Genomic DNA, 111,621 nt, shown 5'->3' on the forward strand with positions numbered 1-111,621 from the left:
CTCTAGAATCTTCCAGAGATCTCTACACACCACTACAAGGGTCTAGCCTACTCTAGAACCTTCTACCAACAGATTTTTATCTTCCATTTAAACTAATTTCTATAATTCTTTTAGTTGCTTTGATAAAGCGTGAGAATTATCTGTGTTCTTCAGTAGTATTATGGCCTCATATCATCATATCACCAGTTCAGATCAAAGCGAGAGGTCGTGAGCTTTTTGGAACAAGAAGCAAGAGAACTAAATCTGGTTTTAATGAGACTAATACATATGCACTTGTACAGTTTAGTTTTTTTTTTTTTTTTTTTTTTTTAAATCTATTTATCTATCTTATGGTTTTAGTTCTCGCAAGCAAGAAGGGATGCTAAAGAGGGAGATTTGAATCTAATGCCAACCTCATGGTGACTGTAAAAATTGTTCAATATTTGAAGATGAGGTTGCCGGAATACATCCCAGGTGTTATAATTAAATGCGTTGGGACTCCAGATGTTGGAATTGGGTCTTTTCCAATGACACGAACCGTTTATTTGATATAGGTCGCCTTGGATAGGGAATGCATGCCTAGAAAACTTTCAAATAAAATATTTAAACCCATTGATTTTACAAAAGCTATGGTATCTATTCCTGTTAAAATTAAAGAAGCCAAGTTATCAAAGGATTGAAATAATTCAATCAAGAGTTCTTATTTGTTGTCTTTCACCATAAAAAGTGAGACTTGTCATATTAACCGGATCATTGGAAAATAACTCAGATTCAAAGGCTAAAGTCCCGACATGTTGTATTGAAATATGTTAGGATGTATTCGGGCAATGGCAATCCTAATTGAAGATTTACCGGAAATCAGAAGTTTTGAAGGTAACCCGTATGCGCATGTTCTGTATTGTAGTGATCTCATGGTTCTGAATTCTCCCACGCCAGAAGATTCGGTAATGCTTTGAGGTTTGAACATTAACTGATCTCCTTAACCTCCAAATATTGAAAGAGTTGAAAATATTTCAATCGAAGAGTTTCTCTAATCAGGCGCAGGTTTATAGACTATTTACAGCCAAAAAATCAAAATGTTAAGCTGTTCACTTTGTACCCTGGAAATTGTTAGTGCCAGCAAAATGGCGAGGCGATCACAGCCAAAGTGCCGAGGTACAAAAATGGATCACACAAATAAAGTGCCGAGGCGATCATCCAAAGTGCCAAGTGAAAAAAATGGTTCGCACGGATGAAGTGCCGAGCCACATAAATGGATCACGTGAGTAGAGTGTCGAGGCAATCGTCCAAAGTGCCAAGCATAGAATTGGATTGCGTGAACGAAGTGCTGAGGTAATTGTCCAAAGTGCCTAGCTAATGAAATAGATCGCGCGAGCAAAGTGCCAAGGCAATCGCCCATGGTGATGAACTACAGAAATTGATCATGCGAGTGAAGTACCAAGCGACAGAAATAGATCACGCAAGAGAAGTGGTGAAGCGATCATACAAAGTGTCAAGCGATGGAAATGGATCACACGAGTGATGTGTCGAGCGTGATCGTCTAAAGTACAGAGCGACAAAAATGGATGGCGCAAGCGAAGTGCCGAGGCGATCGCCCAAAGTGCCAAGTGACAAAATTGGATTGCACAAGCGAAGTGCCGAGGTGATCATCCGAGGTGTCAACCGACAGAAATGTATCGAGCGAGCAAAGTGCCGAGGTGATCACCCAAAGTGCTGGGCTATAGAAATTGATCGCACAAGAGAAGTGCAAAGGCAATCGTCTATAGTGTCTAGTGACAAAATGGACTGCGAGAGTGAAGTTCTGCCCAAAGTGCCGAGCTATAGAAATTGATCACACAAGCAAAGTGCCGAGGCAGTTGCCCAAAGTGTCGAGCTATAGAAATGGATCGCATGAGCAAAGTGCCGAGGCAATTGTCAAAAGTGCCAAGCAACAAAAATGGCTCGCGCGAGCGAAGTGCCAAGCTACAAAAATAGATCACACAATCGAAGTGCCAAGAGACAAAATTGGATCGAACGAGAAAATTGTCAAGGCGATCGTCCAAAGTGTTGAACGACAGAAATGAACCGTGTGAGCAAAGTGCTGAGTCGATTGCCCACAATGTCGATCTATAGAAATTGATTGCACGAGCGAGTGCTGAGGTGATCGACTAAAGTGCCAAGAGATAAAAATGGTGTGCATGACTGAAGTGTCCAGCGAATTCACCCAAAGTACTGAGTGACAGAAAGGATCACGCGAGCGAAGTACCATGGCAATCGTCCAAAGTACTGAGCAACAGAAATGGATCGTACGAGCGAAGTGCTGATCGTGTTCGCCCACAGTATCGAGCAATAAGAATAGATCACGCGAGCGAAGTGTCCAGGCGATCATCTAAAGTGCCAAGGGTAAAAAATGGATCACGCAAGCAAAGTACTGAGGCGATCGTCTAAAGTGTCAAGCGATAAAAAATGGATCACATGAGTGAAGTGCCAAAGCGATCACCCAAAATGTTGAGTGACAGAAATGGATCCCGTGAGCAAGTGTCGAAGCGGTTGTCCAAAGTACCAAGCGACAACACCGGATCGTGTGAGCAAAGTGCCAAGAACGATCACCCAAGGAGGAAGAACCCATTTTCTAAAAATAGATTTTTAATATCTCTACCCTCCTATATCAGTTTCTTCCCAAGATATCTTAGCATAATCTTTCCCAAAAGAAAAAGAATCCATTTATTAAAAGTTAAGTTTTTAATATTTCCCATTTATCTGTTTCTTTGCAAAAGACTCGTATAAGTATATATTTTTTAAGAAGAATAACTCATTTTTCTAGGAAAGTGGATTAGGGGTGATCCCGACTTCACTCAACAATGCAGCTTTTATTGTGGAACTGACATTGGCGTATTTGTTTTACATCTATGCCATCCATTTGTTTTTCCACGTCATTTTAGGCTACGTGCCCAAGAATAAAACAGATCTAAATCTTATGTGGACTATACTATAAGAAATAGTAGTGATTAAATGACCCACCATTAAGAACTTCCTACGGCCCATTGTAATGTTCTATAATGTTTATTTGCCATCCAACCTGTTGATAAGTTTACATGAACTTGGATGAAGGGTAAAAAACAAATATGTTCCTCCAAAACTTTTATACTCATAAAAAATTGTTAATGGCTGATCACCACTGTTTCCTATGGCATGGTCCACCTAATATTTGGATCTGCTTCTTTTTTAGGCTCATGCCACAAAATGTCTAAAAAATGGATGGATGGTGTGGATATAGAATACATGCATCGAAGTGGGCCTCACAATAAGCGACCCGCCGTCTTGTGTATAGCTAAAGCTGCACCTAATCCAATTCCTTTTCTGAGATGGATAAGAATTTTTTATTTTTATTTTTTTAAGTAAACAGAGATTTAAAAAGTACATTAGTAGAAGAGTTTGTAAAAGTAATGACAAGAAAATCATCATTGCACAAAATTTTGAAAAATGTGTTTAAGAACATTTTCCTCAAAAAAATAGAGTCAATGTCCTCAAAAAATGATGTCTTGAAAAGCTATGCTATTTAATTACTCGCACAAAACCCGGGGTTTATGCATGTGAACAAGAAACCCAAAAGAAAACCCAACAAAATCTCACTGCCCAAAACTTTTGAACAGGCGAGGAGCACCCAGCAATTACTTTTAAAAGGAGCAGCACCCAACTGCATTCCACCTTTCATAGATTTGATGTACGTGTTTTATCACACCATCCATCCATGTTGTCTATATCATTTTAGGGTACGAACCTAAAAATGAAGCATACAGAAATCTCAGGTAACAGTGGAGATTGGACGCCTATCATTAAAAACTTTTTGAAGACCACCGAAAGTTTTGGATCACACTGATACTCTGGTTTTCTTCATCCATGTCTGCCTGACCTAACATGCGGGATAGCAAATTAACATTACAGTGGGCCCAAGGAAGTTTTTATTGGTGGGTGTTCGATCACCTATGTTTTTTGTGGTGTGGTCCACCTGAGATTTGAATCTACCTCATTTTTTAGCCTATACATTAAAATGAGCTGGCAAAATGGATGAACGGCGTGGATAACACATACATAATGGAGAGGCGCACAAAGCTTTTTCCGCATCGACCAGCAATGCGCTGTGTAGTGGAGTTAGGACTGTCAATGGGCTGAGCTCTGTCTAAGCCCGGCCTGTAATTCTGAACCAAAGGCCAAATCCAGCCCGGGCTTGTGATGGGTTGAAATAGTCCAGCCGCATCCGGCCCGGGACATTTACACAAAGCCCAACTTGAGTCCGCCCGAGCCGAGCCCTAATTTTTTATTTTTTATATTTTTTCAAAAAGCAACTATTTCCATTCCATCAAAAAAGCTATACAAAGCTTTGCAAGCACAAAGAGGCCAAACCCCTCACAACAAAAAGGACAAAAGGGGACAGCAGCAGAGGGCGCGAGCGACCAGCTATCTACGTGAAGAAACGAGAAGAAAAAAACAACCGAGCCGAGCCCTAAATATCTCCGTGGATAAATGATATTTTGGTGTGCCTCGTCACTACTAAGAAATCCAAGCCGATAGATCAGGTGGGACCGACTGGATAGATAACCCCAAGGCCGTTCTACTCATCAAGTGGGCCACATTGTTAGAAAAGCCAAATGGCTTGCAAAAGCTTCACCAAGTTCTTTCCATCCATCTATTTATATTGCCAGTGAACCCTTCTACCTGTTGCATGGACGGGCCTAGTTTTAGTCCAGGTTATCTACTTGGTGGGGGCATGTGAGATAGACAGCTCCGATATGATAATACTTGTATTCCATGTTAGCATGCGTTAATGTAGATCAGGGTCAAGCATTTGTCTCAACTGTATTGTGGACCATTTGATGAGTTGTATGATGATCCGAACCATCCATGCTGCAGACCATCCGCTATAGCAGACACCCAAAGAATATTATGCAGAATGGTAATAATAACTCCCCCTTCTATGAATAACATTAGAGCAATAAAATGTGAATTTTCAGTGGCACACATTAAACTCTATAAAACCCTAAAATTGAAGTTTAGAATAATCATAGACGGGTGATCAAGGTATGATTGCTTATCTATGGCAATAAAAGTAATATGGACGGTTCAAATCATAGGACCAATAAGCATGTGGACCCAGTGGGCGGCCACAAAAAATCTTTAAACTTAGTCATGTAAGAGATGTGAATGTATTTTGTTTCAATTAAAACTATGGCTGTCGACAGGCTGGGCCAGAAGTTGGCTTTGGCCCGGATATTAAACTGTTCAAACTTTTGATTTTGCTTGCCCATTGTCAGCCCTAATTAAAACATAACTATATGGGCACATCAATCTTGTTAGTCATTCCCTCTCGTTTTTCAAATTTTAAATTGCATGTTGCTTTTGATGTGTTACCTGAGATTCAGACACATGACCGTAGCCCAAGTTATCATGTGTCAATAACGGAGTTTCCTCTATAGTAAGAGGGGGTCGTTTGGCACCATGGATTTTGGGGGATTTGAGGAGATTTCAAATTCCCTGGTTGTTTGGCGGCATAAAGTAACTGGGGATTTCAGATCATGGGGGTTTCAAATCCCCTCAAACAGGGTTTCAAATCCACGGTGAGAACTCGGATTACAACTAAAATCCTTCCAAGAGTTGCATGTGTAATATGTATGTCACCGGACTATTATTTTATTGGGCACATGGCCCACTAATGATGTCCCAAAACAATTAGATTATCAATTGCATCACTATAATTACTTTTATATGATGATCAGCAGGGTCCAAACATTGTGCATGTAAAACAATGGTTAAAAATTGTTGGTTAATCACTTGGACATGATTTTGTGCTTGTGGCCCATACGAAACTTCAAATTTTATTATTTGTAGGCAAAGTATATATTTCAATGAGCTTATTACAACCATTGTGTCAAACATTACATACATCACTAATTAGATATATTAAAGTTGATTTAGTAATTAAATACAAGCACCCGTAAATATACCATGCATAGCTACTATTGGATTAAAGTTGATTCCCAATCCAGGGTCCCAAACACAGTAGGAGGATTTCAAATCCAAACTCCCAAACGGGACCTTAGGGCTCTCCGCCTGAAACATTTCCTTTCACCAGGTGCTCTCCTGGCACACATAAGAGCTCCTGCCAAGTTTCACTATCTAACGCGAATCTTACATAAATGTGCATGCATGCATTCATACTATAGTTAACGACTACGCGCCAATAGTCGATATGCGTAACAGCTGTAGTCCTAGTTCAATGTGTAACTGAAGGTATGAGGGAAAATATCTCACCTGCCATTCTATGTAAAGGCACCATAAGCGTTATAAAGGGTGCCCTCGTGGATTATAACCTGTGTGCGACGGCAGAGTTCTTCCATCTTTCCAAGCATCTAAAGCTTGAATCTTTCCGATCTGACGGTCTGGCTGAGAGTTGTTTTCAAAGCTTAGTCTTCTTCATGGTATGGCTCTTTGTATTTGTTCTCCTTTCGTGTTGATTTCATTTCAATAAAATAAATAGATAGCAAAAACTCTTTATCTTTACAAGGCTAGCCTATCTAGCAAATGTTTTATACAATGGGAAAAGAACGTCCCTTCGGTTGATAACGCCCATCAAAGTATGGTCACTCTTAGTTAGGGCCGAAAGTCCGGCGGGTTGGGTTGGTTTGGGTTGATGCTTAACCCTAGCCCAACCCAAGCAGGCTCGGTCGAGTTGGACGGGTTGGTATGGAGATATATGCTAATATTTTTGTTATTATATTAGTCTATTATATTTTTAATACACCTTATTTTTTGTACCTATGATTTTATTAATTATATATGTAGTTATTTACCGTAAAGAAGTTCATTTTATCTAAACAAATAAGTTAAAATATAGGACAACTACTCCTTTAAAAGTCGTGTTGTGTAGCACGCAATCTATTTGGGAGAGAGAAATTCGGCCTATCTTATTAGCTTGAATCATTGGAAATGACATAGACCAATGAAGTCCGACAGCATTGGAATTTTCTGTGCCTTCAACACAGATGATCCGCACTCAATTATAATTTATAAGGAACTTATATATCGACCAAGTTCGGGTTGGGTCGGGCAACCCAAGCCCTACCCAAGTTTTATCGAGTTTGTGTTTGTATAGCCCAAGACCTAACCCAATACATCCTACCTAAGCCCAACCCAATGTTAGGTCGGTCTGGTTGAACCTGCCCTACTTTCAACCCTACTCTTAGTCAAGCAATGTAATAAAAAAAAACACCAAAAAATTAAAAATAAAATAAATGTAATGAAAAACAGTTGTTAAATGACAACCATTATTTCCTCTTCCTTTTTTCTTTTTTTTTTCAAAAATGATTCTCAAATTTTCATTGATAAGGAGAATTGAGCTTACAAAAAAACACTAAGCAGGGGCTGAGGCGAAAAATAGCCTAAGACCCCCTGCTGTACAGGAATTCACATTCGGGAGGTCCATCCCAAAGGCCCTCCTATCATGTAACAAAGAAATAAAAAAAAAAACAGGAAAAAGTTAGGAGATTCGGACCATCCCTAATCCTGTCCTATCTAGGACTAGCTCCCCTTTGGCGAAGAGAGGGAGTTCGGACGCCGAATTGATGAACCTGGTCTGCTAAGTAAAGCTGCCCCATCTGGCTATGCAGTCCGCAATGGTGTTAATTTCTCTAGGGATATGCTTGATTGAAATAGACAGCAATATTCTAAGAGCTTGAAACTGGTTTTTCTAATAGAAAGCATTCCAAGGAGGGTTCTCTGCTGTAGAGAAAAGGTCAACCACAACCTAGCAGTTGCTTTCCACCTCGATGTAGGAGAGGCCCATATTCTTACAAAACTTGAGGCCATCAATAACCGCCTTCATCTCCGCCTAAAAGCTCGATCCCATGCCATAGCCTTTTGAGAAGGCAAACATGAAGGCGCCCTTATTGTCTCTACACACACCCCCACGTTCACAGAAGGGCCCGGATTACCCCTAGACGAGCCATCCACATTAAGTTTCACCCAGCCCCAAGGTGGTTTGCTCCATTTTACCAAGGACCATGAGGGCAGGGAACTTCTCCCTGGGACTAGCTGAAGGTCAGCTACCGCTTCCATTATTTCCTCCACCATGACCATTATTTACATTTTTTTAAATCAAACATGACACTACTTTAGTTAAGAGGTTTCCACATATGGCAACCTCCCCTTTTGACCATAAAAAATCACAATTTTCCCTAAACTCTTGCAAATGCGAAGGAAAAAAAAAAATCCCTTGAATAGGGTGTTTGTCAAATTTCCTTTAAATGATTTACCAGGGTTATCAATGGCCAGGGCTCGGGGTTCGCTACGCTTGGTTTTTGAACTATTCAGACCGACCTTATGGATCTATCCTATTAAAATTTTTAATTTTGCTTAGCCCGGGCCACACATTGACAACTCTACATGTTATTGCCAAGGGCCTTGTCGAACACATGGCAGATACAAGAGAGATCTAAACAGCTCATGACATGGCCTTCACCACTGTCGGATGATCTGGACCGTCATTCAGCAAGATTTGAACTGCAAGTATCATATGCCGGCTGGACTATCAGATGGTTGGAGGGAAATTCGAACTGCTTATAATACAGGCCCACGACTGTTAGACGCTCTGGATTGTCAGATGCTAATCAAGTTGAATTTCTTGAATCTTGCAAACGTTTGACCATATAAGGCCCTATGATGAACCTGCTCTGGGAGATGGAGAGAAAAGGTAAAAGATAGGAAATGACCGGGAGTAAATTGTAATCTACAAATTACATTTTATTAAACTAATTACTTTTTTTCATCACAAAACAGTAAAAGCCAGGGTGTTTCTCAACTAACGGTGGAAAAAGGAAGAGAGTTATTTGGAAGTAATCTTAAGAGAAGTGTGTGTTTGGAGCATCTATAAAAGGAAAGGTGTTATATGGCAATAAAATATTTCATTAAAATCGGCCATTGTTTCATTGAATATTATAAAAAAAATTTTAAAAAAAAAAAATTCAAGTTTAATGTTTGGGCTTGACCTTTTTCTTTATTTTCTGTCTTTCTTTCTCTCGTTTAGTTTTTTTTTTTTTCCATTATTCTACTTTTCCATTTTAGAATTATCTTATAGTTGTATAGAGATAACACCTGTTAGCCATTATGAGGCTATAACACCATTTTTAAACCTAGATTAACCTAATTAATATGGCCTATGTTCAATGGTGAAACGACTATACCTTTAAGCACAATGCATTAAAAAAAAAAAAAAAAAAAATCTATTTGAAAATGCAGTCATCGATAAGCTTAGGCTGTGTTTGGATATACAATTGGTTTATATTGCAATTATAAAGTCAAACGCCAAACGATCAACTAGTTCCACTTAGAGAGAACCAGTCTAAAACTGTGATTATCATCCTCAATATTTGGATTTTTTTTTTTTTTTTAAAGAACCTCTATTCATTGATCAGAGATAATTACAAGTGAGATTTCGGGCGGGTCCGAGAACAAAAAGAGACAAAGAGCTGCCTATCGTAAAGGAGAGACAAGGGAAGCTATCTCACTCTCAAAATTTGGATATGAGATAAAAAGAACTGTAACAATGGAGAGTTACATAACATTAATATATAATTGGAAAAATATCATAACAACTTTACTTCCACTTTGCTATACATTAATTTATTACAATAAAAATCAAGTGTATCCAAACATGGGATTGTAACACACTTAGTAAATTGTTCTCTGTGGCCAGGCAGCCCAGCTTTATAAGGCCATGGCTTGGGCCTTTAAACTTGTACCAAGGGCTAGGCTCAGGCATGAAACCTAGGGCTTATGCTTAAAATCTAGGCCTAGGCCAACAATGAATGGCCCAGCCCCCTTGTTGGCCTGGTCCAATAATCAAGTGGATCAATGTTATGCAAAATTAAAAGCATAGATTATTTAAAGACACATGAGAGTAAATCCTATTTAATATACATGTATAGCTTTGAAGGGTACTCTTGGATCCATGGTCATGTTTCAATTATTAAAACCATTTAAGCGATAAGACTCGTTGTGGATGAAAGATGTCGTCTATCAAAAATTTCTTGAAATTGACTATTTAAGACCTTTCATCATTCCACTTTTTCCTTATATGGTAGGCCTTGTAAGACTAGGGCCATGGCCAAGTCCTTTTAAACCCCGTTAAGGCAGGCGAGGGCTTAGAGGACCAGGGCCAGCTAGGGTCAAGCCTGCTCGGCCCTTAGCTTGGCTTACCACCCCTAGCTTGAATGTCGCTTCACGGGGTTTCTTTCTAGAGATGTTCGCACCTTTTTATTTTATTTATGAAAACTTCATTTGATTTTATGACCATGTGGACAGTCTAAACTTTTGCATTTTGATTGATTATCAATAATTTCAGTTAATGGTATTTCAGGAATGGAATGGAAAATTGCAGATACTAGGAGCGGGTGATCTAATGTTTGGAATTTGGAAACAAAAACCCCCAGATTTTGGGACTATAACCCCCTCAAACGATTGCAAAGTTGAGGACACGGATCTGATCCCAATTTTCCCACCAAAATATCCAGAAAGGTAAACTTTTTGTTCTTTTAATTAATTATATATTGTTTGGGCTTTTTGCTGCATCATCAAGATTTTGTATTTTACCAAATAAAGCCTTGACTAAAGTAAATGCCCAAGCAGTGATTTTGGAATGGAAATGACCTAAATGCCTCTATCTTTTTTTTTTACATTAAAAACTAGTGAGAGCCAAGCACTGTGGGGTCCACGTGATGTGTGTGACATCCAACTAGTCCAAGAGGTGCACCCCACCATGATCAACAGATGAACAAAAAATCAGGATCTACCAATAGGTAGGCCAGACATGAGTTTGGAGGGTTTTGGGTGGTGGATATGCTTTGTTATGTATGGCCCATCTGATGATTGGACAGACCTTATATTGGTTGATATAATCATCATGTTGGGCAGCATTTTTTTGACAGGTTGGATGTCATAACATACTGTGACTACACAGCTTGCTAGAAAAAGAAAAAGAAAAGTAAACAAGCGTGTGTGGGTCATTTTCACCCCCAAAAAAGCACATTTCAGCATTTTCCTTTAGACCAGGCATTGTTTGGAAAAATCAGATATCTTCAGGAATTTTGCAGTAAAAATCCCTTGATGTCATACAGGAATCTATTTACAAATGCATACTTTTAGTAAAAAATAACCACCCAAAAATAAAAGTGTATTTTGATTGTATTATACATACTAGCATGATCAGTTGCTATATATGTTTAAATCCCAAAGACAATAGACCCTCAATTGCCCAAGTTTTAAGTTATTGTACAAACTGCATCAATGGTGGCATGGTCAGGCAAAGTTAAAAGCCAAGATGGCTGTGTTAGAAAACATGGGGCGATACCATTTATTTTATGGTGGTAGCTAAACATCAAAATGCAGTTCAATGCATTTCATGTTGGACCTAAAAAATGGATCATTCCACTTTATTGAATTGAATTGTTGTAGCTACTATTCAGCATTTCTCTATATAGCATACAATGTACAAATTTCAATGAGGGCTCAGTTAAGTCATGAATCCGTCTTGCAGACATAGTATTGTAGAATCACTACAACAAAAATGTGTAAATCCGGCACTTTGGGTGCATCATGCACCGGCGCTATGTAAAAGCGGGCCCACGGATGTTTCTATATAAAAATAAAAACAAAAACAAAACGCGATTTCCATTTCGCTCCCGACTCTCTCTCTCTCTCCCGACGACTCTCTCTCTCTCCCTCCCTCTCTCGACTCTCTCTCTCTCTCTCTCTCTCTCTCTCTCTCTCTCTCCCCCGACTCTCAGCTTCTTCATACCTCCGACTCTCTCTCTCTCTCTCTCTCTCTCTCTCTCTCTCTCTCTCTCTCTCTCTCTCTCTCTCTCTCTCACAAGCTGCCATTAATTTCAGGGCTTAGATGAAGATCTGAAACAGGTAAGAGTCTAGATTTCATCAATTTCAGCCTTAGTGATTTCCTAATTAGGGATTTACTATGTTGAAACCCTAATTAAGGATTTTTCTATGTTGTTTGATGCAAATACATAGAAACGATTTGTTGTGTGATACAGTTCTGATTTGTTCAATACTTCGATTTGCAGTTTTTCGATCTGAATTCTGTTGGATTTCATGACGGGTGGAATGTTTTCTTCACTCAATTATGTAGTCAGAATTTTCAGTTGTTTATTTATTTATTTGATTTTTATAAATACTCGGTTTAGATTTGCGTTATTTCTGCTGTGTTTGATTCTGATCCGATTAGGTTCTTATCTGATGCTTTGAGGATTTCAGGGAAGAGTTATCAGTTTGAATTCTACTGGTTTTTTTCATTTGAGACTTTGTGCTTTGGATTTTTCCATGGAAGGTGGCAATGATCCAGAAGGGAGTCAGTTTCTGAGGTTTCTCTTTTCTCCATTTTTGTTTTTTGTTTTTTTTCATCTAAGAATGTTGAATTGTGTCAATCTCTATGGAAAGAACTGTAGTTTTAGATTTTGAAGTTGTCAGTTATTGGAAAGATCCTTAACCACTCAACAGGACCAAACAAATAAACCACAACAAGGTCTTCAAATCTGAGTCGTTCATAGTACATGGGCCACCCAGACTAATGCCAAGTACAAATTGAAAACTGAGCTTAGTGGCCAACTCTCGGACCGAGCATTCTATGATATCTCTATATTTTAATCTTCACCGTTCCTTTAGAGGTCACAAATCCATGTCTAGAACTGCATATTAAAGTCTGTTTATGTACCAAGTCATTGGTCACCACACCTGAATGTTGTCACAAACTTCTACATATAGCCAATCCTTTTTTGGAACTTACAGTCATTTTATCCTTAAAAATATCCACTACTCATGCAGCGACTGTACACAAACTTCTACATATAGCCAATCCTTTTCTGCCTAAGTGTCATACGTGTATAACATCTGATTTGTTCAAAAGGTTTGATGGACCATAGTGATCATCATAGATAAAAATCGGACTTATCCACTCATTGGGTGGGTCACACCAGTACACCAATGATGATCATGGTATGGCCCAAACAGATGAAATGTTCAATGCACGTTATGTGAAAATTCATAAAAACTGCATATTCATATGATCATAAGATATCCAAATGGGTATTTCTTTTTTGGAATAAACTGCCTGAATACAATTTGTTGTGGATTAATTTACAAGCATTTTCCTTCAAAATATATGAATTTTAATTAAAATTATAAAAGCATTTAAAAAATAGAATCCCAAGTAAAGCTGGTCATACATGATGATCACTCTTGTCCTTGATTAAATTTCTTAAGGTTCCGTACATTTGTATCTTGTCAAGATCATTCACTATTTTAAAACATGCATACTATTTTTGGACATGCATAGACCCATATTGGTTGATGATATTTGGCATCTGCGAAGAATTTCAATACTGCAATGTGCAATGGATGATACACATGCACTTAAAATTTTAAAATGTCTCATACAAGTAATTTAGATTAAACGGTAAATCAATACAAACTCTAATTCATTAACCATGCAGATATCAGCTGTAGATTTTGATGATCATGAATCCTTTGTGGATATTTTATTAATTCTTAGTGTTTAGTGTTATTTTGAATTTTCATTATGAGTTTGTTGAGGGGTGATTGTTCTTTGAAAATTTGAGATTGATTGCATGTTGAATGCCAATGAACATTTGTGGGGTTTTTTTCTCTTCTCTAAGAAAGTTACTTTTCTGATAATTAATGATCAGGTTTATTTCAGCCCATACCCAGCCCAGGCCATTAATATCTAGTCAGGTTCAAGTTGAAATGAGCTGGGTCATGTTGGCCTCAGTCAGGCCTTTGTAATTTCTAATTCCCTAGTTAATATAGATTTTGTGCAACCACCATACCACATGTTTTTTCTGTGCAGGCTCTTATACCTATGAAGGCACTTAATTTAATGGATTTGATATTGAATTTGGTGTGCTTATAGGAGTTGAGGCTAGGGGCTTTATATTTGGCGCTCCAATTGTGTTCGTGATTGGTGCAAAGTTTGTTCCCTTAAGAAAATTAAGAAAATTGCCAGGTATTATTCATCAATCTCTTCCATAAATAATTGATTTTGCTTAATTTATATTTTTGTCGCTTCATTTATATGCTTTCCTAGAGGCCCAACTTGTAAATCCTCATAACCCGTTCTGCCATAAGATATTACGGTGTATGACGATTCCCTGTAGGTTAAGTTGCAAGTTATTATATAAAGTTGGTTGGATATCTTCTATTTTTGTAAATGATGTTAATAGTTAGTTGTATGATGAATGATACTTGTGATTGTGAATGACAATAAACAACTGACTATATATATATATATATATATATATATATATGTTATCCTTGGAGAATTTATTTTTTAACGGGACATGATATTCTTGCGGCCTATGGTATGGTGCCTCAATATTGCTCGTATGTTACTAGTATGTAGTAGATATTACTAGGTTAATTTATCAAAAAAAAAATTTGTTTCTTTAGTTTAAAATTTATTCTATTATTATTTAGCTAGATGATGAATGTCAATTGTGATGTAACTATTTAAGTATAGGACAATCAGTTGCCCATTTGAGAATTTTTATGTGGCCAAGCATAGATATAGTGTGCTTTTAGAGGCATAAAAATTCTCAAATTGTCTCACGTTTGGACAATTCAAGGTTGGATAGATTAGAATGCTTTTGGTTTCCTGATTTAAATGCGCATGCTAGTTCTGCATTGTATCTGTCCTTTTCTCTCTGGTTACATTTCTTATATTTATTTCTAATATCAAATATCCTCACATTGTGTGGATACTTGACATGGGAATCAAATGCAAGATCAACGTATCCAAAGAGACATGGGGAGATGCTGTCGGAATTTCGGTGTGGGCATTTGAATAGAAACATGAAAGTATTACAATATATCCAATCTTGGATGGGTGACTAATTTAGTTAGTCAGAGATACCATTAGGGATTCTAAATCATCGTCGCTTGTGGGGTGAGCAATAATGGTACTTGTTTCATTATAATTTCTCTTTAGTACTCTTCCTTAAATTTTTCTTATACCCATTCTAGTCTCTCCTAGGAAGCAACTATAGTATTTATGTAAGACCCGTGTCCTAATCTGTACCATTCTGTTAGCTTCCGCAGTCCTTCCGGTCAAATTCCGGCAACCTTCGCACCGTATTCGGTATTTGCGCACGATCCTAAGCCAGGTCCCCGCACCGACGTCGGCTCGATCCGAAACTTATGTCTTGGCGATCGCGTCGTCGCCGCGGTTCCAACGCCGTGACTTGCGCACCGAACCGATACCCAGGCAAGAAGATGCCGATCAGCGTTTATTCCGAAGAAACACCGCGCGTTGCAGATTTCGAGGGAATCTCTACACAATTAGTCCCTCTAATTAACCATAAATGCAACCATGCCTCAAAGTACTTCACCCATTCCCTCTTTTTCCAAAAGTCCACCATCTTTCCACCTCACCATTCCTCTTTTCTCATTTTCAACCTCAACCATCCCTCTTCTCCACCAATTTCAAACTAAACCATACCTCTCATCACTCCTTTCTTACAACCATCACTCCACCCATCCCTCCATCCATTATTTCTATCTCTCCCTCTCATTCTCTAGCAATTTTTCCAAATCCCATGAGAAATTTCACTCATCCAACACTCCCTCTCAACTTCAAGTGTGGCCCACCCTCTCATCTCCAATCTCAACCATTCATCCTTCATCAATCTCCATTAAAAGTGAAGGTAAGGAGCTAAGGAGTCCAAGGGAGCTAGGAGAAGGAAGATAAGGTGGGTGTTTTTCCATTAATTTAAATTTTAGGGCCCACTTGTTGGTGGGACCCATTTGGATGTATGTGATTTAATCAAGAGGGCCCATAGTGGCGGGGTTCCTCTATCTCACCGTTATCTCTCTCTTTATCTCTCTCTCATTCTTTCTTTGTAATGGTGTGGATCCCACCGATAGGTGTTACATCTCCTCCGTCCCTCTACATCAGACGGTGTGGCCCACTCTATTATAGGTGATGATCCGCTCCCTCTACTGTTGGGATGGGTCCCATGCATCTTTATATAGATATATATATATATATATATATATATATATATCTATATATATATATATGTTATATATTATATAATATATGTATATAATATATAATATAATATGTACTTATATATATATACAATATAAGGTAAACATTAAATGTATATGTATATATATATATATTGGTGGGCCACATTCACGTGGGACCCACCACATTTTTGTGAATATATACAACCCGTCCGGACGTTGCAACAATGGGCTTTTTTAAAAAAAAAAAAGAGGAAAGGAGTGGTGGGCCACTCATGCAGGCCCCACCTTGATGTATATGTAAGATCCGAGCCGTCCATATTGTTCCTCAACTCATTTTAGGCGTTGAGCCAAAAATGAAGTGGATCCCATTTTTCGGCGGGCCATACCATGAAACAGTGTCCCTACCTTTGATTTGCTCCCTGATGCTCCCTGTACATCTGGAAAAGCTCAATATTGGACTCTATGGGTTGGTATCGAGCTCTTAAAACCAATGGATGGAGTGGATTTATCGCGGGCCCCACCTAGGAAAACCTGTAAAACCGTTTTCAAAAAAAAAAAAAAGAAAGAAGCAGCGGCCGCCCGCGGTCACAAGACAAACCTGTCGGGGCGGGCCCTCACGACCCCAATTGTGGGCCCCACCGTGATTCCTTTCGACCATCAACCCTGCATTTGATGGTTCCCCCTAAAAATCAGCCATAAACAAAGCTCAAAGGGGCCATACCATCAAAAATCATGTGAAGACATTCCTAAACATATAAAAACACTTGGTGGGACCCGTCCGAAATTTGGATGAATCTGAAACTTGGTCTGAACGGTCAGTTAGGTGGGACTCACATATTGGATGGGCTGGATTGTGAATCACAGGACCTAACCTGAAACTCAAAATGACCATAACGCGTCCTGAAAGCTGTCTTCGGGATGTCCTCCATCCGTGGGCCCCACCATGATGTATATTTTGTATCCACACCGCCCATTTGGTGGGCCACTATTGACATGGACCCCCTCAAAAATCAGGCCAATCCGACTCGGCGGCCCTCCTCCCTGGCCATGCTGGACCTTCTGCACGTGGAGTTGAAATGAACATTTCAGTGGGCCTTACCCAAGGTTCAAGTGACCTTATGAATAGGTTGGATTTCAAATGGGCCTTACCCAAGGTTCAAGTGACCTTATGAATAGGTTGGATTTCAAATAAATATTATGGTGGGCCCTAGGTCCATGTGATGGAGCCATATCGATGTATTTCTGGCCGTTGGGGAGGCCCACCTTGATATATATATAAGGCCCATGAGGTTAGGCCCATTCGACGTATTGGTGGCCCGATGTCGAGGCCCACTCGATATATATAAGGGCCATGTTACGAGACCCATTGTGAAGTTTTCAAAGGCTCATGGGTTATGGCCCATTCAATGTACATAAGGCCCACTAATGCGGCCCACTTGACTTATATAAGGCCCATATGAGATGGCCCATTTGATGTATCCTGAGCACTATGGGTCGAGGCCCAATGAGATGTATATTAGTCCATTGCAATGTGTGATTTCCTATGGTTTGTGTAATGGTGCTTTATGGCGGGCTAAGCCTTGGGAACAATGTTGGTTTGACGTCCACATTGTAAGGACAATGTTGGTTAAATGTCCGCATTGTCACATTCCTTAAGGCCACTGATAGGTTCATACTTATACTCTGCAGGCCGTCTAGGCCCATTTCCGTGATACGCAGAGCCCATCCCTATATGCATGTTTAGTATAGATCCATGGTTCATGATCATTCGCATCATATGTATGCCTGACGTGAGGAGTGACCGATCATAGCATTTTTATGGGGCTCCCGATAGGCGGAGTTGCCCCATATAAGTGCATGGTACATACAGACTGTTGCATGGCTGATAATGTGACTCATGCACTTGCATTTGTGTGATTATAGTTACTATATGCCCTAGCGACATCGGGCCGTGGCCTACAGACACATCGTGGATGGCGGATTGGATACTGAAAAGATTTGATTCAAGCATACGGGCACCATAGATGTCCCCGGGTGAAAATCCCTAAACCCGATGGTACCAGAGGATGACTCAATGTCGAGCCGAGTGGATATATGAGCGCACGAGGGCCGAATACCGGAGGCCGCGTCTCCCACCGTGGTCGGTTGGAAAGGAGTGTGGCCTTACTCGCCCAGGGTAGGGGGCAATACTAGCCAAGTTTGACCACTCGTGAATGGGTCCGCATCGACGTGCGGATAGGTATTGGCAGACTATTGATCAGGCGGATAGTGAGGTTTTTACGCTTACTTGGGAGCGGCGGGAGAGCGATGCCAGGGTGTATTGGACCCGGTGATTATCCAGAATGTGTACCGATACATGATGAGGATTGGCATGCTTGAGTTGCATCTCGCATCGCATGGCCATATTATGGCCGATAGCATTCATATCTTGTACCGCATAGCCTTGGTACGGCTGATTGCATTCATGTGTTCCGCATTACTCGACCTTGCATTTTGAGTATGTTTATATTGCCACACACTTACACCACCCTTAAGCTTATGCATGAGTGATGCGTGCAGGTGATGCCATGACGCAGTCGCAGCCATAGTCTTGCAGTTGGAGCGTGCAGCCGAGCTTCTAGAGTTGTGTTTCTTTCGTTACGTTGTATTTTTCCTTTCTGACGCATTGTACTCAAAAGTTTTTATCATAGTGGATTTTGTGGTGGTGTTCTTGTGGTTATTGTTTGTGGGTTATGCTTTTGTTATGCTCATTATGAATTAGGGATGACTTGAAATCCTCCTTGTAGTATTCTAGGATCAACCTGGTGAATGGGTGCCGGATCCGAAAATGGGGTTCTACGGAGGTGCCCCGGATTCGGCGATCGAGAATTTTGTGAGCCGGTTTTTCGGGTGTCAGAGCATAACTTGTGAATAACCAAGAACAACATTACATGTCCGCTATGAATGATTAAGTCCTAAGTTTGGATAGCCGAGCGTATTACCGACCCTTAACGTGTGTGCCTTCGGAGCCTTTAAGTTGATAGGCACCTTCGCTCTTTCTGTAGGACATGGCGCGTAGGAGAGTGACCCGATCGACTCCCGCACCACCTCTGAGACTTCAGCTCCACCACCTGCGGCTCCCGCATTACCACCTACGACCCCTGCTCCACCACCAGAGATTCCCGCCCAGCCTGAGGATGTCGCTCCTTTACCGAGAATTCATACCGCACATCCCGAGGATCGCTCCTCCACCGGATACCGGTGGGATCATGTATCGTGAGTGCTTCTCGTTCGGCGAATCGCAGGTGGCCCGCACTCAGGCGGGCAGACCTCTTGTTTCACCGCCGGGCAGAGCGGAGCGCGCGAGTGCCCTACTTGAGAGTTGCGGTTTGACCCTCCCGTTTCGGCGGCGATCCGACGGGAGAGGTGGCGCTCGATGTGGAGAAGATCTTTCCGATTACCCGAGCAACGAGTTCGATTGGCAGTGTTCTTTTTCCGGGCGAGGCCGAGCACTGGTGGTACCCGCGTTGCAGGACCTGACTACGTCTGGACGTGGGATGATTTTATAGATCGATTTGAGGAGGTACTTCCCGACCACATTCGACGCCAGGGGCCCGGAGTTCGAGACTGCAGTACGGGGGATATGGCCGTGGCACGACGCGGCTCGTTTCGTGGCCGCGAGGTTTGCGCCATATATGATTGATGAGGAGGGACGGCCGTTTCGAGAGCGGCTTACGTTACGGTCTTCGAGGCCATGTGATTGGGCACGAGCTTCCGACCTTTCAGGGTGGAGGGCTCAGATCTACGAGACGGAGTGGGCCGGCGGCGATAGAGATCGGAGGAGGGTCGAAGAGGCAGACCCCTTCCGGCCTCCCGGCCGGCCACCACGGAGGTACAAGAGCCACCCACTGCTAGAGCACCAGCGGCCCCAGCAGCACCTCCAGCGCCCAGCAGCCATTTGCAAGGACTTGTTTTGGATGTGGTGGGACGGGGCATCGTCTGTCCGAGTGCCCTCGCCCTCATCTGCGCATCGAGAGGATCACGGCGGCCTTCAAAGAAACAATGGGCGCCTCGGCGGCGGCCTCAGAAGGGCCACCCCATCCGGCCGCACCACCTCGGCCGCGAGACCTCGGCGGCGAGCGGCGGATAGGCCGCCCGAGGCAACAAAGCCACCGGGGACCACAGAGGGGACAGGCACCTCCCGGTTAGATTCTATGCAGCTCAACAATCTGGTCTCATCGAGGAGGTCGAGGGTATACTTTCCGTCTCTTCATGCATCGCTCGAGTATTATTTGATTAGCGCTTCTCACTCATTCATGTCCAGGGTTTCGCCGATCGGGATTGCCTCGCAGTTACTAGTGAAGGATTGATCGTATCGACGCCCTTGGGAAGGACACAGTATTGGGCCGTTTTGTCCATCTTGCCGGTTCTTGTCGGTGATATCTTTTTGCCGGCTGACTTGTCGATGTCAGATTTTGACATTATCTTAGGCATGGATTGGCTTCGAGTACCACGCTATCTTAGATTGTTCTGCGAGGGGAACATTCGCATACCGGCGGGATTTGATTCGTTGCAGAGCCCCAGGAGAGCCGTTATCTTGTCGATGTCTCCCGAGGAGCCTATTGCCTTGTGTATTGATCGGTTGCCGGTCTGCGACTGCCCCGACGTGTTCCACGAGATTCCCGGATTGCCTCCTCGCCGGCATATTGAGTTTCAGATTGATCTTGTGCCCGGTACCGCGCCTATCTCGAAGGCCCCGTATTGTATGGCACTGATGGAGTTGTAGGAACTACTGCAGTAATTAGACGAGTTGTGTGAGTTAGGTTTTATCCATCCGAGCATCGCCATTGGGAGCGCCGGTACTCTTCGTTAGGAAGAAGGATGGCTCGTTGAGGCTCTGCGTAGATTACCGCGAGCTCAACCGGTCACGATTAAGAACAAGTACCCGCTCCCAAGGATAGGCGATTTATTTGATCAGCTGCAGGTGAGTTCTTTTCCAAGATTGACCTGCGTTCTGGTTATCATCGATTCGTGTCCGAGAGGAGGACATCCCAAAGACCTTTTCGGACCCGTTATGGTCATTTTGAGTTTGAGGTCATGTCCTTCGACTGACCATGCACCCGCGGTCTTCATGCACTTGATGAACGAGGTCTTTCGTCCATATCTCGTCGGTTTGTTGTGGTCTTCATCGATGACATTCGATATATTCGAGGACCCGTGAGGACCATATGCGGCATCTGGAGATTGTATTGCAGACCCTCTGCACCCACTAGCTGTATGCAAAGAAGTGTGAGTTCTGGCACGAGGAGGTGAGATTCCTCGGTCACGTGGTGACGAGGGAGGGTGTCGCAGTGGACCCCTCGAAGGTTGAGGCGGTGCGTCAGTGGGGCCAACCACGAACACGTCAGATCTCAATTTCCTTGGTTTAGCGGGATATTATCGGCGTTTCATTGAGGGCTTCTCCCGTGTTGCAGCGTTGACCCGGTTGACTCGGAAGGGCGCGAAGTTTATTTGAGTGACGCCCGTGAGCGAGCATTTATGGAGTAAAAGGACGTCTGACGTCCGCTCCTATCCTCACTCTTCCCTGGGAGTGATGGATTCGTGGTATTTACCGATGCTTCGCGTATTGGATTGGGTGCCGTCCGACGGTAGACCTGTAGCATTTGCGTCTCGCCACTCAAGGTTCATGAGGAACTACCCCACGCACGATTTGGAGCTGGCTGCTTCGCCCTGAAAGTGTGGAGACACTATCTCTATGGGGTTAGGTTCGAGCTCTTCTCACCACAAGAGCTTGAAGTATCTATTTTTGCAGTCTAAGTTGAACAGAAAATAGGTGGAATTCTTCAAGGACTATGATTTTGACCTCCCGGTACCACCCGGGCAAGGCGAATGTGGTGGCGGATGCCCTCCGCCACGAGGCCTAGTGGCACATATGATGATTAAGGAGTGGAAGATGCTCGAGGATATGGCAGTACGACTTTGATTTTGGTCTCAGCCCCTTACGTGCAGTTATCGAGCCTGCCGATTCAACCTCTCTGTCGCAAGGGTGATCGAGGCTCGATAGACAAACGAGTCATAGGGTTATATGGCTAAGGCGGCATCCGAGAGTCGGGTAGATTGGCAGATTGGTGCCGATGGTGGACTTCGCTTTAGAGGCCGATTGTGTGTCCGGAATATTCCTGAGTTGGGCAGAGATCTTATGATCGAGGCACATCGATCGCGGTTTTCCATCCATCCTGGCTCGCGAAGATGTACCGTGATATGAGGAGGCGGTATTCGGCGGGGATGAAGCGCCAAATTGCTAGTTTTGTGGCCGAGTGTGAAAGCCCGTGTCAAGGCCGATCATCGAGACCCCCGTCTATTGCGCGTTGAGCGTCCCGATGTGGAAGTGGGAGCACGTATCCAGATTTTATTATGGGTTTGCCGAGGACTCGGCACGGTCATGACGTTATTTAGGTTGTTCGACTGACGAAGTCGGCGCACTTTCTTGCGATTCGTGCGACTTGGCCCTTGGCCGGCTTGCGAGGTTGTTCATTGAGGAGATTGTGAGGCGCACGGCGTACCGGTCTCGATCGTTTTTCCGAGATTCACGTCTCGATTGGAGGAGCTTTGAGAGCTATGGGCACCGAGCCTCGACGCGTATCATCCCCCGATCCGCGAAAGGGCAAGTTGCCTTGCGTGATTGACTTTGGTGGTAGGGGATGAGCATCTGCGATTGGTTGAGTTTGCATACAACAGCTATCCGGCGACCATTGGCATGGCTCCTTTTGAGGCATTATATGGCGGCCGTGCAGATCTCCGAGTTGTTGGACCGAGGTTGGAGAGCGGCGTTCCTAGGTCCCGAGCTTGTGGAGACATCGGAGGTTATTGATATTATCAGGCAGAGGAGAGAAGAGTTTTGCTGATCACAGGCGTCTTCCCTTGGAGTTTGATGTGGGGACCATGTGTATCTCAAGGTCTCGCCCATGAAGGGCATAGTTAGATTTGGAGCAAAGGGTAAGCTTGCTCCGAGATTCATAGGACCTTTCGAGATCACTGAGCGCATTGGCGTTGTGGCCTATCGGCTTGCCTTACCATCTCAATTGTCTGGCGTCCACAACGTTTTCCATGTCTCTATGTTGAGGAAGTGTGGGTCAGACATAGTTCCTGTTATTGATTGGCAGCCGTTAGAGGTTCGTGAGGACGCTTCTTACATCGAGCAGCCAGTTCGTATCCTTGATCGGAAGGAGCAAGTCCTCCGAACCAAGGTCATCCCCTTGGTGAAGGTTCAGTGGGGTCACCATTCTGTGGATGAGGCATCTTGGGAGCGTGAGGCTGAGATTCGAGAGCGCTATCCTCATCTTTTTGATGATTGATTGTATATTGTATGTTATATGTTGTCTCTGATATTTATTTGACGTTGCATTGCTTCCTCTTCTATTATGATTTATGTTTTCTTGTGATGATTGTTTAAATTTCGAGGACGAAATTTTTATTTGGAGGGGAGAGCTGTAAGACCCGTGTCCTAATCTGTACCATTCTGTTAGCTTCCGCGGTCCTTCCGGTCAAATTTCGACAACCTTCGCACCGTATTCGGTATTTGCGCACGATCCTAAGCCAGGTCCCGCGCACCGACGTCGGCTAGATCCGAAACTTATGTCTTGGCGATCGCGTCGTCGCCGCGGTTCCAACGCCGTGACTTGCGCACCGAACCAATACCCAGGCAAGAAGATGCCGATCAGCGTTTATTCCGAAGAAACACCGCGCGTTGCGGATTTCGAGGGAATCTCTACACAATTAGTCCCTCTAATTAACCATAAATGCAACCATGCCTCAAAGTACTTCACTCATTCCCTCTTTTTCCAAAAGTCCACCATCTTTCCACCTCACCATTCCTCTTTTCTCATTTTCAACCTCAACCATCCCTCTTCTCCACCAATTTCAAACTAAACCATACCTCTCATCACTCCTTTCTTACAACCATCACTCCACCCATCCCTCCATCCATTATTTCTATCTCTCCCTCTCATTCTCTAGCAATTTTTTCAAATCCCATGAGAAATTTCACTCATCCAACACTCCCTCTCAACTTCAAGTGTGGCCCACCCTCTCATCTCCAATCTCAACCATTCATCCTTCATCAATCTCCATTAAAAGTGAAGGTAAGGAGCTAAGGAGTCCAAGGGAGCTAGGAGAAGGAAGATAAGGTGGGTGTTTTTCCATTAATTTAAATTTTAGGGCCCACTTGTTGGTGGGACCCATTTGGATGTATGTGATTTAATCAAGAGGGCCCATAGTGGCGGGGTTCCTCTATCTCACCGTGTATCTCTCTCTTTATCTCTCTCTCATTCTTTCTTTGTAATGGTGTGGATCCCACCGATAGGTGTTACATCTCCTCCGTCCATCTACATCAGATGGTGTGGCCCACTCTATTATAGGTGATGATCCGCACCCTCTACTGTTGGGATGGGTCCAATGCATCTTTTTATATGTGTATATATATATATATATATATATATATATATATGTATGTTATATTTTATATAATATATGTATATAATATATAATATAATATGTACTTATATATATATATATACAATATAAGGTAAACATTAAATGTATATATATATATATATATATTGGTGGGCCACATTCACGTGGGACCCACCACATTTTTTTTGGGAATATATACAAACCGTCCAGCGTCCCTGGACGTTGCAACAATGGGCTTTTTTAAAAAAAAAAAAAGAGGAAAGGAGTGGTGGGCCACTCATGCAGGCCCCACCTTGATGTATATGTAAGATCCGAGCCGTCCATATTGTTCCTCAACTCATTTTAGGCGTTGAGCCAAAAAATGAAGTGGATCCCATTTTCTGGCGGGCCGTACCATAGGAAACAGTGTCCCTACCTTTGATTTGCTCCCTGATGCTCCTGTACATCTGAAAAAGCTCAATATTGGACTCTATTGCACATTTCTATTTCCAAGTAATTTAGAAGTTGCTATATATCATCACCCACCAGAGTCTGACAGAGTACCGATTTTTTTTTTTTTAACTCAGGAGTAGAAAAAAGAAAAAAAAAAAAAAAAAAAAAAAAAGCGGAAATTAAACAGAAATGATATACACCTGCATTACATTAGATCTTACGGGCTGGGTTCACAGCCCCAATTGTGGGCCCCACCGTGATTCCTTTCGACCATCAACACCGTGCATTTGATGGTTCCCTATGGACTGGCCGTCCACCCCAAAAATCAGCCATAAACAAAGCTCAGGCGGGCCATACCATCAAAAATCATGTGAAGACATTCCTAAACATATAAAAACACTTGGTGGGACCCGTCCGAAATTTGGATGAATCTGAAACTTGGTCTGAACGGTCAGTTAGGTGGGACTCACATATTGGATGGGCTGGATTGTGAATCACACTGCTGCTGCAGGACGTGCAGGCAGCGCCTGCGGCTGGCGGGCGGGCGGCCAAGAGGCAGGGACCCACGGCTCCATCCGTGGGCCCCACCATGATGTATATTTTGTATCCACACCGCCCATTTGGTGGGCCACTATTTGACATGGACCCCCCTCAAAAATCAGGCCAATCCAGCGCTCGGGCGGCCCACATCACAAGAAACAGTGTGAATTGAACTCTACCATTGAAACCCCTTTCTGGGTCCACTAAGTTGGATTTCAAATGAACATTTCAGTGGGCCTTACCCAAGGTTCAAGTGACCTTATGAATAGGTTGGATTTCAAATGGGCCTTACCCAAGGTTCAAGTGACCTTATGAATAGGTTGGATTTCAAATAAATATTATGGTGGGCCCTAGGTCCATGTGATGGAGCCATATCGATGTATTTCTGGCCGTTGGGGAGGCCCACCTTGATATATATATAAGGCCCATGAGGTTAGGCCCATTCGACGTATTGGTGGCCCGATGTCGAGGCCCACTCTGATATATATAAGGGCCATGTTACGAGACCCATTGTGAAGTTTTCAAAGGCTCATGGGTTATGGCCCATTGCAATGTACATAAGGCCCACTAATGCGGCCCACTTGACTTATATAAGGCCCATATGAGATGGCCCATTTGATGTATCGAGCACTATGGGTCGAGGCCCAATGAGATGTATATTAGTCCATTGCAATGTGTGATTTCCTATGGTTTGTGTAATGGTGCTTTATGGCGGGCTAAGCCTTGGGAACAATGTTGGTTTGACGTCCACATTGTAAGGACAATGTTGGTTAAATGTCCGCATTGTCACATTCCTTAAGGCCACTGATAGGTTCATACTTATACTCTGCAGGCCGTCTAGGCCCATTTCTGTGATACGCAGAGCCCATCCCTATATGCATGTTTAGTATAGATCCATGGTTCATGATCATTCGCATCATATGTATGCCTGACGTGAGGAGTGACCGATCATAGCATATGCCTTTGGGCAGACTGTTTATGGGCTCCCTGATAGGCGGAGTTGCCCCATATAAGTGCATGGTACATACAGACTGTTGCATGACTGATAATGTGACTCATGCACTTGCATTTGTGTGATTATAGTTACTATATGCCCTAGCGACATCAGGGCCATGGCCTCCACAGATACATCGTGGATGGCAGGATTGGAGACCGAAAATATTTGATTCTAGCATACGGGCACCATAGATGTCCCTGGGTGAAAATCCCTAAACCCGATGGTACCAGAGGATGACTCCAATGTCGAGACCGAGTGGATATATGAGCGCACGAGGGCCGAATACCAGGAGGCCGCGTCTCCCACTGTGTCGTGGTCGGTTGGAAAGGAGTGTGGCCTTACTCGCCCGAGGGTAGGGGCAATACTAGGCCGAGTTTGACCAGCTCGTGAATGGGTCCGCTATCGACATGCCAGATAGGTATTGGGAGACTATTGGCAAGGTGGATAGTGAGGTTTCTTACGCTCACTTGGGCTGTGCGGCTAGGAGAGCGACAGTGCCATTTGGAGTGTATTGAACCCCGGTGATTATCCAGAATGAGAACTGTACTGATACATGATGAGGATTGGCATGCTTGAGTTGCATCTCGCATCGCATGGCCATATTATGGCCGATAGCATTCATACCTTGTACCGCATAGCCTTGGCACGGCTGATTGCATTCATGTGCTCATTACCATGATTTCCGCATTACTCTGACCTTGCATTTTGAGTATGTTTATATTGCGCACACACTTACACCACCCTCTAAGCTTTCTATAAGCTTATGCACGATTGATGCGTGCGAGTGACGCCAGGACGCAGCCGTAGCATAGTAGCAGCAGGAGCGCGCAGACGAGCTTCTGGAGTTTTGTTTCTTTTGTTGCATTGTATTTCCCCTTTCTGCCGCATTGTACTCAAAAGTTTTTTATCATAGTGGATTTTGTGGTGGTGTTCTTGTGGTTATTGTTTGTGGGTTATGCTTTTGTTATGCTCATTATGAATTAGACTGATGACTTGAAATCCTCCTTGTAGTATTCCAGGATCGGAACCTGGTGAATGGGTGCCGGGATCCGAAAATGGGGTTCTACGGAGGCTGTCGGCGCCGGATTCGGCGATCGGAAATTTTGTGAGCCCGGTTTCCGAGTTCGGGGCGTGACAATTTACACATTAACTATTACCATGTGATAATTATTATTACAGGAAAAACTCAATGAAGAAATATCTCAGCAACCTGGAGCCTCATAGAATAGCACAATAAAAAATGACCTATTATCTCAAGTCATGGGAGAAGATAGACATGGTCGTGTCCGCACTTATGGTTAGGACCATCTCCATCTGATTTGTGAGGCGCAACATCCAGCCAGCAAAGGATGGCCTCCATTGCTCAGAGGAGAGATGAAAGATATGAGGAACTATATGCTGACATAATCTCTCTATAAGAAAATATAGCTGCACTCTCATCCTTAAGAGAAGCTGAAATGTTATCCCTTAAAGAAACTATGGTTGAAATCTCGTCCGCAAGAGATGCTGAAATTTCTTCCTTAAAAGAAACTCTGATGAAATTGATAGCCATTATGAACATTGTAAACAATAACCCACCCACAGTATTCGGTGTTGCAGCTAGTTCTAACATGAACCAACCATCCTCATCATCAAGCCATTGGGTGACCTCTCGGGTAATTATATTATATACATGTATATATTTACATATGCACTATGTCCTAGATTATATATAGTTTAGTTGGTATATAATGATTGATATTGAGTTATCATTTGCAGAAACACTCGACGAATAAGGGGAAGACCACGAGTTGCACTAGTGTCGGGGTAATTCCTTATACCAAGTGAATAGTTCTTTTATTATATTTTGATGTTATTGTGTTCTTAATTAGATGGTATATTTTATTTTCTAGGATGTGACTGGAGTTAGTCTTACAAGTATCACGAAACCCGGGGTTACTATTGCTAAAGGAGTTGTTTTGAGCAAGGATCCGCTCACAAAAGTAGGGGGGCATGAACTTAGAATTGGTTTCTGGGAAGTATTAATTCATGTGGCAATAGTACGGGATGAGGTTTTGATAAGACCCTATAGACGATATAAAACAATTGGGGATGTTATTGGAACGAGTATTGTTTGGCCCTCTATTTTGTGTAAGGTAAGATTTTTTATTTTTTTTTTTTTGCCATATACAATATAATTTGTTGTACAAAAGATTGCGAGTACTAATTAATTTTTTTTTATTGTTTTGTTTTACAGGTTTAAGGAGAGATGGATTGAGCTAAATGAAAGGATCTCTCTCTCTCTCTCTCTCTCTCTCTCTCTCTCTCTCTTGGAAATATTTTATATTTTGTGCATGGGTTTAAGATTGATGTGTGATTGGTTTTGGATAGAAAGTGTTTGACTCTAATTTTGCAATTTGGAATGACTAAAGATCCAATGCATATGATTGGTTGAGTTACTAAATCAACAAGTTATTCAACATGATTTACTCTTGTTCTTATCAATTTTCTTTATAACTTAATGCAACTCTTGTTCTTTCTATGTTTCTTTACAACATTAATAGGAGGGCGTTTACCTTTTTTAGCGTGTTTTTTGAGGCAGTGTTAGATGATGGAAGCCGAGCGAAGGAGAACAACTACATTTATGTAAGTATTGTTGTTGTTATTCTTGGTACATATTTATAGTATTATAAGTCTTAAGCTCCATTTGGTCATCACATCAATCTTGATGAATATAAATTTTTATCAAACCAAATGGATCTGAAGCCCTTTTTTAACTCCGCCAATGCAACTACTTGCATTGCCGGTCCCAAGCCCGGGTAAAGGAGGAGGGAGAAGGGCTTGATTGGCAGTTACAACTGCAACTTTCCTTACTATTCATCATTACTGCCAAATCTCAATTAGGGCAATGGTACAAGGGATGTACAGGAGCTCTTCAAGTTGGAAAAAGAGTAGAGATCATCTTTTTGTCTTCACTGTGTTAGCTATTCATCATTCATGAATATTACATACAGCCACCAGGTATGAACTGAGATGCAAATATAATTTGTTGTTCGTTATGTTGTTGCTACTGTGTGAAGATTATGCGTTGTCTTTCAGTTTAGTGAGCAAAAAATATTCTTGTTGTCTTCACTATGTTAGGTGGATGATCTCTCAAGGATGTATAGGCTATTTTGTAGAATAACTAGAGGCTTAGATCCTGTTTCTCAAATATTTAAGCAGGTGGGGTGCATTTCCTTCCAAAGTTGCATTTTGGTTTTATAAATAGAACATAGCAACTGCCCTCTCATGTTTATCCTGCCTCTCTATGGTTACTAAGTGCTTTGTGATGCAGCATGTTACTGCTGAAGGAACCACCCTGGTTAAACAAGCGGAAGATGCAGCAAGTAACAAGAAAGTGAGTTCTTCTCATTTTCTTAGTCTGAAACATTTTGTATCCTATCTCCTGTCATGGCCACAGGCTGCTAAAAGACTGATTAGATTTATGTGGATGTTTCATGACTGTTGAGACTCAAATATTACATAATTTTCCCCATTTATATCTTAACTTTATGAACATAAATCATCTTAATATTCTATTTTACTCATGTATGTATTGCAAGGTGAATTTAAAAGCTTGGATTGAAAAGGGGTGCTAAAAAGTAAGAATTTGATGCTCAAAAATCACCAAGGCAAGGGATGGATCTTAGGAAACCAAGATTGAAGAATTCACATGCCAAAGATCCAAGAAAACCAAGTGAGGAATGAAAAGAATCAAAGATTTGAAGTAAAGAATCCTGAAATCGTCCTGAAAAGTGTATTTTAAAGCTCTGAAGTCTATTTTGGAAAACTACGCAGCAGGAAGTCTGTTTTAAACGAACTATGCAGCGAGAAGTCTATTTTAAAAAAATAAGTATATTTGAGGCGTTTTCTAGGGTTTTCAACTTTATACGAAAATTGGAGTTCCCTACTTATAAATAGGGCCTCTTAGGGCATTCTTAAACATCATTAGAAGCATTCAAGAGCAATATTTAGAATTTTTAAAGAGTTTTTAGTTTTATTAAAGCTTTATAAATTGTTTTATTTATTTTAAAGATCGTCCTGAAAAGTGTATTTTAAAGCTCTGAAGTCTATTTTGGAAAACTACGCAGCAGGAAGTCTGTTTTAAACGAACTATGCAGCGAGAAGTCTATTTTGAAAAAATATGTATATTTGAGGCGTTTTCTAGGGTTTTCAACTTTATACAAAAATTGGAGTTCCCTACTTATAAATAGGGCCTCTTAGGGCATTCTTAAACATCATTAGAAGCATTCAAGAGCAATATTTAGAATTTTTAAAGAGTTTTTAGTTTTATTAAAGCTTTATAAGTTGTTTTATTTATTTTAGATCTTTTCTCTTTGCATTTTTTTCTTTTTTTTTTCTTATTGCTTTTTATTTCTGCAATTTAATTATATTTTTCTAAGTTCCCTCTAGCCCAAGTTAGAAGGGAAGCACATGGGTTTAATAATTTTTTAAGATTATAATGATTGATTGTTTTAATGATGAGAAGAATGGTGTATGTATGTTATCTATTATTTAGGTTTTATTTTTTTATCCTCTTATGAGATCCATATGTTTCCATCATATGAGATCCACATTGATGGATAGGCTTACCCTGGATCAATCAGATTGCCTAGATAGGAGATGTTTTCAACCTGTTATATTCCTTTGATATTCATTATCCTATAAATATTGAATACTTAAAATCACTGGCGCTTGAGAATATATGTCAATGGTGCAAATCCATCATTTTCTAATCTTTTATATCATTTATTAAAATATTTAAACTGTTTTATTTTCCGATTAGGCTGACCATAGTGCTCAGATCCTAGTTGTGTTATCCAAGTCATCATGATTTTGGAACATTAACCTATGTGTGGAACTTTGAAGCTTGAGTGTTATTTTATTCAGTTGAATTACATCCATTCAAAAATCTCAAAATCAAATCATCAGATTAATTTTTATTACTTAGTTTGTTTTGCATTTGATTATTTTTTTTCTTCTCACAATTCATCTCCCTGTGGGATCGACCCTGTATTCACGGGATACTACTTACGAACCTCCGCACTTGGAGGCAAGCAATCAATGACGTTGGGATCTGAGAGCAAATCCATCTCTAGGGCTATTATTATTGACAACCATTTTTACTGGACATGAGATAATGAGCTGAACAGAGCTTACTTTCATTGTTTACATTGTTACCATTGATGATTCCATTAGTTACTCCTATAATGAGATGGTACATTGATGTCAATTATGACTCACGAGATTGGATCATGTTAACTGTTAAGGATGCTTTACTGTCAAAAATGCCAAGGATGCTTTCAGTTTATTCTGAATTCAACATGCTAGATAGTAGGGGGCAGGGAAGGGATGTAATGATTGTTTGTCATGCTTTAGCTAGATAGATGACTTTCTATTGCTTCAGATATCTTGTCTACTCCCAAATGTTACCTTTCCTTCTGCGATTGGTAGCCTTGCTAACAATGATCTTTTAACAGGCAGAGAAAAAAAGATGTTGTTGGTTTGCAAGAACAGGTAAATCTCATAATAGGTGCCTTGTTTCAAGTCTGATAGAATATTCTGGGACTCATATCTCTGGAGGAAATAAATATGTTTTTCCCAAGCTGACATGTTTTCACTGGTTTAAGATATATGTGATTTTTTTTCCCCTCAAAAGTCTTGACTAATGATAGTCCGTTTGGTTTAAAAAAATATGGCCCACCGAATAGAAGTGGCGTTGTACCTAAGATCATGTCTCCCATTCTTTTATAATCTTCCCTGTTTATTGATTTTTATTTTTATTTTTGAAACGCATGAATTGTTTATTGGTCGGCATAAAAATCATGGCATTATCATGTAAATCCGCTCCATTTTATTTTAATTTCAAGCGGATTCAACGTAAATGATAGCAACGACTTGGAGTCTTATATTTTTTTTTATTATGTCTCTTCCTCCATTTTGAAGATATGTGCTGTCATGTTTTTCTATTTAACTCATCATATGCATTACCATAGCTAGCTAAAGTGATGTCTGCTTTTCTTAGGAATTGGAGCTGTGTTCGTGAAGAATTATGTATATATCGGTCTGGTGTTTCAGCTGAACATCTATTGTCTCATTGATCTGAGTGGCTCTAGTCTGCCATCTGTTTCTTGGGTCGATTGCCATATTGGTTGAAAAGAGGTTCCTTTCATCTTTGGTGGTTAGAGCTGATTGGCTTGTGTTAAACAGGATACTCACTATATTTTTGAAAAGAGGTTCCTTTCATCTTTAGTGATCCAGACCGTTGATCTAAGTGCCCCACCATGGATAGGGATGCACCAAGAGTATTCCTGATCGGGGCAAACCCCTACCCTTCAATCATTGGCCTTTTTTCTAGATTGTTGCTGCATTTTTTTCCGTAACTATCTATTTGTGGGCTGCTGATTGGAAGAGTATAGTCTTCCAGTTGGATACTTTTAGAGCATCCCCTTCATTGGTGGACCCATCAGATCGATGCTCCAGATCAATGAAGCAGGGCCTGCTTGCATATATTGGGTTATATATTGCATAATAGGTGTCTAAGATTATATGAATTGTTTGCCTCATTTTATGCCCTTATGGTTAACATTCGTTATTATTAGTCATAAAAATTGTCTCTGCAGGCCCAAAAGATCCTATTACTTATGATTGCTAAATGAGCAACAATTGCTGTCTCTGCAGACCTGAAAGATCCTATTCTTTTTGTTTGATCTGATTAAAATATTCAACAGCTTTTAATTTGACTTTTACTAGTTTAAAATTTTAGGAATGGTCTAAACTGTTGAATATTTAAATCAGATTCTGTTAAATTTGCATCTACTTTTAGTTTTTATTTTTATTTTTTTGATATGCAGAATGGGCTTCTTGTTTTGGTTTTTCTCTTTTCTTATCAAAGGGAAGGTTTAGCTGTAGAAGAGGATAGTGGAAATTGCTGATGTTTTTTTTTTTTTTTTTTAATCTGATTTTGTTATGTGTTAAGCTTGTGACTGTTCCTGAGAAATGGGGTCCTTTGTTTGTTTGGATCTTTGTTGTCAGTTAGGTTTATGAGTACAGCAGAGTTTCTATGTATGGATGTCTTTTAGAAGAAGCCTCACATGCATGCCACAATTTTATAAAAGTTGAGTACAGCAGAGTTTTACACAAGTTTTAACCAAATGTGTCCATGGATTAGTCTTAAAATTCATGTTTGTGAACTGACAGCTCATCTTTTTGAAATGGACGCACATCTCCACCTGCACTTGAATATTTTGCTACTTTGCTTCATGCTTCATGCCACTATAAATCAACCAGTGAGCCCCACATGTACAAGCTATGACTGGAGGATCATATAATGCCCCTTTAGTTCATGAAGGAATTTGTAAAAATCTCTTAACAAGTCCATTTTTTTTTCTACATCAGGAAGTTGTTATTGAAGGACAAGATAAGGTATTCAAAGATGTGATTGAGCCATTAGAAAGTGTGAGTGTCAACCTGGTCAAAACCAGTAAACAGAGCATTCGAGAACTTGGCTCCCACAAGAGGTTTGCCCGTATTTTCTTTGTTATGCATGATATTCTTGTATGAAATGTGAGGGGTGCCATTTTCTTTTCGATGTTTGTCCTTTCTGAGTCCTTGGATTCTGTACACTTGCACACCTGATAGATATATTATTCAATGATCTCAGGTTGCTGAGGTTTTAATCAAGAAGGTTTTGGCTCCACCCACACAGAAAACAAAGCTAGTTGAGGCAGCAGAGGTCAGGCTTCTTGTACACCCTTTATATCACTTAGTGTTAGTATTAGTTGAGGCATCCTCTTAGCTTGCTACTTCTCTTTCTTTTCACCATTGACGGAAATGAAGCTCCCAACATGAATAGGTATATCTATTTCATCACTTTCAATGCATCCACTTCTACAAAAATGTGTTTTGTAGGCATCTCTATAAAGTCTTTCTTTGTAACTATGTATGGCTTTTACAAGGATATTTATATTTGAACAATGGTTCAATACCCAGACGGTGGCTTCTTTACTCAAAGACTCCTCTACGGATACTGTGGAAAGTCTAAAAGCTGCTTCTGAAGATAGTCAGGTTTGTGTAGAAGCAAAGCAACAACTGATTCCCCTCTGTTCTTGCATGCATGTGTGGTCACAATACTAATCATTCCTTTCTTCATACATCTCTACAAAAACACTTTTGATTTTTCTGACATTGATGTAATTCATCTACACCATTATTTAGTATCCACTGCAATGGATTGTTTTTGTTATGTTGGCTTGTCTGTTGGCGAACTGTTGCACTGTTGATCCATAAATTTGATTTTTGATAATATTTATTTCTTCAATATAGTTGGTGATATGTTTGTTCTTTACTTTGGTGTATCTCTTTCTTAGTGCCTTTCTTTGGGTTAGTGACAGCTGACTGTGTGTTATGTTTTGGTGTGTGGTTCTTGGTTGTTTGTTATAACATTAGATTCCCAGCTTTTGCTAGGAGTTGTCAGGGAAACTACCTTGTAGTTTGGTCCTCATGGAGGATGCAGCCAGCAAGGAGAGGAAGCTGGAGGAGATGAAGAGAGATCAAGTGATCTCTAGAGCTCTTAATTCAGTTGCCCTAGTCAGAGCAGAGGTTGATAAGCTCTCACAAAAGGTGACTTCTAAAATTCTACCAACAACATGCCGACTGCATTGTAGTTGAAATCATAGTTATTTTTCTTCAAGTTGTGGTTGCATTTCCCTTTCTTGCATATCGTGTACCTTTTGAAGCGTCTAGCTGTCATCAGTGGGTTATAGAGCTTTGTGACTTTGCATCTACTGATATAGGTATTCAGTCAGAGCTCAGCAAGGGGCTTATCATTCCCTAATCGGTTTAAAGGTTTTGATCTATGCTTATACTTGAATTGCTGTGGTTGAATATAATGCAAATATTTCTTTCATGTGAATTGGAGTCTAGAGGAATTATCTGCTCCTCAACCAAATATGTGATGGCTTGATCTAGTTTTGTTTTTCACATGGGCATTTTTCATGAATTTTTTGTGGGGCTTTATTCATGTTAACTAAATGCAAGAGGTTAATATTCAGATATGATGATCTTTTGGGAATCTAAAATCATTAGCTGCTATCAGATTTATTCGAAGTCGTTGATCGAAGACCAAAGCTAGTTGCAAGTGAGTTGTCAGATGAGCAGTCTATACAGCCACCAGGTATGCATCCCAATGCATTTAATGATTTTCTATTTAACAATGTGTTTTGTTTGTACCTGGAGGGGGAAGACCTTTGTTTTGAGCATTTACACATGCTTTTCATGGATTTTTAATTTTAAAATTATTTTTTTATGGTTGTTTGCTACTTAACTTTTCTCTGTTTTCTTCTGGCAACAAATAAGCTTCCAATGGTAAAGAAACTCAAGCCAAGAGGGAGAAATCAAAGGAGAAGGTATTTAAACGCTTATCTTTCATTTTATTTATTTGCCTATGGGCAGAATACTTAAAACGTGTTTGTTGCCCAATAGCAACAATTATGTTATTTATATAAAAAATTCTCAAACTTGATTGTTTTTATAGGTTCAGTTGACACTCTCCATTGCTGAACCTCCTAATCCTACAACAAGTGTGACATCTGATAAAGATGAAGATGCCCCATTGGAAAATGTTGTTGCCGTGTTCAGTAATTTTACAGGCCAAAAAAGTACAGATATTTTTGGCGAGTTGTGGACATTGAAGCCATTGCCTGAAGAAAGGAAGTGCCATTATCAGTCATCAGATTTGACGCCACTCATGCTAGGAGTAGACCATATAGAGGATTTGTTATTTATTTATTTATATTCAAAACCATTTTCAATTTATTGTAATAAATATTACATTTTTTATTGCATAGTAATATAAATTTTGTTTAAAATTAGTTTTAATTGTATTGCATCATTTTTATGTTTCAAATATTAAAAAAATACAGGTTTCAATTAAATTATATATAATAATCATAAATTACTGGTGGCCCTTTGAAATCTTTAAAAAGACTTTTAGCGGCGCTTATATAGACTATTGTCAGCGCTTTTCCGTGAATAAAGTGTTCGACACCAAGATTTTTGCGGCGCTTGTATAGACTTTTGCCAGCGATATATTTACTTTTGGCGGCGCTTCTGTTAGAAATGCAGCCAAACCATATTATCCGGCGCTCGTTTACCGACATAACCTCTAGCGCCGGTAAATTCAATGCCGGTGGTTTTGACCACTGCTAAAAGTTTCTTTCCTTGTAGTAAATCCACCATTATTATCCAATTGGGCTCTCTTTGAATCTCTTGGCTAACACATAAACACTTGTGGCATGATGGCACCATGATTCTTACAGAATATTAGATGATCAATGGAGCAATACAACTTAATCTATATTGGTTAAAGAGGATACTTCGGGCGAAAAATTTTAATATCGTCTAATTTCTTTTGCAATGGATGTGCATGAAATTGGTTTTTGTGTGTGATACTTTTATTATAAGTATTTCAAAAAATACATGGCATATTTAAAATAAAAAGCAAATGTACTTGTTGAATTTTTTTTTATTTTAGTGAATTTCTTTAGTCTCATATTGAAAAAAATGCAAGATACAAAAGGGTTTATCAGTGTCTTTGTTCCTCGTAAACTCTTCTAAAATGTGTTAAATTATGCCTGAGCATGTATGCGTGCCCAAGCCTATATGTGCATGCAAACCCAGCCCAGTGGGGAAACGTGACCCAGAAACCTTTCATTGGGTGTGCCCACACTTGCATGCCCCTGTGTACTCACAAGCAACAAGGGGAGCCTAATTAGCATGGATGGACCTCCTTGAGTTCAGTATTGATGAGGTTGGTTTTTCCTGAATTTATAAAAAAAAATTTATTCTCGACGGATCTTTTCCAAAATAGCATATTCTAGTCTTCGTCTTTTTTAAATCTTACAATCCAAATTTGTGATTTCTTTTTGGGCAAAAGGAAGAGAGTGCGGTATTGGTGTTCGTATTGGCAGTGATATTCTTGTCGCCAATGCATGCTATGAAGAATCATTTGCTGGGGAATTGTATCTTGGGAGATAGCCACGTCAGCGAGCTTTTGCACCAATTCATCACACTGAGGGGCATGAACTATATAAAAAATTATGACCATGTACGCGACTTGACCCAGTGGCCATTCCAAAGTTTTGTCGATTGTCTTCTTGCCGCCATCACAGATCTTTGATGTAGGTGTGGAATTCCATTGACTCTTGCAATCTCCATCCCTATGCGTGGCATCCGGAAGAGAGTGCATTCTTCATGTTTTCCAACCCATTTAGAAGGGTTGTATTCTTCATGTTTTCCAACCCATTTAGAGGGTTGTCCCACCGCCAAAACTGAGACGATTTGAAAATTAGGCTGATCCACCCATCATATTTGCCACTGCATGAATGGAAGGTGTGGACAATTTTTTATAGAGTGAGGTGGAACTGTTCCTTGTCAATCCGAAAGCGAAAAGTCAGTAGAAGAACAAAAAAGATAGCACGCACATGCAAAGATGTAACATGAGAGATGGGGAATGTATGGCCATATAAGGAAGAATTTACAATATGAATCCCAATTGAACTGGTTTGTTTAATTAGTAAATATGGTGATCTTTGGGGTGTAAAAATAATATGGTATTGACTCATACCCTCTTTTTTTATATAGTTCCAAAAATAATCATAGTAAATAATCTCAGCTGTTGGAGTTGGTGGTAATCGGCTGCTGGAGTTGGAGGTTGGCTGTTGTTGTGGAGCCTTGCTTATTGCCTTCTTGATGTTGCTGGGGGCGTTTTGGCATGGACCTGTCTTGGGCTGTTTCTAGCCCCATCTCAGCTCTGTTTTTCGTGTATTTTTCTTGCTTTGTCATACTTTATAGTGCTGAGGTACGATAGGTGAAGGCTGATCTTTTCTTTTTTTTTGTGGCACGCACCTGAATGGTTGTATGGCCAGTTATTCATATCAACAAATTTATGAGTGATTAGCTCCCACTTTTTTTAAAAAGAAAAAGAAAAAAGCTGTTAAAAATGGAGATATATTTGAGAGACCGTACATTTATGAAGATGAGTGTAGACCATTAAAAACATTCCTTTTAATGGAAGTTTGATCTCATCCACAACACTCACTGAGTATGCATATTTACTTGTGTTTTCCTCTTCTTCTTTTTTTTTTTTTTTCTTTTTTAAAAATGGTGGAAGCACACCACATATAACTTTGTTAATTGATTGGCAAAATAGTTTAGTTATGTTATATTTGCTATAGATAGCTGAATGGGATGAATATTCCACAGTACATTGCTCATGGCCAATAAACTAACTGCAATTGGACGCTCATAATCATACAATTAAGGTCATGCTAAGTGGATCATAAGACTGGTAAGAGTAAAAATGATTTTTCTGTCCATTTTCAGAGTTTTATTTGAATGACCATGATTACAATCAGGGTAATATTGAGTAATGTGCAATCCTAAGTAGTCTTGCATGTACAGTTTAAATATCAACTTGATAATAGCCGTTGGATCCGGTGGGCCACTGTCATCCTGTAATAATCCTATGATACTGCAATGTTAATGTGACAAGATTATGTTGAGAATGGTAAGATAGGGTTCTGATAATCTAGACTATTTACATTGATAATACATCATGGATAGATGATGCCTGACTTGGACGAGTTGAGTCTAATCAGATTTGGCACAATGAGTCAGCACTGGATTATGCCTGACTCGGCATGACTGGGACAATTCCTTCCAGAACTCAGATGAGTCCTGACCCGACTTAGGGCCGGATGGGTCCACGTCACAAAGCCTTTAATATCTCCTTCTTCTAGAGCTCTCTCATACACGTTCCATTATGGTTGAGCATGCTGGATGAACATTCGAGATTGCACAAAGCAATGCATGTGTTCCTGACTTTGAACAATAAAATGAATGAAATCAATTCACTAAGGAACTTTAATTTTTATTAGCCATCATCACTATATATGCATTGCAACAATGTGATGATCCATCTAGACTTTACATCAAATGGGCCTCCATAACGTAAGAAATGACAGCGCATTTTTACAGCAGCCAACATATAGTACAAATTGCCGGCGCTTGGTGTGATCGCCTGTGATCGAAATAATTAAACAAGCGCCCACATGGTGCTGTCCACCGCGACGCGTTTTCCTGAGAAATCCTTTAGCAGGAAGTTACTGGAAACTTAGGTGGGTCCATCGTCATGTTTGTGAGAAATCTACCCCTTCCATTCCGTTTTGAGAGCTCATTTTAGGACTTGAGACCAAAAAGTGAGCGGGATCCAACACCCATGTACCGCACTAAAGATAAAGGTAGGTAGGGAATTTTCTACCATTGAAACATCCCTGGGTCGACAATGATGTTTACATGCCATCCATACAGTTCATAACGTCATTCTTACTAGGATGAACTGAAAACACAAATATTATCTTGATTCAAAACTTACCTCCCACAAATATTTCAACTGTGGACTTTTCAATTCTCACATTTTCAGCCCACTCGAGTCTTGGATCTGGCTGACTTTTGGTTCCTTGCCCCAAAATGAGCTCAAAAAGCGGATGGACTGGATTGATTTATCACAAACATCAAGGTGAGCCTCATCGAAGTTGCGCAGGAACTTCCTACGAAAGGCTTTGGAAGGAAATTGGCGTCCCACCGTTTGGGAAGCCTCGCCCAAGACGTGCTTCCCTTACCGTGGGTAACCATGGCCCACCTTGACGTATGTATTATATATCCACACTGTCCATCCGTTTTTTCAGATCATTTTAGAGAATTATTCCAAAATTGAAACAGATCCAATTATCAGGTGGACCATACCATAAGAAACAGTGGTGATTGACCATTAATGGGCCCCAAAGTTTTGGATCAATCTGATATTTGTTTTTTCCCTTCATCCAGGCTTATGCGACATTATATACCGATTTGATGGTAAATAAACACTACAGAAATATTAAGGGGTGTCCTAAGAAGTTTTTAATGGTAGGACGGTCAATCACCACTGTTTCTTATAGGATGGTTCATCTGATAATTCGATCTGCTTCATTTTTGGGGTAATGCCCTAAAATGATCTCGAAAAACGGATGGACAGCAGGGATAGATCATAAATGCATCAAGATGGGCCCTACCGTAACCCTAAGGTAAGGGCCGCAACGTCTAGGGTGAGGCTGGGGAATCACCTGATCCTCTCTCTCTCTGCAAAGATGCGCCCCAAGTATCGTCAACAGACCTAACCAACAACCTTTCACCAGCCATGCGACAAGATCCGAACCGTTCAACAGGTTTGAAACACCATCAGCATATCATGAAATTAAAAACCAGGTAAGTTTACTTATTAAATGGTCTGCCTTTATATGAGAGAAAAATGGACGGTTAAAGAAATTACAAAGCTCGGCATGAAACGGACAGTAATTGTGCAGCTTATAAATGGAGGACAAAGTAAGGGGTCAGGGCATGATCAGACCTTACCTTACAAACAGCATGGATATTTCACACATGTGACATGCAGTCAGATCCCTTCACCATCTCACTTGTTCGACTCCCGTGGCTTTTCTCGCGAATCTGAAACGCCCGTTTTTACCTCGAGTAGACAGTTGTTGAATGGAAACGGATTGCGTGGTGTGCCACACACCACTGACCTCCGTGGTGTGTTGACGTCACCAAGTTCTGTGGGACCCATCATGATGCATGTATTATATCCACACCGTCCATACATTTTACGAAGTAATTTTAGATCATTAACACAAAAACAAGGCATATCAGAACCTCATGTGGACCACACCATGGAAAGAAGTGGGGATTGAATGTCTATTTAAAACTTCTCGAGGGCCACAGAAGTTTTGGATCAATTTGATATTTTTTTTCCCTTTTATCCAGGTCTTTTTAATCTCATGAACAGGTTGGATGATAAATAAACATCATGGTGGTCATAGGAAGGTTTCAACCGTATGAATCATTGTTTCCACTTCCTTCGATGGTGTGGTCTGCTTGAAGTTCCGATCTGCCTCATTTTTGGTCCCATGACTTAAAATGACCTCTTTAAATGGATGTACGGTGTTGATATAACATATAAATCATAGTGGGCCCCACAGAATTTGGTGACGACAACACACATCACGTATGTCGGTGGTGTGTGGCACACCAGCCAATCCATTTCCTTGTTGAATAGTGAGTCGGGCCTGCCGGGCTAGCGCCGTAAATTCAGGAAAATGATTACATAGGTTAGGTCCGGACATATGGCAAGTAGCATACGTCACAGGGCTTTGTGGGCCCCACCGTGATGTATGAGTTTAATCCAACCCTTCCATTTTTTACCTAACCACCCCCCCCCCCCCCCCCCTGTTGGAACTATATTCCAAAATTCAGCCTGATGTATCACTTAGGTGGGCCACACAAAAAACAACAATAGGGAACATAGGACGCCCACCATAGAAATGTCCATAATAACAGCATACTCTGGAGTCTGGATTGAAACATTAACCTATTTAGGCCACGACCGTGGGGCCGACCTTTATGTAAGTGTTATGTATCCGCACCGGCCATCCGTTTTTCCAGCTCATATTAGGACGTTCATCCAAAACTGATGCAGATCCAAATCTCAGGTGGACCACACCACAGGAAACAGTGATGATTGACAATTAAAAACTTCTTATGGGCAACAAGTTTTGGATCAAGATGATATTTGTGTTTTCCATCTATCCAGGTCTATTTGACCTTATGGATGGGAAATACACATTGTGGTGGGCCCTAGGAAGTTTTTAATTGTAAGCATTCAAATGCAGATGGTGTGCTCAAAGGGGCGGCCTCAATGCATTTCCGACGAGAAAGGGACATGATTTGGTCTACACTTCTAAATGCAGACTAAGCTTTCATCCTCTAATCATTTTCAAGTAAATGGTTTATTGGTTCTTCAACCCTCATAGCTAGAAAGAACACATCCAAACAGCTAAATTCCAAGGACTGATGATTGTAATACATTGAAATAAACAATGTGAAGTGTCTTCCACAAGGCAAAATACAATCGGTGTTGGGGCCCATGCAACCCGAACAGACACGATGAGCAGAAATCTGACAAGAGAAACACAAGCTTCAGTCTTCCTCCTCATCTTCACCTTCTTCCGGTAGTCCGGCATCGTCCCCGATCCCTTCAAGGAGAGAGTCAACATCCTCGCCTAATTCCACCAGCCTTGCACTCAGCTTCTCCACTTTACTCTGCTCTTGCCCCAAACATACAAGCAGATCATTCAGCTCAGCCTCGCTGTCCTTCTGAGCTTCTTCCCTCGCCTCTGCCCTGATTGCTTCCAAGTCCGGAAGTGGCCCATTGCCTCCCTTTCTCAATGCCTTCACCTCCGAGTCCAAATGGAAATTGGCCTGCTCTAGGCTGTTATAGGCATCAGATAGGCTCTTCAGGTCGGACTCGATCTTCCCAGCTAAATTCCGGTACATGGATGCATCAGCTTCAACCTTGGCTTTCTCGGACTTTAGAGTCTCTACGCGTTGCATCGCTTCTTGAAGGTCTCGGCGCAGGGTCTCAGTCTGGACTCTTTCTCGGCCACCATTCGTTTTCTGATCGGAAGTGGAACCGCTGCCTCCACCTGTCTTGGCCACTTCCTCAGCCAATGATGCATTTCGCCCAAGAAGGTCCTAAAAAAGCATAAAGTCCCAATTGTTTATGCGAAGTTAGATGGTCCATGCACTGGCATCCATGAAAGTGTAATCATACTTCATGTATCATACAATGTTAGACAGCCCGTGTGCTATGGCGGGCGTCCATGAGAGCATAATCATACCTCGCATATGCGGGAATGGTGCAGCACGGATGCTGAGTTGCTCCTTTTTTTTCTTTTTCTTTTTTAAATATGTTGAAGGGTTGGATGCTGAGTTGCTTAGATACAAGAGGGGTGCATCCGCAGCATCCTGATACACCAGTCAACGAAAGTGTGGCATACAGTTCTGTTATCTGGACAGTTGAACTTCGATCCTATTATCAATTGGGAGCCCCAAAACATCTCCCCTTTTTTTTCTTTTTTTTAAAGGTAACACTACCAGGGATTGAACCCTGAATCACTCACACACTACCTCATCTAACGAGTGGGAGACAAAACATCTCCCACATTGGATGGTCCTACGCCTTCAATTGGTAGCCTACACCGACAGTTAAGAAAAAATTAACAGTACCGGTCCACAAAAAGAATAAGATGAAAGGACAGAAATACGTTTGGACATTCTCTATATAACGGTGGGGCCCACTAGAGAAATGCCCTGGATCGCTGGATAATAGACACCTGTATGGACCATGCATATCAGCACATCTTGATGCATTAGGATCCTATAATTTCTCTGATCAAATTCAGAATCAGGATTGACACCCAAAGCAGAGGTGCACATCGGTGTGCTGAACACCACAACAAGAAACCAGTGGGGGAAAATTAACTTTTTGGTATTTGATACCCTATAAATGTTTGATACGCAGGCACTTAGAAATCATACACATGACATGCATTAATTAAAATTAAATCGTTCAAAATGCAGGACTGTATGTAGGTAACGTTTTTTTTTTCTTTTAAGATGATGCAAATTTATCAGGGCCAAAAGCCAAAAAAAAAAAAAAGAAAGAAAGACAAACAAGACAATAGAAAGACCAAAAAACAGAAACAAGGAAAAGGAAAATACACACACTACAGGAAATATGATAAGTTACCATGTGTAAGGTAACCCATCTTATGGAAACCATATTAGTTGAACAATCCTAACCTCTAATTCATCTATGCTCGTTTTCTGAATTCAGACAATTGGATATTTTTCATTTCAACCACCCAATGGACAAGGGATGGGTGACAAATGTGAGGACCATTAGTGGAGAAACAAGTTCCCGATTATTGTAGGCTTGCACCAGGGATCGTCATTGAGCCTGTACCTTTTTTGCAATGATTATGACAACTTAACAAGGCATTTGCAGGAAGAGATCCCATGGTGTGTGTTGCTTGCAGATGACATAGCTTTGATTGAAAAGACGAGGGCATGAACATAAAACTAGATTAATGTATGGATGCTTTAGAATCTAAAGGATTTAAAACTAGTCACATTCAAATAGAGTATATGGTTTGGTGACAATAGGAGTGGAAACAAGGAATTAGTTAAGATTGCTGACCAAGTAGTATCCCAAACTATTTGGAGTGCTATGGGTGTTTCCTAGTTCAATAAACAATTTTATCTTATCGTGGCATGGAGGGGGTATAGAGATATCGGGGAGAAGGATATCAAGGTTTGAGTATGTTAGTGGGGTTATGGGCTTTATGGTGGGGGAAAGAAATGATCGATGCTTTAGAAATAAAAAGGGAAGAATGATAGATATGTTTAGAAGGGCTAAACTCCATGTAATGGATTGGGCATCAGTGTCGAATATTTTGTCTCAATTCTAGGGTTGATGGCGGAAGTTTTGTTCTTGAGATGTATATGCTGTATTTTTGTATATATTGGCTGCAGCCTTTTATTAACGAAATTATCATCGTTCAAAAAAAAAAAAAAGTTGTATCCCAAACTGACCACTCATGAGAATGGAGAGATCGAGAACGATGTTGCCTATATAATTCAAGCAGGGTGGAAGAAATGCAGATGTACGTTAGGAGCTTTTATGGGATCGTCGTGTACAATCAAACTTAATAGAAATTTTTATAGGATAGCAATAAGACAGTCATGCTTTATGGGACAGAATGTTGGGCAGTTGGAACAAAATGTTCATAGGATGTGTAGATCTGATATGAGGATGTTGAGATTGATGAGTGAGAAGACGATGAATGATGGAATTAGAAATGAATGAATACAAGAGAACCTAGGAGTAGCACCAATAGGTAATAAGATGAGGGAAAGTAGACTTAGATGTTTTGGGTCGTGCAATGGACACCAAGAACTACACTTGTTAGAAGGAGTGAATTGGTGCAAGTTGAAGGCTCTAAAAGGGCAAGGAGAATGCCCAAAAGAATGTGGGTGGAAGTAGTAAGAAAGAACTCATTGACCTTCAATCTAACCAAGTTATGGGCTATGATCCTTCGTAGAGTGGAATGGGGGAAACATTCATGTAGCCAACCCCGAATCAGTTGGGATAAGACTTAGATAATGATGAAGTATGAACCACCCAATAGATGCCCACTAAAATCTTATAATAAGGTAATAGAACTAGTGTATGTTTTGGTTTATGAAACATCTAAAATGTGTCCCACCATAGACAGTTTAGTTTGAGTAACTTGCATGCTACATCTACAATTTCTTAGCGCTAGCATGTTAACAATCAGTCTGCCAGAGTATCAAAGCCTTTCTCTGATCTTTCTTTCAATAAATATACCCAAAAGAACATTAAATCTATGGAGGAAAAAGATCACATGCCATGTGTACAATCTCACCTGCATCTCAGTGCACTGCTTCTCCACAAATGACTTCAGCCGCTTTATATAATCCCCATCACTCTCCCCACCCTTCTGCTCCAACTCCGCTGGGACCACCGCAACTGTGTTCTTCGGACGACTGAAGACATCTACAATGTTTTCTCTGATATCCACCTCCAGCTTTTTAACAAAACTGACAAAGTGCATGTCAAAAACTGATGCAAGAATCGGATGATCTTGCTTCTGATTGATTCTGTCATTCTCGGCAGTGTCTTCAGCATCTGTCATGCTAGCAGTGTTAGATCTTGTCAGCGGCTTGTGATTCTGGCCTGATGTTGCAGAGACGAAAGTAATACTCTTCTGCATCTCATTGAATCTTGAGAAGTATGATGTAAGGCCGATCTTCTGGCTTATGGTGTCAACAACGTTGAAAGCATCTCTACCATCATCACTGGATCTGCTGTTGTAAAGAACACACTCTCCCAACAGAACAGCTGCCAACCCCCGCACATATGCACTTGCACTTGGGCTTGACACTAGCTCTAGGAGATATGGGAGGTGCGCTGGTGAGTCTAAAAAGGAATTAACTGCATTTGGACATTCTGCCATCCATGTGACCAGCAGTCGCATGATGATGGGTTGGATATATAAATCCCCAACTGATGTTCCTTCCTGGTCACTGCCTTTATTTTTTGATGAAGAGGCAAGGGCCAAGTACTTCATGACCCGGTGCATGAGTGGCTCTGGGGCACCTAAGGATGGCACTGGAGCCTCAAGCTCAACTCGTAGAGCCTGTGATATATCAGCACATATTAGAAAAGCCGATGAAAAATAGATGTACAGGGTCCTGTGGGTAAGCAGATGTCCTCTCCGTGTAGTTTGGTGATCCAGACCATTAATCTTATGGGCCGAGCTGTGGAAGGCAACACCCAAAATATCTACCAGACTGGAGAATCCTAAACCTTACATCAATGAACTAAACATGATGGCTAAGAAAACAATCAAGCAGAAGTCCATATTCAATGGAAATAGTCCAAAGATTGAAGGGTTACGATATTCCAATCCAGGAGATTTTGGGTGCATCCCAGTCCACGATGGGACCCATTTGATCAACCATATGGAAAATTGAAAGATGAGTCCAAATTATATAATCACATGCATCAATGGACTGTATGCTGGCTAACATTGAAGATCCTGCTATTCCTCTTAGAAGCATCCAGTCCATTAGTGGGCCAGGCTGGAGTGGGCCCTAGCACAGTGCTAGCCCCTTAAGCCCTGGCCCTACAAGGCTGGGCCTGTAAGAGTGAAAGGATCAAAGGTTTAAAATATGTCAATCTAAGAATTGGGGTATCCCCTCCATCCACAACAAGTTCCATCATATAATTTGTTTTGATCATAGAAACATGACCCAGATCTAGGAGTAGGGCTGTCAATGTGGGCTTTTGATCTGGGCAAGTATTTGGTATGGGTTTGGGAATGCCTTTTAGGTCCATGGGACGGGCTTGGGCTTAGATATAAAAGCGCGATCAATTTGGGCCCGAGCTTAGCTACCCCTGGCCCGCCTGATCCAGTATGTAATATGTATCATGGACAAATATATTCCACACATTATATGTAAAATTGTGTGGGTGTGTTCAGGCTTATATGTGAGTTCGTGCAAGTAGTTCAACTAAAATGAATGTGTGAGATAGAGGCATGAAGCCCGCTTGAAGCACTTGCCCGGGACTGTCAAAATGAGATGTTGGCCTTTTGGGCCATGATACTAATGCACATGGGTGATATACAATGTGCATGCATTATATAAGATGCGTGATTGACTTGCATTGGAATTGCAATTTTTTCATTTAATTTAGACTAAAATAACTAACATTTCAAAGTTTTAATATCTCCATTTTATATTTACATATTTAGCTTGTACAATTAATCATGGGTTGGGAGAGGCGGGTCATGGGCACATAAATTATCATATGGATTGGGCATGGACAATGCTTGGATATATCATTCTCTCTTCTTTTTTGAATTTACGTTGATCAGGCTTGGGCTTGCCTAGAGAATTTTGGGCTTAGGACTGGGGAACATGAAGCCCAACTTGCCCCTCCGACAGCCCTATCCAGGAGTGCCTTTAAACTATATCTACATTGTACGGGAACTGCTCACAAGCATCTTTAAACTCTCCATTCTTTTTTACCCTGATGGCCCACTTGATGATTGGATCGGGCAAATGGACTGGATGGGGTCATTCACCATTAGCCTGGGTCCAGCCCGTGGGCCAAGTTTCAGAGCCCAAGCCCTAGAAAGCTGAGCCACCCAGGCCGCCAGGCTCATGCCACCCCTGTTCATTAGCACATGAAATTCTAAACAAGATGACAAGGATATATAAGATATTACGTGTTCCTTTTTCTTTTGATAAACAGTCTTTATTGATGAGAGAGAGAGAGAGAGACTGATTGTCCCATCTGTGATGTATGCTAGAAAGACAAACTTATCCTCGACCCAAGGCTTTCAACAATATACTTGGCTTTTCAGCTTTGACAAGAAGGGCCCATGGTTCAGTAATCCACCCAGAGCTCTAACGGGTCCCGCCCATGTTTTTAAACATCATCCAGTACAATTCAGCATCATATTGGTTTCAGTCATCAACGAAACCATATCAGTTCCAGTGCAACTGAAATGGGATCAAGACGGACGAGTCAGGACAAGTCGCTGGTTTCGGTCCCAAGAGAGTTGCACTCTGGAACCACTATTTAAATCCTTAGTCTCACTAGGGATGAACCATGTGGCAAAAATCTACCCAATTGGAAGATCTAGCCACCCACTATTTTTCAGCTCAATATGGATAATTTCTTTATTCCTTTACTTTCATAGGCCACCAAACAAATTCTAGGGTTGACCTATCAAGAAGATTTTTGGGGCATGTGCATTTCCCATTGACAGTGGGACACGAGATCAATGGAATTGATTACCAGACCATAGGCCCACTTGTCAAAACTGAAGAACCAAAGGTCATCTGCAATAATGTTGGCCTCATGAGAATTGTGATTAAAGGATACTTCTAGAACTCTAGATACATCAAAAAATTTGGTCACTCTCTTGAGTATAAGAGCATCACAAATTTCAGCCCGTCACTCAAGGATAAGAGCATCTAGAAAAACTTTCTTTTGCTTATTTTTGTATCTATCAACCATTTTCATGCTCATACTGAAAAAGGGAAAGAGGAAAAGGGAAAAGGGACAAGGAAACTTAGAAAACAGAACGAGATATCGGACGCTTACCCGTTCCTTGCACTGGATATTGTCCTTGAGTATATGAGAAAGAATGCTAGCAGCTCTGCAACAAGTCTACACTAAAAGATATTAGCTAGATGGTTGTTAGTGCAGCAAGGACTAAAACAAATGAAACTTCAAAAAGGAAAACAAATTTGATTTTGTACTATGTTTGATCAATCGACAACTTAAAATCCCATATATCAATTACAAAACGCAGTTTGAATCTATTTTTCAAAAACTGATCGTTTGTAATAGAAAATGCAAACAGAATTCCAGCATGTCAATATTCCATCTTTTGGGTAGCACATTTAGTCAAGAAAACCCAGTAAAAACAGAAATTGTAACAATTTTGGGTTAACATCGTGATTCAAGGTTGCAAATGATAGTATCTGCTTTTGCCATTCAAAACAACAACAATAATCATAATGGCCTCTGTTTTTACACACATGTAAATAGTGAACACGAAAATGCTTACTTTCAGTTTCTTAAGCTCCAAGTCTTGAGACAGGAATTGACTTGACAAGAAAAGATTCCAGAATTAAATAATGCAAATAGATGGCTTTTTTAAGCCCACATGCATCTCCACATCCCGGCTCATAAGTTCCATCATGGCACGTGTTTGGGCCCAGCCGTATAGACGACCAGCATACAATACACAATAATTAGGCAGGTAGACTCAACAGATGGGCCAGTCCACATATGTATGAAAACAAATGGCACTTTAGAAAAGGTTGCCAATAATTCACATTCGACATATATGTATGAAAACAAATGGCACTTTAGAAAAGGTTGCCAATGATTCACATTCAACATATATGTATGAAAACAAATGGCACTTTAGAAAAGGTTGCCAATGATTCACATTCAACATATATGTTTGGTCTGCCTTATGAGTGGACTCACTTGATTTTTGGGCTGGGTCATCTGCACAATGAGGTCTTAACTGATGTGTGGTTCAGATGTCCCAATGTGATATGACGGAAAATGTGTCTAGGTGCAGATGCGTAACCTTCCTAAAACTTGCAAATAGAAGTTTTGCCCTTCAATTATTATATTCAGGAGGTTTGTCAACATGTGTGTATATGCCACCAATCTATATGCCAGCACATGTGCCAATATATGGCACGTGTGCAAGATCCAAGCATTTCATCAGATGGGCCTTGCTGTGTTGATCTTCCGGCCCAAAGATCAGGCAGAAAAACATATCAGGTGGGCTACCATGAATGAACAAATGCACCAGTCTGTTTGTTTCATCCACTGTGGGCCCCTGATGACATGAACTGTCTGATTTTTGTGCCAGAAGATCCACACAGTGTGGAACTGTAATCTCAGATCTTTCCCATATGCCCTTATTGGAACATGTACGGCAGGATTATGCACACGCATGGACTTAGCAAACCCCTATAATCAGCACAAAAATGTTCTTTTCTTGCTTGAAAAGCCAAAAGTTGGAATTTAATCAAATTTCGCATACTGTTAGGTTTACCAATTCAAGAACACCAAACATGGCTACCAAATTATGATACTGCATTGCTGGAGGAGCCATTCAGTATCAATGAGACTAAGGAGGCAGTGTTCAAAGCAGAACAGTGCCCTCGTCCAGATCATTTTCCTATAACATTCGGCCAATTTAGTTGGGGTTTCATTCATAAAGGCATGTTTGCAGTGCTAGAGGAATTTCATGATAAGGTTGTGATTAACAGGATATTAATGCTACTTTCATCACCCTTATCCCCAAAGGGGATGATGCAGAAGAAGTATGGGGCTTTAGGCCAATCAGCCTTATGAGTAGCCTGTACAAAATAATTGCGGAAGTGCTAGCAGAAAGATCCAAGAAGGTGATAGGAAAAACTATTTCCCCAGTCAAAGTGCTTTAACCACTGGCAGGAACATTCAGGATGGCCCAATTGTTGCTCAAAGGCTGGTGGACGATTTTTGTAAAAATGCTAAAAAAAAACGTTTCCACCTAGAAGCCAACATGGAGAAGGCCTACAACTTAGCTGATTGGAAATTTATGCTGGTCAGAATGGGTTTGGAAGCAAATGGAGGAAATGAAGAGACTGCACAGAGAGATTTGGTTCATAACTTTTATCAACAGTGTCCCAAAAGGATTCTTTCAGAGTGGTAGGGGCATCCGTCAGGTGATCCCCTGTCAGGCTGTCACCCTCCTTTTTACCATAGTGGCCGACTTCCTTAACAGGATGCTCTATAAAGCTCACACTCAAGGGATCATTTGTGGTATGCAAATCAATGAGGCTGAGCATGAGGTGATGCATGTGCAGTATGCCAACCACACTATTCCATTTGGGGATGGCTCAATCCAGGAAGCTCAAGCTCTAGAGTATATTTCATATGCCATGAAATCATCTTGGGTCAATTTATTAGCTTGTCAAAAAGCAGTATCAGCAGACCGAATTTAAAAGGGAAGATGGTTGAGAGTATGACTCAAATGGTGGGCTATGGATGACTTTCCATCAAAACATTTGGGTATTTCTGTTATGCTATGGAAGGACCCCTCAGAATTCATGGGAAGATTTGAAAGAAAATTTTGGAAGGAGATTAGCCTTGTGGAAAAGCAAGATGCTTTCTCTTGGGGACAGAAGTTGCTGAAGGAGGTTTTTGCCAACCTCCCAGTGTACATTCTATCAGTTTTGAAATGCCTGTTGAAAATCTGCTCCAAAGTTCCTTTGAATGACATGGAGGAAAAGCATAGCTTCCACCTATTAGCATGAAAGGATGTCTGTGAAGAAACTAGGTGTGTTGGGTATGAGAGGTATAAGAAAAATGAACTCAACTCTGCTGAGCAAATACTGGTGGAGGATTGGGGTAGGTTAAGAGGCTATTTGAACATTCTTTTAGCCAACTATGGTAGTTTGGACCATGGCTGTGGGCTCATGGTGGCCACTAGAAGAAACAGCTCCCAGATATGGCAAGCAATTGCATCAATGCAAACTTTATTCTCCAGTGGCATTTGAGTCCATGTTAGAGAAAGGTGACAGTTAATTTCTAGGAGGAAAAATGGTTCAGTGATGTTCCTCTTGCCAGCAAGTTTGCTCCTTTGCTCCTGATAGCAAGTCGAAGGGTAGGCATGCAGCATTCCTTTAGTCAAGTTGCAGTCAAAGTGGTATAGTCGCCATGTTCAGAGGATATTTGCAAGATGATGAGCTGAAAATGATGACGCTTATTGGTTGTGCTTGAAGAGTTGTATAACCCAATTTCCAAGGAAGGTAGCATGATTCGGGAGCAACAATCGGATGGGGAATCCTCGCTGAGATCGGGTTATGAATTCCTTGTGTCAGAAAATGATCCCTCTGCCTATGTTTTCTTGCGTACTTGGATGGCAACTATCCCTATAAAGGTCAACACATTCTTTGGACAGTGGTTCCTATTTCCCAATAAATTCTCACACTGGACCAAATAAAAAGGGGTATTTCTCTACACTGTGTTACAATCAGGAAGAATCCATCCACCATCTCCTAATTTATTGGGATCTTGCATGGAAAATTTGGGCAGCCTTGTTTGAAGTATTCAGAATTAAATGGGTCTTGCCTAGATCGGTAGGCAACCTTTTCACCAGGGGTGAAACAGGAGCATGTTTGTCAAAAATGGCTCCTCAAGCTATCATTCAGTCTCTTTGGTTAGATTGCAACCAGAGAATTTTGTGAGGCAAGTCTTGCAGTGAGATTAAGTGTTTGAGAAAGCTCGGGAGATGATTTTGGATTGGAGCAAGGTGGGCAGCAATTTCCATGGTATTGAAGCAAATTATCCCCCCAGGAAGAAAAAGGATGGATGAAGCTGAACTTCGATGGGAGTCCTCTCGGTAACCCAGGTCCAGCAAGCATAGGAGGAATTTTTAGGGATCATGAGAGCTCTCCCATTCTACAAGTGGAAATTGACTGAGGCTGTTGCCATACTTCAAGGAGTGGAAATTGCAATGGAGAGTGGTCTTTCCCCTGATTATTGAAGGAGACTCGGCTAATGCAATTAAATGGCTTCAACTGGACATCTGGCTTGTAAAGTGGCAAATATTATGGATCAAATGCGGAACGTCTGCTCGACTCTTAAGTTACGGTTTGTCTCATGTTCAACATAAGGCAACTCAAGAAGCCAACCATCTGGCAAAAGCAGCAATTGCCAGAGATGCTCTTCTTATTTCTGTTAGGAATTAGGATCATCGGTTTTGGGCCTTTTGATTGTATCACTTGTTTAGGAACAATGGCTTTATGCAGCTTTGTTTCCAATTTTGAAGTTATTCATAAAAATAAAAATAAAAAAAGCATATGGCTTTGATTTATTGCTTGGGGAAAACTTTAAATGCTTTGTGACTTATTTTGTGGGGAAAACTTTAAATGCTTTTCGTTACCTCAAGATCTCCATCAGTCTCATTCAAAATAAGACCACTCAACAGCATGCTGTCACAGAAGAACAACAAAAGTTTAGGAAGACAATTCAGCTATAGAAGGAAACAGATGAAATTGAAGCAAAAATTATAATGACAATAAATAAATGAGATTATTGATCCTCACTAGATGTAAGATGAACATCCTATGGCACTGGTAAATTAAGAATGCAATGCGTTCACTTTTTCTTCCCCCTCTATTTTACCTTCCAAATGGTATGTTAACATCCTCCTCATGTTTAGCATGAGAAACTGAAAGTGGCTGAGGAGTCATTGTAGATGCCAATAGTTCTTGGCCTTCTTTATTTTTCTGCTTCAAAAAATAAACTAATTAATTAAGTAGAGTAAATCATGAAACAAATGACAGTGAAAATGATAAGCACACAGAATTGTTGCATAGAACAGGTCCATAAGGTGCAATTGTTCAAAGATTGCATATGAAAGATAATGCAAGAACAAATGAAATTAGAGGTGCCAAATAAAGACAGACAAGACCAAAACACAAAGTGGAAGAACTTAACCTTTTTTGTCTGTGTGCATGCTTCTTTTTTTTCTTTTTTTTTTCTTTTTTTGTGTGTGTTGGGGGGGGGGGGGTTTGGTTGGCATATTTGTTAGGTTCACTTGGTATCAGAGCCAACACAACATCCTTTGTCTAAGTCCCGAAGATGGTGAACTTTGTGAAAGGGCAACCTAGACCAAAGTGAAAGTCACCATGCCCTCTCACAGCAAAAAGGGCTACTGGACAACCATAGTGCAGTTGCCATGTGCGTGCGTAGGACCAATGCATGAAACAAATATCATGTGAGATCAATTAACAAAAAAAAAAAAAACTTGCCATAATCATCACAAATACCACAAAAACCAAAAGAAGATCATGCATAATGCTAGCCTAGGTGACCCACATCGCCACACAAGATCATTAAATAAAAGAAAATTTGAATCTAATGGATGTAGGGACATCCAATTAGCATAGGATAAAGTCTATTTCAAAGTAAAAGACCTAATACAATCTAGGGTAAAATTAGGGTTAGGGGAATAGGGGAAATATAGGAATTAGGGTTTATGGGATCAAATTGGGTGAGGGGATTAAAGGATCTATAGGTTATGATATAGGAATTAGGGTTTGGAATAAGAGGGGTGTAAGGATTTTGGGTGAATTGAAGAATGGGAAAAGTTAGGGTTTGGATAATTTGGGAAAGTAAGAAAGTTAGGGATTTTAAGTTTAGGGTTAGGGTTTTAAGAATGGAAGAAGAGGGTTTTGATCTAAGGGTGATGGGAAACCCAATGGGGCAAGGTATGGCCGTATGGCCAACCCAAGGAGTTCACACGGATGGGTTTAGGTTTTTTAGGGTTTGGATTGTGGATGGATATGGAAAAGTTAGGTTTAGGAGAAGATGAAAATTTGGGATGGGAGATTCAAAGAACTTTGAAGATAATACCTTGATGGAGTGAAAAGGGATGATGATGTGCAAATAGATGGAGACATTGCCCCTCCGTTGATGAAGATTAGCCTCACACTAATCTCTTCCAAATCACATGTAAGTATCTTCAAATCTCATGAAGATGAAAGAAGAAAAAATAATAAAAATGAGCAAAGCTTCTTTGTCTTTTTCACAAAAATCCAATAAGGGAGAGAGTCACACCCCACCCTCTTTTATAACTCCAAGAAGTTTCAATAATTACAATAACTACCTTGTCTTGTGAACTTTAATGAAAATAACCCTAGTCTAAATAAAATCAACAAAAAACACTCATAATGATGTCCAAACATAACATAAACAAAATTAAAAGCTATAAGTTGATAAAGTCTAAGAAAAAACTAGTGTGGACGATCCAAGATCAATGGTCCGATCATGTGATCCAACAGCCCGATCCTCACGTCCCTCCTATCTAACGGTCTGGATCACTCCATGAAGAAGCCCATGTGCATCTTCCCAATGTGGGGTCTTCCAGATGCTCGTACATGCACATGGGGTCTTCAGCACAATCACGGGTACTCGCCTAGCCACAGGAAAATCAGTGTGGCCCACCTCCTCCTAGATGTACGCAAAGGTGCACATGAAGTGATGTCCTCATCACCATGCCATCTCAAGATGTAAAGGGCTACCTGGACAACCAGAGTGTAGCCGCAATATCGTCTCAGGGTGGAAAGGGCTACTTGTACAAGAGGCCAAACTGACACCAGAGTGCACCACTACAAGCAACAGGAGCAGAACATTACGGTGTGTTACTATCATCAGTGGTTTAAGACCCTAGCTTGACATGGTACATTAGTCTTTGGGGTTTTGCCATATTGCTTAGGTTCCTAATAAAATTGATATGCTATCAGATCTATTCGTATCCATTGACGATACTTCTCATCCTATCAATGAAACCAACAAGAGGATTTCGATCCCCTCCTCTCTAAGGATTATTTCAGCTAAGGAATTCTTAAACCCTAACTCGTCCATCCTCATATAGACCCACATGTTCAAAAGGGTGAGGGTACGAGGAGGATATATTGATATAATTAAGATGTGTTAGGGTGTCATTAAAAGAATGAGAAAGACTTATGGTGTGATTGATGAGTTTCCAATAGCAGTGGGTTTTCATCAGGTGTCCGCATTAAGACCTCAACTTTTGCACTTGACGTAGATGAATTATTTCCTAGTGTGCAGGACGAGGTCCCTTATTGTACATGGATTTGTGAATGATTTGTTGTTACTCAACAAGACCAGAGGGGGCAATTGCTAATTTAAAGGTTTGGAGGGCTAGATTCTAGAGCTTAAAAATTAATAGAACTAAAATGAAGTATTTGGGATATAGCTTTAGTAGGAACTGTTATAGATGTGATCCTTTAGTTAAAATCAATGTTCAAGAGATTATTTAAATAGTAGCAATATTATTCGGATGGGAAGAATGATAAGGATGTTTTCAACACTAGAACTAAAGTTGGGTGGATGAACTGGAAATGTGCCTCTCAACTTCCGTATGATTGTCAGATGCCTATGAAACTTAAATCCAGTTTCTATAAGACAGTTATTTGACCAACTATGCTATATAGGCAGAATGTTGGGCAATTAGAAGGCTACACGAGCAAAGATTGAGTGTTGTTGAGCAAAGAATGTTAAGATGGGTTATGGGACTAGGAAGGGTAGAATTAAAAATAAAGTCTTTGAAGCAGCATAGGAGTAGTCTAGAGTATATTGAAATTGTTCAATTTGTTGGAGTTGTGCCAAGGAAAACCAATATGAACCTTATCCACTGGTTATGTGGATGTGATATTGATTATCATAGTTGTAGATCATGATGAGCATGGGTCCTAGGTTGACCTATGATTATGCCATAATTAAAATGTGGGGGTATCATAACATACATGAACATCGGTTAAAGAGAGAAATTACTCTGGTTGTCCTTGGGAACTTGAGATTGGGCATGATAGTCACTGACCAAGGGAGAGTTGTAGTACATGGATCTTAATACCCTATTCCACCATGACCACTTTGCAGGCTTTAAGATGAACATTTGGTTATTAGTTATTATCTTGTATGTGGTCATCCTATATGAGGAGACTGATGATGAGTCAAGATAGGTCTCCACCATCAGGCACTATGACAAGGTAATGTACCTTCACCCCTATCCCACGTAGGAGCAAGTGCCATGGATACAGGCTCCTAGGTGGACCAATTGGGCACTTGCATTGGTGGATCAAAGTCAGGTCTCTAGACCAGAAGGCCCACCATGTCTAGAGTATGATCAACTTATGCACTAAAACTGATTAATCCTTACTAAGGGTTCAAGGTCTTGATTAAATGTGCTTTTGCTTGATTTATGAGGTCATCACATCACCAATAAAAGTTGGTGTAGCTGGGCACATTCATCAAGGTTCATTAAGACTCACGTCGACCGACAAGGGATTCACTGGTTTTTTATGAACTCACACATGACCTAAATCTTGGGGTCAAATGTTCATCAAGTGATTTTTCCATTGGGCCTGGTAATCAAAAAGTTCCAAAAGATTCTACAAATGTTTTCAACTGATGAATGTTTGTTTTAACCGGTAAAATGGTTGTAATCACACTTAATGATAGTCCAAGAGTTTAGTTTTTGGGATCCACCACTTAATTTGCATAGGCATTGGATCTTTGGTGGAAGGCTATGACAATGGAATGAGTGGATCAGATACAGGTGCATGTATAAGGAAGGATCACAACTATCCAATGTAGTAGGGCATGTGGAAGATTGTAGGGTAGTAGTATGACATAACTGGTGTCCACCTGCAAACCTTAAACTCCTCTTTATATATAGATCCTATCTCAGCCCCTAGAACACTGATTTTTGGTTGAAGGACCTAAAAGGACACAGATTGAGGTGGCGAGAAGTGATATGAAGGCTTGTTCACTTACCGAAGTTAGGGACTTAGATAAGATTGTTGGCAAAATAGGATTTGTAAAAGCTTACTCCAAATAGTTGATACAAGGCCATGATGGTGACGACAACAATGATGATGATTTGTTTATTGTCTTGCCTAGGTATTATAGATAAAGGAAAATCTTGATTGGTAAAATAGGATCCATGTAACCCATTCAAAATTGTGGGTACGAGACTACGACAATGACGATGATGATGATGTAAACCAAACTTTCAAAAAAACGATGATGTCAACGGCCAATAACAAGTCTCCTGTATTTCCAATGCTCATGAACAATGTCTTTCAATACCGTAATTGTACCCAAAAGACACTCATCAATGTATCCTTGAATTGTGCTTTTTAGGTTCCGCATAAGGTAGCATATGAGATTTCCTTGGGCCAAGCAAAATCAGAAGTGGGCCCTGCCCAATCAGTTTAAAATCCTGGCCCAAAGAAACTCAGGTCTAGCCAGTTCATAACCCTACTACCACATGTAACAAGCATAGTGACGTTGCCAGATTAGTTAGTCCTATAGTTACGCAAAGATTGAAGCAAAGCAGCAGCAAATTTGGGTGTAGGAGCAGGAAGTGTTATGGTATCCAAAAATTGTTACATAAAGAGTTAACGGTAATGACGGGTACTGTTACACATTATGGAAAAAAATGGCCCATTAAAAAAATCTAACGGCCCCATAAACGCCATTATGGTCACCGATACTGTTATTGAATACCTTAGTCTATTTCAAAATGTTACTGAGTATGAATAGCTAGGACATGGAAGCAGGAACGTGAGTCCAAAGTACAATTAAAGTGGGAGTGACGCCTGGTTAGGAGGATCATGTCTTTCCAACATTCACTTGTGTGGCACACACCTGGTGCCAACTTTCAGAGGGAGTAGCTAAGTGCAATTTGTCGGTCAATCCAACTCATTGTGGGGCGTTCAATAGATAAGTTTCTAGACATATAAAGGAAAAGGGTAATCAAGAATCATGGAAGGTAAAAGTGCCAATATCAGATTATATAATGGAAAGATATCCCGAAGAACGCAGTCACACACAGTCAAGGCAGTGTACTGCTGCCAATGATACTTTCACATGGAAAATGTGGAGAAAATCAAGCTGCATGACCAAAATATAAAAACCAGATGAATGCACATGCAAATTTGAGTTCAGATGCTTATAGTATAATGAAGAATCCATACATCCAGTGGATTTTGTCACATTTTTCCACATTACATCCGCAGAAATGGAAATATATCCACAGTATATCAAGTAACTAATTCTCAAATCAATATCAACAGCATTGCGATGGAGGGACATTAAGGTTCATTTCTAAAGGTACGAGCATCACTCTTCATATACAGCAAAAGTTTCTCTTGAACATTGGTAACAAGCAAAACAAAGGTTAGCATGTACTACATGGTTCATGCTTACTGCAAGAGACAACCTCGCAAAAGCACTTGAAAACATAATCAGCTGCTATGAATTCTTGCAAACTTGAGGTCCGCAAAACAATACGTAGAATGGAGTTCAAGGCAGGTACAACTTGCGGCTCCTCTCCAACCACTTTACTTGCAAGGGTGTCAAGATTCTGAGGATGTCGGACAACCAATTTGCCAATGCATTGAAGTGCCTGGAAATAAGAGTAAATATAATTAAAATGTGATCACATACATCTTTTACAGCCTCGAGAGTAAAGGCATTGCAAGTAAATGCTCAGGAATGAGCAGCAAGAAATTTATAAAACATAATCCATTTAATTTCCTATAAGAATATGATAATATCACATTCTATCATGTCAAAAGCAGAAGCTACACCTCAAAGTGAAACTGAAAATGGATGTCAGTTAATGCCACCTCAGTGACATGACATGCTTTAGAAATTCTCTAAAAGCATGTAATGCACTGAAAACAGTTGTTAAGCATTCTCCTAATAACAAAATCCTCATTGCTCCGAACACTTGATGATCCATCTTCAGCATACATATGCAAACACAGGCTCCCAGACATACCGATCCAAACTATTTATCTGGATTGGTCATGGACCCAAATAACTCCCAATCAATCAATCCTGAGTTCTAAACCAACCGATAGGAATTCTGCCTATTGACGTTAAATATTGCTCCATTTGCTTTAACCAGTTACAGTGTAACAGTAGGAATAATTTTGGGAAGGCGGGACACATTGGATGAACCATATGGATTGTGCTGATATATCATTGGATGACCCCACTTACAGTGATTATTACTGAAAATAGCAAATAACAATGTTTTATTGCTTATATCATCCTCACTTCAAATGTCATCCACATTCCACATACACACACAGACTCAATTTGTCCCCATTTTGGTAAATAAAGAATGCCGTGGGAGCCAGTCACATTGAATTTTTTATCACTGACAGTCAATTTTATTTAAGATAAAATAATACCGTATCCATAAAGACTACGGATATGTCAAAGAATACATGTCCAGTCAACAGGTAGTAATACACCAAATCCCTCCTATCTAACCTCATTCATGAGGAATTTCACATCCTCTCTTTCAGCTTCAAGAACTGAAATGTTCCTTGGAAGTTCATTCCAACAGAGACCAATGGAAGATGACAACAATATTTCTAATGTCACACTTCTCATCTTCCAAAATCCCTCTATTCCACTCCGTAAATTCCACATTTTCCACTGGAAGTACTTCCCAAAAAAATATGCCCAACTTCTTATAAAGGACCTGCCATCCAACTGCTTAGAAGAATCGTACTGAATTCAGCATCACCCAGGAAATTCAAAAAGCTCAAAAAGACCACTTTTGCAACCTCACAATGAAGAAATAGATGACCAATGTTTTCTTCATTACCCAACACATGAAACAGATACTGGGAAGGAGACAGTTCCTATTTCACAGGCGACTGTCAAAATTTTGCTAACCCCATGGCTCCAACAAAAAGCCTTGACCTTGGTGAAGCATGATATTGCAACACACTTTGATTTTTTTATCCTTCTATCCACAAGGAAGGTCCATTTACGAATGCCAAAAAGAAGGTCCACGTACAAAACGATGCCACCATTTTACTAAACACCCAGTTATTTTTTAATCTTCTAAAGCCCAAGGCGCTCTCTCTCCAAAGTTTTAGGATCACATACCACCTAATGAGGTGGAATGCGCACATGTGGTGGCACAGTTGTATATGTTAGGTTTTTCAAAAAAGCAACGGAAATTAAAAAAATAAAGAAATAATAATAATAATAATAAACAATGTTTTCCATATCATTATGGTGTAATGTATCACACCCTTGGGATATGGATACATATAGGTTATTGCACAGGATATATCCATTGCATCGCGTAATTTATCGTTGTTGTTGGGAAACATGGGGAAACATTGAGAAATTGGTCAAACTTTTCAATGAAACTTTAGAGATTATTTAAAAAGACACCAATGCATCAAAAAGTCACCCAAAAAAAAAGTGCACATAATAGTTTTCCTTTGTATAGGGTCCTAATATATGCATTGTTTGACTGAACTGATGCAACAATATTCAAAGTCATCATAAAATTTATAAATGTAAGAAAACACATGGAAACATGAGCAATACATTCAAAAAAAAAAAAGAAGAGAAAACTGGAAATAAACCTATGAATCTTGAAAAAATAAATTAACATTTTTTAATTCAAAGAAAAATTAATCCCCAAATCGCAAAGAATGTGTAGATCAGAATATATACATAATAGATTTTGTGTTTGGACATTAAAATTGCAACAAATTGGAAAATTTTGAAAAAAAAAAAAAATGCTTTTTCCCCAATTTTATACATCTTGACCCATCTCCCTAAATCTTGAAATTGAAGCTCCAAATCCATAATTTTTAATGCAAAACATGAAGAATCATGGATTTCATCCATTTGACATTATTTACAACATATAAAATAAAATTTTAAAAAATGAATCAAAAATTAAGGAAAAAAAAAAAACCATACACCTTCTAAAATCTGGCCCCAAGAAGCTTTCAATCACAATTTCGGAGAAATTTGGAAGATTTTCTTCCAACAAACTAGAGTGGACTAGTCGAAATCACCTTACACTATCTTAGGAAAAAGTTTCTTTTAAATTGATTTTAGTGAATTTTTTAGAATTTTTCAGATAAAACAGCATCGGTTTCCTTTTATCCCTTTCGATATCACACCACACTCGACATCAATCATGGTGTGCCGTAAAGGTCGTTACAAGACCGTAAAGAAAGGCCATTACATAAAGGTAATGGCGGCAACCGTTACACATTACGAGGTTGTAATGGCCATAACAACCGTTACAGAAAAAATGACCCACCACCGTTGTTACCAGCCCATACGCCCCTTGTAAAGGTTGTAACAGCCCTGTAATAGTCTGTTTTGGGGCAGATACAGGTTTTTCGAATCTTTTTTTACTCAACGTTATGGGGCAGATATATGTTTTTCGAGTTTTTTCTTTTCAATAGAGAGAGAGAGAGAGAGAGTAACAACCGTTATGGGAGCCATAACGGCTGTTATGACCGGTTTCATAAAGGTAACGGTGGTGGCCGTTACGGCCAATGTTACCATTACGAAATACCTTGATATCAATATATCGCACAATCCATTAAGAATTTATAAAGGGGGAGTGTGAATATATCACATGATATCGAGATATTGTGCAATATATTGCACAATACCATGAAAAATGGATATTAAAGCTAGGTTTCATATCACCTAGTTGAGATAACAAATATAGCGTGGGGATCTATCAGTGATATCGCAAGATATTGAAAACACTGCTTTAAAAGCACTAATTATAAAATTAAACCCCATACATCCCCATTTAGATATATCCAAGTTTCTAGAAAATAAAAATCCAACAACCAATGGTTAGGATTTACCTTATCAATGCCGATGTGAAACCATCATTTGTTGATGTTGATTTTCCAACCTAGGACGTCTCTCCCAAATCTATCCCAAATGAAGGAGAGGTGAGAGCAAAACATGTCAGCGAGAGATTCACGTTGTCCACGCAGATGGATTCCACAAATGTCACACATGTGATACCAAGTGGCACTTGGGGGGGCTATGTCTAGTGCCCGGGGTTTCTCGCCCTCTAGGAAAGTATCTATTTATAAGAAAAGATTAGGGTTTCAAGGAGACACCAATTATGGTGCTCTAACACCCTATGGTATACCATCTACCCTACTACATCGAAATCATATGATCTTGCGTTATCCTATGCATCCATATTTGATCCGACATTTCTATTGTTATGGCCATCCACCAAAGACATACCCATTCAAATAACAATATTTTAATGGTTAAAATACTTGCAAAACCTTTCAAAGCCTTTTAACCACCAGTCTCAACTGAAAAAACTAATTGATGAACATCTAATATCCTAGATCTAATCCAAAAGTTCCTAGGAAACTAGCAGATCTCTTGTAGGTTTCATGTAAGTATCAACAAACCTTGATGGATGCATACAACTACACCCACTTTTATTGGCCACATGACGACCTCACAAAGCGAGCCAAACACATAAAATCAATACCTTGAAGCCTCACACATCCTCCTGTCTAAGGATTAATCAAATCTAGTGCATACTCAAGTCGATCTTAGTCTAGGCATGATGGGCCTCTCGGTCTAGAAATTTGACCTCGATCCACCAATGCAAGTGCCCAACAGATCCAAACCAAAAGCATATATTCATAACATACTCACACGCCTATGTGAGGTAAGGTGAAGGCACACCAATTCATCATTGTGCCTAATGATAAAGACATTCCATCCTGACTCGTCATCAATCCCCTCACATATGATAACCACATCCATCATTATAATGACAACAACAACCATGGGTCTATCAACAACCTACTAGGTGGCCACGGAACAACAAATTACTGAGATCCAAGCCCCACAACTCTCCCTTGGTTAGCGACCATTATGTCCAATTTCAACTGCCCAAGGACAGCTAGAGGAATCCCTATCCTTTAACCCGTATTCATGCATATTTTAAGACACCTCTACATATTAATTATGGTATAGCAATCTGTCCATCTAGTACATATGGTCATCATGATCTATTGCTAAGATTATTGATATCACATCCACATCACTAGTAAACACATTGGTTTTTCAAGGCACAACTCCAATAGTATACTGGCCAAACCTTGTTTTTAATACCTCAATTTAAAATCACTTGATGAGAAAATAAACCAAATTTTCACAAGCCTTGAATAAAATGGCTTGGGATCATTTTCAGGAATATCAATGATACATACAAAAGTACATACTGGTCAAGTGTTAGGAGGTATAAGATATTAAGTCCATAAGCTTATGCACACACTCCAGTTTGACAATCAAGGAGAGTATGCTGTTCATTAATTAGTTTGTTTGCATGGAAAATCAAAATATGCCACATAAGCATCATTTCACCCACCTACATCCTTTGAGGTGTTCAAGTTAGGATAATATACTTTCACTTTTCTCCTCTATAAACAATTTTCAAATAAATGATCAATGAAAGAAGCCACATTAGATGGTCTGATCTGTCATGGCAACAGCAGTTAGACAAATCAGTTCCTTGATGTTAATTCAGAAATATAGCATTTTTGCACTCTTTTTTTTTATTTATGAAGAGGGCTTAATTGATCATTAGTGCAAATTAGCCATTGTTAAAGATGGAGTATAGAGGTTACCTAAGAGAACCATTCCGATGACATATTATTTTAAGTCAATTTACAGAGTGATTCGAGATACCAAGGCAACAATACTATAAACAACAGCGAAAATCTGTACATGAAAATTTTCCATAATTCATTTCTTATGAGACCAAGAGCAATTGACAAAACAGCCCTTAAGGAAACAGATGTATCTTACCGAACAGCGAACAGCAACAGCAGCCCATTTGCTCTCAACTCCCAACATAAGTAGATGGTCCAAGATCTTCTTCTGCAATTTCTCCAAATGTAAACAGTGTAAAAAAAGCAGGGGGGGTATGTGTATACAAGGGCTTAAAGTTGTTTAAAATGTGCAGTGTGGAGTGGTAAAATAGTAACAAGCACCTGAGCCAAGGCTGTTTGGTTAGATAGCCTGTTGGCATCTTTTCCAGGTTCGATCTCTGGATTTCCCGTCAATAGCAATGCAATGGTGTCTAACGCGCTGAGCAGATTTACTGTCTACTGGCATGGTGTTTGTTTGAAATACAACAAAATCTGACCAGTCAGGAGTAAGCTAAGTATCTAAGCATATCCATGACAATAGCAAACAATAAAAGATTGCATATTGATTAGAAATTTTTTATTTTTTTTTTTTTAAGCTATAAAAGATTGCAGCTAATCAATGAAAAAATAAACATAAAAAATTTCAGCTACAGCAAAGAGAACAATGGGAATAGGAAGTTACAGTCTGTTACATGCACTGCGGTTTACCTTTTGCTGGGTGAAACTGTAGGCACTACCTTTCCGTAGCTTCAGGATTGAAATTAACGGCTCAAATCCCACAGTTTCCTTCAGTAAAATCTGCACTGCACAAATTGTTTTAAGTAAACACCACAGAAGCATATTGGGACTAGGCATCTTTAAAAGCCACAAACCTGGTCAGATGCATTGTTACGGAGAAGATTGTTCAGTAATTCAAGACAATCCTGTTTACAAACAAAATATCAGTGGATGCCATCAGTTCCCATCAATATGCTCGAAGAATTCTGCATATAAATAATTATTTACTCTTTCAATGCTGGCAAACAAATCTGAAGAGCAATGACCTAGAATATAGTTACTCTTTTGATGATGACAATTATTTGCCATAATAATTGTCATCGTGCTAGGGTTTCCAGACAACTGTTGAATGCACTACAAATCCCATGCCAGGTGTGATCAAATTAATTCAACATAGGTGATTAGACAGAAATATAAGCATCCAAACAGCTAATTTTGGCAGCTAAAAAAAATAAAATAACAACACTAGATCTGGGTTCTATATAGTCTGGTAAGACTATACAACACAGGAAACATCCAGAAGATCTTTAGTCAACGGGAAGTTTTTACACAAATCTAAGTTGTCATTTGATAAACTGAAAATAAGCTCTGAAAATAAATCAAGTGCTGAAGACGTAAAGTGATTGTAATTTGAAATAATCTTAGGGATATTTTAATCGAAAGTGAAAAGAAATTTTAATCGACCACCACTTTCAGCATTAAGTGAAGGGAGGGGAGCTGAAAAAAAGACCCATATTTTCAGTGAAAATTAAATTAAGCACTTAATAATCTGGATTTGCCAAACGATCTGAATAGTATAAGTGCTGAAAATAAGTTTCATAAAACAGCAACTAAGTCTGGTTTGAGGGAAACAGGTTCTAGAATATACTAGTTAAGTTTTTTTTAATTAGACATGTAGATTTCTTAGTTTTATAGGTTAATATGACTTTGGATCTTGGTGGAGCAATGAATTTTGAAACATATTTTCATAGTTATTGTTTCTAATGTTATACATATCAGAAAGTCCAGCTCCTTTTTTTTTAAAGGATAACCACCAATCTATTCAAGCCAAAAAGGAATGCAAAAGAAAAGAATGATAGGCCGGCCTATAGTTGTAAGAAGCACAAAAAAAAGCGGCAACAAATTCGGTGCGGGAGCAGGGAAGCATTTCTTTCAAAATGTAAACAAGAATAAATAGGTAGGAAGCAGGGGCGACTATCCAATGCCGGGATTTAAATGGAAGCAGCACCTAGTTAGAAGGATCCAGCATCTAAGGGCTGGCCTGGGCCACAACATAAGTGACTCTACCGTCAGTCCAACAGGAAGCCAAGCGAGCCACTTCAAAGAAACAACGAGAATCAAGAGGAAAAAAAAAAAAACTCTAATACAGAGAAAGCGAGAAACCAAAAGGAACCAGAGGTAACAACCCAAGCAAAATCTAACATGCAGCCAGTCAGCCATCTTCAATCTCCACACTTTTTGACTGGATTTCTCAATTTTCTTCCAGCTCTCAAATCTTCCAATCCTAGATATAACAGTTCTACCCACGGAAAGGGATTTGACTCTCCCAGAGAAACACAGTTTTACAAAGGTTTCCATCAGATTCTTTGAATTGATTTGGCATATGAACACATGCAAGTTTTTCTCGATGCATCATTAATTGTGTCATTTGATCAAATATACGAGAAAATTTTGTTTCACCAAACAATAAAGTTGGAAACAAGACTCAAATTTGCTGTGAAAATCTTGTGGAAAAACAAACAGGATAGACTATTTCCTTTCCCACAGTTTCAACTAAGGTTTCCTGCCAAACATTTTTTTTAACTTACCATGCTTTCTATAAATCCAAATAGGCCCCTGCAAATTAACTATAATAACACAAGTAACACCCTAAACTAGTCTGAAGTAACAAGATACCAAATCTATTATTCTGTGAAATTGAGCTCCATCAGATACCGTAAGAACCAATAAGAAAATATCTACTCTGAAATACAATGTACGCTAATATACAAAAAGGTATAGCTAATTTTACTGACCAATCAAGATTCCAAGTTCAGAGGGAATCACCTGTACAACGACACCACCTTCCGAACCTCCTTCCTCTTTAATAATGCTAAAGATCTTCTCAAAAGCACCCTCAAACACCACAATCTTTTGAATCTCCTGAAGTTTAAAAACACCATGAATCAATACGAGAGAAGTGTTCAAACATGTTTTACAGCTCAATAGTAACTTGTGGATAAATGTGAAAGACAGGAAAGTCACCTCGGCTTCACGAGTCAGGTAAGTAAGAAGCAACAAGGCTTCATTTCGTATAACCTATCAAGTAGACAGCACACTCAGTGTCAAGAAACTTGAACCATCAACAGCATGATCAACAAGAAACTGGAAACATTTTTTTATGCAGGAAAAGCTCCAGAATAATTAGTAGAGAAAGATGATATGTCAATGGTGGTAGCTGGTAAAATGAAAAAAAAAAAAAAAAATGAAAAGGAGCTAACATGAGAAAGATATTTTTGTCATATCTTTTTTTTTCTTTTCTTTTTTTGGAAAGATACATTTTTGTCATCCCAAAGCTGTATATGACAAATTCTTTATTGTTATGGATGAGCCTGCCTAAAACAGCTAAGAGACCTTTTTGTTTTAGACAGCTGTAGCTTGATCCTTGGCATAAAAAATTATAAGACAGATACAAAATAGAAGTGCAAGGGAATTCTGGGCTCAGGTTGTCTCAAAACTAGAAGATTTCAAAAGAACCTAAAGAGATGAAACAGGAATGTCTCTGGTATCCCCTCAAATATTCACTTTCTTAAGTTGGGAATTAAGGATAACATACAAAAATCTGAATATCAACAGGAATCGGAGAAAATCAGAAGTTGCAAAAATCAGACTCTGACAAAGTAAAAACACAGTAAGAAATGAAAATTTTTGCAAAAAACAAGTTTATTAGTCTTTTTTTTTTTTTTCAGTAGTAACAGTATGGTAAGCCTGACCAAATTTACCTCACGATCCATAAGCATATCCATAAGCCGAGTTATTCCACGGGGAATAGTAAGAATTGCTTCTTGCAACCTAAAACAGAGCCCAGCAGATTTACCAAGAGAATGACCCTATCCAAAAACTGATGGTCACGGAAAAGTGACTAACTGAGAATTGTAATGCTTGTTCAAAAGTATTACCTGTTTGGAGAATTTGTAAGAAGAGCTGTTAAAAGTTGAATTGTATAGTATCGGACATAGAAGTCATCTTCTGACTGCCAAAGTGCCAAATCAGCATAGACGGAAGGTGCACAGTAACTATAGCTTAATTCTAAAGAAAATTCGCCGAATCTAAAAACCAGAAAGAGAAACGGAACCCACAGAACTCTCACCAACAAACTTAGAAGAAGAGAAATGCTTTCTGTCTCTCTAGAAAGCAAATCGGAGTTCATTAAAGATGGTTGAACCTCATTCTTCGGTCCATGTGCAGGATCAATAGGAGTCAAGGCGCTTACAAGTGTTTCCAATGCACCTCTAACCTGCATAAACCCATTGACAGAACAACAAATGATCACTCTGACAACATCTACCAAAAAGAACAGAACAATGTTTGACAACAAGCAGCGTTTAAAAATTACAAGAAAAAGAATCATCAGCAAGAAAGATTGGACTAAGACAAAATAACCTATATGCAATAATGCAAGGTCCAACACAAGCAGAAAGTATCTGTGCATTATTTTCTATTCGTCACAGAATTAGTAGGTTCAATGTGTGCATGACTCAAAAACTTTTTTTTTTTGGAGAGAACTGCAATTTATTAAGAAGTGCACCAAAAAGCAAGAAAAGACTACACCATGACACCAAATCAAAAGGCAAAAGAAAGATGCACAGTCGAAGCTGCCTTTACATAAACAGCCCAACCAAACACAAGACCTTAACCTTCCTAATAACCTCAGTCACCGAAGCCTCCTCATTCCGAAAGCAGTGCCCATTTCAAGCCCTCCAAATTGCCCATAACACAGCCATGATGATCAGCCTCCACACTGATTTACAGGATTTACCAACCCCTCCCCCATGCCAAGCCTGCGGTAGTTTCCGGCATCACCCAATTGGTATGAAGCACAGATAGAAAATGGTCCCAAACTTTGCTAGCAAAGGGGCAGTGCAGAAAGAGGTGGTCGATCCTCTCCTCATTTACCATACACATCAGGAAAATATCAAGGAGAACTAAGGATCTTCTTTGAAGACTTTCAATTGTGAGAAATCCTTTCCTCCCCACAAGCCAAACAAAAACCACCACCAGGGGGCTGCTCCATAGAACCAATGATGGAATAGGTGAGGAGGGCCTGAAGATCGAGGTGGCCTACACATCAACCCGAATAGTGAACGAACAAAGAATTTGCACAACGGATGCCAGCCCAAATCACAGAGACCTCTTCTTGATCGGAAGGATAGATGCTCTTCAAGTAGTCAAGTAACCCAGCGAACTCACCAATCTCCTCTGCTGTCATGTTCCTATGGCAGGGCAGTTTCAAACCATGGATCCACCACAATAGGAGAAACAGCCTAGGGAAAAGATCCTGAAGCGCACGATCTCCACACCAAATAATATTTAAAAAAATAATTTAAAAAAAAAAACTTCGCTTTTAATTTCTCTAACCTTTTCATTTTTTATTTTTTATTTTTTTGTTTGGAAAGATAACCTGAATTCATTAAGTACCCAAACAAAAGAGGAACAACTAAAAGAGGGGGAAGAAGAAGCGGGGGACAGTGAGATGCATCCTAAAACACTCATGCAAAAAATAAAAATAAAAATAAAAAAGGCCCTCATCAAGGCACAAAATATCCTCCCTATTACAACCCTTAGAAAGGGGCAACCCAGAAGCCCAAGCAATCATCTGGCCTTTTACAAAGTGGAAGATTGAAGCAGCATTCAAAGACCTATTGTTGAGTCCTTTCCCCACTGACCAAATAACAGCAAGGAAACACGCCAGAGCAGACTCTTGCTTCTACCCTGGACTCCCCAACTCCAGTCTTGAACAAGGGCTTCAAGGGAACATGGCATGGACGCTTTCAAACCAAACATCACAAATACGGTAAAAAGTCCAGGTTCTGGCCATGTAGTCACAGGGAATGATCAGCTGATCCACATATTCCGTATACTTGAGGCATTATCGTCATCCTCCTATGAGTGACTGATAGTTAAGGGTGTACATTGAGTCGAACCGAGTCGAGATGGCCTCAGCTCGACTCGGCTCGAACACTGGCTGACCTCAGCTCGAACTCGGCTCGGCTTGGTCAACGAGCCTGATTGGCCAGCTCGGCTCGGTTCGGTCAGCAGCTCGGGCCGAGTTCGAGCCAAGATCGAGCCGAGTTGCCATTGAGGCATTTCCACAAACACCTGAACTGCAAAGTTGGATTCGAGCTGGAAGAAATCATGGTGGGTGGTTTTTAGAGTGGGATTTGAAGGAAGCTTGAGGTAAGATTGAGATGGGGTTAGTTTGATGGAGTGATGAATAGCGTCCCATGATTTTCGGTGGATCATCTCATCCTTTCGTTTCATGCGGGAAGATGGTTCAAACACGAAGGGAAGGTGTGGAATTAAACACGGAGTGCGGATCGTCTGTGTTGAAGGCAAAGGCAAATCCTGTTCCGTAGCTTCTCATTGGTCCGTGCCATCGAGATGCAACTAGCTCACAAAACGCCAATTTTTTCACTCCCTAATAGATTCCGTACTTCACGATACAACTTTGAACGTGTGAAACTTATCGTCAACCATGATTTACGTGTGAAACTTATCGTCAACCATTGAATCACTTGTGTTTGGTATCCGAATCTAAACCTGAATGACCCAATACAATTACTTCAACCACGATTCGAGCTGGATTCGATCCGAGTCGAGTCGAGCTGGGGCCTGTTTTCGAGCTCAAAAAATCAGCTCGAACTCAGCTTCGAACCGAGTTGAATCGAGCTTTTTCGAGTCAAGTCGAGCGAGCTAACCGAGCTAGCTCGGTTCGTGTACACCCGTATTGATAGTTAAAACTTTGTCATTGACCGCCACCAAACCAAAAGCGACCGCTCTAGAAGGACCCAGGAAATGCCAAACAATAGCTGTTTGGGACTTAAAACCTCCCACAGTTCTACCATGAAGAGCACAATAGAAAGACTGAACAAAGAATCTTCATGAAGCATTGGACTTCCATTTCCAAGCATCAGAATCCTAAGGAGAGAAGGCTGACAGAATAAGATCATCCAACAACAACTAGAACAAACTTAAAAGGTGAAGTGTACAAGAAAGGGAACTGGTCACCGGCCAAGAAGACCTCCCCAGCTAGCAAAAAGGCTTCCCGGTTTCCCTCCTGAATGCAAAAGCAAAATGCAAAGGTAAATTTCTTGTGACATAACCAACTAGCTAAACCTTCAGTTATAGAAGATGCTCAGTGGTAACTGCATGCAGCAAAAAAAAAAAAAAAACTCCTATTCTGAAGACACAAGAGCTCCAACACAACAGGGACATCATGTCAAGATATCTAAATATACGTAGAATGATCAATTGAATCCGTAAAGGTCAAAACTCAGAAATAAGGAAGGATTCTACAGCTGATAAACTTCATGTGAGTATGCATATTTTTGCAGCTGGAGTGCTGTGCCTGAAGTTGACATGAGCCATTGCAGGTTGTCATGACCTGACCATAGGACCTCCCAAACTGTTACTGGGCACCAACAATGGACTAGAAACAGATGGGAACCGCAGGGTTTGGGTTGTCCTAAGGGACCACAGGACCTCCAAAACTATCTGGTCTAACCCAAGCATGCACTGGGAAGAGGCTTGGGTGCGGGATGGTGGGGGGGTGGAAAGGAAATGCAAGGCTCCCAAAGTGGAGGGGCTAACCCAAGTGTTCACCAACATTCGGGGGATGGCCGTTTGGTTTGTTGAGGCATCATACCATGTTTTGTTGTATTCTAGTTCTATTTTCCTTTGAGCAAATCAATCTTACCCTTCAACAAAATGTATAGTATAACCCAAACTTTCACCAACAAGGGACTAGGAAAACAAAAAGGAAAATCAAATGTTTAAATTAATAGATTGTTTCAATACATCTGCCAGGAATTAGCTGTAACTATAAGCTTTGACAACCCAATACCTCTGTCAATGGAATCAGATTGTAACAAATAATATGAGACAACCCACTAACAATAGCTGACATGCAACAATCACAGTGCATATCACTATATTGGAACATCCTTAATATTTTATTGCACCAAAGCAACATGGAGAAGTGAAACATTTCATTCCAACGCAACAAGTTGACTATATTAAAGACTATGCACAAAAACAGGATGAAAACAGCAAGCTTAAGGCTAAAGGATTGAGCCGAAGCATCCTATAAGGAAGCTGTTAGCTTCAACCACCCAATATCCATTTTGGTTATAGGTCATTTCATACCAACAGGAAGGCGCTGCAGATGGGAACCATCCACCAATACCCAGACTACCAGAAGTGTGTATTTTCCCTATGCAATGCATGGCAAGTCTACATCTCATTAAACCAAGTTACCAACACTCAAAATACAAAGTTTGACATTGAGTAGAGACAGAGAAAGTGCCTAAGATACATGTTTGGGATTCATGTGCTAGTAACACAACCTGCAGCTCTCCTTGAGAAGAAAAAAGCTAGCATTGCACCTTCAATATGATCCTTTTACCAAAATTCTCAGAACTTATTTTACAAGACAGGACAACAACAGTTACTAATAACTAGATGACTGACAAGGTAAAGAAAAAAATAAATGCCAGACAAGGTGAGGCTGTGGCTCTCCTTGGAAAAGAGTTGTGTATTTTACTTCAGCCCAATCTTTTTGGCATAATTTATCTTTCTTCGAACTTACTTTACAAGACAGGAGCATGAGACTCATTAGTAATCAGATACACCAGTCTCAACAAATATATGACTGAAAATAGAATAAGATAGTTGCACCAATCAGATATTTCATTACAAAATATGGACAGAAGGAAAAAGATGCACAGTGCAAAAAACAAACCATCTCCACATCATCACGCTCTTCCCTTAAGACGGACAAAAGAACTGGTAAACCTGTGCACAAGAGAAATACAATAATATTACATTTTCCTTTTTTTTCTTTTTTTGAAAGGTGATATTGTATGTGATATGCTACCCACCCATAGCCCCAAGTGCTAGCTGAGCCGAACGACTTTCTGCTACAATGGACTGAAGCTCAGTCATGGCAGCACGCCTATCATCTGCTAGAACTCCGTTGCTTATGCGGTCGAGCAATCGTTCAACATAGCTATAGGGATAAACCATTCAATATAATTAATGACCAATAAGTTCAAGCAAGAAAGCATATAATTAATGACTAATAAGTTCAAGCAAGAAAGCATCTCTATTTTCCTTTCTTTTGAACCAATGACTTGGGGACCCTTGTGCAAACTAAACAAGGATGAGACAGAATTGAAGAGTGCAAATTTTTTAAATCAAAGAAATAAACAATACACAGTCTTTACGAAAGAAAAGGAAACAATAATCACCAAATCACAGTAATTCACAACCAGTTTAATCACAAAAACACCAATAGATGGAATATGCAATATCACTAGAAGCAGATCTCTGTTGCATAGGTAATAGATACAAGACAATGTTCAGCAGTGAGCACTTGATGCAGCCAAATCGCAGGCCACACGTGCATAAGAAACACTAGTGGGCCCACCTGATCACACATGTGAAATTGTCCATAGATGATGGTTCCGACCCAGGAAATACACTGCATATGAGTAATTCTTATCGATATGCACAACCACACAGCTACATACAATGGCTGTTGTATACATTCACAATGATCCTTAAATGTGAGATTCTTAAAATTTACCAGTATTGGCACTCTTTAATAAATCTTATCTTTCATTTTTCTAGAGAATCCAGATTGTGTAAATTAGGAAATATCTCAAGCCACAAGAAAAACCCTATGTATAGCAGTCTATAAATACAGTCTCAAGCTATACACATGACCCAATTCTATGACATTTAAATGAATGAAATTCCTGAGATGACTTTCTTTATTCAGTGGAGAAGATTGAGGGGGATGATTTTCTTAACCTGCATGTGAAATTTTTTATCTTTTCTTGAGAGCTTTGCATCACAAATCCTGTGCATTGCTGCTAGGGCTGTCAACAGGCCGGGCCTGGGGTTGGTCTCAGCCCAGATTTTGAACTGTTTCGGGCCGGGCCTATTCAAAATTCTAATTTTGGCAGGCCCGAGCCCAGCCCATTGACACCCCTAATTGCTGCAACTCTTCTCCGATTAGTTTTGTCATCTTTCTACTTACATTAGTATGGTTCATTAACATGCTAATCCAAAAAATTTACTGCATTTTGCATCGGTAAATGTCACCAACAGATGTACCAATTTGTGTGCATACATTTACAAAGCCATATATTAAACAAAATTCCCAAAGGTTCTATTTCCAGCTAGTGGAATGAAAACAAAAGTTTGTAATGCACATTGACAGGACTTGTTGGAGAACCCAAAGTTCCCATATTCATAAAAACCATCATGTGCATTTGACAAGGGTCATGCAACTAGATATGGATGAGTTTACATCCTAAATATATATTATGCCACTTATTATATAATTATTTGTATGCATTAAGCATAGTTTAAGCAAATTTACATATATGAAAATCTGCAATTATCATTTATAACATGTACTAATATTCTTATTACTACCAATTAGTGTGACAAAGTCCAGCAATGAATGCATTGAACATTTGTTCCCGAAGGCAAAAGATAAAATTGTCGGATCACTTTTACTCCAATGCATGTGTGTGTTCCTCTTCTATATATGTGTACATGAGAAGCTTATTCTAGACAAGGCAATGAATTAAACCATAGTTTGCCAACCAGGACTCGGCTTGGGACTTGGTTGGTCACCGGGTCTGAGTCAACCCAGGATTCAGTGGGTTGACCAAGTGGGTCAAATCTTATTTTTTAAATTATTTTTAGAGTTTTGCTAAGGTCATACACATGTACAAGCCCGCTAATGCACATGACACCACATATGCCAGCATGGCAGACAAGCAAAATATCCCAGCCATCCACTAGGTGGAACTCACTATGTAGATGTTACTGCCCAAATAAAAAGATGGCCCACTCAGCATGAGCATCGTGATATTAGAAATGAGCAGACAGGTTAGAAGGCTTGGGACAATTTTTTCAGAACCATGCATTTGTTCTGTTAATTGTTGCCCACCTGACTAGGGGATGGACCTGATACTTTTTTTTTCCAAAGATAACGGGATAATATTAAAGAAGAAAAAGGATTACAAGAGGAGGCAACTGCTGAGATAGCAGAGAAGCCAAAACAAAAAACCTACAGGCCTAAAAACAAAAGATCAACATCCTTAAGCCCAGGAACATTAACCACCCATTCTATAATCTTCTTTTTGGCTTTAGAACATACCGCTTGAGCCGAGGAATGGATATCATTAAAACATCTATCGTTCCTTTCCTCCCAAACAGACCACCAAATGGCGAGGAGAGCCATTCTCCAGATGCGATTTTTGATTTTTTCCAAGCTTGAATCCATGCCAATAAGGTAACATGCTGGAGGAGGAACCCGGAATACTCCCGCTAATATTGAATCTGATGAAGAAATCTGACCATATGAGAGCAATGAACAGGCAATGCAGCAACAGGTGATCTACCGATTCTTCGTTCTTCATGCAGCATAGGCACACGTTGACGAGCTACATACCTCTTTTTCTCAAATCGTCGATTGTAAGAATACAGTTTTGTCCAACCAACCAACTGAAACAAATGAATTTGGGAGGGGCAGAATATTTCCAGATGAAAGGGAAGGCGGAGGTCGCTGGATTGGGAGGGGGGAGCAAATAAGGGTAAAAGGATTTTACCGAAAATATGCTGGATTTGTCCCCGTTCCAAACCAGCTTATCTGAAATGGCCTGGTCAGGAATCACCTTGGACACGCAATCAAGCAATTCCACAAACTCCGTGACTTCCCAGTCATGAAGATTTCTAACACACTTCACCTCCCAAACTACCGTGGTGCCGGACACAGTGTAGCAGTTTACGACAGGGATCTTCTTGTCCGGGGCCAATCGGTATATGTTCACGAATGAAGAACTGAGGGGTGCATCCCCAACCCACTGATCTTCCTAGAAGCGAATCGCTGAGCCGCTACCAATCTCGAAGCTAGTGTTGTCAATCACAGCTTGCTTGGAACGCAAAATACCTTTCCAGATGAAAGAAGCTCTGTACGCTGTGGAGATTTTGGTCCACCAACCACCTGGAGAAGTACCATACTTCCCTTTGACGATGTCATTCCATAGAGCTCCACCCTCTGTGCCCAGTCTCCATGTCCACTTGCCTAGGAGAGCCTGATTCATGACCTTCAGGTTTTTAACACTGGCACCCCCCATCTTGGAAATGTTTGTAGACTTCTTTCCAATCAAGAAGACGTAGCTTTTTTTGGTTCTCCTTCCCGCTCCAAAGAAAATCACGTCTGAGGTTATCAATGCGTACCAGAACTGAAGACGGGCATCTGAATAAAGACATGTGATAAATTGGGAGGTTATACAGGGCAGCCTTGATAAGGGTAAGCCTGCCTCCCATAGATAGATACTGACATTTCCACGTGGCTAAGTATTTTTGAACCTTGATAACAATTTTATCCCACATAGCTTTCGGTGGAGGTCCAATGATGAGGGGAAGACCAACAAATGTTGTAGGGAAGGAGGCAGCTGGACAGCCGAGCAAGTCAGCATATCTAAAAAGGTCATCATCCGATACGTTTATCCCAAAAATCTATGACTTGGCCATGTTGATTCTTAGCCCCGAAACAGCTTCAAAACACCTTAGCGTCGTTTGCAAGTTGTCAATGATCGTCGAATCCGCATCAGAGAGGATAAGCATGTCATCCGCAAATTGAATGTGGGAGATTGGAGGAGAGACACCAGGCATAGATATCCCTTTGAGAACCCCCGCACTCTGACCGCATAGAAACATCTGCGATAATGCCTCACCTACTAAGAGAAAGAGGAGCGGGGATAGAGGGTCCCCTTGGCGTATACTTCTCGGGCTATTAAAAAAACCTTTAGGGGCTCCATTGATAAGGACAGAGAAGTGGGCCAATTCCACACACGCCTTTATCCATTTTCTCCATCAATCGCCAAAGCCCATGCGGAGAAGCATGTATTGAAGGAATCCCTAATCAACGTGATCGTATGCCTTTTCAATATCTAGCTTGCAAAAGATACTCTTCATCCCGGACTTATGGCATGAATGAAGGCATTCATTGGCGATCAGGGCAAAATCAATGATCTGTCTACCCTTTATAAACGCTTGGTATTTCGAGATCAACTTCCCCATCACTTTCGATAATCTGGAGGAAAGAATTTTTGCCAGAATTTTGTACGGGCCCCCAATCAAACTTATGGGTCAAAATTCGGCAAAAGTGCTCGCACCGACTGTTTTTGGGATGAGAGCAATGAATGAAGCACCCATTCCTTTTGAAATTCTACCTCTACGATGGAATTCATGTAGAAAATCCATGACATCCTGTTTAATGGATTCCCGGAACGTCTGAAAAAATATCATGGGATATCCATCTGGACCGGGCGACTTGTCTCCCCCCAATGACTGAATAGCTATTTTGGTCGCTTCCTCTGAGAATGCATCCTCCAAGATATCTGCCTCTGATTGCTCGAGAGATTTACAGGTGATGCCTTCTAAACAGGGCCTGATCCAATCTTCAAAAGTAAGAAGGGATTGAAAATGGGAAACAGCTAGGTTAGCTATCTGTTGTTTATCATCGACTTGTCTACCACACTAGCCTATGTGGGATGGACCTGATACTTGGAACATTGAATATAAATAATAGTAATCTTTTGAGGGTCTGAGGGATGGCTTGGATGTTGTACCTATCTGCCACATTGGCCTATGTGGTGGTGTGGGCGTTAACTGACTTGTACACGCATGTGGGCTTAGCATAACTATTACTTTTATTATAATACAGTAGAGAAATGCTCCAATGCTCTCGGAGTGCTGCAAGTTGTAATGCTCTTAGTGGCATCGGGATTCTTAGACACTCCAATCCACTGACTAGATTGTTCATTAGGTTCAACATTCATTTCATGGGCTAGCATGCAAACATCGATCATACAGATCTACCAATCTTAGCTATCTAATCAATAGAATTTTATATCGACATAGGATTTTTAAACAAAAATAGGTCTGATCAACGATTTGATCCATGTATTTGTTAGGAACCATCACGGATTGCTTATCATTGTGAAGGATCACCATTTTCAGGCAATGCTAACCATCACATCCATCACTTAGAAAAGGGACGCAACATAAATAATAATAATAATAAAAGGCTAGATTGAGGATGGACTGGATCATCAGATAAGTGTGATTTTCACATGGTCCTACATGAAATGCGTTCTGGAATTGATGGACAGTTCAGAATCAATTATTGAACTGTCCAAATGACCATTGCAACTAGGAGCACTATAACTCATAGTGCTCTAAGAGCACTGGAGCATTTCCCAATATAATAAATTACGAAAGAGGTTGAATGCAAGGGGACGAAATTTCATCTTTTTGAGTAGAAAATATGGGTTTTTGTAGTCGTAAAGCAGCAAGAGGTTCATTTTTTTTTAGCATTTGGGTGTTCGATGAGAAAGCTAGCATGGCTGAAAATCGAGTGTTGCGGATTGATCAGCAGCGTGAAAACTCTCTCATTGCATTTCTTCAAAATGATGTGAAATTTCTGAGAGATTTAAGAGGCGATGTGTTGATGAAACAATCATTGGGTTCATAGCAACTGCAATTGCTCATTTTTCCATTCATTGTACTTTGTTTTGGATTACAAGGTTTGGTTTTGAGGAGAAAGGAAACAAGGAGGAATTCGAATTTCAGGAAAGCTTCCCTTTTTTACACCGCCTGACCTATTTCAACTCAACCATGTCAACCGAATGACGCCTTGACTCGAGAAACCAGGCCCGATTGCCGTCCATCCCTGGTGCTCCTAACCCGATGACCAAGTGAGTGACTGGGCCGAGTCTTGGGTCGACTCACCTGGTTTGCAAACTATGAATTAAACAAAAATTGTATTTCATCACATTCTGGAGTTCTATTTATATTTGTGCGCCAATGAAATTCATCATCATTATCACCTAACTGAGCCTTATCTCAGATAATTGGGGTCAACTACACGAATCCTTTTCTGCCATTCTACTGTATCAAGGGCCATAGGCCCATAACTTCATTTAGAGCATAGGTCATCAAGCCTTTTCTTATTACATCCCCACATCCTTTTGGGCCTTCCCCTTGCCTTTTAGAGCCTTCAACTTGTACCAACTCACTCCTAACTGGCATAGTTCTTGGTCTCCATTGCACATGACCAAACCATCTTAGTCTACTTCCCCTCATCCTATACCTATTGGTGCTACTCCTAAGTTCCCCCAAATGAATTCATTTCTAATTCTATCCTTGTCTTGCCACTCATCCATCTCAACATCTGCATTCCAACTCCACTCATCCTATGAGCATGTTGTTCCTTAGCTACCCAACATTCTGTCCCATAAAGCATGGCTGGTCTTATAGCTATCCTATAAAATTTCTCTTTCAGTTTTGAGTGGTACACAATGATCACATAAAACTCCAAACTCCCAGAGGCACATTTCCATTTCTTCATAATAGAAGAACCCATACAAAACTGTCTAGCATACATTTTTTGTTTTATAAACAACAGTATGAATAGTTTACAGTCATAAATTTTAGTGGTCTCAATAGTTATGATCTGCCTCTAACTATTAGATGAATAGATTTGATACTTGAAAGACATTAAAGCATGGAACTGAAAGAGGAAAAAAAAAATCAAATCAAATCAAATTTACAAAAGAAGAAAAGGAACAATGTGCCAATTAGTTAAGGAGAAAGGATCCTGGTGCAAATAATTCACAGTGAATATTGTATGAGCAATACGAGTATACGACTGAGAAAATTCATTCAAATTCTATGCATATACTTGTACAACACTAAAGAATAATGAATTATACAGCAGAGGGAAACAAATAATGATGCGCCAATTAGTCAAGAAGAGAGAATCCTCCCGCAAATAACTCGCTATGAAAGCTGCATGAGTAATGAAGAAAAATTCCTCTAACTTTATGAGTATTACTCATACAACATTCTTTGGGAATTACCTATCTCTTCTGGATACAGAACATTCCTTCAACTTTGATACATATAATGCAAAGAAGTATAAGTTTACCTATCTTCACTGGACACAGAATTCTCGTTCCCGAAAACTAGCCCACCAACTCCCTGCACAAGATTTATTAGTTTAAAATGAATGCAGAAACATAAAAAATAATAATAATAATAATTTAGAGAATGTGTTACAATTCTCATAAAATTTAGTTTAAAAAATCTACGATATTTCTATAATTAGTGAAAGAATGGAAGAAAAACTCCTCCGGGTATAGATTGTTAGTCAAGCCTGTTCTTCTTCTATCTAATAAGGGAGTTGGGTTTTTTTCACAGCGCAATGTTTCATCCTTAAATAACAACAACAAGTTCGATTGATGTGCCATTATAATATAAGTTAAATAAAAGCTTAAGCATAAGGTAAATGAATTGTTGGAAGTGTTAATATAGTGAAACATAATGTTTCCGAGCGACTTTATGCGAAAAGATTCCTGACTAATTACTGAGATACGCTCCTAAAGAACCAAGGGTACCTTAGGTGTATCGCAAAATTGTGCTTCAGGTCTTTCTCTACAAAGACAGGAAACAAAAGAAAAAGGCACAACAGAAGCAAGCAAAAGAAGAAGAAAAAGAAATCCAGGTATGTTTGTTTTTTTGGTTCTTCGCTGGTTGTTGGGCCGTTATGCAAGGTTGTAATGGACCGTTACAGGTCTGTGATGACTGTTATAGTTTGTTTTTTTCAAGGGGCGCCGTTTTGACCCCATAACACATAACAGGTGAAACCATTACCGTTACATAGTCGATTTGGCACACCTTGCTCTAAATCTTCACCTATACCATCAAATGAAGGTGACTTGTCCATCACTCTTTGTAAGGGTATGTGTTCTTGCACTTAACATTCTATTTCTTAATTTGTTTCATTTGTTGGCTTATCTCCTTCGTTTCGACAATTTGCTCCATCCTTATTGTCTGTGTCCCTTCATCATTCTTTCCTGAAGGCTCTCAACCAAGGGGTTCCATAATGGTAATGGTGGTCGTAATGCACACCGTCATTACCTTACCAGATGATTCGTAATGGGGTGATACAAACTTTTTTTATTTTTTGAAAAAAAAAAATTTGGGACTCTTAACACGTAACAGTTTCCACCGTTACCATTACGTAATGGTTGTTACATAACCGTTTTGGCATACTTGCACTCAACGGTAATGGGTAGAAACCGTTTTGGCATGCCTACTCACAACCGTGATGGGTAGAGATGAGCTATGGAAGAAGAGATGGTTGCACTTTATCAAAATCAAACTTAAAGAAAACATGCAGTTGGGTGTAGATGAGTGCATACGGTGAAGTATAACCCTAATGGTTCGATTGATCGCTAAAGAGCTCGATTTGGTGCCAAAGAGGACTCTCAAACCCTAGGAATCGACTACTCGAAAACTTTTTCTCCTTTGACCAAGCTTCACTCTATACGTGTTGTTGTTTCTATTGCTACAAAACTGGATTGGATATTGTATCAACTTGATGTGAAGAACGCCTTTTTTTATGGAGATCTGGTAGAAGAAGTGTATATAGAGCAATCACCTAGCTTTGTTGCTTAGTGGGAGTCAGACAAAGTATGCCACCTTAAGAAGTCAATCTATGATTTAAAACAAATGCCACAAGCTTGATTCGACAAGCTCAACAAAGTAGTGTTTGAAATGAAGCATGCCAGGTTGACCACTCAACCTTTGTAAGACAAAGTGAAGTAGGTGTCGTTGTATTGATTGTATACGTAGATAATATCATCAACACCAGAAGTGACCGTACAGGTATTGACAAGTTGAAGAAATTTTTACAGTGGCACTTCTATACAAAGGGCTTGGCCCATATTTGATACTTCTTAGATATTTAAGTAGTAACGTCTAAGGAGGGCCTTTTTCTCATGACGACAAGGTGTCCCCGCCCCTTTAAGGTGAGACTATTCCCTATGAATGCACGCAATCACCTACCAAACACGTGCATCGGGTAATCCACGGGGAGGGGACTCAAACTCATGTCTGTAGGGAGAAAACCCACAACCGAAGTTGTTTGCCAAAACCATGCGGGTGTATAAGGCGGGTATTAATTTGTCACAACGAAAATATGTGAACGATTTACCAGATGAGACATGTTTTCTAGGAGCCATGCCCACCGAAACTTCCATGGTTACAAAGTAGCAGCTACATGTGGGTCGGTGAGAATTGTTTGATGATCCAATGAGATATCGTCGACTTATTAGAAAGCTAATCTATTTAATGATTACCCAACCAGATATCACCTATCTAGTCAGCATGGTCAGTCAGTTAATGGTGCTTCTCGTATTCTCCGTGTGGAGGTCGCGCCTCATATTCTCGAGTACTTAAAACGGAGCTATGGCCATCTCTGAGTAGAAGGGTATTCAGATGCAAAACAGGTTAACTCTCCATCTGACAAGCAATCTACTACTGGTTATTGTACCTTCGTATGTGGTTATCTTGTTACAAGGAAAAGTAAGAAGCAGAGTGCAGCGATGAGGTAGAATATAGAACAATGAGACAGTTGCATGTAACATAAGCAACAACCAAGTTTATCATGAGAAAACCAAGCACATTGAAATACTCTCTCTCTCTCTCTCTCTCTCTCTCTCTCTCTCTCTCTCTCTCTCTTTGAACAATATCCATGCATATTAAACTTTAATAAACCAACAACCATCCATACATTAATTTATTGGAATTGTGCCTGAAAAAAACGATGTGAACCTTGTCCAATGGTGATTAGATGTGATATCAATGATCTTAGCTATAGATCACGATGACTATGGGTCCCAGACCATGTTTTCAATATCGAAAATATCGGTTGATATATCCCACTATATATCTTGCATCCCACCTGTGCGATATGAAACGCACAGGTACTATCGATATATCCCACATGTTCAATTCAGTGAGCATTTTTAATTTCCGATCCCTTTTTTTTTGTTGAAATTATGTTAAATCAATGTCAAATGGTTACAAATCCATTGATTCTTCATGTTTTGCATGAAAAATCATGGAGTTGGAGCTTTGATTTCAATATCCATTGGTTCTTTATATTCTCCATGTTTTTTTCAAAATTTTCCTTCAAGCAGCCGTCAATTGAGACTAATTTTCGAAATTTGAGTGTAAGTGGTCCGATTTGGGGAAAATTGGGAAATTTTCCCAAATTGCCTGTAATGTTGCACTCCAAACATGAAATCAAGCATGTATGAGGGCTGATCTACTGATTTGTTAAGTCATTGTCGATTTTCGAAAAATAAAAATCATTTTTAATTAAAAATTAATAAAATATTATTATAAAAAAATTTCAAAATTTTCCTTCAACCAACTGTCAATTGAGACTAATTTCGAGGTATTTAGGAGTGTTTGATGAAATGATCATCACAAAAACTCCAAATATTATGCATTAAATTTTAATATAGTTGCATTATTCAGTCAGACAACGTATAGCTTAGGACTCCATACAAAGGAAACTTATTATGTGCACTTCTTTTTTGAGATGTTATGATTTAAAAGTGTGTATTGAGGTCTTTTTTAATAATCCATGAAGTTTCATTGAAAAATTCAACCATTTTCCGAATGTTTCCCCATGTTTCCCAAAAAGTGCGATAAATTACCCAATACAAATGATATATCCCGTGCGATAACTGATACGTATCTATATCCCAATTCCCAAGGATACAATACGTAACGCGATACCAATATTTCGAACACTGGTCCCAAATAGACCGATTACTAGCCATATAGTTGATATGTGGAGATTCCTTTAAACATATGTGAATGTGGGTTAAAGGAGAGGGATTCCTTTCCTTTGGCAATTGAGATTGGACACAACGATCACTAACCCAAGGAGACTTGTGGGCTATGATCTCAGTACATATCTGTTGTCTCATGACCATCTAGCGGGTTATGGGACAAATATGTAGTGGTTATTATCATCATGATTATGGATGTGGTCATTCCATATACGGAGATTGATGACAAGTTAGGATGGAAGGTCTCCACCATCGAGCATGAGTGACAAGAAGTCGATTGCCTTCACCCCACCCACATAACAGTGTGAGTGTACATGGATATCAAGGTATTCAATAACAATAACAATGGTTGGTAACTGTCATTATTGTTATGATACGGCCCATGACAGCCGTTAGTTACAACCTTTTTTAAGAAAAAACTGTACCAACCCCCTAATGGCCATTATAGGCCCTTTTTCCCATAATATATGTTATGGGCCTTTTTTCGTAACAATCGTTACGTAACCGTTTTAAATACCTTAATTTATATAGGCTCCTGGTTTCGACACATTGGACATTTGCATTGGTGGATCGAGGTCAAGTATCAAGACCAAGAGGCCCACCATGCCTGGCTATGATCAACTTGAAAATGCACAAGATCTGATTGATCCTTAAACTTGAGGCCATATGAGGGTGACAAGGGATCCACTAGTTTCCTAGGAACTAATAGCTTAGATCTAGGAGATCAGATGTTCATCAAGTGATTTTTTTATTGGGCCAACACTCAAAACGTTTAAAAGGTTTTGCAAGTGTTTTCGACCAGTAGACTTTTGTTTTAAACGTTAAAAGGGCATTTTATCGCACTTGTGATGATCTAATGGTCTTGATCTAAGGGTCCACCACTTGATTTGCATGAGCATTGGGTCTTTGGTGAATGGCCATGACAATGGAATGATTGGATTAAATATAAACGCATGTGATAAGGCAAGATCACGGGATTCCAATGTAGTAGAGCATGTGGAATATTGTAGGGTGATAAAGTAACCTTAAATGACGTCTCCTTGAAACCCTAATCTCCACCTTATAAATAAATCATATCCCCCCCCTCCCCCCCCTCTCTACTTAGGGGGGGATATGATTTAAATATAAACGCATGTGATAAGGCAAGATCACAGGATTCCAATGTAGTAGAGCATGTGAAATATTACAGGGTGATAAAGTAACCTTAAATGACGTCTCCTTGAAACCCTAATCTCCTCCTTATAAATGACGTCTCCTTGAAACCCTAATCTCCTCCTTATAAATAAATCATATCCCCCCCCCCCCCTACTTAGGGGGGGGATATGATTTAAATATAAACGCATGTGATAAGGCAAGATCACAGGATTCCAATGTAGTAGAGCATGTGGAATATTACAGGGTGATAAAGTAACCTTAAATGACGTCTCCTTGAAACCCTAATCTCCTCCTTATAAATAAATCATATCCCCTCTCTCTCTCTCTCTCTCTCTCTCTCTCTCTCTCTCTCTCTCTCTCTGTACTTAGGGGGAAAGAGAGAGATCAACCACTCTCCTCCCACCTCCATGACATGTGTACAGTCCACCCATGTGGACAGCATGCGTTTGCCTTAGCCATACCAAGGGCTAACATGTTAGGCCACACCTCTCCTCAATCTGGGATAAATCTGGGAGAGACTTCCTGGTTTACAAATCAGCAATGGCAAAATTTACACATCAAGCAGGTTTTTATCAGGTAAATCCTAGCCTTTGGATTTAGGTTTTCCTTTTTGTAGAAACTTGGACATATCCAATTGAGGCTCCATAAGGGTTAATCACAAAATTTTAGGTTTTGAAAAGTTTTAATTTCTTTTATGTTTCCTTTCCCATAACATGCTTTGACTCTCCATATTCACAAAAACATTCCTCTAACGGCATGGATGGCAAATGAAAAGTCAAAATTACCCTTGATAAGGAGACTTGTAGAACCAGAAGCCCCGTCTTTCTCCATTGCAGAGCTCCGAGAAATCAGAAGTTATGTTGACCCTAACTTGTACTTCTGAAAATTCAATCCAATCAATAGTTACATGACCTAATTTTAGGCATAGGATCAAAATTGAGCCCAATCTGTGATTTAGGTAGACCATACAATTGGAAATGGTGTACACAACGATGCCCACCCTCCAAATTGTTTCCCTATATGACCCACTTGAATCATGGATTGTCTTAATTCTTGGGCCCTATGCCTAAAATCTAAATGTTCATGTGGAATATAATGGCTGATATGGATTTCTTATAATCTTCACGGTGGTCCCTGTAAAAAATCAATGATGGACATATCTCCCGATTGTTTCCTCTGTTAAGGCACCTCTGAATCACGAGTCAACCTAATTTTTTAGCCTTGGGCCTAATGTGCGATTATACAACTAATGGTCCGAGTGGATTTCACATACACATTAAGGTGGGCTTGGGTGTGCCTCCCATAAGTTTTTTCTTTTTTTAATATATGAAAGCTAGATCTCTTCAATCACTCGCGAGAAGGACGCCACCGCATGTACTAAAGCTAAATCTATGGAAGCAGATTGCGTGGTGTGCACGGACCCCAGTGGTGTGTTGACGTCAACAAGTTCTATGGATCCCACCATGATGTATGTGCTATATCCACACCATCCATCAATTTTGCGAGATCATCTTAGGGCATGGGGAAAAAAGAGGCAAATCCAAAGCTCAAGTGAACCACACCATCAAAAGTTGTGGGAATTGAACGCCTACCATTGAAAACTTCTTAGGGGCCACATAAGTTTTGGATCGAGCTGATATTTGTATTTTCCCTTCATCCATGTCTGTATGGCCTTATGAACGGGTTAGATGGCAAAGAAACATCAGAGTGAGCCCTAGGAAGGTTTAATAGTTGGAATCATTGTCCTCACTGCTTTTTACGGTATATTGTCCGCTTGAGATTTGGATCTATCTCATTTTTGGGCCCATGCCCTAACATGATATTGCAAAATGGATGGACGGTGTGGACATAACACATACATCATGGTCGAGCCCATAGAACTTGGTGATGTAAACACACCACTAAGGTTGGCGGTGTGTGGCAGACCATGCAATCCGCTTCCTAAATCTCTTCAAGTAGTAGTTGCGGGAAGGACGCCACTACCAATTTTTTACAGGGCCCACCGTGGTGTGTATGTGAAATCCACTCCAACCATTACTTGTGTAATCTGACATTAGACCCATGGCCAAAAAAAAAACCCCAAGCTAACCTATGATTCAGATGGGCACACCAAAGGAAACAATTGGGAGAGATGTCCAACGATGATTTTTTTATAGGGCCCACCATGAAGATTATTAGAGATCCACTCCACCCATTAGATCAACAAAAAATTTAGGCCAAGGGCACAAGAATCAGGACAATCCATGATTCAGGTGGGTCACACAAAGGGAAACAGTTTAGAGGGTGGGCATCAACGTGTACACTGTTTCCAATCGTATGGTCCACCTAAATCACAGACGAGGCTCGTTTTTTATGCCTTCGCCTAAAATTAGGTCATGCAACTAGTGATCGGATTGGATTTTCTGAAATGCAACACGTAGGGCCAACATAGCTACTGATTTTTTGGATCGTAATTTCCATATGCACTGGGGAAAGACGGAGCTTCCAGTTTTGTGAAAATCTCCCCATCAAGGATAATTTCAACTTTTCATCCTTCATCCATACAGTCAAAGGAACATTTTGGTAAATATGGAGAGTTAAAGCATGTTATAGGAATATCATATGCTCCCAGGAATTTTTGGGTAAAAACCCAAAAAAAAAAATAATAATAATAATAATTTTAAAAAAAATCTTACAATCAGTGTTCGAAATATTGGTATCGTTATAAGTTTCGCTCGACAGGGATGCGGAAATAATATCGATATCACTGATAATATCGCTAATAACCGGAAATGCAGGGAAACATGAGGAAAATGGTGAAATTTTTAGTGAAACTTTAAGAGATGCTAAAATACACAATTTGGATATTTAGGAATTAAATAAAAATTAAAAAAAATTTAAAAAAAATTGCAAAAAGAATATATGCACAATAAGTTTCCATTTAATGGGGACCTAAAAGCATGTGTCATCGTAAGAAACAGTCTAACCATCCCATCTAACCATCCATCCAAACATCCATCAATATTGCAAAATATCGACAACTCACGATATTTTGCCAAGAAATCATCAACAACTGGAAAGGAAATGAAAGATTATGGTCTCAATAATATCGAGATATTATCAATATTATTAGCGATAAATTGAACACTGAATACAAGAATATGCTTTTAATAAACAAATCTTTTTTGTAATATCTCTGTGTTGGCAATATTATTGAAATATCACTGATGCACTTGTCATATAAGCGTCACCTATAATTTACACAGTCGAAAATATTGCCGACATCGATACATCGGGGCTATAAGCAACACTTGGAATTTACACAATTGAAAATATTGGCGTTATCGACACATTGACGATACTTAACGATACATTGCTTATACCTGGAATTTTTTATACTACCAGTGCTATCAGTATTGCTACCAGTGTTATCGGTATCACCAAGCTCGAGATAACGATAATATCTGAGACATTTCGATAATATTTGAGATAATTTGAACACTGCTTACAATAGATATTGATTAAAAAAAGAACAAATTGAAATGTAAAAGGTGGCGTCCAAATGCTCAATTGCACTAAATTGCCACAATTCGATTCAATAAAGTAGAAGCGGTCCAAGCTGGGCTGGCCCCAGCTCCATTTATAAAGAAGCTCCCAAATCTGTTACAATCATCCCAGGTCCAACTTGAAACACATAAATTGCGATTAGGTGTTCGCTCATCGTCCTGAACTAAACTGGCACCATCCCTTCTTTGATCATTTCATTTACATACAAAACTAAAACTAAAACATTGCAATTCAATCCAATTGAGCATCCAAACACGCCCTAAACAGAACTTGGGGGCATGATTGCCCCGCCCTTAAGTGTAGAATTCACATGATATAAGAAGCACAACCATAGCTATACCAAAGCCCATGCGCAATTGTGTAAAAATATAAATCAGAGAACCGCAATCAAAGGTGAAAATATCAATAAAACCAGAACTTCTCATACGGGAAGAAACTGAACGACTCTGCGCCCTACGATCAAAACCCTAACAGCATCGAATGCGACAGAGAAGGCAGAAATTGGACAAAAACGCATTAGAAAGAAGACGATGAATCGTACAAGAGAATACCTGAGCGACAGCATTGAGATTTATACGGCCGAGTTTGAAATCCATCTAATTAGATGAAAACTCTCTCTTTGATCGAAAAGATGAGATTTTTCGATTGATGGAGAGTTTTTTTCTCTCTATCTCTCGTTTTCTTTTTCTCTTCGCAGTGATCTGAAAGCTTTTCTTTTGTTTCTGAATCGAGCGTGGCTGGTATCGATTTCGATGGGAAGAAGACTCTTCCAATTCCTCAGAGGCTGTTTCGTCTAAGGCTAAGCAGTTATTAATCGAATGGGCTTGTAATGATGAAATCCTGAAAGACAGCGATTTTCTTCTCCTAAGAGTTTAGCGGCGGCTGTATTTTTTTCGTTTTTTATTTTTTTCTTTTTTCTCTTGCGTCTGCTTCCTCGGCAGACCCTCTTTTCTCCCCTCTGTATCCCCTTTTCGGACGCGGATTGCGTCCTACCCCCGCCCGGACAGTAATCCGTCCGGGCAGGGCTCTGTGGGGCCCACCGAGATATAAGTATTTTATCTACGCCGTTCATCGCTTCTATCATACCGTTTTAAGTTATCAGCCCAAAAATGAGATAGGTCTACAGCTCCAGTGGACCACACCAAAGGAAGCTGCAGTGATAATGACACCCACCGTTGAAGCCTTTCTAAGGGCCTCTGTAATGTTTTTTTACCATCCAACTTATTAATAAGTTCACGTAGACGTAGATGAAGTGAAAACACAAACATAAACTTGATCCGAAACTTCTTCAGCTCTCATAAACTTTTTAATGGTGGACGTTGAATCCTCACTTGGTGGTCTATTGGAACCTTGGACCTGCCTTAGTTTTGGAATCATACCGTAAAATAAAATGATATGAGAAAAGAGATGAGCAGTGTGGATAAAACACTTACATCACAGTGGGCCCACAGAGGCCGGGTAGGACGCAATCCGTGTCCCCCTTTTCCTTCTTAATACAATCTCCTGGAAAAAATAAAAAAAGGCTTCGACTCGGACGCAATTTATGTAGCCCCACTATGATGTATGTGTTGTATCCAGACGGTTCATCCATTATGAGATATCATTTTAGCGCTAGCATTAGCTAAAGAATAAGGTAGATAAAATCTGTAACGGGGGTACAGTGGAGACAGTGATTTCGACGGTTGAAACTACCTAAAGCCCATCGTAATATTCATTTGAAATCCAATATTTACAAAAGTTAAAAAAGACATGAAAGAAGGAAAAAAGAAATATTAGCTTGATCTAAAACTTTTGTAACTTTTATAAGTTTTTAATGGTGAGTGTCATTGTCCCGTTGTTTTTTCGGATTCAAGTGGATGGAAGACTTGGTGACGTCATTTCAGTAGCGATATTAGCTGCTCAACCTGCACCTTCGACTGGAAACGGATTGGCTACTCCCCCTCCACTGACCAATGGCTAGTGGTTGGTGCTCTGTGGGACCCACCATGATGTGTGTGTTTCATCCATGTCCGCCCATCTATTTTTATAGATCATTTTATTAGATGAGACCAAAATTAGATATATCCCAATTTCAAGTGGACCACATTACAGAAACAATGTTGAATGAGCATAAACCATTAAAAACCTTTTTGAGGCATAAAAATTTTGGATCAAGATGATATCTGTTTTTCCCCCTTCATCTGGTCCTTTATGACCTATTCAACATATTGAATGTCAGATAAGCAGTACAGTGGGCTTTAGTGGGATTTTAAGTAGATATCCCATCACTATTGTTTTACTCTCGCATGTTGTACTTGAGATTTATATCCATCTAAGCTTTGGAATAAAGCCCTAAAATGATATTTAAAAGTGGACTAAAAAGAAATACATCATGGTGGCCCACAGAGCACCGGCCATCAGCCACGGGGCTGGTGGCAGTGGGAGTAGCCAATCCGTTTACCCTTGGACTCGGCGGATTTCCTGGCAAAAAGACTTTCGCAGAGAAGATCCTGCGCTGGGAACCGGGGTAGCGCCCACTGTCATGTTTGTCAGAAACTCTACCCGTCCATCCGTTTTTTGAGTTAAATTCAGAATATGAAGCCAAAAATGATCCGTTTCCAGAGCTCAAGTGGGCCAAAAGCGTGATAATAGAACGTCCACAGTTGAAATATTCGTGGGCCACAGAAGTTTTGAGTCATGCTAATATTTTGTGATTTCAATTCATCCTAGTAGGAATGAAGTTATTAACCGTATGGATGGCTTGTAAACATTATTGTTGAACCCAGGTAGATTTTAATGGTAGAAATTTTCCTAACCACATTTTCCTTTAGTATGGCCCACTTGAGCTTTGGATACGGTTCATTTTTGGCATCATATCCTGAAATGAACTCAAAAAACGGATGGAAAGGAAGGATTTTTCTCAAACATCACATTGGGTCCACCTGGGTTCCCAGCGCAGGAACTTCCTGAAAGGCTTTCGCAGGAAATCCGCGTCCGGGTTCTCGTTCGGTTCGCAAGTAACAGGGGGATTCGCGCGAAGATGAAGGAAGATATGTACGTTACTTAAATATAAACACGAGGGAGTGACGTGTGTTCATGGCAATGGGCTGGGCATGTTCCGGGCTGGCCCGACACTTTGGACCCAAGGTTCGAATCTGAAAAATCGATTCGGCCAGCCAACTGGAAATTGATGAAATCCCTAGTTCACACTTGAATTTCCTAATCTAATCCGTTGATCAAGTGGGCCGTACATGCACAAAGAAATGGATGATTGAGATGAATGAAACCAACCATCTCCATTCAAGATGGATAGGTTGCCAAACTAGGGACCCGAATGGTATATTGCAGGATGTAAAATAGATAAATATACAGTGGACTCGGATTGCCTAATGTAGAACAAAGCACCTCGTGGTTGTTAATGTGTATACGTGACAAAACTCTGTGGGCCCCACTTGATGTATGTGTTTTATCCACACCATCCATTCATTTTTTCAGACCAAAAAATACGGTAGATCCAAAGCCTAAGTGGAGCACACCGTAGGAAACATTGGAGATTGAATGCCTACCTTTGAAAACTTATTAGGGTTAGAGAAGTTTTGGATTAAGTTGATATTTGTATTTTCCTTTTTGTCCATCTCTGGGTGACCTTATAAATAGGTTGGATGGCAAATAAATATCAAGGTGGGCCTTAGGAAGGTTCTAATAGTAGGTATCATTGCTAGGGATGTCAATGACCGGGCTCCAGCTGCAAATTTAGAATTTAAAATAGAGCTAGCCCAAAAGCTGGCCTGAAACCGTTCAAAACCTAGGCCTAGACTAACCCTAGGCCCGGCCCATTGACAGCCTCATTGTCCCCATGGCTTCTTATGGTGTGGCCTCTTGAGCTTTGGATCTGCCTTACTCTTTGGCTCATGCCAAAAATTATCTGGCAAAATTAATATACGATGGGGATAAAACACATACATTAGGTGGGGCCACAGAAGTTTGCCACTTGTACATAGTACGGAGGTCGGTGCTGCTGTGTTCTGCACTAACTAAGCCGTGTACATAAAGTCATGCCAAGCCGGGCTTGGACAAATTCAGCTGAACAGCTCAATCCCAGGCCCAACTTAAACAATTGATTGGATCATGCATATAAGGCCCGAGCCTAGAAACACTACCAAGCTGGTAGGTCCAAGCCCAACCCAAAGCTCGTTCATAAAGCCAACGAGTTACTAGTTTCATTGCCCGATCACTAGGCAGTACAGGTGCACACAGCTCGGTTCGGTTCGGTTCGGTTCGGTTCTGGGTGAAACCAGAACCGAACCATTTCTTACGGTACCAGGAAAATTGGTATCGGAATCGGATCATTTGCACCCTAGAACCAAGTTAGAGCCGGACCATAAAAACTGGTTCGGTTCTACAATTCTAGGCTTTTTATAATCAAGTCCAATTACATATTTTTTTTATAATTCAGTTCATGTCCATTCATGTTGTGATCTATTTGATGAATGATATAGATATTGTGTAAGATATAGAAAAAGACATTTAGAGAAATAATTCAAGGACGCATTGTAAATCATAAATCATGAGTCAAATAGACAACTAAAATACATTGTAAACTCATAAAATAGCTTAAGGACAAGTCAAATTAAGCATAATAATCACAATCCAATTCCAGGTTAGGTTCTACGGTCCGATTCCAAGTTTGGTTCCAAGTTCGGTTTTACAGTCCAATTTGGTTCTACATAACCCCAAATTGAGAACCGAACTGAGCCAACCGGTTCTTTGATTTTTGGAACCGAAACCTGAACCAGTATACTTCAAAACCAGACCAAACCGTGCAGTTTAGCCGATTCTGGTCTAGTTTACTAGTTCTAAGGGTGCCATGTGCACCCCCTACTAGGGTAGGTGTACAAACAAATTGGAATTGGGCCCAATAATCATTGAACCATGGTAATGGTAAAGCGAATGAATCAACCCCAAGCATTGCTCAAATTCAACATTTCTAATGTCACTGATGTGGAGTACAAGTATGGGTGAAACATCTATGCTGCTTTTACAGCTTAACTCACATTCACTGCCACATCACTAACCGGTTATTACTAGCAATTCCTCCTGTTGGGGACAAAAGATACGGAGTTCGGAGACTCGGACTCTATGCCTCGGATCGCCAAAGGATGTGTCAGATCCGAGGCATGGTTTACTGAACCGAGACAGAAGTTGAGTCGGCTCGGACTACGCGTCAGCAATCCGGGCATGCATCGGGCCGATCTTCTTATCGGATCAGCCAGCGCAAGATAAGGCCTCATCCCGAATATCTCGGGACAAGATCCCCGACCCCGAAGCTCACGGGATCGGACGAAGACTGGAGATAGGCACGATCCTATCTCCGCGATACCAGGAGAGAATCCCGCGCATGATATCAGGAGGAGAATCCTCGCACGATTGAATGCGCCAGCAGCTATAAAAGAGGAACCTCCATCGTCTTGGGAGGTAAGGCAAAAATTCTATCTCAAAACCCCTCAATACGCTTAGACCCAGAATTCAGGCCTGACTTTGGCATCGGAGGGTCCCCTGCTTAAGCCAGGGTCTCCTTTGTCCTCTTTTTGTGCAGGTATACGAAGGTCTAAGAGGGCGAACCAGATATTCGCATCAACAGCTTGGCGCCGTCTGTGGGAATCGTACAAAGAAGCCATCTCATACTTCCATATTGAGTTCCATGGTGATGACTAGAAGGACGGTCCCAGAAGAAGATTTGAATGAGATTACGATTACAGGGCCGGCGGGTCCAGTCGCGGTCCCCGCAGCCCAGAACCCACCTAACAACCGCCAACGAGGAGCGACCAGAACCAGCAACAATCAGCGGGGTCGCGACGATGGGCGGTTGGACAAGGAGGTTCAAGAAATTCGGTCTGATATGAACATGATGAAGCAGATGCTGGAACGAATGTATCAGTAGCAAATGCAGCCACTCCCGCATCCTCAAGGGGAGACAACGCACGTACCGACTGCGGCGGTTGATCCTCAACCTTCCGCGCCGCAGTCTTTGCGGCCGAGCCAACCCCAAGGCGAGTCAGAACCATCTCTAGCACAGTCGGCCAACGCTTCCCTGCCCCCGACCGATCTTCGACACGAGATAGAGCGAAGAAGGCGCAACCGCCCTTCCATGGAAGGCACGGCCGAGAGCAGTGAACCTTGGAAAGCCGATATTCAAAATTTTAAAAGAGAAGTGCGGGAAGAAATGGCGAAAGAGATGGCAGACATAAAGCATGGCCGGAATATGTACTCGGCCAGATCTGAAGCAAAGGCGTACCCCTTTGTGGACTCGGTAATGAAGGCTCGGTTGCCCGAGAGGTTTCGCTTACCTCAAATCACTCCTTTCACCGGCAAGACCGACCCGACGGAGCACATCGAATGCTTCAGAACCTATATGGAGCTCCACGATGCCTCGGATGCAGTAATGTGTCGGGCCTTTTCTCTTACATTGACCGATGTAGCTCGACTGTGGTTCAAACAGTTGAAACCAAAGTCCATCAGCTCATTGTTGAGCTGAGCGACGACTTCCTCACAAACTTCATCGGCAGAAAAAAGAAATTGAAGCCCCCTGCACATCTGAACAACGTAGTTCAAAAGCAGGGAGAGCTATTGAAAGATTATATCAAGCGTTTCAATTTCGAATCCCTTCAGGTTCGAAAACATTTAGAAGAAACGGCTCTCAATGCGCTCATGCAAGGAGTTAGAGATAAGTCATTCCTGGCATCTCTAGACAAAACTCCGCCTGATACTCTGGCAGAATTTATGGCACGGTCAGATAAGTATGCAAACGCCGAAGAAACGCGATTTCTGCGTGAAACCAAAACTTTGGTCAAAGAGTCGGCCAAAAAGGAAGCCGACTCGGCCGAAGGAAGGAAACGCAAGGATGATCAAGCGCATGATGAGCGAAGGTCAGGCAAACGGCCAGATCGAAGATTTTTCATATATACCCCCCTGAACAAGACTCAGGAACAGGTATTGATGGAAATCAAAAGCGAAGGCTTTGTCAACTGGCCCAGTAAGCTCAGGAGTAATCCTAACCGGCGGGACAAGGATAAATACTGCCATTATCACCGTGATCACGGGCATAACACAAGTGATTGCCGACACCTAAAGGAAGAGATCGAACGACTCATAAGGGACGGCCGACTCAAAGAGCATGTGGTTAAAGCCGGGGTAGCTGAGGGACGTCCGACCGAGAGTCAGCCTATGGAAGAAATCCGGACAATTATCGGCGGCCCGCGAGGTGGAGGCGACTCAAACAATGCTCGAAGGAATCACGCGAGGAAGCTCAGTCAGCCTGAGTCCGAGCTTATGATTATCGATCGGCCACCAAAGGAGAAGAAAAGGGAAAGATATTACATCTCGTTTACAGAGGAAGATGCCCGAGGTATATATCATTCCCACGATGACGCACTGATTGTCACCCTGACTATCGCTAACCGAAAAGTGTTCCGGATACTCGTCGATACGGGGTCATCCGCAGACGTGTTATTTACACAGGTGTTCGACAAAATGGGGATCGAACGATCCATGCTACGCCCAGTTCAGACCCCGTTGATCGGTTTTTTCGGAGGGCAGGTACTGCCCGAAGGGATTGTCTCGTTACCACTCACTGCTTGTAGTGCCCCACATCAGACGACGATGATGGTTGAATTCTTGGTCGTTGATCAACCCTCAGTATACAACGCAATACTCGGCCGACCTTCATTGAGTCTCCTCCAGGCCGTAGTATCCACATACCATCTTTCACTGAAATTCCCGACTGAGTCGGGAGTAGGAATTGTCAAAGGAGACCAACAAGATGCGAGGCGTTGTTACATGATAGCTGTAAAGGGAACCGCCGACAAAAGTCCGATCAACATATCAATGATCGAATCATTGGACCCCCGGGGCGAGAATCATGAACGAGGGCAACCGGCCGAAGATCTTATCTCAGTCCCCTTGGTCGAAACAGACGGATCCAAGACGGTACGAATTGGCTCGTCCTTATAGTCCCCCTTGAAAGAGAAGCTGATAGCCCTGCTCCGTAGGTACGCCGACGTATTTGGCTGGTGTCATGAAGATATGCCCGGGATCGACCCCTCTGTGATGACTCACCGACTTAACATCGATCCATCGTATCGACCGATCCGACAGAAGCGACGACCGCTCGGCCCTGAACGATACGCCATCATTGAAGAAGAAGTCAATAAACTCCTCTAGGCTAATTTCATAGAAGAAATACACTATCCAGAATGGGTCGCGAATGTCGTGCTTGTAAAGAAATCCAACGGGAAGTGACGAGTCTGTATTGACTATACTGACTTAAATAAAGCCTGCCCGAAGGATAGCTTTCCGCTTCGGAGGATAGACCAGCTGGTAGATAGTACCGCCGGACATGAGCTCCTTAGCTTCATGGATGCTTATTCAGGGTATAATCAAATTGCAATGCATAAAACAGATAAATCAAAAACTACCTTTGTCACCGACAAAGGCCTTTATTGTTATCGAGTGATGCCATTTGGTCTGAAGAATGCCGGCGCGACTTATCAAAAATTAGTTAACAAAATCTTTGCTCGGCTTATTGGCCGAACCATGGAAGTATACATTGACGACATGCTCGTCAAAAGTATACACGCGGCAGATCATGTGAACGATTTGGAAGAAATATTTCTCATCCTACAGAAGTTTCGGATGAAGCTGAATCCGAGTAAATGTGCTTTTGGGGTAAGCTCTAGGAAATTTCTCGGTTTCTTGGTTAGTCAGCGAGGAATAGAGGCAAACCCTGAGAAGATAAAAGCTTTGATTGATATGGAATCCCCTAAAACCATTAAGGACATCCAAAGGTTGACTCGACGAGTCGCAGCACTTAATCGGTTCCTGTCCAGAACCACGGATAAATGTCTCCCTTTCTTCAAACAGTTGAAAGGAAGACAAACAATGGGTTGGACGGAAGAATGTGAAGCGGCATTCCAACAATTAAAATCATGTCTCGGTTCTCCACCTCTCTTATCAAAACCCGAATCAGGGGAGTCCCTGCTCCTTTACCTAGCAGTATCCGAGACAGCGGTTAGTTCGGCTTTGATAAGAGAATCCGAAGGAAAGCAACTGCCGGTCTATTACGTCAGCAAAGCATTATTGCCAGCAGAAACGAGGTACCCAAGCTTGGAAAAAGTGGCCTTAGCTTTAATAACTTCCTCTCGCTGACTCAGGCCGTATTTCCACGCCCATACCATCATCGTGATGACCAATCTTCCGCTTCGCCAGGTATTGCAGAAACCAGAAGCTTCCGGCCGACTCACGAAGTGGGCTATCGAACTGAGTGAGTTTGACATTCAATACAGACCGAAGGCAGCAATCAAAGGGCAAGCCATAACTGATTTTATTGCCGAGGGTACGCCACCAACCGAACTCCCGGTCAACGATATGCCAACGGATGTTGCAGTTCCAGCAACGACCACTCCCCCGACCCTTACCTGCACTATTCCCTGGAGACTGTTTGTCGACGGTTCTTCCAACTCGAAGGCAAGTGGGGCCGGGGTTGTGCTGGAGACCCCCGATCATACCTATATACAGTATGCCTTACGACTTGGATTCCAAGCATCGAACAATACAGCAGAATATGAAGCATTGTTACTCGGCCTCCGACTCGCTGCTAGCATGGAAGTCACGCACCTAAATATTTTCAGCGATTCTCAGTTGGTTGTTAATCAAGTTACCGGTGTATACCAGACACGGAAAGAACAGTTAAGAGCATACATGAAGAAAGCGAAAGAACTTATCAATGGATTTCAACTCTGTCATGTCACTCGGATCCCTCGAACAGAAAACGGCAAAGCCGATTTATTAGCAAAGCTCGCCTCCGCCGATGTAGATGTATACCCAGGTCCGTCCCTGTCGAATACGTCGATGAGCCGAGTATAAAGGAACCAATTAGCGAGGCCATCAATACAATCGACTCAGAACCATCCTGGACCGATCCGATCCGCCAATACCTTGACAAGGGAAAGCTGCCTGAAGATCGTGCCGAGGCTCGACGAGTTAAGATCCGGGCCTCCCGTTACATCATACTCAACGGAACCCTTTATAAGAAAGGGTACTACGCCCCGTTGCTGCGGTGCCTCAAACCCAGTGAGGCGAACTATGTATTACGTGAAATCCATGAAGAAATCTGCGGAAACCACTCTGGAGGGCGATCTCTCGCCCACAAGGTCTTACGACAGGGATATTACTGGCCCACTATCCAATACGACGCTCGCAAGCTCGTCTAAAAATGCGATAAATGTCAACGGTTCGCGACAATTCCGAGGCAAGCCCCCGAGGCACTGACGCCGATGACTGGTCCCTGGCCCTTCGCACAGTGGGGTGTCGATATCATAGGTCCACTCCCTATGGGAAAAGGTCAGACCAAGTTTGCTGTGGTAGCAGTGGATTATTTTACGAAATGGGCCGAGGCAGATCCATTAGCTAAAATAACCGAGCAGAAGATCACCAAGTTTGTGTGGAAAAACATTATCTGCCGATTCGGAGTACCCCCACCATTTTATAAGATTGCCGTGTAGCAGAAGCAATTAATGGGGAAATGATTCGACGCCTGCATCGACTCCCCCACTCGACACGTGGCGCACGTCTACTGACGGCAATAATGCCCTTGCTACGTGTCCAACCCTCATTGGCGGGGTGAGCGATTTGACGGCTGACGGCGCATGCGATGTTAGAAACTGAACCGTCTCCCATCAAAGGCGACACAGAATGCATTAAATGACTACTTATTGCCTCGGACTGAGCTATGAACTGACCCAAAACTCGCTACTCCTAAGTGTCATATGAAACACACGGAGTAGGGGGGCTTACTGTTGGGGACAAAAGATACGGAGTTCGGAGACTCGGACTCTATGCCTCGGATCGCCAAAGGATGTGTCAGATCCGAGGCATGGTTTACTGAACCGAGATAGAAGTTGAGTCGGCTCGGACTACGCGTCAGCAATCCGGGCATGCATCGGGCCGATCTTCTTATCGGATCGGCCAACGCAAGATAAGGCCTCATCCCGAATATCTCGGGACAAGATCCCCGACCCCGAAGCTCACGGGATCGGACGAAGACTGGAGATAGGCACGATCCTATCTCCGCGATACCAGGAGAGAATCCCGCGCATGATATCAGGAGGAGAATCCTCGCACGATTGAATGCACCAGCAGCTATAAAAGAGGAACCTCCATCGTCTTGGGAAGTAAGGCAAAAATTCTATCTCAAAACCCCTCAATACGCTTAGACCCAGAATCCAGGCCTGACTTTGGCATCGGAGGGTCCCCTGCTTAAGCCAGGGTCTCCTTTGTCCTCTTTTTGTGCAGGTATACGAAGGTCTAAGAGGGCGAACCAAATATTCGCATCAACACCTCCTATCAATAGCAATTCCAGCTTCATGCAGCGATGTTGATAAAAACACATTTGGATTGATTCGAACTCACATGTGGGCCCAAATGGATGACATGTAAGACCCATTCTCATGCATTATAACTTAGAAATGCCTTTTTTTTCTTTATATTTTACTTTTTACGGCTTGTAGCGACCAAGAGCAAGAAACCTCTAGTTAAGTAAGGGTGTTTTAGTCTTTTCATTAGTAGTATTTTAGTCTTTTCATTAGTATTAATATTTTAGTTTCTTTCTTAGCAATTGAATAAGACTGGTTAGTCAAGTAGATTAATTGCACTGTTTTGGGAGTAGAAGATCTTTTTCTCTTGAGAAAATATTCATCCTATTATATATTTTGCATTAAAGGCCATGTGTTGTCATACCCAAATATATAGTGAAAAACAAAAATTCCTTAACATCCTGATGCCCCCTAAATCCTACCAAACCTTAATCATACCCATTCCTAAATCCAAAATTAAATAAATGAATCCCAATTTTCTATCTCCTTATATGGTACCCTAAGTTCCAAATCCATATATGCAATTTATTCTCACATATATTTCAATTGCTTGTATCCATAAGGAGTGGAGCTTCATACAATCCTAAAATGGTAAGAGAAAGTCAAACCGATGTGTTCCAACAAACTCTAACCATGGGAACAAAAGAATGTTTGACTTGTTAATAGAGTGTCTTTAATCTAGTGTAATGTTGTTCGGTTGATTGAAAAAAATTTGGATTGACCGAAGCATGCTATGATATTCCTGTTTAACCAAGATCTATTTTGGCTGACCGAGAGACTCCATTGATGTCTCGGTCGACAGAAGGTGTGACTGAGCAGAATGCATAATTGCAATTTTTTATTTTTTATTTCATACAGAGGTGGATAAATAGGCTTCTAATTACGTAATTAGGGTAGAACGAAAGGAGCCTAGCATCTTTTTAATGGTTTTGAGGGAAAAGCTATGGTTTCTCATTTGTAAGTTGTTTCATCTCTTGTAACTTTATGTTAGTAGTTGTTTTTCGCTTGGTATCGTGGTTTTTTCCGCAAGGGTTTTTCCTAAAATATGTGCTCTGTCACGCCCCAAACCCAGAAAATCAGACTCACAAGAACCTCGATCGCCGAATCCGGTGCCGACAGCCTCTGTAGTACCTTATTCTCGGCTCTCAGCGCCTATACGCCAGATTCCGATCCTAGAATCTTACAAGGAGGATTTTTTTGTGTGCATTTATCTCGTAATAAGTTTAACCACAAGTATACCCAAATCATAGAGGCAACATCATCATTACATATCTACTAATATAATCATTTGAATATAATGTTGAAAGGGAAATATATATATATCGAAAATCAAAGCTCCAGAGGCCCGCTGCATGCTCCAAGCTCAACGCTCCTACAACCTAACGCCACCTGCACGCATCTATCGTGCATAAGCTTATAGAAAGCTTAATAGGTGGTGAAAGTGTGTGCACAAGGTAGGTGTCAAGTAAGCAATATCAGAGTAATCAAAGTAAGCGGAAATACTGACAAGCCCATAAATTATACAATATTAGAATAATGCGAAAACATGCTGATAGGCCCATAAATACCATCAGCCTTATCTAGACTATGCGATGCAAAACTATAATGACCAATATCATATACTGGGGAAACAATATAGACCAGCTATGTAATGCGAAAACAGTAAGCTAAATACTATGTACTGAGGATGCAATGCAACATGCGATGTGAATGAAATGACCAAGCTAGAGTGTGAAGTCGGGATGATAATACTTAGTATCGCAGGCTACGGGGTCCATCACAAGGGACTTCTATCCAAACTAGTCTCATACCTAAATTTGGATAGTCAGACTTAATGTGGTAAACTCATGATCTCAGGTTAGTTACGCGCCCAACCGAAATCCTGGCCATTGCAAAGGTACACGTAACAAATATTTACGCACCACCAGCCCGAATGGATAGTGAATGAAATGAATGTATGATTATGCAACTCCTACTCAATAAGTTCACATATCAGTACAGTTTCTCTCTGAAAAATCACCGGAGTCTATTACACTCCAAACCAGATTGTCACCCTATTGCGCGCAATGAGGTGAGTGGAAGAGACCTCACTATCCACCTGCCAATATCGGGTCTGGCTCGTCAATAGCGGACTCATTCCTCGAGCTAGTCAGACTCGGCCTAGCATTACCCCCTCCTCTCAGGCAGGTAAGGCCGTACCCCATTCTAACCGACCACGACACAGTGAGAGACGCGGCCTAATGGTATATAGCCCTAATGCGCTCATGCATCCACTCGGTCTAGACATTCGAGCAACTTCTGGAACCAAGAGGATTTAGGGACTTTCACTCGGGGATATCTATAGCACCCCATGTAGAACAGATTTCTGGTGTCCCATCTGGCCATCCACGAAATACCCGTGGAGGCTACAACCTTGATGTCGTTAGAGCATACGGTAATCACAACACACAATACAAGATGCATGAGTCATACAATCCAATCATGCATCAATCCCGCGCATACCGTGTACTCATGTGAGACAATCTCCGCCTATCAGGGAGTCTCATAACAACATGCTCAATGACATATGCAATGGTCAACCACATCTCATAACAAACATGCAGATGATGCGTATGGGCATGTATCGTGTTACTATGCTGTCACATACTCATAATCGATATCAATAACCGGCACCGACAATCGGCATCGACAATCGACCTCGACAATGTAGACATTTAACCAACATTGCCCCTAAAGAGTGGCCCACATAGAGCCTAACATATAGTGGACCCATGACCTCACAAAGGGCCTGATATACAACACCATGGGCCTCACTCAAGAGCTTAATACATATCACTATGAGCCTTTCACATAGGCCTAACATACATCACATTGGGCCTTAAACATGGGCTGAATACACATCACAATGGGCCTCAAATATGGGCCACATATACATCACACAGGCCAAATACAAATCACAATGGGCCTCAACTACGGGTCGCATATACATCACATGGGTCTCAACAATCGGCCTTGGCAATCGAAATCAGCCTCGACAATCGGAATTGGCCTATACAATCGGCCTTGATAAATCAGAATCGGCTTTGATACCCAATCTCGATAATTGGAATCGGCCTATACAATCGGCCTCAACAAATCAAAATCGATAATCAGCACCGACAACCAGTACATAAACAAGGCGGGGTCCATAAATAAACAGACGATCAACCATAATATAAAGATCATCCCTCAGTTGTGGTTATATCAAACTCGAAAGCACGGAGCCATCCATCTATGGTGAATGGGGCCCACTAATTAGGGTTAACCCATAAGTGAATGATGAGAATGAGACTATCAAGGCCTAAGGGAAAGTCACAATGTGGACATTTAACCATCATTGCCCATCAATGTGGTCATTTAACCAACATTGCTTCCAAGGAATGACGCTCATAAGACCAATCGAGTAGGGTTTCACAGCCTAACACAAAGGGCCTAATATACATCATCATGGGCCTCAATTACATTAAATAGGCCGAATCAAATGGGCCAATTCAAATGGGCTGATACAAATAGGCTAAATTAAATGGGCCGGATTAATTTGGTCGATCAAATAGGCCGAATCAGTTGGGCCGAATCAATTAGGCCTAATACACATCACTATGGGCATCTACCCATGGGCTCCAAAGACACCACAATGGGCCTCAACCCATGAGCTCCAAATACGTCATATTAGGCCTCACAAATACAACAAGTAGGCCGCATTGCTTGGGCCGCACCATTTATTCATCTATAGAGATCATTTTAGAGCATTATCCAAACAATGAATCAGATCAAAAGATCATCTGGACCATACCACAAATAACAGTGGTGATAATAATTTCCACTGTTAAAATTTAGAGGGGCCCACCATTGCATTTATTTTCCATTCAGTCGGTTCATAAGGTCACAGAGACCTGAATTGAGAGGAAAAACAAATATCATATTGGTCCAAAACTTCTGTAACCCAAAAGGGGTTTCAATGGCAGACGTTCAACTCCACTGTTTCTGCATTGTGGTCCACCTGATAATTGGATTTGTCCTATTTTCAGTCTCAAGCCTTGAGACAAACTCGCCGGTTAGATGGATGGTTAGGGTGCAACATAAGATTGTGGGGCCCACCACCCAACCATTTGGATGGTGCGGCTAAGACCCAAACATCGCGGTGGCACCACAGAAATGGATGGATGATAGGGATACAACATGTACATCATGGTGGGATCGTGCTTGGCACGCCAGATAGGTGGACGGTTGGGATACAACACGTGCATCATGGTGGGGTGTATGTGGCACCGTCCAGATGGACGGTGCAGATGAAACACTGCCGTTAAATATAATATAATATATTATATATACAATGAGTGAGTGGCTGCCCACTGTCTAGATCCATCTAGACGGTACAAATGACCTATGCTAAAGGTGGGTCCCACGTGGGAGGGTGGCCCACCATTACATCTGTTTTTAAAATATTATAAAATACATTACATAATATAATATATTATATATAAATATGTTTTTTAAAAAAAGCAGAGGGCTGCCCAGAACCCACCGTCCAGATGAACGGTGCAGATTTCCATAATAAAGGTGGGTTCCACGTGGTCTGGCCCACCCATGATATACATATTTATATACTATTATTTATTATTATTACATATATATATTATTTATTTATTTATTTATATTATTCTTTTTTGTTTTGATCTGCGGGTCAGCAGCATGGGCCAGCGTCCAGTGATGGACGGCAGTATAAAATACATACATCAAGTGGGCCGTGGATGCCACATGTGAACTGGGTCCATGTGATGGACGACATGGATGGAATACAACATCAGTGGGGCCCACGTCCTAAGGACGAACGATGTGAACATAACAAATACATCAGTGGCCCCACTGCAGCAGTCTTGTTGCTGGACGCTGGGCCTAGTTTGGATTTAACACATACCTCATGTGGTCCCACGGCTGTTGGACAGCTGTCCAGCAGCGTCCACCAAATGGACGATGTGGATCAAATCCACACATCATGGTGGATCACACATACAGATACACCACGGTGGCCCTTGCATAGCACCATCCCGCAATGACGGTGCAGATGTAACACATAAATCAACTGGGCTCCACTGTCTCAGCTAGACAGCTGGATGGGACTCGAAAATCAGGCGAGCCACATGGTCATCACAAAAAGAGAGAGAGAGAGAGAGAGAGAGAGAGAGAGACGGACGGAGGAGGGGCCCGCCACTATGGGCCCCTATACAATACATACATCAAGATGGGTCCCACCATGTGGGCCCTACATCCACAAAACACCCACAAAAAAAAAAATGAAGATTCACCCACCGATTGGCCTTCTTCTTGGTCTGATGGAACGCCAAACTCCTTGGCTTCGATCTTAATGGAGGATGATGGACATTGGACGGTTGGATGGTAGAGATGGGAGGTAGGAAGTGGGCCACACAAAGCTCCTTCATGAGAGCTTTGGGAGAGCTTAGACGTGTGGCTCTTTGGTTGCTTGGAAATGAGTTTGAGAAATGGGAGAGATGATTAGAGAGAGAGAGAGAGAGAGAGAGAGATATGGGTGATGGAGTGATGGGTGAGGTGAGTGATAGGTGTCTAAGAAATTGTTGACTTTATGGGTAGATTGTGTAAGAAAGGTATGGGTTGTGTAAGGGTTTGATGACTTATGGGGTTGCTTGGGGATGGGTGTGAGGTGATGTGTACTTGACACGATGTGGTGATTGATGGGATTGAGGGGATTGATTTGACATGTTCTCTCTTGAGTTTTCCAACTACGCGGCGTTTTCCTCGAACTGAACACGGGCTCACATCTCCTAGCATGGGTATTACCTCAGCGCGTAATACGCAGCGTTGGAACCGTGGCGACGACGCGGTTGCTTGGGTATAAGGTTCTATATGGTCGAGCTCATGGGAACCCTCCATGAGGTCGAGTTGTGTGGGTCCCACCATGATGTGTGACGAACATCAACATCGTGCATTTGATGGGTCCCCTTTAAATTATGGGATATCCCAAAAATCAATCCTATACGGACCCCCGGTAGGCCATGCTATCTAAAATCATGTAAAGACATGCCTAAAACATATAAAAGCACTTGGTGGGGCCCACCTGAAATTTGGATGTGTCTGAAGCTTGGTTCGAACCCTCATCCAAGTGGGACACACATCATGGATGGGCTGGATTTCTGAAACACATCTCGGTGGGCCCAAAAAATGATTATGAATGTTTTAATTGAGGGTAACCTCTCTCAATTTTTTTTATGTGGTGTGGCCCACACAAGTCACAAATGGACTTGATTTTTAAGCCCTAGGCCCACTATGGAATGGTGCATCTGATTGACATGATGGGGTAGATGTTCGACATACATCATGATGGGGCCCACACAACTCAACCCTATAGAACATTTTCCCATATAATATATACACACACAGAGAGACAGAAGGGGGGGGGGGGGACAATGAGGTCAAGCGTATTTGATTTTGGATGCGATGCATGGGACTCCACATATATTTATTGTTTCCGGTGGGTGCCATGCGTGGGACCCCACCCTTTATCCACAACCGGGGATGGATGGCGATATTTGATTTTGGAAGCTCGTTCCTTGGAAGTCAATCATACAAAAGCTTACTCCGCAAGTTTTGTGAGTAGGGCCCACTTGGGTGTGCGTATAACATCTAGCTTATCTAGAAGATTGTCCTATCATGAAAGTTGGATGCACAAAAACTAAGCCGTTCCAACTATCACGTAGACTACCAAGTGAATTTGAAAATTTAGAATAATTTACCATTGTTTTCTATAGTGGTGGGACCCATCTTGTTAAGTATATGCCATCTAATCCATGTGTTATGCCAGCCTCCTATGATGGGATGGCCTAAAAAATAGGCCCATAGAATCATTTGGTGGACCACACAATAGAAAAATAAAAATTAAAAAATGACCAACTATCCAAAACCCTCCGTACCCACCTGGTGGCCCACATAATGGTATAGGCTTGATTTTTGGGTTGTCAAACTTTTACCTGTAGGGTGACCACACGGGACAGATTTCATTGAGAGAACTTGTAGACCCGACATGCATTACTATAGAACAAGCTTATACTAGAAGGCTTTTATTCATTTAAAGAAAAAAAAAAAAAGAAATTATTGAATTATTGATATTTGATTTCGGCCATATCCAAACAATTGATTATGGCCTTAAATAGGAAGAAAAAAATGTACGGTGTTTACAGCCTACTCCACACGTGTCCCACCTCAATTAGGCCAAATGGGGAGTGAAACAGACCGTTTGATCACGTGGGACCCTGCATGGATGTCTGACATAATCAGTGATTAGACGTTACAGGGAAACGGATTGGCTACTCCCCCGCCACCAGCCCGATAGCTGGTGGTCGGTGCTCTGTGGGCCCCACCATGATGTATGTATTTCATCCATGCCGTTCATCCATTTTTACAGATAATTTTAGGGCTTGATCCAAAAACTGAGAGGGATATAAATCTCAGGTGTAACACACCACAGGAAAACAATAGTGATTGGATATCCACCAATAAAATCCTCCTAAGGTCCATTGTACTGTTTATTTGACATCAAATCTGTTGATTAGGTCAATACAGACCTAGATGAAGGGAAAAAATAAAGATCAGCTTGATCCAAAACTTTTATGGCCCCCAAAAATGTTTTTAATGGTCGACGTTCATTCAACACTGTTTCCTGTAATGTGGTACACTTGAGATTAGGATATACCTCATTTTTGGTCTCATTCCATAAAATGATCTATAAAAATAGATGGACGGCATGGATGAAACAGATACATCATGGTGGGGCCCAGAGAACACCGACCATCAGCTATTGGCTGGTGGCAGGGGGAGTAGCCAATCCGATTCCGGTCCAATCGGCGTCCCCTAGTCGAGCACCAATGTTGCTTAAACCGTTTATTTCTCACTTCCAAAGAGGGATCTTCAGTTGGTACCCATTTAGATGTGTGGCCCATCTGATGTCTGGGTTAGGTGGGTGGTCCAGATTCAGATCACCGTCCGTTTGGCCAAGCGACTAATTGGAGGGAAACGAGACCCCATCTAACCAACAAAGTCATTGGGCATTGTTTCCTTGGATAAGATGCAAGGCCACTTGAATAGTCCCAAGTACGGATGGCAATGGGCCATCTGGCCCGACCCGGCTCCATAGGGTCACGGCCTTGGCCCAGACACCTGAGCTTGAAATCTAGGCCCATTCCTCCAGCTGGGCCATTCCCATGCCAATGAGGAAATATGGACGGCAGATCTCACCTAGTGACGTGTTTTCGCGACGAGTGATAAAATGACAAATGTGGGACTCACATATTGAACGACTGGGATCTTACACAATCTTGCACCTACACATGCTATGGCTCCCTACTAGCATGTCAAGATCATAGTTCAAATACTCGAAAACATGTTCAGCTTGGCCAGGTCCACCAAAAACTTGACTTTAATCGACTCAATATTTAATAATTAAGATCAGAAGTGATTAGATTAATTACATATTTTTAGAATATATGGGAAGATAATGGACTCATCGATCATGAAAACCATACCTAGCAGTTAGGGGTGGCAATGGTCCGGGTTCAAGTTGGGTGCTGGGCACCGTGCTGACACCTGTCAATGCCAATGAACACAATCATACATGTACATGTTCATTCCCATTGTCACCAATGTCTACGAAAGCCAATCAAAGCAGGTTGTGTGAGATTTGGATGGATTTGCGTAGTGTATTAGGAGATCTTTAGGATACATGAAGGAAATTCTACGATAATACAACTAGAGCACATCGAGCGATGCCACGTCATCCACTAAGTGGCCAAGTGAAATGCAGTTGAGTTAGTAGGGAAGCCTAAATCGGTTATTAGGACATGTGGCAAGTTTAGAAGGAAGTCTTCAGAAAGTCATGTATTGTTGAAACAATTATAACAATTATTAGAACATGAGAAGTATCCAAATGGTCGTGTTAAGGTCACAAATAGCAAAGGAATTCAGTAGAAGAAATTGTTTCATACCAACCTAATCAAACCAAATCTATCCTTTCAATTATTTGTCATTTACATTCTTAGTGTAATACCTTTACTTTTCTGCAAGTCAATTACATTTTGTAATGTAATCATTTACTTTCGCCTGCTCTTTACATTCCTTAAGTGTAATATGTAGTATTAATTAAGTAGTTGTTAACTTTTGTTGTAATTCAGATCTACGCTCATACGCTAGATTCAGTTCGAACATCGATAAGAGTTTTCCATTTAGGAATGTGTTTTAGAGCTGCTCTCCGAGACTGACTGTAAGAATTCATTTCTTATTCCTATATTGAAAAGTCTTTTCGTACGGAAGACAAATGTGTAACCCATTATCATAGTATGAGCCCTACTTTCTGACTATTGCTTAATCCCTTTAACATACCGTGCGAGTGGCTGAATAGGCAACTGATCTTATTCAATCTTGGTCATATGTTATGTATCTACATATCTTAGTACTTGAGGTCATAATTGTTCGATTTGAATTGAGCCACACATTTAATTATGTCACGCTCGTTCTTATTATGTAACAAAAATGGTAAATTGAACCACAACAGCTTTTTAACACACCTGATGGGACAATAAACAAATTGGTTTCCATAAATATACATTATGCACCAACCGTGTCGAAAAACAATAACTTATTGATGTGTCTAGTGGGATACTAAACTACTTGGTTGCCATAAATATACAATGTCTCGCCTTGCAGAAAAATAACAGCTTTTTGGCACGCCCGGTAGGACACTAAATTACTTGCCTGCCATAAATATACACTGTGCATTGGCCATGCAAAAAAATAATAGAATTTTGATACGCTTGTTAAAATATTAAACTACTTAGTTGCCATAAATATATATTGTGCACCGGCTTTGCAGAACCACAACAATACTCACACCAATGTCACAGGCCTTAAATGGCACCCATGCCTATACTCATTAAATATCATATACCCATTAGGGTAGTACTTATTTAGCATTTTAAACTATAAAAAAATAATAATAATTAAAAAAGGAAAAAAAAATAACTCATTCTTAACTTTAAAAGAGATTAGATTTGTGGTGAAAATTAAGAATTGATTTTTCTTAAAAACATAAAGAATAGTAACATAATATTTTAAAGTAAAATTTTAAAAATCAAAACTATCAATAATGTTTTCAATCCATCATATGATTAATTGATGTACACGTGCCATCAACTTACTCAAACTGAACTATGAATTATACATATGGGCCCACATTATTGTTGGATCTAATGAACTTTGAGGCATCCACTTTTATAGCTTAACGATGTTTTCAATCTATAACACAATTTTTAGTATACATGTGGCATCAACTTGTTTAAAGTGTGAATTGCACATGTAGCTCATGTTATGGACATTTTAGTGCCCACTTTCATGGTAGGTTAACCTTACTGGATGGTTATATTGCATGCTCAATACACACACCAAGGTGTGCCCACTTTTTAAAGTGGGTCGACCTTGTTAGATAGGTTTCATGCAATGCACAACTAAAAGTAGATCTATTTTTCACAATGAGTGGACCTCATGGGGTTCTTACTCATGGCTCCTTGTTAAACTCAGGGGAGTTTTAACACAAGGTCATGGTTCAAGTACCCATTGTGGTGAAAAACCACAATGGGTGAAAAACCACTGTAGTGTGAGTACATGGGTGTGAATGTATGTATATAAAATAATAATAATAATAAATAAATAAATAAATAACTTATACCCTTGCTACTCAACAGCAGCAAGGTTATTTCAATTTAGTAGCCGATCTGTCATTGATTTGGCCTTATTTTCTATAGCCATTCATTTTCTAAGCCAGAATGGTTACAGTTGCCTAACAAAGGTGATTCTCTAAAATCATAAGCAATCCATAGTGGGTGCTAACAAATAGATGGATTAAATTATTGAGTTGTACGGCCATTGATTAAATGGTTAATCTTTGTCAGATCCGTGTGATGTTTTCAGTCACCTCGGAAATGTGTGTTCAACCCAATGAACATAAGGTGTGGCCCACTATAAGCATACAATGACCCAAAAA

At 40.8% G+C, this 111,621-nt stretch overlaps 3 protein-coding genes and 2 long non-coding RNA genes across 8 annotated transcripts; 4 read left to right on the top strand and 1 right to left on the bottom strand.

Annotated features, from left to right (window-relative positions):
- Window positions 1-6,034: 6,034 nt before the first annotated feature.
- LOC131252897 (uncharacterized) lies at window positions 6,035-38,914 on the top strand. Of its 3 annotated transcripts, none has more exons than XM_058253666.1 (3): window positions 6,035-6,434; window positions 10,355-10,527; window positions 38,147-38,914. In XM_058253666.1, the coding sequence occupies exons 1-3, from the start codon at window positions 6,249-6,251 to the stop codon at window positions 38,169-38,171; spliced, it is 384 nt and encodes a 127-aa protein (XP_058109649.1). In that variant the 5' UTR covers window positions 6,035-6,248; the 3' UTR covers window positions 38,172-38,914. The 3 variants fall into 3 exon arrangements, with proteins under 3 accessions (XP_058109649.1, XP_058109648.1, XP_058109650.1); XM_058253665.1 differs by lacking the exon at window positions 38,147-38,914 and adding an exon at window positions 37,440-38,068 and having other exon boundaries at window positions 6,048-6,434; XM_058253667.1 differs by lacking the exon at window positions 38,147-38,914 and adding an exon at window positions 37,440-38,068 and having other exon boundaries at window positions 6,072-6,434; window positions 10,370-10,527.
- LOC131252895 (uncharacterized) lies at window positions 27,791-28,815 on the top strand. Its single transcript, XM_058253664.1, has 4 exons — window positions 27,791-28,140; window positions 28,244-28,291; window positions 28,378-28,620; window positions 28,722-28,815. The coding sequence occupies exons 1-4, from the start codon at window positions 27,943-27,945 to the stop codon at window positions 28,725-28,727; spliced, it is 495 nt and encodes a 164-aa protein (XP_058109647.1). The 5' UTR covers window positions 27,791-27,942; the 3' UTR covers window positions 28,728-28,815.
- Window positions 29,534-32,726, top strand: LOC131252898 (uncharacterized). 2 transcript variants are annotated; one of them, XR_009174738.1, is made up of 3 exons: window positions 29,544-29,686; window positions 29,799-29,861; window positions 31,984-32,726. It is a non-coding gene; the product is annotated as an uncharacterized LOC131252898 (long non-coding RNA). The 2 variants fall into 2 exon arrangements; XR_009174739.1 differs by lacking the exon at window positions 31,984-32,726 and having other exon boundaries at window positions 29,534-29,686; window positions 29,799-29,865.
- Window positions 32,784-36,249, top strand: LOC131252900 (uncharacterized). The gene is made up of 6 exons (XR_009174740.1): window positions 32,784-34,023; window positions 34,496-34,570; window positions 34,952-35,125; window positions 35,601-35,678; window positions 35,861-35,910; window positions 36,039-36,249. It is a non-coding gene; the product is annotated as an uncharacterized LOC131252900 (long non-coding RNA).
- Window positions 38,915-42,343: 3,429 nt separating the features above from the next.
- Window positions 42,344-90,037, bottom strand: LOC131252902 (golgin candidate 6). The gene is made up of 19 exons (XM_058253668.1): window positions 89,661-90,037; window positions 80,688-80,740; window positions 73,552-73,679; window positions 73,413-73,465; window positions 68,763-68,909; window positions 68,572-68,645; window positions 68,395-68,464; window positions 67,658-67,711; window positions 67,460-67,555; window positions 65,509-65,559; window positions 65,345-65,434; window positions 64,979-65,092; window positions 64,794-64,865; window positions 59,371-59,556; window positions 53,742-53,845; window positions 53,500-53,548; window positions 49,143-49,208; window positions 45,889-46,662; window positions 42,344-43,132 (listed from the first exon to the last, which is right to left on the bottom strand). Exons 1-19 carry the CDS (start codon window positions 89,703-89,705, stop codon window positions 42,578-42,580), a joined length of 2,781 nt encoding a protein of 926 aa, XP_058109651.1. The 5' UTR covers window positions 89,706-90,037; the 3' UTR covers window positions 42,344-42,577.
- Between the last annotated feature and the right edge of the window lie 21,584 nt (window positions 90,038-111,621).

This window comes from Magnolia sinica, chromosome 8 (genome assembly GCF_029962835.1).
Source record: "Magnolia sinica isolate HGM2019 chromosome 8, MsV1, whole genome shotgun sequence".
Lineage (NCBI taxonomy): Eukaryota > Viridiplantae > Streptophyta > Magnoliopsida > Magnoliales > Magnoliaceae > Magnolia > Magnolia sinica.

Excerpts from the sequence above, each read along its gene's own strand:
- LOC131252897 (XM_058253665.1), top strand. The coding sequence starts at position 6,249 with ATGAGGGAAAATATCTCACCTGCCATTCTATGTAAAGGCACCATAAGC. Across the intron at positions 6,435-10,354 it reads AAAGCTTAGTCTTCTTCATG|TTAATGGTATTTCAGGAATG; the intron begins GTATGGCTCTTT and ends CAATAATTTCAG. Across the intron at positions 10,528-37,439 it reads CCACCAAAATATCCAGAAAG|GAAGAGAGTGCGGTATTGGT; the intron begins GTAAACTTTTTG and ends TTTGGGCAAAAG.
- LOC131252895 (XM_058253664.1), top strand. The coding sequence starts at position 27,943 with ATGTTATCCCTTAAAGAAACTATGGTTGAAATCTCGTCCGCAAGAGAT. Across the intron at positions 28,141-28,243 it reads GCCATTGGGTGACCTCTCGG|AAACACTCGACGAATAAGGG; the intron begins GTAATTATATTA and ends TATCATTTGCAG. Across the intron at positions 28,292-28,377 it reads CGAGTTGCACTAGTGTCGGG|GATGTGACTGGAGTTAGTCT; the intron begins GTAATTCCTTAT and ends TTTATTTTCTAG.
- LOC131252902 (XM_058253668.1), bottom strand. The coding sequence starts at position 89,705 with ATGGATTTCAAACTCGGCCGTATAAATCTCAATGCTGTCGCTCAG. Across the intron at positions 68,465-68,571 it reads CTTACAAATTCTCCAAACAG|GTTGCAAGAAGCAATTCTTA; the intron begins GTAATACTTTTG and ends GCTCTGTTTTAG. Across the intron at positions 65,560-67,459 it reads AAGGTGGTGTCGTTGTACAG|GATTGTCTTGAATTACTGAA; the intron begins GTGATTCCCTCT and ends GTTTGTAAACAG.